The sequence below is a fragment of the Hoplias malabaricus genome, chromosome 12 (genome assembly GCF_029633855.1).
Source record: "Hoplias malabaricus isolate fHopMal1 chromosome 12, fHopMal1.hap1, whole genome shotgun sequence".
In the NCBI taxonomy this organism is placed as follows: domain Eukaryota; kingdom Metazoa; phylum Chordata; class Actinopteri; order Characiformes; family Erythrinidae; genus Hoplias; species Hoplias malabaricus.
In genome coordinates, this window is record NC_089811.1 from 39,815,810 (window position 1) to 39,958,290 (window position 142,481).

The 142,481-nt window shown below is 42.4% G+C and overlaps 1 protein-coding gene across 1 annotated transcript; it reads right to left on the bottom strand.

The window, feature by feature from the left end:
* Positions 1-11,535: 11,535 nt before the first annotated feature.
* slc4a3 (solute carrier family 4 member 3) lies at positions 11,536-89,233 on the bottom strand. Its single transcript, XM_066686998.1, has 23 exons — positions 89,033-89,233; positions 76,697-76,855; positions 54,346-54,502; positions 48,647-48,894; positions 47,285-47,466; positions 43,313-43,533; positions 36,353-36,495; positions 34,280-34,460; positions 33,022-33,157; positions 30,895-31,060; positions 29,538-29,640; positions 27,955-28,139; positions 27,409-27,631; positions 26,031-26,246; positions 24,167-24,315; positions 23,569-23,763; positions 23,168-23,383; positions 22,971-23,060; positions 22,392-22,558; positions 21,663-21,916; positions 21,035-21,204; positions 19,436-19,609; positions 11,536-17,864 (listed from the first exon to the last, which is right to left on the bottom strand). The coding sequence occupies exons 2-23, from the start codon at positions 76,748-76,750 to the stop codon at positions 17,787-17,789; spliced, it is 3,708 nt and encodes a 1,235-aa protein (XP_066543095.1). The 5' UTR covers positions 76,751-76,855; positions 89,033-89,233; the 3' UTR covers positions 11,536-17,786.
* Positions 89,234-142,481: the final 53,248 nt, after the last annotated feature.

The window sequence follows — 142,481 nt, forward strand, 5'->3', positions numbered from 1 at the left end:
CACAAAGGGACATGGGAAAGGAAGCAGCCGTCCAGCAGCTTAGGGCTGGTAATTGCGAAAGCGAGTTCCCAGTCCAGTTGATAACGGAAGGGACAGCCAGAGGGCTTGAGTGACTGCTTTCCCACCAAAAGTCTCCTCAGTGGCACTGCATTAGTCCAGACTCCAGGATCATACCAGCTTTCATTCACTGTGCAGCAGGTGCTATGAAGTGAGTAGCCATCCCAGGCAAAGGTAAGTGGGTCCACATTGCTGCAATATTGTTGTCTCTTTCATGCCATTTATTGTTTGTAGACTTAGATTTCTTGGATGACTCCATGTGCTGTCAGTAGATGAGTTTCTAATAAATATCACATGATATTCCTCTGTGTCTTTATTATCATAATTGCATATTTTTAGTAATGTATTAGACAGAGGTCTTTTAACAACAGCTCCACCCTTTAAAACCATTTAATGTGAAGGTGAAATAAAGCAGAAGGAGCTTTCCTTGGATGGAGGAACATTAAGTAGCACTGCTGTTTAATTCAAGAGTGTTTCCTGCCTTTGATCCATTTTTCACAGTTATTGTTCTTGACTTTTCAAGCATTCATCAAGCCAGCATCTTATTTCTCAGAAGGAGAATGTATTTCAGGAATGTTCTGTAGCTGCACAGCTGCTCTCATGGAGAAACACCGTCTCCAGGGATAAATTCATTAATGTAGAAAATGTAAAACCAGAGCAAACACATGGCCATCTGCTGTGGGAAATTACAGTCTTTCTATCGCCATGCCAACAGAAGACCGCTGGCTCTGAGCCTCCGGAAAACATCATTTGCAAATAAATTACAGATCAAAAGAATGAAAGATGGGCTGTCAGGGCTGACGTGCGTGTGGATGTGTTAACATGAAACTTATCCTCTAGTGTTAGAGAGGGGTGGAGTTATACTTCATCATTACACTTTAGTGTCATTTTGGAAGATTTACAGTTTTGTTATTGATAAGGAACGTTTGCATGTTTCCTCAAGTACACATCCATGAGAAAAACACTTCTGTTGTACTACATATATTGCCATAGACCTTTATTAATTTATACATTTTATTAATTTATTAATGTGTTATTAATTTTAATACCTAATAGTCATATACTTAACAGTGAATATGTATTTCACAGAGAGAGCTTAAGGTGGCTGTTGTTAGTTCAGCCATATTTCACATTCCAGTTCGCGAACTAAATTTGGAACCATTTGGCACGTTTCCACCGACATAAACTAGTTCACGAACCAGAAAAATCAGCTCCCAGCAGGAACCAAAGAACAGTAGGTTCTTCAGCTCAAACCGTGGCTGAATAATAGGAAATAAGACAGGAACACGTTTGTGTGTGTTTCTGGGGCTGTGTTTGGCACGACACATGCTGGAAAGAGCCTCGGCTCGCCGTTGGTTAGTTCACAAGCTCAGCAGGACACCTGTACACTCAGCAACATTTACACAGTATTATATCTCACAGAGAGAGGAGGACTGCTGAATTTGTCTCATTTCACATGAGTGTGTGTCTTTGCATGACATATCGTGAAGGGAATTGGTGGGGAGACATTATGTGGTGTAGTGTGTTTACAAAACTACATAGAGCTGCACTCAGCCTCCTTAAACTTCACATGCTTTACTTACATTGAATAAATAAATATTCAAGAAGCACCTCTGTGACAATGGCTATATGGCTAATGGTGTTCTGGAAAATCTAGTTTTTATATATATAAATATATATATATATATACATACTTATTTATTTAATACTCTAAGTGGTGCATTATCTCATTAACAGTGTTTACACTTTTTTACACTTTGTTGAACACAGTGTACAATAGTAAATCGTTGTATTCTATAGTCATGCACAGTATATATGGTCAAGGCCTACAATATAGTTGTAAAATTACTGACTGATGTCCATCTGTTGCCATGCACAGTTTGTGCGCCTCTCTATTTCCTGTTCATCATTGGTTAGTTTCTGTTGACCAGATACCAATTAGATAGTGGACCGTTCTGAGTGCAGCAGAGACACATGAGACCAGAAGTGTGTGTGTGTGTGTGTTTTTTCGGGGGGTGGGGGTGGGGGGTGCAGTGGTGCTGGATTAGAAGAGTTGCTTCTTTGTGTATCACAATGAGATTTAGTGTGGTTCAAAGCCTAGCCACCAGCAGTTCTGATGTGTAAGAGGATGACTAACTGTGCACCTTGACAGATGGACTCCAGGTTCTAACTGTACTTGAGCGAGGTGGAGTTAGACGGTAAGTGTTAAGTGTTCTAAAGCGACTAGTGAGTGTGTTTTGGGGAATTGTGGGACTGGGATAAACATGTTTATGTAGCATTTCCAAAGCCTGAGTTAAATATGTTTTTTTAATTATTATATAACATATTCTGAATCTTTACACAATGGAAGGCCTAGTTGTATTATATGCTAGTTATAGCACATGCTTGTTAGTAATGTAATAAATAAAATGTATATATTGTTTCAATCAGATGAGTTTTCCAACATACATATGACATTAATTGAACCACAATGTGTTACTTGTTTATACAATCTGAGATTAGTGGACTGTTACATTTTTAAATAAAGAGTTTTAAATAAAGAGTTTTTATAAAATGGAGTATTCTGAGTTTAAGAGAAAATGGAATAATCTGTTTATTTGTTCAATACCAAGTACCGTAGGCTGATTTGATTGAGGATTATATGCAGCCGATATTACAGGCAGCTCTGTCTGAATTATGTGACTGTAGTAATCAAAAACATCGCAAAAGTATTGTACTTTCAAACTTTAGGTGCCTTATAGGGTGGTTGTAAAAACCTGAAATTGAAATTTGTGCTTCATTGTCATTCACACACACACACACAGGCAGTGAATACACATACCCAAATCTATACTTTGCTGACAGAGTTGTTCCTGTGTTACATTTTCACTTGTGTTGGGTAAAGCTCATTTCTACTTGTAATATATTCACAGCATTAACAACACATTTTCAACAAAGTACCAAGAAATGCCATCTTTTTCACACTTTGACCACTTCAAGACCTTAAGCTTCAGAACAGAATTCCAAGAAAACCCTGACTGCCAAGAGTAAATGCACATCTTCCCAATGACAATAAAAGTCAGACTTATTCATGAGGTATAAATCATGGAACATGGGAGACTCATCAAATGCAAAGTAAAATGGGAAGCTTTTGAACTGCAGTGAAGCAAGCAGCTGGAGGAAGCCACTGAAGATGTCAGGCCGGCACAGATATTGCTTTAATATTCTGCTGGACAACACCACCATGAAGCTTGAAGTGCCCCCTACCAATTAAATGCCCTACATGTTATCACCAATTAATATGTCACATGACAACAACAGAGAACGGCCACTACCAGCTACCACTACCACTACCAACAATAACAATACCTTTAGAACCATCCTGTAAAATCTCATGTGGTTTATTCTGAAAGTTCATGTAGAAGGCAGGGAAATATTAATATTATATAATACTGAGCTCTTTAACTGTCATATTCTCTTCTTTGTTTCTTCCTTCTAGACACGCAGAGAAATGGAGTGCAGCGTGATCTCGCTGATTTCTGCCACTTTAGTCATGTGCTTAGCATTTCCAGGTAATTACAAACATACGGATGGAAATGTCAGATGAGCTCTGAGAGTTAGAGCCACTCTGGGAGATGCAGAGAGGTTTTAGGCTTCAAATGGTGCTCCTGCTCTTGGGTTTTATACCACCTAAAAATAATTGAAACCATGCTCTTAATGTCGGCCGCAGTGGGACGAAGGAGTCTTTCACAGCCTCTTCCCTCCTGTAGTAATGGACTGTGATTTATGCAAGAAGTAATTTGTTTATAGAGGAAATGGACTTTCACAGACATGAAATCACCACTGTCTGTTATTTACTGCACGAACGCTGCAGTGTTCTGGGGGCACGTTTATTTATCAGTTCATATTATTTTTAAATTGATTTTGGGGTTATTTCAGGGCTGGAGGGGACAAAACATTTGCTTTGTGACAGACCCAGGTTTGACAATGAGGTCTACAACCACTGCATACCACTGTACAGGCAAAGAATGGCAACCAGCAACTACCAGCAGGAGTGTCCTTGGCCAACCACTAAAGGGTGAGTGTTTTTCTTTTTTTTTCTTTCTTTGTGGGCATTTAATAGGCGCTAGTCTCCCTGTCTTCACTCCTATTAATGCCATTATGGATGGGACCATGAGCTCACAATGACATCTCACTGCTGGAAGAGCGTGTGAGGAAGATGGACTAAAAATAACAATATTCCAGCTTGTAGAGCCTCCTCCTGGAAGATCTATGGGCTGCAGTCATGGGAACGCAGTGAATCGCAGCTTCCCTGGAGTGCTTTTTGTTACTTCAGGTTTTAATTAATTAGAGCCCCACCAAACTCCATGACTGCACTATTTGGACGCTCCTTTTAAACCGTTTAGCTCATATGTTGTGAAAACCCTAAGTGCTCTTCTGCTACTCCAAACACAAACGCTGATAAATGAACGAAGCAAACGAAGGAATTGTGAATGAATGATGAATTAATGAAGTAAATTAATAAACTGCTTTCTCAGACACACCCGTCTGGACAAGAGGAAGCACTTAACACATTCATTGTGTGTTTAGTGCTATGTGTCATGTGTAGGTGAAGTAAACTGTCGACATCAACCATCAAAACTTTGTTGACACCTAGTTTTTCTAAAATAATTTTAATACCAATGGTGTCTGTTTGCAAAACCATATCACAAACAATGCTGTTTTATTCTGTGAAATTAAATAATGTTATTAAATCCATAACAATGAACATGGTATTAGAATTATACCATAGAGGACAACACATTTCCAATATATTTTTATGAATGATTTGCAAAAGAAAATGGTTTAATGATCATTGTCAGGAATCACGGAGCGGACTGACTGAGGCGGACGCATTTGCTAAAACGCGGACAGTTTAATAAAGCAAAACAAAGACAGCAGTTCTGATGTGTAAGAGGATGACTAACTGTGCACCTTGACAGATGGACTCCAGGTTCTAACTGTACTTGAGCGAGGTGGAGTTAGACGGTAAGTGTTAAGTGTTCTAAAGCGACTAGTGAGTGTGTTTTGGGGAATTGTGGGACTGGGATAAACATGTTTATGTAGCATTTCCAAAGCCTGAGTTAAATATGTTTTTTTAATTATTATATAACATATTCTGAATCTTTACACAATGGAAGGCCTAGTTGTATTATATGCTAGTTATAGCACATGCTTGTTAGTAATGTAATAAATAAAATGTATATATTGTTTCAATCAGATGAGTTTTCCAACATACATATGACATTAATTGAACCACAATGTGTTACTTGTTTATACAATCTGAGATTAGTGGACTGTTACATTTTTAAATAAAGAGTTTTAAATAAAGAGTTTTTATAAAATGGAGTATTCTGAGTTTAAGAGAAAATGGAATAATCTGTTTATTTGTTCAATACCAAGTACCGTAGGCTGATTTGATTGAGGATTATATGCAGCCGATATTACAGGCAGCTCTGTCTGAATTATGTGACTGTAGTAATCAAAAACATCGCAAAAGTATTGTACTTTCAAACTTTAGGTGCCTTATAGGGTGGTTGTAAAAACCTGAAATTGAAATTTGTGCTTCATTGTCATTCACACACACACACACAGGCAGTGAATACACATACCCAAATCTATACTTTGCTATACTTTTAAATCCATAACAATGAACATGGTATTAGAATTATACCATAGAGGACAACACATTTCCAATATATTTTTATGAATGATTTGCAAAAGAAAATGGTTTAATGATCATTGTCAGGAATCACGGAGCGGACTGACTGAGGCGGACGCATTTGCTAAAACGCGGACAGTTTAATAAAGCAAAACAAAGACAAGATACAAAGGAAACAACAAAACACGAAATGAAACGAAACTATCACAGAGACAGACTAGACTGGGAAACGAAACGACGACGAGGGAAACTACGGAGACAGACAGATAACATGACCGACATGACAAAGGAGAAATGAGAATGTGAATGAAATGAACGACAAACATGACGTGAAACAAGAGGGCTTAAATACAGACACAAACGAGACACACCTGGACAGATAACAAGGAGGACGGGTTAACACATGACACGGACGAGGAGGCGGAACAAAGGCGGAGACTTGAACATAAACAAAACAGAGCCATGTGCAAATAAAGCTCATGGCCGGGACAACAGACTGACAGGACGAAGGCGTGACAGATGCCCCCCCCAAGAACGCGCAACTCCCGGGCGCGTACTCCTAAACCCCCCAGGAGCTGGCGCAGGAGAGGGCACGAAAAACATGACAGGACAACAAACCAACAGGTGACAGGACTCAGGACAGGACGGGAACCGACACAGGAGCTGGGGACACGACAGGACCGAATATACGAGACGGGACATGGGACATGACAGGAGACTGACAAAGGGGGGCAGCAAGAGACGAGAACGGACTGGACAGGACAGGAGTGGACACATGGGACTTGATAGGGTTTTTGACATTGGACATGACAGAAGACGGGACAGGTGACAGAACTTGGTGCTGGGACTGGACGGGAGCAGAGACTGGTGACAAGACACTGGACAGGATAGGAACGTTAGACTGGACAGGGGTACGTGACTGGACAGAAGACAGGACAGGTGACATGACACTAGACTGGAACGGAGACGGGACTGGAGACTGGACAGGGGATTGGAAGGGAAACTGGACCTGAGACAAGACAGGTGACTGGACATTGGACGGATACGGGAACTGGACGTGAGACAAGACAGAGGGTTGAAACAGGGACTGGACAGGACTGACAGGGGACTGGACAGGAGACAAGACAGAGGGTTGAAACAGAGACAAGACGGGTGACTGGACATTGGACGGATACGAAGACTGGACATGACTAACAGAGGACTGAACCGGGGGTTGAAACATAGACTGAACAGGGCTGACGGGACTGGACAGGACTCACGGGAGACGGGACTTGAGACAAGACAGGGGGTTGAAACGGAGATTGGATTGGAGAGAAGACAGGGGACTGAACGCTGGACGGATATGGAGACTGGACGTGACTAACAGGGGACTGAACATGAGACAAGATAGGGGGTTGAAACATAGACTGGACAGGGCTGACAGGGGACTGGACAGGACTCACAGGAGACTGGACTGGACTTGGTAGGGGAACAGGGACCAAGACGTTTACGGGGACAGACATGAATACAGTAACAGGTACAGGGACAGAGACAAAGGCTGACACGGGTACTGGGACAAGGACAGAGACGGGAACCATGACAGGGACAGACAAGGGAACCAAAATAACAGGGGGGTGCCCAGGACTGGCTAATGTCTGTGGGGCAGTCTGAGGAACCAGCCTGGGCACAGTTCTGGGGATCGGCCCTGAAGTCCTTCGGGCCGACCTACGGACATGGACAGGGGAGGCCGTAGCCACAGTCACGGGGACAGGAGCGGCGGGTGCCGCCGTAGTCACGGGGACAGGAGCGGCGGGTGCCGCCATAGTCACGGGGACAGGAGCGGCGGGTGCCGCCATAGTCACGGGGACAGGAGCGGCGGGTGCCGCCATAGTCACGGGGACAGGAGCGGCGGGTGCCGCCATAGTCACGGGGACAGGAGCGGCGGGTGCCGCCATAGTCACGGACACTGGAGCGGCGGGTGCCGCCGTAGTCACGGACACTGGAGCGGCGGGTGCCGCCGTAGTCACGGGGACAGGAGCGGCGGGTGCCGCCATCACGGACACTGGAGCGGCGGGTGCCGCCATCACGGACACTGGAGCGGCGGGTGCCGCCATCACGGACACTGGAGCGGCGGGTGCCGCCATCACGGACACTGGAGCGGCGGGTGCCGCCATCACGGACACTGGAGCGGCGGGTGCCGCCATCACGGAGACTGGAGCGGCGGGTGCCGCCATCACGGAGACTGGAGCGGCGGGTGCCGCCATCACGGGGACTGGAGCGGCGGGTGCCGCCATCACGGGGACTGGAGCGGCGGGTGCCGCCATCACCGAGACAGGAGAACCTGCGACGTCGTCCTCGGAGGCAGGAGAACCTGCGACGTCGTCCTCGGAGGCAGGGGAACCTGCGACGTCGTCCTCGGAGGCAGGGGAACCTGCGACGTCGTCCTCGGAGGCAGGGGAACCTGCGACGTCTTCCTCGGAGGCAGGGGAACCTGCGACGACGTCCATGAAGACAAGAGAGCCGCGTGCCGCGCTCTCGAGGACAGGAGAGGCGCGTGCCGCGCTCTTGAGGACAGGGGTTTGTGCTGCTCGCCGGGCTCGCGCTGGAGCTGTAAAGGGTTTAGGGGGTTTCACAGGCGCACCCATTAGATCACCTCGAGGTGCGCCCCTGTTAGCCTCAGACCTCAGAGGTACGGAGGTGAGGCTAACAGCCCCTACCCTTAACGCCCCCCCAAAAATTTCCCCGGACCTGAGGGGGTAATCCTCCAGCGAGGGGGGAACTCCAGCACGGTTCTTCCGCCGACTCTTTCGACTCCCGCTGGCGCAACTACTCGATTCCCGAGTCGACTCCTCCGCTATAGGATCCGGAACAGCGCCAGGCAGGAGCTGGAGCCGGCGACTCCATTCCGAGGCCGCTTTCAAAGCCTCCCCCACAGGATCTTTGGGGCCTGTGCGGAATGGAGTCCGGCGAACGGCACACCCCTTGAGGTAGTAATCCGCGCTAGCTGCGTCCTTGTGGTCGTTCATTCTGTCAGGAATCACGGAGCGGACTGACTGAGGCGGACGCATTTGCTAAAACGCGGACAGTTTAATAAAGCAAAACAAAGACAAGATACAAAGGAAACAACAAAACACGAAATGAAACTAAACTATCACAGAGACAGACTAGACTGGGAAACGAAACGACGACGAGGGAAACTACGGAGACAGACAGATAACATGACCGACATGACAAAGGAGAAATGAGAATGTGAATGAAATGAACGACAAACATGACGTGAAACAAGAGGGCTTAAATACAGACACAAACGAGACACACCTGGACAGATAACAAGGAGGACGGGTTAACACATGACACGGACGAGGAGGCGGAACAAAGGCGGAGACTTGAACATAAACAAAACAGAGCCATGTGCAAATAAAGCTCATGGCCGGGACAACAGACTGACAGGACGAAGGCGTGACAATCATTTTCAAACCTGATGTGGTATTTCTGAAACATGTTTGAAACAAACATTTCAGTGAAATTTCATGCAAACAAATAATTTCGGTGGATTTTTAGATCAACACATCAACACAATCAACACATGAATGTGGCCATTCATTACTCACTCACAGACGCTCTCACTCCCGTATTTAGAAGAAAGATTCTCTAACCAGGGCTGCCCTCAGATCATTTCAGTTCTTTACAGTGAGTTTTATTCAGACATTTCAGTGACATTGTGTCATCGCTTTGATTCACTTAAAGAGACAGTAAACAAATTCACATTTCAATCTGAGGAAATTCTGTTGCATTTGTGCCCTCAGCCACTATGCCCAACTGGACGAATGTGTGAGGAACGTCATGCACCGAACCTTCTGTGGGGAGCCGTCTCTGAAGAACGAAATCTTCTTGAAACTCCATCAGACCTATTTCCCGCTCTGCCTCTTCATGCAGGACCCAGGCCTGCATGTGATCCTGCTGCTCACACTGCCATGCATCATCTTCACGTTCCTCATGCCCTTCTTCTGCATGTACGTCAATAACACAGACTGTGGAGGCTCTGGGTAAATGCTGCTGGAGCCTTTGGGCCTGAAACTCACAAAGTGTGTCATTTGAAGGAAACACACTTTAAAAATTTAGAAACTGGACTGTCCAGGGAAGATTATATTGATCATGTAGTGTAGTGGATGCCAAAAACATGCAGAAGACCATCTCCAGAGAAAAAATACTACTTATTCTATATGTTTTTCACCAATCGGGACTTTGTCCTTCACTGACATTCTGGATCCCATTTTCTTAGCCTCTTTTGCAGTTCCATTTTATAGAATTAGAAACAGAAACCTGTGAAAATGAAGAACCTTTTACATAAGACAGATGTGAATTGTTCAAATGTAGCGTGTACTGTGGTGTTTTCCCTGCAGCGGATTGTTCATGTGCTTTTCCACTGCATGGCATCGGCTCGATTTGACTTGTCTCAGCACGACTCTCTGCACCAAATGTAGACTATGACAACTCAAAAGACCATCTCTAACGGGACCCGGAGGCCGTGGCAGTAACATTAGGCGCTGTTTACTCATTGCATTTTTGCTTTATTTGACTGAAACTGGCTCCACGCCCGAGTGCTCACAGATCAGCAGAGTTTCCATTGTAGCATGGCTGTTCGTCAGCCAGCAGCTCAAAGAGTGTTTGAACCTCTACAAAACACCACAGAGTTAGGAATTGGTGTCCACATTTTTATACCGTCATACAGTCTTAAAATATTATCACAATATACAATGTTACAGTGGGGTCTAGGGTGCACTGTTGGGTTGCTTGGGCCTCATATATGAGTGTAAGTTGTGTTAAGGGTTTTCAGAGCTGTGCTGTTCAGCTCAGCACAGGCCGACAGTGCTTACAGACACATTTTGATGATAAAAAAACAAGTCTTTGTGGCCAATCTGCAAAGTTTACACATCACATTTAGTACCTACTTGGATTGCTTCATACCAGGCATGAGCTAGGACTAAAATAGTACCCAGTTCCAGGGACCAGGTACAAGATTTGCCAAATGGAATATAAAAGGAGCTGAGCTGAGCCGAACCGAGTAGGGTCCATGCAGTGGGAAAGCACGGAGGTTAGTCTGTTCAAAATACTCAGGATATTTGAAACTCTTATCAGACAATAGAAGTATAAATAAATATGGCTCTATTCAAAACCAGAGATCACCTTTACATTTACTAATTTTCCAAATGTTCCGTCTGCCTTTTTCCAGCAAGTAGAAGAGAATCCAATAAATTATGACTTTCTATTAATTCTAAGAGACTTTCTTTCAGTTAAAAGGGAAAAGACTCTGTATGGATTTATACTTTCAGTAAAGAAAAGTGCTGGTGGCATTTTCTGCTTCTCATGATCCAAGTAAATCCCAAATATAGATTTTGGCTCATGAATATTTACCCTTAGAGCTCAGTTCAAATTGATATTCTTATCTGATCGGGATAGTTGTGTGCATGGGTGGTATAATTCCCATTTAATTAATGTCCTTAAATCATCTTTGACTTGCCCTAACTTATGCAAGTCAATAACCAAAAATATCTCCTTCAGCCATTTTGGATGCACATGGGAAAGAATTTGCGAGCCAGCTATGGTATTTTTGTGTGAACTTTACATTTGCATTTACTGTTAAATATATGACATCTCTCAGACAAAAGCATGTAAAATTGCCTTTTTCAAAACAGGAAAAATAACATTTTCTTAACTGCCAGTGTAAATTCCAAACATAAAAATATTATTATTCACAAAGCTGTTTGAAACACATATTAAATATTTATTTTGAGACAAAAAAATAACAATTTGCTTTACAGTTGTTTGAAAACTTTTTTCATTTTTGTACAGTAATAGCTATTGGTGCTATTAATCAGTATTTTTTTCAGTATTGCTAAAGCTAAAGTAATACATTATTTACCATAAGGACTCATAACTGTAAAATGTTTGTCTATTTCTTTTCTTTTTGTTGACAAACAAACTACACCTCTTAGTTACAACCAGGCAACATTTTGAGTTCTATAGGAGGTTTGTTTGAAACAAGGTTTTGTCATGATTTCAGGACATTGTATTGACACATAAGTGCTGCAGAGGATTAATGAAACACACACACACACACACACACACACAAACAAAAATTTTCAATATTATTAAAATCCCAATGTAACCTTGATCTTTACTTCATAGCATTGCTTTGTTCTTAAGCGTTAAATCTAGGGGACATACATTCAATATCAAAATTGCAGATAGAGTTTAAGAATGTATACACAGCTAAATTGATCCTTACTAAGTGAAAAATTCTAATTCGAGTCAATATACCTGCTATTTCTAATCCTCAGATTAAGAGGAGCATTCACTAGATTAAATAATTTAAATATAACTATAAACAACAGGAAATTGATTGAGTAATATTGTCATATTCTTAGGATAATCTTAATAATGAGAAACATCCAATATATTGAATACATTTTAGAATTTTCCACTTTTTAAGATAAAATTTTTGGAGTGTACAGAGTGGATATGACAGTGACAGACGGCCACACTTTCAGTTATACACTTTGTTTCAATTTGTAAATGACTCCATTCACAATCAGTCAAATGCACTGTCAGATGTCCCTTATTTTTGCATTTGCACTTTTCTGTCATCGTATCTTTTCTACCAATCTCTTGGGCCTGGAGGTTTTTGACTGCTGTATACACTGTAGAAGGCTTCCCATGGGAATAATACATGGACTCTAAACATTTCTGATTGTCATTACTAGCTCTAAATTGGCAACAGGGCTCTATTAAAATCACATTTAGAGGCTACAGCCTTAAAAGAAACCAGAGGAAATTGTAAGAATGGTGGCTCAGACGTTCAACAATAACACCGTATGGAGGATTTTGGATGGGTGGTCCACACAACCAGGGTGGTACAGGCTGCTTAAAGTGTTGACCTATGCCAAGTCATTTCACCATTGCTTCCACTATTTATTTTCCATCTCCACATTGTAACATGTGAGAAACCACAGGTAGGAAGTGGCAGTCCTGTGCCTTTTTATTATCTCAAATAATACCCCACTTCCGAATTCTTTTCCTTACTGGTTGTTTTTCCTTTTTTTTTTTACTGTCTAGTCCTACCATTCCTGCCCCAGTCACACACACACACACACACACACACACACACACATAATGCACATAGTCATATGTAAAGTTTGGTGTGCCAAACGTATCAAAAAATGCAATCATGAAATACACTTTAATTCTTCTTTTTCAGAATGACTGACTCAGCAAATGATTAGAAAATCGGTACAACAAGTACACATAAAAGTACATTATTTTCACTTAGAAAATCAAGAACTCTTTGACCATGGCTGTTCAAACTTTTTCATATGACTGTAAACCCTTCACTGTATACACATACACACTGAAAAAAACTGGCAAGCTCCTTGCATGTCTGCACAGGTGTTATTCTCAGCCCACACCGAGCTTGTAAAACATCCACCAGACCAGTAACCCTGCCGCTCGTCTGGCTATTTGGATGAGCAACCTGTCTGCAGCCTTGGCAACCAACAGCACCACCTCAGACATGTCAGATGCACTCACAATAGCCCCCACTTCAAGACCCCCTTTTTGTTCCATCCCATCCATTGATTTAAGCCATTCCTCTATGGACCGTGTCCAAGCACCACCAGGGTCACTCTGAGAGCTGCTGGCCCTCATGTCGGACACATTATTACACACATACAAAGGCCCAGTGCAAACTTCTGAGAGGCAGCACTATTCTGGGTCAAGCATCTCTACTGTGTTACATTCAGCCAGTCACAATGGCTACAGGATACATGTGTTCATAGTGTTCAACAGAAACTAATTTTGAAAGGTTTGAAGCTCAAGGGGCATTCTATGTTGAAAAAAAGCAACCTTGAAACACAAGTATAGAAGTCATAGGACCTGACCAATACATCGTTTGTCTAATAATATCAGCTGATAATATAAGCATGTTGTGAATATGCTGATTTAAAAATTAGCGATAGAAAGATGAGTAATACTGGAAAATGTATAACTAAACTGGAACAATAAAATACATGTTGATGTAAAATAATAATTAAAAAAACAATGCAAATAACTTTTACACATCAAATTCACCAGTGTGAAATCAACATTATGAGTTTTAAATTTGCTCTGTCACGGCTGGGCAGGGAAGACGATGAGGCGGACGTACACGCAAGGGAATATCTTTATTTAACAAAACAAACACGAACAAACTAGGACAGAAAACAAACTAGATTAAACTGAAGAGAACTAGACAGGAACAAACTAGGACAAGGACAGACAGGAACCAGCTGTGAACCGGTGTAGTCATGAGTAAGCCACGAACAGAAACCAACATCTACACACAAGACCACAAGGGATACTGAAACAAAGGGCTGATATATACCCACAGAACAAACGAGGAACACCTGGGGGGCAGGACCACAGAGGAGACACAGGTGGAGACACTGATGAGAGGGTGGAGCTAAGGCAAAGACAGAGCTAAGGCTGACAGAGCACGTGATAGACAAAGGAAAACAAAAATAGAACAGGAAAGCACGAGGCAAGGCAAGGTCATGACAGTAATATCATTTTTATGTTTTAACACGGGTGAATTTGCTGTGTACCATGGGAACAACATGCTATAACAAAAGCACATTTCTAAGGAGATAACTTAGATATGTTAAACTGCAATTTATCCCTTGATTTTAAACTGAAAAGTTACAAACAGCTAAGCCATGTTTATCCATTAGAACTGAAGCCTGTTTCACCATATAAAGCTAGATCTGACAAAATTATAAGATCCAGGAATTAGCTCCTTAAAATTGGTACTGATCACAAGACTTGCATACTGGTCAGGCCCTAATTGGATCTTCTATCACTAATATTCAGTTGCCATCTTGGAAGCCTAAATCACAGTGCCCCTTAATATAAACCTAGTAAAAAACCGAACTGCATGTGGCATACCTTAAAAGGTAACACTGGGAACTTCCACATAGCAGAGTAGGGCTTGACTACCTGCCTTGGTAACCAAACTTCATCAGTAAGAGTCCCTGGGCAAGATTCCTAATGCTACATAAGCCTACATCTGTGTTATCATAAAAGTTGTATAAGAGCATCTATCTGCCAAATGCTGTAAATGTTAATGAGTGAGGTGTACTGGGGCAGGAAACTTCTTTGCAGATCTAAAGCCCTAGAAGACAAGCTGGGCTCTCCTGGTTTATATAATAAATCTCAAATGATTTGCCTTGAGTAACTGCCCTTCATTTTCAACTGGAAATGTGACAAAAAAGACAGGAAAGTGAAATGGACTTTATCAGTGGGACGTGCTGTGTCATGGTGCCTCTTCGTAGACAGAGGACAGGGAGTCTAGTAGTTCACAGTCAGTGACCACAGTTCTTTGTGGAGATGTCATGAAGAAATCAAGCCAAGGGAACTCAGCACAGGGAATATGATGGCAGTGTTGTGTCTCCAAGAGTGCAAGTATTATAAAGCACCAAACATTACACATTCAATAGAAAGCAGAGGAACCATATAACAACTTTCTGGCAACTTACTTTTGTCTTATAACCACTGTCCAGCCCACCTAGTCACCTCACACTTCTAACAGCAAGACTGAGTAACGGGTGAGTATAATGAAGTACCAAATTTGGCCTCAACACAGTGTTCAGCTCAGGCTAAATTTGAGAAATATGACATTATTCGCCATCACAATCACAGCGTCTGCAACAACCTGGCAGAGTGGGTAGCAGCATTTGGTTTTGTGTTTTCACTAAAAGGTGTACTTATAGCAGTAAGTCATATTTCCATCATTACACAATGCCCCACACTAAAACTATTTCAAATAAAGTAAACTGAAAAACAAAACAAACATAAAAAAAGAGAAAAAGCCTTCAGTGAAATGGCCTGTGGGAAAGCGAACCAGGTCTGGGAAGCAGAGCTCATGAGGTTTGCGTAATGTACATAATCACGCAACACAATCAACAGGAACATGGACAGGACGTTATTTACAGTCTAAAGGGCAACTCTCTCAAAGGCCTTTTACAGCTCGCTCTCTCTGCAGGGAATTGTGGTTTGGAAATCAGAGATTAATCTTAATGTGTTATCAGACGAATGATGTGCAGCACTGTGCCAAAGTCGCCATCCATTCAATTCATTTTCAGTCAAAACAGCTTGTTATTTGTTTATCAAACGTTTATCAAAACAAAGTAATGTCAAACACATTCAGTGATGCTGAGGTCAGGACTCTCGGTCGCTCTGTAGCTTAGCAGCTTCTTGGTTTGATTTGCAAATGTCAGTCTTTTCATCTGTTTTCTTTTCTCTGTGATCTTATATGTAGTTTCCTGAGGCATAGCATATTATAAATGAATAAGTTCATGGCCTATTGACTTAAAATTAAATAAATGGATGGTTAGGCTTTTTGCACAGTACTGAAATACCTAGTAAATATAACAGGAGGCCCTGAATCTTTTATCGAAATAAGCATGATAAGCTGCAAAAAAGCATGGATGTGTTGGCTATGGTGTGATGCTGATTTTAAAACATCAAACACTTCCTTTAAACAAGTTAAAGTTTGACAGAGGGACCCAGGCCAAATTTCCTTAATGACCCCAACCACCGATTTGGCAGCAGAATGAAGTGGAGTCAAACACTCTAGTCCAGATTCTAGCTCAAGCTATTGTGTTAAGTGCATCCATTAATATATTGGCAGTTTAACAGCCTTAGGAATATCTTTGAACTACGTCTAAACATCTTAAAATCAAATTTATCTTGTATACTATGGCTTTTTATGTGTTCCTATAAAACATATACATAACAGAACAAACAGTACCAAGTCTCTATATATTAGGTCACATTATGAACACCAAATAAACGATGAGGGAATTACATCCTAAAGTTTTGAGTCTGACATAATGTTCAGCTTCTACAAGAATCAAAAACAATGTTCTAATCAGAACTCTCTTTTGATGAAGTGTCCGTATCGATGCATCTGTCTTTAGAAGGAGGTGCTCTTCAAAATAATGAATAACGCCACTCATCATGTACAGCAAACAGAACACAAAATTAATCAAAGGAGCAATCAGAAATTTCCCCAGTGATCCTCATTCAATTCTAGTGGCCTGGAAGTATCAGGTTTTTTTTTACTAAACCTATTTTTAACCTGGCTGTCGGAGCGTAAACTGGCCAAATCACATAACTCTCCAGTGAGCTGCACTTTGAAGAAACTAGTCAAAATAATGAAATATCATCTTCAAAATTGTTGGCTATATTTTGGAGGTAAAAATAACTGATTGCTGCTTTGAGGTTAAGAGCTGACCCTCTACTCAACCAGAGAGTCCATCTAGAGCATGGAATTCACCACAAAGCAAAAAAAAAAAAAAAAAATCACTTGTGCTGAAGTATACAGGGCCGGCAGTACTGCATTCAAGTGAAAGGATTGCACAAACAAATGCACTGAGCCACCCTGAGGGGGCCTGAATTTGAGGTGTTACTGAAAAAAGTGAATTCAGACCCTGTGGCCAATGCCTACAGTACAGAAGAGAAGGCAACTTAGATCTACAGGCAGTGGGCTTCTAACAAGAGAGAGGGGGCTGGGGGTTGGTGGGGTACGGCCTCTATTCAGGCCATACGGGTACAAGATAATTTGTTTCTTTACAGCCATTAAAAGTTAATCAAATGGCATGGTTTAAGGTGCATGGTCCATTCGTTGTCTTTCAGTCACGGGGCATCAGCAAGACTAGAGGAGGCCACTTCTTGTTGAGGAAACAAGGACAGGTTTTTCTTAAAAAATATAGATATATAAATAAATAAATAAATAATAACAACAACAAACAACTGTATCTAAATCATGTGAATCATCTGTGTTAATATCTTCATTTTACATTGAATAAATACAACATTTCAATATACACCCTAAAGATGAGCGGGTTACCAGAGTTCCTCGCTAAGCCTTATGATGAGTGTCACCTTTACAGACAAAGGGTGTGAGCCGTGTTCGTTTGGTTAGTGCAGCTGGAGGATCGAAAAGCCCCCTGGTGAAATACCCTCAGAGTCATTTCTACACAAGCATGTGAATTTCATTGTATTCATCCCGGCCGTCTTCGTCAAAATTGGGTGTGTCTTCGTCTGCATCCAGCTGCAATGAAAGAAAAACAAAATAAAAGCCACTTTACATCAAATGATCCACAAAAGGACGTAAGCATGAGTGTTTCCTAAGACTCGCATGCCTCATATCAGCAGAATCTTGCAGCAGCGCTGTAGAACAACTCCCAAAACAGAGCTTGTGCAACAGGCCTGCTTCAAAACCACTGAGCATTACTAAGCTGAAATCAGCCTGCAGACGTAAAGTCAGCCAAAATGACTAACACACAAATACACACACACACACACACACACACACACACACACACAAACACCAGAGAAGAAAGGAAGGAAACAGAGTCACATGATCAGACAGAATCTCCAAATCTGAACCTGTATCCACAAAAATTCTGAAACGTAAGAGAAAACATCGGTGTGAATAGAGTCTGAGATGTATGGTCAGACAGGGAGCCAAAGTGACCCTGGATCAGACAATCTACAATAGAATTTAAGTCACTGAAAACTTTCAAAGGATGTGCATTTGTCTGAAAATGCTGATGGCACAGTCCTGGTCACTGCATGGCCATTGCTGTTTACTGCCTGCATTTAGTGTTTATGTAAATGTAACATTCATTCATTCATTATCTGTAACTGCTTATCCACTTCAGGGTCACGGAATCATTGGGCGCAAGGCAGGAATACACCCCGGAGGGGGAGCCAGTCCTTCACAGGCAACACACACACACACACACTCACACCTACAGGCACTTTTGAGTCACCAATCCACCTACCAAAGTGTGTTGTTGGACTGTGGGAGGAAACTGGAGTACCCGGAAAAAAACCTCGCACACAAAGGGAGAACACACTACACTCCTCACAGACAGTCACCCAGAGGAAACCCACGCAGACACAGAGAGAACACACCACACTCCTCACAGACAGTCACCCGGAGGAAACCCAAACCCAAGCAGGTAGTGTCGCAGTCACACAGTTCCAGGGACCTGGAAGTTGTGGATTAGAGTCCCGCTCCAGGTGACTGTTTGTGAGGAGTCTGTGTTCTCCCCGTGTCTGTGTGGCTTTCCTCCGGGTGTTCTGGTTTCCTCCCACGGTCCAAAAAAAAACGCACATTGGCAGGTGGACTGGTGACTCAAAAGTGTCCATAGGTGTGTGTGTGTGTGTGTGTGTGAGTGAATGTGAGAGCGTGTGTGTCGCCCTGTGAAGGACTGGCTCCCCCTCCAGGGTAGGCTCCAGACTTACCGCAACCCTAAACTGGATAAGGGTTACAGACAATGAATGAATGAATTCATGTTGCTATTTGGTTGAACACTATCTTTTGAAATTAAGAGTGTGCTATCTCCCCATGTTATAGCCTCTGCAATGAGAGCATTACTGAGATGAAGTGCTGATGTTGAAATCTTATTGAACTGTGATTCATCACTCCAGTGAACACAATTTCATTGCTCCAAAGCCCAATGTATACAGATTGATTTCATGCTTTTCCATGGAGATTATACAAGCTGTGTGTGCACAACTGAATATCTGTATTCACAATGAGTCCATTAATATATACATATATATTATTTAATTATGTGCATCTTTATGAACAGTGCCAGTGTAGGGACTCACTGCTGCCAGCTCTCTCTCTGCAAAGATCTTAGTGAGGATGAGTCTGCGAAGAGGAACGGTCATGATAAGGATGAATGGGAAGGCCAGGGATGCCACAGTGGACTTCACCACCCACAGCAGGACGATACATAGCAGCTGGATTATGGTGAACATGTTCATACGCCATGTTTTCACCTAGAGTCACAAGGGAAAGACACACTGGTGTTAGATATTACTGCAAAACATATAACTGCTCACTTATAATTATGTGGGCTTATCTCAGATGGGAAAACAGAAATAGAGTGTTTGGGCTCCACCTAGTGGATGCTACAAAAGTGAATCTTGGTTAACATGTCATTTATGAATTTATGAATTTAAGATGCATTTATATATTATGTTATATGGCAACTTCAGTACCTTACACTGCCTGGCATAACTGTTATTAAGTATTTACAATTAGTTATGTAGGTACAATTAAAATCATGCATAGCACCTCAAAAAATAAGAACCCAACACATCATAAAATGAGCTTCCTTTAAACATAGTAATGTGTGTTCATAAATATCAACCAGGGCCTTCTCATAATAGGTAAAAATATTCATACTATTCCTAAGGACACTTGTTATAATGCAATATGAAAGCGGTCTTCAAGAAGTTATTTAATATAATTTGCATTATATAGTGATTGTACAGTAGAGCTCCAGGGTCCTGGAGGTTGTGGGTTCGAGTCGTGCTCCGGGTGACTGTCTGTGAGGAGTGTGGTGTGTTCTCCCTGTGTCTGTGTGGGTTTCCTCCGGGTGACTGTCTGTGAGGAGTGTGGTGTGTTCTCCCTGTGTCTGTGTGGGTTTCCTCCGGGTGACTGTCTGTGAAGAGTGTGGTGTGTTTTCTCTGTGTCTGCGTGGGTTTCCTCCAGGTGACTGTCTGTGAGGAGTGTGGTGTGTTCTCTCTGTGTCTGCATGGGTTTCCTCCGGGTGACTGTCTGTGAGGAGTGTGGTGAGTTCTCCCTGTGTCTGCATGGGTTTCCTCCGGGTGACTATCTGTGAGGAGTGTGGTGTGTTCTCCCTGTGTCTGCGTGGGTTTCCTCCGGGTGACTGTCTGTGAGGAGTGTGGTGTGTTCTCCCTGTGTCTGTGTGGGTTTCCTCCGGGTGCTCCCGTTTCGACTCACGCTTCAAAAACACACATTGATATGTAAATTGGTGACTCAAAAGTGTCCGTAGGTGTGAGTGTGTGAGCGAATGTGTGTGTGTGTGTGTGTGTGTGTCTGTGTTGCCCTGTGAAGGACTGGCGCCCCCTGCAGGGTGTGTTCCTGCCTTGTGCTCAATGATACCAGGTAGGCTCTGGACCCACCGTGGCCCTGAACTGGATAAGGGTTACAGATAATGAATGAATGACTAGTGATTGAAAAATATTCATAAATTCTAAGCACTACACAAACATATTCCAGGTGTTCTATGTGTGCTGCATGCTTTATAAATAAAATAAAGGCATATCATATTATTATAGGTGATTATAATAAATTATACCTTATTTCCCAAAACATATCACAGTGTTTGCCTTTCCAGTAAAATCCATTCACACATGCAAAGAAATAGAAAACTTGGGCTTGTTGTATTTTCTCACTTTGGTGACATAGATGTGCTCAGGGTGGTGTTTGGCAGGGGTGACCATAAGTGTGATGCGCTCATACAGCTGGATGCCAGTCAAAGAGGTGATGCCCATGTACAGAAAGATTCCAAAAAGCACAGCCAGAGGAATATGTCGCAACACGTCTGTCATCACGATGGACATGCCTGCAGTTTAGAGGAACAGGTAAACAGTCTCCAACTGTGGCAAATGTCACAGAGCAAAAAGCAATAGAATTTGTGCAAAACACATAGACCTAGTCCAAATTCATGTTATTTTGTCATCTCTTCCACTTGGACGAAGGACTGTTATGCTGACTGGGTGCAAACTTACACAGGATTGTTAAAAAAAGCATTGCTGAGATCATGTAAGTGTGAGTTCATGTCAGTTTCTTCATTTTCAATTATATGTATATATATATATATATATATATATATATATATATATATATATATATATATATATATATAGAGAGAGAGAGAGAGAGAGAGAGAGAGAGAGAGAGAGAGAGAGCTAAAGCAACCCCTGGTGGAGAATCTTCAACCTGCTAAACCTGAATGTGTGAACTAGTTCTATGCAAAATATTAAGTTCTCTTTTTAGGCCTATAGCTATAAGTTCTCTTACCTACGAGAATGGCCACACACATCCCAGTCACTCTCTGCTCCTTGACCTCTTGGATCATAGGTTTTTCTCCAGGGGCAGTGGCCTTGCTCATGACTGTCAGAGCGTTGACGTGGGTCACTGAACGTACGGTGGCGGCTGTAAGCCACGGCAGGCCAAACAATGGACATATCGCCCCCAGAGTCACAATCAACAGTAGATCCAAGTGGAAGCCCGAACCCTTCATTAACCGACGCTCCTTCTTACTCACTATCAGTCTGCAGAGAAAGAAAAATCAAGAGGAGTGATGTAATTTAGGTAACATTAAACTACTGTAACATTTCTGTGGGAAGGGGAAGTTAATTGTCATCATAAAAAAAACCTACATTTTTAAAGAACAAGGGAAAAAAGTATGGTTTTCACAGCAAGGCTTTATTCTGTTAGATTCTCTGTATTTCTGAAATGGTGACTTTGTAATAGAAGGGAATACTGTCCAAATGTCTTCTAGAGAGGCTTCTTAGAGTCTGTAACTTCTGTAAGTAACCCTGAGCGAGTGGGTGTTTACAAACTCTTGTATAACAGATAATATATCAAGATTTTCTGGAAATCCACTGGTCCATTCATCATTTTTGTTGTTATTGTGTCGTCCATGAAAGCGCATACAATATGAAGCCCATACGAAAATAAATAAACAAAAACAGAACGTTTTCTCATGAAAGTGATGTAATGTTTTGAGCACGAGCCTGCACTCACGTGGTGATCTGTGTTTCCATGAAGATGAGAATGAAGACGAGAAGGGCGGGCACCACAGCGGCTCCCATCATCCACGTGGGGAAAGGCTGTTTGTCTCCGAACGGGCTGATGAACCAGCCGCGTTTTTCGGGAGATGTGACTGAGAAACCAGAGGGCACGTTCAGTTTCTGCAACCACAAAACATCACAAAACACAAGTGCTCAAATCCCAGTCCCCGCTGTTCACTGCACCCTGCCAAGCCTTCCACCCCACTGTAATGTGCTCTCTGAAAGAAAGCTGGCTTCAATTACAGGAAAGCATTTAATAAGGAGTATGAGCAGGCAGAGGAAATCAGAGCACAGTTTGTTGCTCTGTATTGATGGACATGATGTTATCCTGTGGTGATTTCTGTTTTATACTTACGCTTTGTACACTGTATGTCTTGTGCTTGTTGAGTATTTCCTTATTTTTCAGATTGTTCAAATACATTCAACAAGAAAATAATATTCTCGTGCACATTATGATTACATAATACACTTGAAAAAAAAACCTTTATCAGATCCTAACAAAGCAAAAGAGGTTATGCACTATTGTGGTTACCTGTGTGTAGGTATCAGGAATAAAATAGTCCACCACAACAGACAGCAGGATAGAGATGGGAATGCCAAAGTCTCCAATGATTCTCCTTACCTTTGGATTCGAGCAAACAAGAGAAGAAAAAAAAGATTTGTTAAAATCTCTTCAAGTTTTCTTACAACTACTGCTCTGTGGTTTCTTTCTACACAGGGCCACTTTACCTTGCCACCAAGGAAGCGACTGTTGCGGAACTTTCGGAGGAAAAAGGCCACGAAGAACGTTCCCAGCATGAGCACGAAAGAGAGCAAGGCCGTGTTGGGCTGATTTAGAATAGGGCCCTCGATCTCCACACTCTTCTTAGGTGTGTCCTGGAATCCGAGAGCTGAGCTGTCTGGAGATGCTGGGTAGCTCCTCATCAGGGGATGCTCTTCAAAGACCTAAAATAGAAGCTACTATCATCATGCAGTGACTGAATACTACCTGAGATCACCTTTTTTGACAGAGAAGTGACATAACAACAGAGAGAAAACGGTGCACCTCCATGCGTGCTTTATGTTGGTGAACTGGCTTATTGTAAAGAAAATGTTTAAAGAACGTTCAGTTGTAGGCACCGGATCATTACCTTTAATAGTTTGGAGAAGGTTTCAAAGATGAAGATGAGGGAGATGAGGAAAGCAAAGATCTCCTGAGTGAAGGGTGAGATGTAGCGCACGAGGAAGCTGCCCTCAGCTGCTACGATCACCAGCACAATGAAGATGAGCCAGAAGCCGATCCAAACTCTTCCTGTGAGGTACTCAAAGCCCTGTGCCTGGCAGAACTGGTCCAGAGAATAGGAAAATAATGAAAAACATTAAAGCTATTTTAAAATATCTTTGTAGCTTTGGTGGAAAAGAAGTGGACATCAAACATGTCTTGGGTGCATGGCACTTGCACAGAATTTAGGGCAAAGGGAAAGTTGTGTAAATGATAGTCTTTGCCAAGCTATTCCTTCACTCCTGCACAACAGTGTCCTTGGACTGACAATAAATAATGGATAGCATCCAGTGAGTGAGTCACCAATGCAAAGCAAGGTCCAAGAGGTTACTGTAACCCCAATACTTTTTGTGTGGAGTAATATAATTAGGTGTGAAACTTTCACTACTCAATGCCTGGTAAGAACAATTCAACAATGATGGAGCTGCTGCTAGACTCAGCAGCTGGATGGTCCGGAGGGACTGTACCTTGTAGAAGGCCTCCTCAAAGACGAGGAGAGGACCAGAGAAGCCAATAATGAGTAGCGGCTGTCCTGCCAGAAGGGAGAACAGCACCCCGACTGCTGCAGTGGAAATAATGAGCTCTGAGACCCCCATCATACCTTGTGTCTTTTCCCCTAAACAGAACAGAACATACCGTATGATCTAAATATAAGTTATGAAAACAGGGTCAAAGAAACATATTAACTCCAGTCAGTGTATACATAAATTAGGGATATGCATTCTGAATAATTCTGATATTCGGGTGTCCATAAAAATAAATGAAAGAATATCAAGTTAACCTTGGCATAGAGAAAGTAACAACCAACAGGGTAAAAAAACACTGTCTGTTTGACCATTATTAGCACAGGGTTTTAGGCTTAGATTTAACATGATATCAATAGTATACTGAGTGTCTTATTCCTCAAAAAAGGCTAGGGAAACTGGTAGATTTTTTCGTTAATTGAGTAGCAATGGGAAGTGTAGCAGTCACACAGCTCCAGTGGTGTGTTCTCCCTGTGTCTGAGTGGGTTTCCTCCGGGTGACTGTCTGTGAGGAGTGTGGTGTGTTCTCCCTGTGTCTGCGTGGGTTTCCTCTGGGTGACTGTCTGTGAGGAGTGTGGTGTGTTCTCTGTGTGTCTGCGTGGGTTTCCTCCGGGTGACTGTCTGTGAAGAGTGTGGTGTGTTCTCAGTGTGTCTGCGTGGGTTTCCTCCGGGTGACTGTCTGTGAGGAGTGTGGTGTGTTCTCTCTGTGTCTGCGTGGGTTTCCTCCGGGTGACTGTCTGTGAGGAGTGTGGTGTGTTCTCTCTGTGTCTGCGTGGGTTTCCTCCGGGTGACTGTCTGTGAGGAGTGTGGTGTGTTCTCTGTGTGTCTGCGTGGGTTTCCTCCGGGTGACTGTCTGTGAGGAGTGTTGTGTGTTCTCCCTGTGTCTGTGTGGGTTTCCTCCAGGTGACTGTCTGTGAGGAGTGTGATGTGTTCTCCCTGTGTCTGCGTGGGTTTCCTCCGGGTGACTATCTGTGAGGAGTGTGGTGTGTTCTCCCTGTGTTTGCGTGGGTTTCCTCCGGGTGACTGTCTGTGAAGAGTGTGGTGTGTTCTCAGTGTGTCTGCGTGGGTTTCCTCCGGGTGCTCCAGTTTCCTCCCACCGTCTAAAAACACGTTGGTAAGTGGATTAACGAGTCACAAAAGTGTCCCTAGGTGTGAGTGTGTGAGTGAATGTGTGAGAGATTGTTGCTTTCCTATGGACTGGCGCCCCTTCCAGGGAGTATTCTTGCACCCAATGATTCCAGGTAGGCTCTGGACCCACCACAACCCTGAACTGGATAAGCGCTTACAGACAATGAATGAATAAATGTGTAGAAAAGGCTGCCCTTTTTAGATGAGCTAATGATCAAACCCAGCTCATCTTATAATATTCATCATCTTTAATATTCACATTATGCCAGGATTTTATTTTGTCACAAAAACATTGTATGCCTTCTCAGTCACCTGTTTAAGAATATGTCCATGTCATCAAACATATATTAAAGTGTAGCACTATTTTGAAATACTGGAAAAAGAAAGAGCTGATATGTTTTTTTATGAAGAGCTTAATTACTGCTTAAATATTCCAAATGTATTATTTTTATAATATATATTAGAAAATCAACAAGCCATGTAATTTCACAATTAGTGTCCAGATTTTGCTGTTATGACTTAAATAAATCTTGTGTTTGTGGTTGCCCCAGCAATTTTAAAAGCATGTTTAATTTGATGTTTCCTTATTATTTGCACCTCACTGAAATAAGTGAACAATAGGTGGTTCCTACATTTCAAACAGTTCATGATTTGTAGCATTATAGTGCTATTTTCAATACCTAGCAGTCCTCCAAATGTGATGGTGGGTGATAGGGCAGCAAAGTAGATAAAGATGACAGCAGCGATGCACTGAGAATCCACTGCGTCCTTCAGGTCACTCAGGTAGTGTGGGTAGCGGCGGCGAATATCATGGATGAGACCCCCGAATGGAATACCAGAGCGCTTCAGGGGGTCCACTTCTGACTCCTCCTCCTCCTGATCTTCTTGACTTACCTCTGACACAGAGAAGAAAGAGGCTAGTTTCCTGACGCAGAGCCCAAGTAACAATGGAGACAGCATATGAAATGTAACAGAAAGAATACTGCTGCTCTTAATGATAGCAAGCTGGCCTTGATATGAATGTTTTTGTTTGTAATTAAATACTATCCAGCAACCAGAGTGTGAAGGATAGCATACGTTAACTCCAAAGAATGTGGAAACTGGAGCAAACACTATTGGATATCTCAACACACTCAGAGGAGAACATTGCATTGTTCTATTATGTCAGCTAACAGATGCCTAAGTTGGCTAGCTGTACATTAAGTGATGAGGGATGGAGGGCCATCCTACCCAACCCTACCCAACCCTACCCAAGAGAGAGTGAGGCCTGTTGCGCTGCCTTGGACTTGGATGGGTGAGAGACCGAACTTGATAGAGCCAATGCTTAGACACTTGGGCCACTCAGGAACCTTTTAATATATTTTTAAAAATAAATATATGCTGCATTTCTCACTATTTTTAAAGGTTACTTCTGATTAATCCATCCTTCAATGTTGTGGCAATCTGGAAATGCAGCACATCTAGTCTGTGGCCTAGCTTTTGGAAAGTTCCTACAAGCTTCCATTTTCCCCTGTCTCTGTCACAGTTGTTTAAACTGTTTTCCTTTGGCCTCCTTTTCTGTAGGTTTCTGGTTTGCTTTTGTCAATCTTTTCTCTGTGTTCAGCATCCAGTGATCTGGTATTTTTGTGCTCGCTCTGGTCCACTGCTATTCATTTGGTTCAGTTTTTGGTTTATATGGATATTCCCACTGTTCTTGTTTCTGCATGCCAGTATATCTGCCTGCTTCCAGAAGTCATTATATTTTCCCTCACTGACTTTCAGTGTTAGATAGGCGGCTTCACAATATGATTTCTAAGATATGCATTATCTTGATCTAATCTGATTCGTGCTCATTGTGATTGACAGCAGTGGTTGATAATTTAGTTAATTCTGCAAATTCCGGAGGCTATTTCAAAATTGTCAGTTAGCCACATGTAACCTAAAATACAGTATTGTCCAATAGGAATATTCTTCAGCTATATTCCAATAGAACAATCAGCTTCAGCCCTCCTCATACTGAACCGTGTTGGCATTAAGCTGTGGAAATGTGGAAAAGACTGGGACATTAATGTCTCTCACCTTTAGTCTCCTGATCAACTCCCACCACACTGTTCAGGCATTTCTTATTCTCTCTCTCCTTGCGCTTTCGTAGCATAATCTTTTGGAAGGAAGCAATTGTCTTGAGAAGATCTTTGCCTTCTACGTCAGACGGAGGGATCACGATGCTGCAGTCCAAAAACTCATTTATTCCATTCAGTAGATCCTGCCGGTCATCAGCAAAGTAGGCCACTTCGTGGAAGTTCTGAGAAGAGTAGAGGAGAGAAACTAACTGCAGTGTTTTGTAAGAACGCCATACATTTCTAAAAATGTCAGCTTTACGAAGATGGCAAAAATATTCTTAAATCTGAGCGCAAGTTAAATTAAAAAAATAAATTCTCATAAAACAGTCACTATGTTCTGGAACTCCAGTCAACTCCTCTGATGTCATTTAAACCCTTGCAACTGGCAGCTTGACTGCATCAATCAAATCAGAAAATCTCAGCACAAAAAATAAATATTAGTCAGGAACTTTCCCAAAAATGAACCATCGCACACCACAATTTATACATGTGTTTGTGGACTAACCTTATCAGACATCAGTGTGGAGAAAGAGCGTCCGATCTCATGGTAGTCTATGTTGGTTTGGCTGGGGCCCAGGAGAACAAAGATGAACCGCACTGGAACTGGAACCTCCAGAACCGACTCTAACATCACTGCCTCATTTAGCCTCACAAAGGCCATGGCAGGTTGCTCCAGGAAATCCACACAGCCTACACACACACACACACACACACACAGAGTTTTACACCATTTAAAAAATATATTGTAGGACAGTGAGATATACTGTATGTCCAAATAATTGTGGACAGCTGCTCATCTGACTTCCTCCAAAATCACAAGTACTGATGTGGACATTTGACCATCTTTGTTCTGCGGAGGCTTAACACTAGGTGTAGGAACATTGTTGTGAGATATTTTGGCAATCTGCCACAAACACTGGTGAGATATTGCAAGACTGTTTTGATCATAAACATCACTCCAACTGATCCAAAATATACAGGGTGGGCCATTTATATGGATACACCTTAATAAAATGGGAATGGTTGGTGATATTAACTTCCTGTTTGTGGCACATTAGTATATGGGAGAGGGGAAACTTTTCTAGATAGGTGGTGACTATGGTGGCCATTTTGAAGTCGGCCATTTTGGATCCAACTTTTGCTTTTTCAATGAGAAGAGGGTCATGTGACACATCAAACTCATTGGGAATTTCACAAGAAAAACAATGGTGTGCTTTATTCTTTCACGAGGTATTTACAAGTTTCTGACCACTTATAAAATGTGTTCAAAGTGCTGCCCATTGTGTTGGATTGTCAATGCAACCCTCTCCCACTCTTCACACACTGATAGCAACACCGCAGGAGAAATGCTAGCACAGGCTTCCAGTATCCGTAGTTTCAGGTGCTGCACGTCTCGTATCTTCACAGCATAGACAATTGCCTTCAGATGACCTCAAAAATAAAAGTCTAAGGGGGTCAGTTCGGGAGACCTTGGGGGCCATTCAACTGGCCCACGATGACCAATCCACTTTCCAGGAAATGGAAAATGGTTAGGGAATGGGACTTGATCCCGGAAGGCTGCCAGTTTGATACCCAGCAGGAACCTCCACAGCTGAAGTGCCCTTTAATAAGGCACCTAACCCCCAAAACTCTCCCAGGTGCTGAGGAGGGCTGCCTCTTGTTCTGGATGGGTGTTCACTGCCCCTAATCACTAGTGTGAGTGTTCACTGTTACTGATGGGTTAAATGCAGTTGTCAAATGTTGTTGTACGGTCGCAGAATGATCATAAAGCATGTCATTTTCATCACTTTAAATTATACCTCATTTCACTAAATATATAAGGGTTGTCCACAAACTTTTGGTCACATAGATTATCATGCACATGCACAGACACAAATGCATGGGCTTGAGTAAAACCTTAAGCTTTGATTAATCAGAGCATGAAACTCCTAATTAAAATCAGACACGGCAATATGGACTAGTGTAATCCAGCAAGGTCAAAGCAAAGTGTTACTGGAAAAATGTGTTGTGATGACTAATCAAAATCTTTGGCCCTGGAAAACGAAAAAAAAGAGGGGGAAAAATGGAGCGAGGCAGCCCTCAGCTTACCCACTAAAACCACCGTGGCCTCAGCATCCTTGGGGATTTTCGCCATCAGTTTCATAGTTTTGGCTGCAGCATGGGCCTCAGCAGGGATGGGGTGCAGGTTTTTCTTTTGTTCATAGAAGAAAATCACAGAAGAAAATAGTTAGTACTGTATTAACATTAAACATCAAGTCAAAACTGTGGCTGAAGACTTTTGGCAGGCAGCTCATGCAAATGTCTCCCCATGGCTCTAAGAGTAATCATTGTTCCACGTGTAGCCATTGTGGCTCTGCTCTTATTTCAGTGTTTCTGTCACTGCTCTCTGGATTTTAATGAACCATTTTGCCTGTCTTTTATCAGGAGACACGTATCCTACAAGAACCAGGTGAGAAAGTCACCAAATGGTAAATCATTTGAAATCAATTTAACATGATCCCTTCCTTGCTCTTATTTATGGGCTGCTTGAAATTTGCCAACGTTTTCAGCCATGGGGAGCATTAAAAGTTTCACAGTTACTGTATCAGGAGGCTTTAACAAGAAGCACCTGCACACTCGGGCACACATGCTAAAGTGAGCCAAGATCATTACCTGCTTTTCTAATGTAGCGAAGGCTCACGGAGCCTTTTCCCATGAGCATGCAAAAGGAGCATGCGAAAATAGCACTTTTCTTGCAAAATTCTAAAAAGCCTTGCTGAAATTACTACTGTTATGGATGCACTGAGGTTTCAGCCAAACACTGGCTATAAATGATATAATAGAGTAATGGTATAACAAAATGGTACTTTCAAATTTCAAATGAAAAACAAAAACCCCTCTACACCTGCTGAGCACAGATGGATTTAAACAGTATGAGCAGCAGCAGGGAAATGTCAGCCATGTGCAGCTAGTTCTGTCAGACTTTCTATTCCATTTGTATGTATTTCATTGTTTCATTGACTTTCAGCATTTGTCAGTATTTGTTTCAGTTTTGGGTTTGCTTTATAGTTCCTAAGTATCAATTTGAATCTATTTCAGCCAAGAATTTCAATTTCAGTGCATTACCATCAACAGGGTGAGTCAAAAGTTGCAGGACACCCATTTATCTGAATACCCCAGCGAGTAATGGGTGAGGGGGTTGATCTTTTGGGCTGTGTCCGAAACATGGCCACGATCTTAAAAGCCGCCATATTGGATCAAGGGCACGTTTTTCCAGTGGGAAGTTGGTCATGTAGCATATCAAAGAAATAAAAGGGTGTCCTGCGACTTTTGACTTTAGTATTTATGTTTAGGAACAGATCAAAAATTATCATCAACAACTCTCCAACAAAATTCCAGAGAAGCCTCCTCTACAGCACTTGCACGTAGTATCCAGCAAGCAACTCACAAACAAGCTCACAAACACCTCTTTGTCAAGTTCAGCAGATTTAGTGTCAAGTGTCGCGCTGTGGTCCTCTGTCACCAGGGGCATGCTTGTGTCGTGGACGTGGTTGTGATTGTGGCGCAGGCTTCCCAAACTGTGGACCGAATGATTGCGGTGAAAGAGGCCGTCCTTTTCATCATTGGGGTGACTGGACAGAAGAATGAAATAAAGAAGATAATCTGTGTGTTAAATACAGTATTTATTATGCAGGGTTAGTTGTATATATGTGGATGCTCGCTTTTGCTCTAATTTACGTGTTCCTACTGATCAAAAAAGCCCTTGGTCAGTTTAAATGGTGCAAAGAAAACACAAAAAAAGCAATACAGTTCTAAGATTAGGAGAATCAACAGTACTCTACTGTCCATCACATGTCCAGTAATGTGCTACACTGTGTTTAATCCCCAAACCAATGCAGAAACATTTGTTCTGATCTGCGAGACAAGAGAGCAAATACACTGTCATGTTGATTTAGGTGCACAAATGCTGCAATATCCGCACTTATCAATGTCCAAAAAGGCTGCCTTCCAGCTTCGGTTTCAATATTTGCAAACCAAACACAGGACTCCACATGTCAAGATATCTAAATCCAACAGCAAACCACACCGCATTTTCTATTCGTTCCGAGGAAAACATGCCAAAGCAATCAATAAGAAATGCAGAAGGCAACAAGAAAGCCGCACGGGCCCTGATAACATCAGTGGCTGTTTAAACTGAGAATGTGAACTCCTGAGTCCACAGAGACACACTGGTCTATGTGGACAGTGCTATTATTCTATAAAAAATAATAAAAAATAAATAAATAAAAAAGAGAATGATTTGTTCTTGGCAATGTGAGGACCAGGTGGTGCAGTGTGTTCTTTAAACCGGCCACCTCTCTCTTACACACACAGAGTCATCGCAACACCAGTGTCCAGCCGGTGACATCAGTATCCTCGTTAAGCCCCAGTTGTGACAGATGATTAAACAGCAGGAGGAAGGACAAGGAGTGACAGAAACTGAATCCTGCTCGTGACTGTGTCGTGAGGAACTTTAAAGACGGCGTAACCAATAAGCAAAATTATACTGCACCTTGCTGTATTTCCTTCCACTTCATAAATACATATCTTGGAACGGAGGGTCTAATTAGATGCATTTTCCCATGGAAAACTGTTGCTAAGCTGATGGTAAAAGCTGCACAGTAGGTTTTTCAACAACGGCTCGTCTGAAACGGTACAGTAGAAGAGTTCTAATCATTACCGACCATTCTTCCTCAGGCCCAAGAACATTTACTTGCTTTTTTTGCTTGTTTTTTTTTTTTTAATGTACCCCTTCCAAATAAGTTCTACATGTGGCAAACATTGAAGGGCTTTGAGCCTTTTGTGTGTCTCTAAACATTCAGGGCAAACCTGGTCACCCCTCAAATTATCAGCTCAAATATAAAGTGTGCGAGTGTGTGTTAGCATCAACCCAGGGGCGCCATTGAGAGGCTGACGTATCACTACCTCATCCCATGCTGACTTTAAATCTAAACAACCTTTGATTAAGCTCATATGTCAGCTGTGTTCTCTGCTGTTTATTAAAAAGAGGACATTCACTAAAAGGGTCACCATTTCCTCCACAAGCCATTAATTCTCCGTGTGGGGAAGCCATGGATTAGTCCTCAAACAGGGTGCTACTCTGACCTCACCAAAAGCCCAGAGGGAAACACAGAATGCTCAATAGCTGCAGTTCCCATAGAGTGGGACAGCAAAACTATCAGAGTAAAGTAAGACATGTTTTATTATCTTAAACAGGTTCAAGTGTATTCATGACAATTGATTAAATTTAAAAGTGATAAGTTTAGTCATGAATCATGCTCATGCTTATTCACACAAAATGGATTCTGCCTAAAAAAAATTAAAAGTGGGAAGAGGATCTAAAATTGATCAACATTCGAAATTATTACATCAAAACATTGTAACATTAATATCAGACACTTATTAGGGCTGCTGTGATTATCCCGCCTTTTACTTCACAAGCTGTTGTGAAATCATTTAGTCCAGTCTATGTGGCCGTGAGTGTGGTAGATGGTGCTGCAATGGGTAGGTCGATGGCCGCTCTGTTTGCAGTATTGATGTGTGCCCCTCTGACCTGTGTTTGAGCAGCAAGGCACGCAGCACATTGGCCCGGTCCTCCGCTCTGATCTGGTCTGAGATGATCATGGTCTCCACCAGCAGGTGAGCAATACCAGGCAGGGTGGTCTGGTCCAGGTCTAACATTATGGCACCTATGATTAAAAAAAATAATAATAATAATTTAGAAATGTTAATGATCAGTAACACATGTTCAAAGCTCTATACAAATAATACTATGATATTCATTCCTTCATGGGTTCAGAGCCAACCCTGGCCAGAACACACCCTCGAGGGGGCACCAGTCCTTCACAGGGCAACACACACACTCCACCAGTGTGTGTTTCTGGACTGTGGGAGGAAACCGGAGCACCCGGACGAAACCCACACAAACACGGGGAGAACACACTACACTCCTCACAGACAGTCACTCGGAGGAAACCCATGCAGACACAGGGAGAACACACCACACTCCTCACAGACAGTCACCCGGAAGAAACCCACGCAGACACAGGGAGAACACACCACACTCCTCACAGACAGTCACCTGGAGGAAACCCACACGGACACAGGGAGAACACTCCACATTCCTCACAGACAGTTACCCGGAGGAAACCCACGCAGACACAGAGAGAACACACCACAGTCACCCAGAGGAAACCCACACAGACACAGGGAGAACACACCACACTCCTCACAGACAGTCACCCGGAGGAAACCCACGCAGACACAGGAAGAACACACCACACTCCTCACAGACAGTCACCCGGAGGAAACCCACGCAGACACAGGGAGAACACACCACACTCCTCACAGACAGTCACCCGGAGGAAACCCACGCAGACACAGAGAGAACACACCACACTCCTCACAGACAGTCACCCGGAGGAAACCCACGCAGACACAGGGAGAACATTATATATATAAAATATAACTTTAGAATTGTATGTAGAGTTTAATAAATTGCTATTCACTTAAAATATAGATTAAAATCTAAATTTAATTTGTTCTTCTCACTGTATTTCAAGTACAAATAATCATTATTATGGCAGGATGTTCCATATGGAGTACCTACACTCATCAGCAGGAATCCTGTTATTGCAAAACCAAAAACAGGTACAAGTCTTGCTATAATGTACTCTACAAGGTGCTGTAATACTCTTGATGTATATAATGAACACAGCAATGCTTCTTTTGGACATCTATGTTTACCCCTTTGTTATACACTCACTGTGTGTGAACGGACTGTGACTTTAAACTGTGTTTGTTACTCTCACCGTGTGTGATGGTCCTTCGTAGCTCCAGCAGGCTGCGGAAAGACAGAGAGGCCACGTGGGGCTTCCCCCAGCGGTCAGTCTCCTCTTCAACATCCTCTTCAAACTTGATCCACCGAGCTGTCTCTTTCCAGCGCATCTCCTGGTTCTTATCCACAATCAGCTCATTCAGCTCCACAAAAACCTAAGCGCACAGTGCCAGAGTCACTTCATGGTCCACATCAACAAACCCTAACCACACACAGGATTTCACCGTCAACCTCAGACTCCAAACCAAAGACCTTCCCACAAAGACAGTGCTTGTGTACTTTTGTGAATTATGTTTCCTCAAGGGTCAGTATGTATTAAATTCACAGATACTACAGCTGTTGAAAATACTGATATTACGTATTACATAATACATATATTTTGTAATACCAGCTTCAAATTCCTCAGTGTGGATGTTACATTTTGCTTAATGGCAACTGAGTAGGACTGGCCCTGAATATTTGGCTATTTGTTCACTGGGTGGCTATTCGGTTTTAATCTTGAGATTAAGATATTCTTTTCACTTTTAAAAAAAATTTTTTTTTTATTAATGTGGCTATTGACAAAGACGATACTCCACTCCACCCATATTCAAGCTCTACATGGAATACTAGGGTTCAAACACTAGTTACAATATGCATCTATATGTAGCTGATAAAATGTACACACACTTTTTTGCACACTTTTCTAAAATGCATATTATCTACATATTTTTTCACCTGGAAACCCACGCAGACACAGAGAGAACACACCACACTCCTCACAGACAGTCACCCGGGGGAAACCCACGCAGACACAGTGAGAACACACCACACTCCTTACAGACAGTCACCCGGAGGAAACCCATGCAGACACAGGGAGAACACATCACACTCCTCACAGACAGTCACCCGGGGGAAACCCGCACAGACACAGGGAGAACACACCACACTCCTTACAGACAGTCACCCAGAGGAAACCCATGCAGACATAGGGAGAACACACCACACTCCTCACAGACAGTCACTCGGAGGAAACCCATGCAGACACAGGGAGAACACACCACACTCCTCACAGACAGTCACCCGGAGGAAACCCACGCAGACACAGGGAGAACACACCACACTTCTCACAGACAGTCACCCGGAGGAAACCCACGCAGACACAGAGAGAACACACCACACTCCTCACAGACAGTCACCCGGAGGAAACCCACACAGACACAGGGAGAACACACCACACTCCTCACAGACAGTCACCCGGAGGAAACCCATGCAGACACAGGGAGAACACACCACACTCCTCACAGACAGTCACCCGGAGGAAACCCACGCAGACACAGGGAGAACACACCACACTTCTCACAGACAGTCACCCGGAGGAAACCCACGCAGACACAGAGAGAACACACCACACTCCTCACAGACAGTCACCCGGAGGAAACCCACACAGACACAGGGAGAACACACCACACTCCTCCCAGACAGTCACCCGGAGGAAACCCACGCAGACACAGGGAGAACACACCACACTCCTCACAGACAGTCACCCGGAGGAAACCCACACAGACACAGGGAGAACACACCACACTCCTCACAGACAGTCACCCGGAGCGGGACTCTGGAGGTCCCTGGAGCTATGTGACTGCGACACTACATGCTGTACCTCTGTGCACATGTTAACATATCAAATTATAATATAAGTCACCAGTGTCCAGGGTTTTCAAAATGGCCTTCTGGAATTTTCTGACCCTCACTATCAAGTGTCTTTATCCAGTCTCCCCACTCTTATATAATGGGCATGTAAACTGTAGTTGCTAATGGGCATGTTCTCATGTGGTTATTAATACAGAGTGTGGTGGCTGTGGCTATGGCTGTAATATTAATGTGAATATCCAGGCTATGACCTTTTAACCTGTGTTCTTATGGGCATTTGGGGAAATTAAACAGATCCGTTATCCCATAAAAACCATCACATCCCACACTGATTACATTTTACAGTCTCCTCTGGTTACACCAATCCAGCTCTAACAGCACTTCTGGATCCTTCTGCTTCCAACTCTGTACTCACCTCATGAGTCTTCTTGTCCATCTTCTTCCTCTTCTTCAGGCTGGACAGAGGTGGTGAGTTGTTGCCGGTCCGAGTGATCTGGCAACGAGATGACTTCTTGACCAGGTGTCGTCTCACCCCAGGATTGTCTTCAAAACGGTGACCTGGAAAAGAGCATCAGTTATAAACATAGTCATGGAGAAATCAAGGAAAGTAAGACTTTTTAATAATACAGGAAATCTTTAATGAAATTCAGTTAATTAGAATAAAGAGTGTTGATGTGAGAGTACTGATCCTTGGACAAACAGCAAGATCTTGGCCAATGCAAAGAATATTATTAAGGGGGGTCTAGCCCACAGGCCTCTCCTAAAAATGACCATGATTTAATATTGTATCACTACAACCCACAGACCAAGGTTTTTTATTGAATTTGCGATAATTGAAGGCATGCATTCATGGGAGTTTTGTGCTCTCTGCTGCTGTAATGTGTGCCAGTAGAGAGCCAGGAGGCTTGGTGGATTGGGCCTTGTCAAGCCGCAAAAGGGGCCCTTCTACTTCGGATTGTCACAGTAGCCACAGGACGTGCTGTAAACTGAAGTGAAATCACATTTTTTTCCTCCTGCTTCATTCTTTTCCCTCTTCTCTGAACATAAGCTGTTCCGCCATCCCCTTTCCTCCAGTTAATATTCACAATCCCTGAAGTCTGCTCTAAACACGGGTCCTTTTGGCCCAAATAGGTTGCTAACAACTCTGCAGCCGTGCCCTTGGCTGGACTCTGGTTGAGCCCATGTGGCAGAAGAGCTATAGCTCTGAAAAGGAGTGAGATTAAGCCAAGCTTAGTCAAAATACCAGAGGGTGAAACCATCTCAAGCCACAATTCCACATTAAACACACACTAGAACTGTTTCTGGGCTCCTAGTAATGAGCTGTAAATCATATAAATGACTCTTGCTCAAATTTTCATTGAACAAATCATATTTGACTGTCACAAACTCAACATTGAAGGTTTATTGTACTGAACATGGGCACAGAGTACACTGTTGCCTAATGCTGCATATTCTCTAATGCATTTTCCAGAGGGAAACACACACACAACATAGCACAGTTTGTATGTGTCTCTCAGAAACTGTTCATCAAGGTATCCAAATATAAGATTATAAATGTTAGCATGTTTAAAAGCAAGTATTTGGGTTCTTACTGATGTAGAAACAAGTATTTTTATTTTTTAAAATGAATTTATACTTTTATTTAGTACATGTTACAAACCCTGGCTGTTGATTTAACTGTAATGATTCACACAGCATAAGACTGCAAATCTAAACACCTTATAATAGAAGACTTAAAGAGCCAGAGTATCCATCTGAGCTGTCCAAATGAGTCATAGCCATTGTTTTGTTCACCATCTGAGGAAGAACTACAAATAACAATGCAAACTCTGTGCTGTGTTTGAGAGAGAGAGGCTTTCTGATGATTGTCACAGAGACAAACAGCGAAGGTGTACAGACTTGCTGCAATGCAGTCAGTTGCTGAATATATGCCGAGAGGTAGAAGCCTCAGGGGCCGAGCACTGATTAACACAGTCTAGACGGCAAGGCCAAAGCATGCCACACTCAAGGACGCCATTATTATTTGTAAAGATAAAAACAGACACTTGCTGTTTAGATCTCTAAATATTTGGTTGCTAACAGTACTTTAAGAAACCCATCAAACCTAGTATCTGTCTGTCCTTGAGTTCCTTTTTTTACTTTGTGACTACCCTTAAATTATTGTATTCATCATCCAGTCAAAACCTAAGCTGTGTACTGAATATCAGTTTTTTTTTTTCAGAAGTGTGTTCTGAGGAAAGCAGATGCAATGTGGTCCATTCACAGACAGGGAAAGTCAAAGGAACATAAGGAAGTTTCCAAACCTGGAGCTCAATTATTAAAAGGCACAGAAAATGAGACTTCTAACAACTATGCAAGACCTCAAAGAACAGCAAAACTATTTCATCTTTGAGAGACAGGAGAAAGTCAAGCTCCACTGCTGCAAAAATCTTTCTGTGCATCCTCACACTGCAAGACTACAGCTGACACTACCGTTCTGAACGTGTTTGGAATTACTTGCAATGAGGGAGGAAGAAAAAACAACCCACCTCTAAGACTCAACTTATTCTGTGGCAAACTATCCATGAAGATTTATTTAAATGAAGAGCACATTAACATTTGATATTATACAGAGTTGCTGAGGCTTCTGTGTTACTTTAGGTGTAAAATTGTAAAAACCTATATGATACGACTATTTCAACATGAAAAATAAAAGAATATAGCGGTTTCTGATGTTTGCTCAGTGCTGTATGTTTTTGTTTGACCTGTTAATTATATTTAGTGTCATAAAACATACCCAGAAATTCTTATAGACCATCTTATTAATCACTAGTATTTGATAAATATATACTAGGGCTGTTCAACAATAAAACAATGTAATTAATAACAATTTGCTTTTTAAGACTGAAGCTAAAACAAATCAATGTAAGATCAACACTTGATAATAACAAAAGATTATTGAAAGGTTTGCTCTTATGAAACCCATAAGAGCACACACAGTAACTTCTATGACATGCACATGGTGAGATACATAAACGTCACTCAATGGAATGGGTTCATGCTTCAGTGAACCGAAGCCTGAAGTGGATGGGCCTAGGGCTTTGTGTGTGTGTGTGTTTGCATGAATGGAACTAGGAGCCCAATCAATAGGTTGGCCCACCATGCCAATGCCAGTCCTGGACTGCTTCGATCATATTATCACTGAGCCCTGTGCAAAGCCTACACTTCACATTAATTAGCTTGTGTTTCCCCAACAGGATCAATGAAATAACTCAAAATTCCCACTGATCAATTTCCCATGTCAGTTAGGTCTCCAGAGGGTGGAGGGTGTATTCATAGCACTGTAACCACAGCCATCCAAACGAAATAAGTTGTTGGATTCTGTCAAGTACAAAACAGAAAGTGCAGTAAAAGTCACATTGGCCAATTTGTGACATTTAAAATGCACTAAACTAAGAAATCGTTATTTTGACTTGTGATTTTGATTTCGATGGAACACAGACTCAGCTGTCTAGGCAACTTTAGTGCCCACAATCCCACAAAGAGTTCAGGCTATACTCACGAATGGGTTCGAGAGGGGAGCCCAGGTGGCTGTGGATGGACTCCAGAAGGTCATAGTCATCAAAATCCAGCACAAACTCCTCAAAGTCTTCAAAGCCATCCACAGGATAGATTCCTGAAGGAAACTCTTCTACCCCACTGTGTAATTTCTCAGTGTCCATGTTGTCAAAATGTTCTACGCAGTTGGTCACTGCACCCTCTGCATGCTCCTGCCCCACGTCTGTCATCTCCACTCCTGATGCCTCCACCCCACCCTTGCCCGGGGGGGTGCCCTTGTCATCCAGAATGTGCTTCTTTTGTACACCACTGCTCAGAGTCAATTAGCGTAGCACAGTGCTTTGGGCCTCCAGAGTTCTGCAAGATGGAAGTAAGGGGGTTCCTACTGGCAGCTTTGATTGTCTGTAGTTAGCTGGATATAGAGGATGAGCTGGTCACCTTTAGCATGCCCCTGCTGGTTCCAACAACAGCGATGTGAGTCTAAACCACTTTGATCCTCTGCATCCGGTGGGTGGGTTTCCACAATTCCAGCGGGAGCCTGACAACACCAAACATATCCTCTACTCAGCAGGAAGACTGGGCTTTCAAACAAGCAGAAATTAGGCCATCAACGAAGCAAAAGAAACTGCAACAAAGATGCACTCTTCCAGGTTGGTGTTCCACCGTTGTTCCTCATTAATTTGGCATAAAAATCAGGCCTAAGGGCTCCTGAGTTGCAGACCAGGCTCCCAGGGAGATGTGTTGTTGCAAAACAAAGCAGCAGGGAAGCTGGACATCCCTGACGGTTGAGATAACGTCGCAATGGGTGTTGAACTTTTTTGTCTCCAGCCCAACCTATTGGTTCCCCTGCCTAGTTTCCATTACGTGGCTAATTGATTGTTCAGCTGCTGGTCTCACGGCTGCACAGCTGCCCTGCTTTCACCTAGCAGCCTCACTACCCTCCATGAATCAAAGGCCTCCAGCGCTGTCCCTGCGTCCATGTGTCTTCCAGCCTAAAACCAGAGCAGGGGACTTTTTGAAGCTGCAGCAGCAGAAGCGGCGCTGGGGGAGGCTGAAGATTTCTAGATTTGTGATGAACGCAGGCTGGACAGGCTTCTCCAGCTGATCACTGAGGAGGTGGAGGCGTCAGCTCCTACATCACACTTAGTCAGACGACGTCCAGACACACGACATGTAGCCACACACAGGAGAGGGCTGCGGCTACATCGCAGGTTGCCGTGGCAACCGTTATTGCTTCTGGTGCTCTCCACACTCTCATCTCTGACACCCCGATACCTGAGACCTGCCGCCTCAGTGTACACACGCCAGCCATTACACCACAGTGAGCCTCTGGCACACACACACAGTTGTTTACGCTCTCACATTTAATTAATGAGCCAGAATATGACATTTCCTTATTTTGTAATTACCTTCTTCACACTGACAAGAAATGTAAAGTTAGATCACATCATTAACCACATCTCTACATTTCTAGGATTCTTAAACATAGCCCTAGTATTAAATAAATTAAACAAATATGTAATATATTAAGTTATGTAGCGGACTCTTTAAATCATTAGATTTAGACTAAAAATGTGGCGATAAAAGCTCAGGTTAAAAAAGGCCTGATGTGATTATTAACATTGTTCTGATATTTCATTTATATTGACTAATAACTGATGACAAACACACCTCAGGCTCAAGTAAACAAACATTACTCACTGCTGCCCTCTGAAGGTGTAATAGCACCAGTCGGAGTTAATACCTTTACCATGGCTCAATAAAATGTGTCTGCTACCTGAGTTGGCCTAAACTCATCTCTGTTTGCTTTGACCTAAACACAAACTTGTGAAAGTGTGAAATACTTGTGATAGAGTGAGTGTTTACTAGTTGTATCAGGCCTAGCGTTTATGCCTTCGCAGATATACTCGTGGTGATACATATAAAAATAGAACGTACGCACACAAGGGATAAAAATGGCCCATATTAAATCATTAGGCTGGAACAGAAGCAATAGGTGTAAACGAGTTGTTGACAAGCCTTCCTTTTGAAGCAGAGCTAAAATTCAATGGCTTGTTCCACGCCCAAATCTCTAATTCACTGTAGTGCTGCAGTCAATGATTCCTACTCCATGAAAGCAGGAAGAGCCACAGGCTGAAACACTGGGAAAGTTAATCGATCTGAGCGGCTATGTTAATTACAGCCTGAGGACCCTATCCACAACTCTCTTAGCTAGAAGTGTGCTCTCTCTTTCTCATTCATATGTGTAAATAGGGCAGAGATTTTTGACCATGCAGTTTGTCATATAGTCCACACACATCCTCCACTAGCACCACTGTTAGAATTAGGTTTTAAACCGTTTCAGTTCCAAAGTATGTTGATTTGCTATGGCATTGTTCATGACTGTGTAAAGGGAAGCATTATTCACCAGGCACAGATATTATTCTATTAAATCATTTAATAGTTTTCTAATCCCCTTAAACGGGCTCTAAAAGGTTTTGGACCCAAATTAGCACTTAATTACACAGACTAACTGCCATGTGCACTAATGGAGAGGGAGTTCAGGAGCTCTAATGGCGATAAAAGTTAACACACATTTCTTACACTACGAGGTTAGGGAGATAAAAAGGAAGAAACAACTGCATTTGATGAAACTCTCCCATAGGGCACAAACAAAGAGTTCTATCAGGAGTTTTACATTAAACATGTGTCAAAGAGAAGTGAAGAGGGGTGAATAGAAGAGAGGAAAAAAATGCCTGGTCTTACCCTAAAGCTCTAACCAAATCCATAACATCTACATGTAGCATTCTGTTCTTTTGAGCCTTAAACTGTCCTCCTAAAGCTTAAAGGAGACTGATGAGTGGTTAGTGATTGCTTCCTGAGGCCAAGCACTGAAGCTAAAGGGAGCAATCTGGGGTTTGTTTTCTCAAGCTTTATACTCAATTGAGCTGATTTTATTATAGGTAATTGCAGGAAAAATAACCCATGTCCCAGTCCCAGCCATCCAACCACATTTCTGCATCTCCAGACATGTTTACTACCATTTATAAAGGAGTAGGGGTGAGGCTGGCCCAACACTGGCCCACTGTTGGTCTACTGCTGGCCCTATGCTGGCCTCATTCTCTGCAAAAACAGGTTTATGATTATGGACATGCACACGGCATGCATTCTTAAAACAGCCCACCAACAAACTGCCAAACAGAACTCACAGTCCACTGCAGGAGCTGGCAAAAAAATGCTCACAGCCTTCGGAAACCATGAAAATGATACCAGGCTCGGCAGGAGATAATGTTACCTGAGACACGTTGAATGCTGAATAACGCAATTAATGTCACAAATACCAGATTTCATGTCCAGATCTGAGATATTAACATTTGGCCTGATATCATTTGTATTGTGAGGTTTTTGGCTATGAGAGAAATAGCTGACACAACCAAACATTAGACATTAAGGCATATATCTGGAGGGCTTCCCAACCAAAACACTCTGATCCATCTCCCACACTCTTCTCAGTCGCAGTACAGTTGAACAGAAGTAAAAATCAAACAAAGTAAAAGAGCAAAAGCAGCAGGAACGATCTCTGTGAATCATTCCCAGTATCAGTAAAGACATGAGTGAAAATGGAGAGGAGAGAAATACAAAACCCCCCAATATCCCAACTTTTACAGACACCTCGTATAATTATACAACTTAGCTACTTCACAGTGAACAGTAATGGAATGTTACACAACTGTTACCATTACCATGTATAAGCTGAAATGTTATTGGGCTGTGGAGCAGTGGGCTTCTATATGTTATGCTTTAGTGGGTGCTTTAGTGGGTGCACTGATTGCCTTATAACACCCAGCGCCTCTCTTACTCTTCATGTCATCCAGGTCAGCAGTGGCCAGCATCTGGGCCTCTGCTTCGTCTGTGGGCACTTTCTGGTACACTGCAGTCTCTATGGCAGTCATACTGCCGATACATATGCGTTCCCTCAGGTCGTAGCTAGTGCGCTGAGCTCCGGTCAGTCGGTGGACAGGCTTCCGTCTAAACCACCCTCGTGTGGTCAAACTGGCTGGCTCTGGAGATGGAGTAAACCTGCAGTACACAAATACAGATTACATAAGACATAAGACATCTGATAGGGAGCATATGTCTGCCATATCACTGTGGATAGTGTCTTTAGAATATACACTCTTTTTTACTCAGCGAGACCCCAAAAACTGAATAATAAATAACTGCACGTTTCAGTCGGTTGTTCTGTTATGGGTAACACTCTTTACTCTATGAAAATTGTTGGTGTCAGAAGATAAAAGGCTTGGAATCTCTAAAATGGCAACTTTTCAAAAGAAAATCTTTCTTTTCCGTAACCCTTATCCAGTTCAAGGTCGTGGTGGGTCCAGAGCCTATCTGGAACCATTGGGCGCAAGGCAGGAATACACCCTGGAGGGGGCGCCAGTCCTTCACAGGGCAGCACACACTCTCCAAACCTAAATATGCCACTATTTCTAAAAATGTTGGAACAATATCACAGATCTTTTCATTTCACTCATAACATAGTTAATGTAAAAAATAGAACTCTAAATGTTCCAAGTATGTTCCAAGTCCAATTAAATGTAATTAGTTAAATGTAATGATGATCTCATTGGCTGTCTCTCATGCTGCAGATGTTTGGAATAAAGAATCACAGTCTTGAGGATTATCAGCCAGCAGAGGGAGCTACAGTATAGAGTATATACCACAAGGACATCACACTAAACCAAAGCCACTGGCTCTTTTCTTAAAACTTAATTGTATAAATACAGCACTCTGCCATTTTTAGAGTTTCACAGGTCCCCACAGGTAGGAGTGCTTTTCTATGAAAATATAGCAAGCAAAAATACAATGTCAGTTTTATTACAGTGAAAATATTCCATATTGCCCTCATTAAAAACAGAAACAAACGTATACAAACATGCAGTTTCACAGGAGAAAAAAATATTATCGTTTTCATATCGTGGCACCTCCACATTAAAAAATCTCTAGAGCTGCGCATAAGCTCAACATACTCAGTGCTATATGTGTTTGTGTGTGAACCAATGGAACTGTGTTCTTTGGAGCACCATCCTATATTTCTATATTTGTTCTTGTGGCTGTATGCTATCAAATCCTCACTAAAATGTTCCAGTGTCTAGTGTAAAGACTTCCTTGAAGAGAGATCATTAAATGCAAAGCATCTCATAGAACAGTCTTCGAAATTACTCTCTCACATACATCCTCATTCTCTCATTCACTCACACACACTCATTCTCTCAATCACTCACACACACTCATTCATTCATGCTCAATCACTCACACACAGAGTCTCACACAAACTCACAACAAGGGTTCTGTCTAAAACCTCTCTACATTGTTGGTGAATATGGTGTAATGGGATCTCTCCATCAAAACAACTTTTCAATCAAGCAGCTTTTGCCACACCTGACAAAGACTGCTCAGTCAACACTTTCTGTGAAACTATTTTAAAAGCATGTGCAGGTACTCTGCACCTTACAGTATGTAGCTGAATCAAAAGGTCTTTCATTCATTCATTCGTTCATTGTCTGTAACCGTTTATCTAGTTCAGGGTCGCGGTGGGTTTGGGGCCTGCCCAGAATCACTGGGCGCAAAGCAGGAACACACCCTGGAGGTGGCACCAGTCGTTCAGCGGGCAACACACACTCACACATTCACTCATCCACTCACACCTACGGATGCTTTTGAGTAGCCAATCCACCTACCAACGTGTTTTTTTTTTGGACCATTGGAGGAAACCGGAGCACCCGGAGGTAACCCAAGCAGGCACACTGAGAACACACCAAACTCCACACAGACAGTCACCCAGAGGAAACCCACACAGACACAGGGAGAACACACCACACTCCTCACAGACAGTCACCCGGAGGAAACCCACGCAGACACAGGGAGAACACACCACACTCCTCACAGACAGTCACCCGGAGGAAACCCACGCAGACACAGGGAGAACACACCACACTCCTCACAGACAGTCACCCGGAGGAAACCCACGCAGACACAGGGAGAACACACCACACTCCACACAGACAGTCACCCAGAGGAAACCCACACAGACACAGAGAGAACACACCAAACTCCACACAGACAGTCACCCGGAGGAAACCCACGCAGACACAGAGAGAACACACCACACTCCTCACAGACAGTCACCCGGAGGAAACCCACGCAGACACAGAGAGAACACACCACACTCCTCACAGACAGTCACCTGGAGCAGGACAACGGCAGGACCCTGGAGCTGTGTGATTGTGACACTACCTGCTGCACCACTGTGCCACCCCAAAATGTCTTCATAGTTTAAGTGGAAACTGACTTGTGACAGACTTGTCGGATGGAAGTGCACAGCGATGATTTAACTGTCAAGTTTCACAATGTAGCATCTTAGTGTCAGGCTGTAATTCTGAACTAAATCTAGTGTTTGACATGATTTAATCCTTGGCAGCTGTGATATGAAAAGTGTGGTGGAAATGCATGAGTAAACTATCCATGCCTAAAGCTCACAGATGCTGAATGATAACAGGTTTGCCATAATACGAACTGAGCTGATGATGAACTGACATAGATGAGCTGGTGCCCTGTCAAAAGGGTGTTGCTGCCTTGTGCCCAGTAATTCCTAGCAGGCTGCCAACCCATTGCGACCCTTATAGAGACATAGTGGTTATGGATATAATTGAATGAATGAATGAACTGACTATGACATGAGACAACTTTTCATAATGTCTTAACTAATAAAGTAATAATACTTTTATTGACAGCACAGTTTCTTATTACATTTTCAGATTGATCTTATATTTTATTATTGGTATCACATAATTACATAATGGAATGCACTCTTCCTGAAAATATCATTTAATATTTTGGAGGCTTCTGAAAAGGGACCCCTCTGTAAACTCAGATGAGGCAGATAGACTTTGTTGCCCTAGCGCAGGGGTCAGGAATAGGCAGACTGCGGTCCAGGTCCAGAACCAGACGCTGTCCTATCTGATAAACTATTAATAGATGTTTAATTTTGAACAAAGTGTTTGTTTTAAGCGGTGTGACACGTTTAAGCGCTCCAGGAAACTTGCATGCGTTTCTGCATATTACACTTGAGGCGTCTCAACCAATCAGATCTGTGCATTATGTTGAGCGCTAGCTGTGACTCGAATGAGTGACACACACAGGGCAGGGTTCCAGACACCGCTGTCCTGGGGCCAATAAAAATAGCCCAAGGATGTGATAAAAGTTCTTTTGGGCCACTTTCTGGACGACAGTGTTGTGTGAATTAAAACCAGAAACTTTAAAAAGAAGAGAGTGATTACTGATTGAAATTCTCATAACACTGAACATGGACTCTGTTTACAGATAAAGTCCCGCCCTTCAGCAATAAGAGCCAATCAGATTGCTGGTTATGGAAAAACAGGAACGTGAACTACAACTACAAAAGTCATTAGGGAATTTATATAAAATATGCTTTTTTTCCTTTTTTAAATCATTGTTTCGTTTGTAAATTTTACTTGAAATGAGAAAAGGACGTTTTATTTAGAGTTTTTTTGTATTATAATTATTCATAAATCTTATTGAAATATATTGAAGTTTAATTAAAAGTATAATTAGATTTGGCATTCAGTTGTTAATACAAAACGATGCTATAATTATAAGGCTATTTTAATGTACAGGATTTGACACTGATCATAACACAGGTTACATTCTGTTTCAGACCTTGGCTTGGGAAAATTTTCTCTGTAGAACTGGCTGTTCATTTACACTCTAATAAAACCAAATTACCAAATTATTGTGACATAGCCTCTACCTATTTGATATATCCTCTTCCTCTTCTTGCTCTTCTTCCTCCTGCTTGCCATGTGGCCCTTCCTCCTGTGTTCCTTCCGTGCTGGCGTCTGACTGCTCTGGGGCAAGCTGTCTTTCACTTTCCACGTGGAACCCGGTGAGAGGGAGAGGGGGCACCAGCTCTTCTTCACTCCCCAAACTAAACTGAGAGAAGACAACTTGCATTACCCTCTCAACACCTCAGACTCAACCAGGCATCTCCTTCATATGATGAAATCGACAAGCTCTCACTCTGCTGATGTTTTAAAATGGACGACTGTCCAAGGAACTGTCAGCAGATCTATATCTGTCATATGTCAGCTCTCTCCTGCACACTTTCAGTGCCCTCACACACACACACACACACACACTCAGCAGATTTGTATCTTTCATGTGTCATCTGTTTGCTAGTAATTTCTCAGGCCTAAGACGTGAGGGTTCTAATATGTGTCCCCTGTCGACCTCAGCCAGGAGATTCTTGCGAAGTGACTTTTAATGGGACTGTCAGCTTGGATGGTAATAGTATAGCATTTAAGACTTTTACTATTTGTCTGATGATTATACAATGGAGCCATGTTCTATCAGTAGTGATTGAATGTTAGCAGGAAAGAAATGGTTTCCCAAACGCTGTCAGAATTCTCTGAAGTTTAATGTTGTGGTATTGGAGCAACACCAGCACTGGCAAAGCTTGACTGACTGAGAGACTATGAAGTTAGAATTTTTATTATTTTTGGACGCCTTCTGTGTGAGAAAAAGAAGTGAAAAAAGAAATGAAAAATATATTACTCTTCAGCTCTGGAGCCTTCCCAGAAATACTGACGGCGAGGCATGAACACACCCTGAACAGGGCACCAGTCCATCACAGAGCATCACACGCTCATCCAGTCACACACACTCACACCTGTGGACACTTGATGCGAGGATCCACCCCATGACCCCCAAGATACTGGAGCTGTGTATCAGCAACCCAGGGCCACAGTGCGAACCAGAGCACGTTTTATGAAAGTTAATTATCTATGAAAATATACTAATTTGGTTCTATTTTAAAGGGATTGTATTCTGAAAGTTTCAGAGTAGGAAGCCATTCCTCTGAAATGTCTCTGAAAATTAAAATGAGCAAATTTGATTCTGTCGTTATAAATGAAAGTGATATTAAAGGACTTTTCTTTTAGTGAAGGTCCTGACATTTGCTGAAGGCACGTTCCTATTCTTAACTTTCTTCTTTCGTTATAATTTTAGTGGTTGATATTGATAATGTTAGCAAATAGAATTTGTTGTTAAACACCCAGCTGACCAGGTTTCATTCTTTATAAAAGTGTGTACATCAGCTGTCGCATCTAAATACCTGCACCTGTTGCTCGGTTGTCTCAGTAGGAGTGGTCACTTGTCCTTGTCCTTCTAGCTCAGACTCTGCCTCCTCTTCATCTACCTCATGGATGGTGGGTGTGACTTCAGAGGGAGGCATGGACGTCTTCTTTTTCTTGCGCTTCTTCTTGCGTCGGCGGTCCATACTGAGCACCCTCTTTCTGAAACGCTGTGGGGGGAGGTGTGTGGATAAGGGATGGTGTGTGTGGTGGAAAGTGTGGCGATGGTCTAGAGGAAAAGAGGGAGAGTGACAGAAAGATTAATGGCATGGAAATACTGACAAAAGTCCAGAAATGTATACTAAAAAATGGTTAAAGTTAATATTTTTAAGATACCTTTAACTTTAACTCTTCTTTAACCCTTTTAACTAATAATTTCAAGATTTAAATAACTATTTCTATGCTCTGTATTATCTGTTACATGGCAGCAAACTGTTTGGCTCACCCAAATACAAGACACTTTCCTCTGCTGGAGAATTGAGGTCAGACTTTTGTTGTATACGTACAAATGAATAACACTACAGTAAATGTAATTTCTAGAAGCTGTAGTGAAAATCAGTTCCAATCACTATTCAACCTTCAAGGAAAATTATGTTTCTTAGCTAAATTTACCAACAATGGTTTCTACAATTACAAAAGGAAATTGCTAATGACTACTGCAGTTACAGAATTATTCAACCCCTTCATGACAAGCAACTTTGGTACATAGTACCAAAGATCACTGTTTACTGTTAAGACCTGCTGTTTATCTGATGCCTAGACAGACACCAGCTTCTGGTAGCATTCCAGAGAAATCGTAGTCCATTCCCCATGATCAATGACCTTTAGCTCATTAATATTTTTGGGTTTGCATCCCACCAAAGATTTTCTATTGCGGCTCAGTTCAGGTGACTGTGACGGCCACTCCAGAACCTTCCAGGATTTCTTTGAAACCAAGCAATGATGCTTTTTCATGGCATCAAAGAACAGAATTTCTGGAATTTCTGTGTCTTATTTGTATGGTTTAGAGCATATCGGCTCTGACTTGTCTTGTGCTCTTGGGTCGGGACATATGCACATTTTGGAGTTTCGTTTAGTGTTCACCCTACTGTGCAAACTGTAACTTCAGTGCCTCTAAACTATGATGCAGGTTTTTTGGAGTCACACGAGACTTATTGGCTACCTGCCTCCTCAGGAATCTGGTGGCAACCAGAAATTCCTTTGCCTTTGATCTTCCAGACTATGCTTCCAAATGTGTCTCTAGGAACATTCAATGCTTTTGCTATCATTTTGTATCCTTTTCTTTGTTTGTGCAAAGCAATAATCTCTTAACATTTTGAACAACTCTCTTGTCATATTTCTAACACGTAACTAAAGGTGACAGTCAACAAACACCTACCCAATCCAGGTATTTGATGTGTTTTATCTCAAGCACACTCAATGCAACTAATGAAGCCCTTGATTAGTTGCATCAGAAGTGCTCTAGACTAACCCTGATTTGCAAATGCATGCTTCTTTTAAGGGATGATATTCAAGGGCTTGAATAATTCAGAGATTGAAGTATGGAGAGAGAGATTAGACTCAAAATATTTGACAAAAGTGTAAATTATATTTTACCAATTAGACACATACTTTTCAAATAAATATATCCCAGTCTGTGTTTCATGGTCTGCCATTAGTATAAATACAGCTAAATTTCAGGATTTTGTCCACATTTTACACTATGAAAATAATGCCAAGAGTCTGCAACAGAACAGCATTCTCTGATGTGATACAGCACTATCTAATTCCTTTTGAGGTGGGTCGACATTTGTGATCCCGAACTACATTAAAAAAGTTAAAGCTAGGGTCCAAGATCATGGTGTTGATCACAGCTGATATGCCCTGTGCCATGTGAACAATACATTTAAGCATTGACATTTAAGTCTTCAGGCTAAAATCAAAAAAAGCTAAAATCAAGCACTGTAGTGAAATAGCAAAAGCATGCATGAGCAAATGGCACAGTAACACCCTCTGATGAAAGTGCCATTTTAGCTGAAGGTGTATGAGTCATATTGCACAGACACATCTTATAGGCAATGGTTCTTATGCAACTTGCATCGCATTAGCAAAAGACAGAATGAATGTTTCACGGTCCCAGTCACACTCCATATGCACTCTAAATGACGAATGCTCTTTCTTCTTCATGGTTTTGTTTTTGCTGCTCAGAGAATGCTTTGCTTAAGCTCAGTGTTCAGGCTTCAAATGCTGACATGACATTACGGTAGGTTTACAATCCACACAGAGCACTGGGCGTCCGTGTACTTATCTACACACAGAAAATTGAAATTCACAGACCAGATTTTGCACATTTTTTTTATTATTTGGGTCATCAGATGAAAATGTTCCATTTTGATTGCATTAATCCATGTTTTTAGCCATTTGCAAAATAATCACTGACACGATGCCCAATTTATTAAAGCTGAGAAATTACTATAAGCACAAGTTGTTATTATTTAATTAGTTATTATAACTATCCAATTTAAATATTTTAACTTATGTTAGTCTTAATGTAGTGTCTTGCTTAAGAATTGTTTTTGTTGTACTTTGGTGTTTCTACCCAACCTGGGAATTGACATTTGCTCTGCCAATTGGTCAAAAGGTGTGTTATACAGGGCGGCACGGTGGTGCAGCAGGTAGTGTCACAGTTACAGGGACCTGGAGGTTGTGGGTTCGATTCCCGCTCCGGGTGACTGTCTGTGAGGATTTGGTGTGTTCTCCCTGTGTCTGCGTGGATTTCCTCCAAGTGACTGTCTGTGAGGAGTTGGTGTGTTCTCCCTGTGTCTGCGTGGGTTTCCTACGGGTGACTCTCTGTGAGGAGTGTGGTGTGTTCTCTCTGTGTCTGTGTGGGTTTCATCCGGGTGACTCTCTGTGAGGAGTGTGGTGTGTTCTCTCTGTGTCTGTGTGGGTTTCCTCCGGGTGACTGTCTGTGAGGAGTGTGGTGTGTTCTCCCTGTGTCTGCGTGGGTTTCCTCCGGGTGACTCTCTGTGAGGAGTGTGGTGTGTTCTCCTTGTGTCTGCGTGGGTTTCCTCTGGGTGCTCCTGTTTCCTCCCACAGTCCAAAAACACACATTGGTAGGTGGATTGGCGACTCAAAAGTGTCCGTAGGTGTGAGTGTATGTGTGAGTGTGTGTTGCCCTGTGAAGGACTGGTGTTCCCTCCAGGGTGTATTCCTGCCTTGCGCCCAATGATTCCAGGTAGGCTCTGGACCCACCGTGACCCTGAATTGGATAAGCGCTTACAGATAATGGATGGATGGATGGTGTGTTATACACTGCACTACAGAAAATCTCACTTAAATTTATCTTGGTTATAGTGTTTGATTGCATCTAATAAATACCGAATTCCTTGTGGTATAAACCTTGTATAAATTCCTTGTGGTGTGTAATTATTAACAGAAGAAATATTCTTAATATCAAATATTGTACCAACTAATGTGCACAACAATGTGTTGTCTGACTTTTTCATAAGAGTGGATTTTTACTGGCCACTTAACTTGTGACCTACTACTGTTAGACAGTGTAATGTGGCCCGTTACCTACAATGAAACATTACATTAAACAGTAAAAGGAAGAGAAATGGATGTTATATTAAAAGGGATGCATTGCTTTATATGTGATTTTATCCTGTGCTTAGCTACTCTCTACTACACCACCAGTGAATCACAACCTGGTTCCCACATCACACATTTGTCACGACATGTAAGAGGACAAGCAGAGCTTAATTTATGATTCTCCTGGAAGAAAGCATTCCCAAGGGATGGCAGCGTAGTAGAGAGTGAGTGAGAGAGAAAGCCATGCATTAAAAAAGCTTCGGATGGCATTGGACAGTTATCTCCCTCAAGGTTTTAAATGCTATGATCGCTGAGTATAAGTGCTGGAAAGGTGGAAAGTCTCTCAAGGGAGATCAATGTCTAAGATGAATGCTGATTATGGAAAACAATGGCTGATCATTTGCAAGTTTCTGAGCGAGCAGAGTGGGTAAAGCCTGACGCTATTTGACTGTGAAAGCAGCCTGACACAAATTTCCTTGCTCATTTCTCATCCCCAAAGAGGCATATACACTCCAGGACTATTTTAAAAGTAGGATTCTTTTTTTTTTCAGTCATAGACGCAATAGTGAGTGTCGTTATCACACAGCCCCAGGGTCCTGAAGTTGCTAGATCGAGTCCCACTTCGGGTGACTGTCAGAAGTTTGGTGTGTTCTCCCTGTGCCAAAGTGGGTTTCCTCCGGGTTTCCAGTTTTTTCCCACAGTTCAAAAACACATGTCTGTAGGTGGATTAGCGACTGAAAAGTTTCCATAGGGGTGAGTGTGTGAGTGAGTGTCGTCCTGTGATGAACTGGCGCCCCTGTGCCTCTGGGTAGGCTCCAGACCCACCACAACCCTGAACTGGATACAGACTATGAATAAATGAATTATGCGTGAGTAATGTTTGTTTATTTATGCTGGAGCTATTTTTATTAAGTATATAAACTACATATAAATTAAATATTTCATCATTTAAAATGTAGTAATTTTATTTACAAATCCATTAAACCAGAAGACCTATATATAACTTCAGAGCCTTTATTTGTCATAAAGTATCATCATCAAGTATTAATACAAATGTTTCTAATAAATAGTGTGTCAGGTATTAGAGAGCATCTTTAAAGCCAGTTAGTGTGATACATTTCAATGGTGAAATTAGAATCGATAAAAGTGACATATGAAAAAAAAACATTTCAATGAACTGTATCACATTTGAATTTATTTTAATAATTAATTTAATCACATTAATTTCATTCATTCATTCATTATCTGTAAGCACTTATCCAATTCAGGGTCGCGGTGGGTAGCGTAATCCAGAGCCTACCTGGAATCATTGGGCGCAAGGCGGGAATACACCCTGGAGGGGGCGCCAGTCCTTCACAGGGCAACACAGACACACACACACATTCACTCACACACTCACACCTACGGACACTTTTGAGTCGCCAATCCACCTGCAATGTGTGTTTTTGGACTGTGGGAGGAAACCGGAGCACCCGGAGGAAACCCACACAGACACAGGGAGAACACACCACACTCCTCACAGACAGTCACCCGGAGCGGGAATCGAACCCACAACCTCCAGGTCCCTGGAGCTGTGTGACTGCGACACTACCTGCTGCGCCACCGTGCCGCACCACATTAATTTCACAAACTGTGAAAAAAACAACCCTGCATGTTTCCCTATGGGTATGGAATATATGTTCTAATATTGTGCTGCATTTTATGTAGTGAGCAAGCACTTTAGACTAGTCCCACCTCCACATCTGTTTATAACACTTTATAACAACAAACAAGAAGGAGGCAGACAAACAAGGATCCTGATTAAAAATGGTGAAAGCAAAAATGGAGAAAAAAGATTTTGAAGTAAGAATGGCTTTAAACCAGCACTTCTGCTCCCTGCTCCTCACTCCTGGGCTCTCGTGCTGAAGTGAACAGTGGCTCATTCTCATTTAAAAGAACAGGTGCTGAAACTGGAAGTTTAGAACTGTGCTACGTAGATTGACTATTTTGCCCAAAGCATGTCAAAGATGTGGAAAAGGAGTATAAAAATAAAAGTTTCTGAATGTCTATGTTTACTTTTTAATGATTTATTTAACCATGAATATTAAAACATCAAATCTGCAACACTCACATTCAAAGTCTTTCTCATTGTAAGTGCGGCCCATTTTTTCTGCACCGTTATTGCCTGACTCTGTAATGATGTCCCCGAACCGCTCCACAGACAGAGCCCTCTCCAGGTCTTCATCTTCAACACCTTCTGTGGAGCCCTTCTCTTCTTCAGCCAGAACCTGCACAAACACAATGGCACACTAAGCATCTGAAAAGAAAAGCTGTCAGGTCAGAAAATTAAGTCGGAAAATCCTCAATCCAGGTATTTTTTTCATATACTTTTTATGGCACTGGCCAGACACTGAGTTACTTACAATTTTTCAATTTTTCAACCATTGTACAGAGGCTAATGTACGCTCAGGGATTCTTAATGTAAAAGCATTTTGTTCTTGTTAGAGCTGAAAGTCAAACCTAAGTATATTAGTAAGTATGTCTGTATGTATGTGGTGCAGCAGGTAGTGTCGCAGTCACACAGCTACAGGGACCTGGAGGTTGGGGGTTCGAGTCCAGCTCCAGGTGACTGTCTGTGAGGAGTGTGGTGTGTTCTCTCTGTGTCTGCGTGGGTTTCCTCCGGGTGACTGTCTGTGAAGAGTGTGGTGTGTTCTCCCTGTGTCTGCGTGGGTTTCCTCCGGGTGACTGTCTGTGAAGAGTGTGGTGTGTTCTCTCTGTGTCTGCGTGGGTTTCCTCCGGGTGACTGTCTGTGAAGAGTGTGGTGTGTTCTCCCTGTGTCTGCGTGGGTTTCCTCCGGGTGACTGTCTGTGAGGAGTGTGGTGTGTTCTCCCTGTGTCTGCGTGGGTTTCCTCCCATGCTCTAAAACACACGTTGGTAGGTGGATTGGAGACACAAAAGTGTCCGTAGATGTGAGTGTGTGAGTGAATGTGTGTGTGTGTGTGTGTTGCCCTGTGAAGGACTGGCACCCCCTCCAGGGTGTGTTCCCGCCTTGCGCCCAACGATTCCAGGTAGGCTCTGGACCCACGGCCACCCTGAACTGGATAAGGGTTACAGATAATGAATGAATGAATGAATGTCTAGTTCTATTTGATACATGGTAGAGTGTGACCAGAGCTGTATCTCTCAGTTACAAACATTATGAGCTTATGAGATAAAGTCTTATCAGGAGACTTATTAGACATCTAGTGCACCTAGAATCTGTTTCCAGTATGAATTATTAGATAAAAGTATTATGCACAAGTTGCAAATATCCTCACACCCTCTCCCTAAAGGCATCATCATAACCACCTAGAAATCAAAGTTACTGAGCCAGTATCATACACTCTGACAGGGCTTAGCACTAGCTTAATATATCATCATGCATAACATTCCCCACAGTGGGCTAGTCTGGTTCCAGGGAGGCAAGTAGCTGTTGGCCTCTTGGCCCTAAATGCTTTCATGTCAGCATTTGAAGAGGTCCAGGAGCGATGGGGCAGCTGGAGGGAAGCAGGATGACAGGCTACGAGAGCGTCAGATCAGTCAAAGTAAATGTCACCCACCCAGTGGGAGGCACACAGCAAGCCTAAAGCCTCTGCATCAACAACCACAACTGCTCTCACAAGCTCCTCTGTCATGTCAGACAAGTCTTAATGCCCTGGACAGCCAGAGACAGACGGTCACAAAAAGCCAGATAAATCCACTCATTGCCCTTTAATATCTAGGGAAGCCAGTCCTCAGATCCCCCATGGTGCACAAGCACTGATTTGTTTATCTTCTTTATATTTAGATGACTGTATTACACTTAAATCTAACAAAGAATCCAACAGGTAATGCAGATTTTAAACCTTAAATTAATAACATTTGTACAGGACATCACAATTGATAACACCACTACTCTCCACATCACAGAATAGGGTACAGTTCCTAGCTCCAGGAGCAACACCATGCTAAACCAACTAAAGCCCTGGGACATGACGTCTGTAAAAAAAGTGTAAATTACTCTGAAAAAGAGCATCTTGCAAAAAGTTGTAAATGAGATAATGGATGGAATGTAAAGTTTCTTCATATAATTAAATACAAATGTGCATTTTCCCTAATGTATTATGATATAAGCAAATGTTCCGAAGCTGATAAGTTATTGATTTTTTAATCAGTAATTTTTCATAAAGAAAAAATATACACAAAGTTTACATCTCAGTAAAACTTGAAGTGCAGGTTTGAACCTAGTGGTACAGACATTGAACTGAATATAAATGTAAATCATGGCATATTATACCAGAGATAGTTCCACCCCTGCAATGTGATTGGCTGAGAAACATTCCAGTATTACCAATATTGCATGATAATGGCGCTCCTCTGGTATTATTCCACAAAATGCATGTATCATAGCATTTAGCCATCAATGTGGAATGGGTTTGGTTTCTGCTCGCACACCTTGTTTTGAACAGTGTAAAAAGTGTAGGTGCAGTAAACTCGTTATCCACTTTCTGGTTTATAAACAAAGGAAAATCAGGTCATAACTCAGATAACTCTTATCTTCTTATCTGTAACCGCTTATCCAATTTTAGGGTCGCGGTGGGTCCAGAGCCTACCTGGAATCATTGGGCGCAAGGCGGGAATACACCCTCACAGGGCAACACAGACACAACACATTCACTCACACACTCACACCTACGGACACTTTCGAGTCGCCAATCCACCTGCAACGTGTGTTTTTGGACTGTGGGAGCACCCGGAGGAAACCCACGCGGACACGGGGAGAACACACCAACTCCTCACTGACAGTCACCCGGAGCAGGAATCTAACCCACAACCTCCAGGTCCCTGGAGCTGTCTGACTGCGACACTACCTGCTGCGCCACCGTGCCGCCACTCAGATAACTCACTTTATCTTAAACAGAGAGACCTTTGCATAATCTACACATGTATTATATATCACTAAGATCTGAACCCACTGTAAACAATGGTTAAACCACGACATTTATCCATTTATCTCTGGCTCAGGCCTGATATAGACAGACACCAGCCCTGAATAAGGCAGTCTTGATTCCTATAAAAACTGGTGCAAACACAGACTGGCTCGCTGTAATGCACCAGGGTTCAAGAACCCTCAACGGAACCAGTTCAAGATCCAGAGTGGGAAGAGAAGCAACGTGTGATAGTTGAGATACAAACAAATCTTTTTTATTCGGTCTTCTTTGTCTTAAAACTTAATAATAAACAGTGATAACAAACCGTGGTATAATCTTAATAATCCACTCTTACTTCATGCTGTAACATGGTGTGACTGATCTAAAGGACTCTGCCTGCGGTTCTGTGCCTACAACTGCAGCAAACCAGTGCCAGTGTGTCATGTTACAGCATGAACCTCGAGTGTATTATTGCTTCAATAAATCATATAATTATGGAAATACATAAAATTCATTATACAATGTAAATGTAAAAAAAAACATTACAGTAACAATGCTATACGCCTAAAGGCTAAAATCACATACTCTGGCATTTCAGATATCTGTGCTGAGAAGACTGAAGGCTCTGAAAGGCGTTTATAAATTGTGGACATGGAAAGTGCCCCTTCCTCTTGTCTCCAGACGAATGGTGTTTTAACAAGGCTCTCTTTTTAGTGTCTCTCTCTCTCTCTCTCTCTCTCTCTCTCTCTCTCTCTCTCTCTCTCTCTCTCTCTCTTCATCAGCAAGGGCCTCGCTGTGTTGGCCTCTCCAAATGCCTGCTGATAATTAATCAGAGCAGATGGGCCAAACACAGCAATGTGTGAAAGCCGTGGCAGAACTAGGAGGCACTAATTAAGGCAGAAAAAGTCCTCTTTGTGATCCGTGTCCCTAGGCTTTGCGTGAATTAATCAGGACAACATTTCATTTAGGTCTGGGTGCCTGCCCCCTGTGCATCTGCTCTTCATCTCCATTCAAAAGCTTGACTTTAATAAAGATGGCTGACCTGTGGAGTCAAAAGATAAATCATGCCCTCTGAAAACCACAATATACTTGGACCTGGGCCAGCTCAATGATAATGGAGAGAGAGAGACAGAGAGAGAGAGATACAGACAGATAGGTCCATCATAAAATGCTCAGACGATGCATAGGGCAGTTGATGTATTTAAATGTTACAAAAACATATAAGCCTCAAGAAATGAAGATGAACGTATTTCTATGGACAGTAACGATATTCCACAGCCTTTCAGATATCCTCCTCTTGTAAATCTCAGCAGAACTAATGGATGAGATGTGTTTAACAAGCTGCCAGAATGAGCTCATTCACTCTCAGCTGTTACTAATGAGGGAAATTACAGCCATTCTAGTTTTCAAATCAATACACAAATGTGTTGTAGCACCACATCACACACACATTCTCTCATGCTGTAAGAAGGTCTGCTGCATTACTTAGGAGAGCAGGATTAAGAGAAATTAAATCTACCTTATATGTTAAAAAAAGTCTTCCAATCTGACTGTGTAAATAAATAGCTATGATGTAAGTTGAGATATATTTAATTCTAGAGAAACTCAAGGAGTGAGAGTTTTCACAGTGGGGAATAGAATTGGCAAAAATTACAAGTGAAACTAAACATCGATTGCATTTCATTGCACCTTCCTGGCTTCTCTAAGAATCTCACACCAGCTTCAGAAGTGTCAGGGGAGTTGAAACAAATTCTTCTGAAGAATGTCTACTTTCTGAACCTGAATTTGCCACCTCTGGTGATGGTGATAGAAACCAGATGTCTAACAGAGTTTACAGGCTGTAAACGTTACTGCACGAAGAGATATTACACAAATGGCTCATGAATAGATTCCCAAGATGCCGCTTAACAATTGTTTTAAAGAGCCCCCTCCAGTGAAAATTGAGTTTTTCCATTTTTAAAAGACAATGCTGTGTTCCTCATATGTTTCCCACATCAATAACCTAAGGAATCTATCCCATCGACAATGCAGGAGGGGCTTACAAGGTGCAAGTGAGCAGCGGAGGAAGTGGGTGGAGACAGAGCCAGGGACACTGAATGAAGGTGTGGACATCTAAGTTACATCTAAACCGCTTTGATGTTTTTAAAAGTTGTACAAACCAGATTTAGAACAAAGAGGAGTTGTAGTTGATGACATGAATACTCCCAAAAATATTCTTTATTCAGGCTCACTGCTTTGACACATTAAGTATTTTAACAGTATTACGATTACATATGCAAACTCAAGACCTTCACTTGTGGTTTTGAATAATGAATAGAATTGCTTTACTTGCATTTTAGACACTGTATCCACCACCACTGTAAAGAGCATGTGAGCATGTTTCACTATTATGCATTTTATATTAAATCAACAGGTGGGCAATATGAATGTATCTATTCATATTATAATGCTGTGGCTATAATCCACACTTCCAATCCAAGGGAGACTGAAGAACTGCATGCTTCATAAAAAATAACCTTAATCTTTGCTGTTTTGTATGTGAAAAATTCAATAACAATATAATATTTTCTATTAAACATTAAACACAGAGGGTTTTTTTTGGATGGGTTGTGGGGTGTTTATAAATGTGATGCTGCTAGTGCATTGTGTCTGTGTTAGAAAATTGTGGTTTGCAGCTGGGGACAGTAACAAAATAAATGTAATTCATTATTGTACTAAAGTACCTTTGTCATGTATCTGTACTTGACTGAAGTATTTCCATTTTGGGTGACTTTTACCTTAATTCCAAAGTCAAATATCTGACCTTTTACTCCACTACATTATGAAAATCTCCCATTCATTTTGGTTTATGTGTGGATAAAACCTTAACTTGTCTCCTCCGTCCCCTAATTCTGGCCCCTGCCGTATATGGTGCAATTCCGCTCCCTCAGTGTAAAAGTTAGCTTAACTGTTTGCTTCCTTTTCTCTGAGGGGAAAATCTACCGCCATTGTAGTCCTTACATGTAGAGTACAGATACCAACACAGGACAAAAGTAATCTCATTGTGAACCTCTCAAAACCACTGAATGTGGTAGCAACTGTCTCGTTTGACTGTCACAAGCAGGGGAGGTGGCCGAAGTTAGGGGACGCTAGTAATCTTAGCAGTATTGGCACCTACTTGAACAAAAGCGTTTTTATCTAAAAACATATTTTCTTTCAAAGTCAAGCAAGTCTTGGACATTAATCTACACACATTTGACTCCTGAAAAATGTTGATTTGAGTGAGTAAAGTACTTCTATTTATTTACAGTTAGCTAAGATTTCCAATATTGTAATTAAAGTGGCTGGAAGTTGGGGTAATTACGCTAGTGGTGTAGTGGTAGTAGATTTACGAAACTTTAAAGTACAGGAGAGGTAATTATTTGTTAATATATTGACTTGAGCACCTTGAGCCATAGGGGCAGCCTTGAGCTAGTGGTTAGAGACCAGACTTAGTACTGGAAGGTTGCCAGTTCCCCAGGACATGTAGGAACATCCATGGCTGAAGTGCACTTGAGCAACACATTAAATTCACCCGTGTTATCTCAACACTATTAGTGTTAAATTAACACTGTTAGTGTAATAGTTTAACACTCTCAGTGTTAAGTTAACACTAATAGTGTTGATTTAACACTGGTGAATTTACTGAGAAGGCACAGAACCCTCAAAAGCTCCCCGGGTGCTGGGGATGGCTGCCCCCCACTCTGGGTGTGTGTTCACAGCCCTTAGTGCACTAGGGTGTGTGTGTGTGTTCACTGCCACAGATGGGTTAAATGCAGAAGACATTTTATTGTACGATGACAAATAATTGCACATTTTTGCCCATTATTACATTATGTTGATCTGACTGCAGACCAATCACAGTCGTTGTGGTCTGCGCAGATGTGATGAGTTACATTTCGGGAGAGGTGTGCATCAGGCCTCGCAACCTACGGCATAGGTTCGACACAGAAGCATAAACTGGGCTTAATACTCATTGGACAGCGACCTCTGTTGGTTTGGAGGGGCATCACCTTGCGTGTATATAATAGTTGAAATAACATCATTCGTTGTATTTAATATTTGGCCGTTTCTGCTGTGTTCATCAGTGTCAGACTAATTAATGACATTATAATAAAAGACTGGGGAACTAAGAGTGACACTAGAGACATTTCACCTACAAAGTGTCTTGTCACAAAAATGATAATAGGACATTAGATCCATAATACATCATGGTACAATTATTTCCTTTTATTTTTTATTTATCTTCTACTTTTACCTTGAGTATCTGTACTTTTACTCAAGTACACTTTGTCCACCACTGGTTGCTTGGTTGTATCATGTATGTGAAACAGGTATTTTACCAAAATCACAATATGAACAGATCATTTAGAATTTGAAAAACCAGTGGATGTTTCATTTATTAAGACAAACAGGTACGTAGCTAAGGCTTTAGACAAAACACAAAATAGTTTTTATAGTGCTCTTCTCCATGTATGGTCTCTGTCTGTGCTACCTTTCATCATCTTCTTTTGCTGTAGCTCTCTATTTCCTATTCTGTCTCTCTCATACCCATCTCCCTCTCCACGTCAGTCATTTGGTCATCTTTTTGGACTGTTTCTCACTGCAATTGTTTGGCCTTAATTACCATCATGTAACAACAAAAGACCAAACAAACATAAAACAATACAGGGCTTTTTAGCAGATAGCTTTTTAAATGCCACTACCCCCCTCTATCGCTTTACTTTGAGAGGACCCAAAGCAGTGTTTGTTTCCCTTTCAGGTGCAACGCTGTCACATTGTGCAAATGTTAATGGCCTGGGCACGGTGGGAGCAGGCGATGATCGTAAAGCTTATGTATTGCTGCTCTATTCATTGTGTGTCGAGGCAAACACGAATGGACTATGCTGGGAAATCAGAGACAGCTGACAGATGTGTTTGCTCCCTCTTCATTAACGTGCTGTGTAAACTGCAGATAGAGTTACAGATGCAGCTTTACCTCTTCCCCACACCTCCTCGACTGCATGGGGCTGCTATTGAGGCAGCCTGTCCACTACTGCCCCCTGACGTGGCCAAAAGAGGATAAAGGCTCCAGTCCAACTCACACATTGTGTGGGTTATACAATGGTAAAGTTAGATGGAAAAGTAGGGCACTTTGCTTGTAGGAGCCATTGTGAGTGTGTGAGAGAACTTTTACTCAGAGCAAGTATCTCCCCCAACAAGGCCACTTCTGTGGGTATCAAATCACCCACCTGAGCACTTTCCATAGAGCTGTGAGTACTGTGTGCTCTTTCAGAGTCTCAGCAGTAGGTGCTCTCATTAAATCCGGTCAGTGTATCACTGTTTCCCTCACAGGCTGAATCGTATAAAAATATCTGTTTCCAATTTTGTGATCACTTGTGTGACTGTTGTTTTATAAAGGTCCAGTGTATCCACTTCTTCTCACCTTCCCGATCCAAACCAGAATCAGGAACATTGTGTTGTCAGGTATAATTATCTAAAGATGACATTTTCCTACACAATCAGATGAACCTCTCAGAAACCGCAGATTGTTGTTGTAGCTGTTGAAACTGGAAACATTTGTAACAAGTTCAAAGGAAAGATAAAGTTTCATTTGATTTAAGAAAAAATGATTCCCGTCACCTTATTGGATACAAACTCCATTTGCTCCAGGATGCTTTCCACAAACTCAGATCCCTTTAATCTCTACTATTTACTCTTTTTTTCGAGACTAGACAGATGCAGTAGTAAAAGAAATCTATTCCACTATAAAAGGCGTTAATATCCTTTTGGCGCTGAAACTCCATGTCACCCCGCCCTACTACATCTGATGCAACAATACATTCCCAGCTAGTAATCAACTAACTGTCCACTCCTGAACTGAGGAAAAACACGTTAGAATTCCAGCTCATATCAACTAATTAAAATGTAATAGCGGGATTTTAAAGATAACCTTTCACACTTTAACCTAATAACATAATTATAGTTACCAACATACTCAGTTGCAGAACAAAAAAAATGATGTCACTGTTTATTAATTCATGGACTGATCTTTTGAATTTTTTTAGGAGATAAAGAAATAAAGGTAAACCTAGGTTAGCACTTTAAAAGAGTCTATATATATATATGACCCCTACTCTTATTACTGCAGCTGCAGGCTCTCAGTGGCAGTGCAACACTGGTTGTCATGCCAACACGATCCCAGTTTAACCCTGGGCTGAGGCAGTGAGTTGTTGATGTTTATGAAAAACCTCTGGAATAAATGTTGCAGGTAAAAACTGAGAAAACAGAAGTAACAGCCAGAACACCTAGCAGATATCTAGTAAACACACTGGCACTTACGATACCAGCAGCACCAAAAGAAGAGCATTGTCTAAATGATCCAGTTTAAAGCTAGTAACATGCCACTGATTGGCTATTCCAGCAGCATTAACCCCTAGAAGCACAATCTGAAAACTTCATAAATTATTCCTAACCATCATTCAGAGCATATCATGTTTAACAGGTAAATACGATCAGATCCCCATTTTTTCTTCCTTGTGCATCAGGCATGTTTAAATTGGATGCTGTTGCAGCCAATGATATTGCAGTTCTAAAAATCCCAGAGTCACTCTCATACATTACTCACTGTAACTCATTCCATTACAAACAGCAAATTAAAGACAACCATCTTTCTGCATCTTTCTGAATGTTGTTTTGTTTGGCACCATTATTATTCAAGTGTAGCATATATTTGAGCCACAGTAAGAAAGGCCTAATGTAAGAATGGATGATTACAGCTATGCACAGTGTAGAATGTCCACACACTAATAGATTCATCATTTATAGAATTAGACACAGGGTTGTCATTACTCAGTTGATCAGACAGATACTGACTCAGACCTTGAATAGAGCGGCATGACTACAACCCTTAATATACATAAGCAAAGACACCAACATTAAATAGACTAAATCTTACAGCTTTATGGCAAAACGTCACAATAAATCATTTTTAAATGAGGTGTGCAGTACACACTCAAACTGAATATGGCTTTTTATTTTAATTTCCTCTTCGACTTTAGAGGATGAATCAGTAACAGGGAGACATAACCGAGAAACTAAGTAGAAGCTGATTTAAATGAAATGTCAGTTTCACCCATACATACAGTACTGGGCAAAAGTGAATAAAATGACATTAAAAAAGCAATTAAGGGTTTATTCGCTCCTATCATTAGAGTTAAAACAAATAACATTATTACAGTAAGTGGTGATATTCTGTTTGGGAGGGTGTTGGTTTAACCATTTCCAAATCTGTCTTCACGGCAGTCCAATATTATTGAAGTTATAATATTTACGTAATTTTGGGAGTAGGACCATGCCTCTTCCACTCGGCCCTTCCACCTCTTCCAATAGGGGGTTTGGCTTTATATGCATTCCGAAGCCAAAAACATCTGAGTTCACTTCACCCTTTCAGCCTTTACGGGCATGGTCCCTCCTAGCAAAGGGCTATTCCAGAGACTAGGAGGCAGAGGCTAAAATGAGAGTCAACTGATTTGAGTTTTGATGTAATGCGATTTGACATCCAGATGGCTGAATATCTATAAATGTTTTTACTCATTCAGATCATGAAATGTATTTTATATACAGTACATTAAATTATGTTCAATATAATTGTGTAGACCTGGACATCCGTAAATGCATAAATAAGGCCTTAAATAAAATCAGCATATTCTCTGTCATGTCTCCGCTCTGGCTCTTGAAAAGCTTTAATGAGAAGCGTATGGCTTGGTCATGGACTACAGCTGCTTTGACTCTTTGTCTCTTAATTCCACATGTTCATCCAGCCATTTCAAAGCCTAATATTTCAGGATGTTCTTGCACTGCATTATATCACTTTTCATCTATTTTCTTACATGCTAATCAAAGAGGCTCTCATTCACGTCAGAAGTTCTGTAATGGCTTCTTCCCTCTGGGTCACACAGACTGAACCATTCCACCTGGGGTCCAACCAAACACTCCTAGAGTGACTCATGAACTAATTTACTCAGTCCTATCTATATATGACCCCCTGTTTGTCTGTGACCTCTTTGAAATCTTCTTGTTTTTAACAAGTCCTGAGGCTTATCTGGTCATTTGCTAATCAGACCACACCCGTAGAGGCTGAAACGATGGAGGTGAACTCAGAAGTCTTTGGGGAAGAGTAATGGGTGGCTTATGAATGCGCCCCACCCCCCCGCCCCCCGATGGATAAATGAATATTTGGTGGGAGTTGGGAGCAATTTTAATGGCTGAATATGGCTCTGAATATGGGGATCAGCAGAAAAGACCCAGTACAGAGGAGCGAGCTGACATAGTGAAGCTCGCTCCTGAACTAAATGAAGCAAGTTTGTCCAACGCGGAAATGACGTGAGTTTGCAGGGTATATATAGAGCTGAGAGGAGGAGTTTGGGCGTGGTCCTACTCCCAAAATTATGTTATTACATAACTTCAACTATCTGGTTCCTTATGTTGACAGAATCAAGTTAGTAACCTTTTCTTTGTTTCTGGATTTCAGAATATAAACCTGCCTTATGTTAGCGTGTCTTCTTGTGTGTTGAACCCTGTGCCCTATTCTGGAAAGTTCCAGAAGTCAGCTGTAGCAAGCGCTATTTCTAGGCCTGTTCCACAAATGCCAGGTCCAAGGCCCACTACTCCTGTGCTGGCTCCAAGTGCATCTGCTCCAGTGCCACCTTCTCCTCATGTAGCTACTCCAGAGCTGGAACCTCTGGCAGCCCTAAAACTGCTCTCAATCTTCTGCCTTCCCTACTTCTTGCCGTTGGACCTGTGCTAGTCTCATGGTCCCATCCAGTAATGGCACCGCACACTGGAATTCCTGCCCTTATTCTCCACTTTGGCCATCTCACCTGTTCTGGCTTTCCCTCCAGGGCCCTCCACTTCATGCTTCGGTGAAATTCTGTCAAGTTTTCTGTCATGGTCTCTGACCTGTGGAGCATGGTCTGACCCATTCTACCAGGGGAACTGTTTGGTCCTGCTCTGGCTCCACCCCTGCACAACCACAAAAGCCTGTAGTGATTCATTTACTCAAGCCGACATATAGAAGAAAGGAAAAAATGTTGGGGACCAATTCCAGGGTGTCACCAAGAGAACAATCTGGTCTGTCTATACTTTAAATAGAACTTGAGCTTCCTTTTTCTCTTCTCATTGTTTACATGTGTGTGCTCTGTCTTCCTATTGGCCACAATCAAGGAACATTTCACAGAACTAGGAGGAAAAATACTAAACAATTCTGATTTGCTATTTTTGTTGTTGGGGTGTCATGGGGTGTCCCAGACGCCACATCAATGTTCTTTGATTGTGTCAAACTGCACAACACAACACAACACAACACAACACATTCCTCATTCCTGAAGCTCAGGTTTGGGTCAGATGCTGCAAATTTGGCAGCAAACAAACTCATTTTTGACAAACTCATTTCAAAATTTAGAGTCTGATGGAGTCTGATCCTGGCATAAGCAAATATTTAAGAAATCAGTTCTACCAGCTTTTCCTGAGACAGCCAACTTCACATCAATATTCCCACAGTTCCCACAGTTCTTGCAGTTGTCAGTTTTGGTTCAGTTTTTAGGTGTTAAAGCCACTAGACACAGACGTGATGTGAATGTACATACACTTTCAGTTAAAATAGTGCACTGTCTCAAAAATACCCACATTTTTATAGAAATTACAATATATTTCCATATTGAAAATCCTGCAGCATCTAGTGACACTATGTGGCTGAAAGTTTATGTAGACATGCTCATCAAATATTTCCCCATATTTGTTCCCATTGCTGCTGTAACAGCTTATAATTTTCTAAAAAATACTTAACCAGAAAATTTGTGTACATTCAGCCAGACAACAAAGGTGTTCACTAATGCTTCATCATTCCAGACAACATTCTTCATCTACATCAATACATGCTACAAGAATATATACCTCTAAATGGCCCTTAGAATTAAGCATGGTGACCTTAGGCCCATATGGTGCTCTCCAAGTTATTTCTAAGGATTCTAAAGAAAGAGATAGAAACTGAGTAGTGGGGTGTTTAAAATCAAAATATGCAATATTTCCTGGAGGAGTCTGTGAGGAGTGTAGTGTGTTCTTCCCGTGTCTGCATGGGTTTCCTCCGGGTGACTGTCTGTGAGGAGTGTGGTGTGTTCTCTCTGTGTCTGCGTGGGTTTCCTCCGGGTGACTGTCTGTGAGGAGTGTAGTGTGTTCTCCCTGTGTCTGCGTGGGTTTCCTTCGGGTGACTGTCTGTGAGGAGTGTAGTGTGTTCTCTCTGTGTCTGCGTGGTTTCCTCCGGGTGACTGTCTGTGAGGAGTGTGGTGTGTTCTCCCTGTGTCTGCGTGGTTTCCTCCGGGTGACTGTCTGTGAGGAGTGTGGTGTGTTCTCCCTGTGTCTGCGTGGTTTCCTCCGGGTGACTGTCTGTGAGGAGTGTGGTGTGTTCTCTCTGTGTCTGCGTGGTTTCCTCCGGGTGACTGTCTGTGAGGAGTGTGGTGTGTTCTCTCTGTGTCTGCGTGGTTTCCTCCGGGTGACTGTCTGTGAGGAGTGTGGTGTGTTCTCCCTGTGTCTGCGTGGTTTCCTCCGGGTGACTGTCTGTGAGGAGTGTGGTGTGTTCTCTCTGTGTCTGCGTGGTTTCCTCCGGGTGCTCCGGTTTCCTCCCACACTCCAAAAACACAGGTTGGTAGGTGGATTGGAAAATCAAAAAATCCGTAAGTGTGAGTGAATGTGAGTGTGTGTGTGTTGCCCTGTGAAGGACTGGCACCCCCTCCAGGGTGTGTTCTTGCCTTGCGCTCAATGATTCCAGGTAGGCTCCGGACCCACTGTGACCCTGAACTGAATAAGGGTTACAGACAATGAATGAATGAATGAATATCCCAGAGTGTCACAGACATGCGTTGCTCCTGAGTACACTGGTTCTGTTTTAGAAAAGTAAAATTTAAACTAAGAGTTCCACTGCTTCATCCAGCAGCCAGAGTTTTGAGTTACATCTCAGACATCTGGAACTCAGTCTGAGCCACACTTGAGCAACTTTTGAAGATGACAATATTAGCCATGACAAAGCAGTGGTCAGACTAATCCTTCTGATGTTTGTCAGAGTTTCTAGTTCTAGTTCTAGTTTCTTGATCACAGTTGATCCACCAACTTGGATTTTGAAACGCCAACTGCATTGCTGATGAATGTTTGAAAAAATCAGGAAAATAAAATAATGGGCTCAAACAATAATATTTGTTGTGGATGATATCATAAGTTAATTTACTTTTATTTAATCAGTTCATTAATCTAATATTAATGATAGCATCTGGAAAAAGCAAGCACTTGAAGCTGCACTAAGCCACTGTCAGAGCTAGTCATACTAAGGAATCTAGGCCAGAATTCTACACTCATGTTTTATTCATCCCAGTGCCTGTAACAAAGCTGAAAAAGCTACAATCCCACATCACATTTCACCACAAAATAGTCCAAGGCTATGTCAAACCTGAATAACCTAGAGTTTATAAACAGAGCATTAAACATCAGTTTTAGAGGTCATAGGGTTTGTAAATATACTGCTTTTTCATTGAACCCAAAATCACTTGCAAATTCCAGCTATATTTAGGCAGGGCCTTGGACACTAAAGTCAAAAAACAAATCTGAATGACTGTGTGTTCATTTATCTTTATTTCATATCTTTATGCACTCTATTTTATGAAAATATGAATTTGCATTAACACAAATATTAACATAGTTCTTCACTGCTTATCTCTGCTGTTCTGAACAGGTATGAGTAAATCATTCAGCACCTGTCTGTAATTTGTGGAGGATGTTTTCATCTAAATGAGGTATATCTTAATGCATACAGATCACAATCTGATACAATTCACAGCTACAACATTACTGTAGAATGCTGTTGTCTTTATTATATTCCACTTCGCAGCATGGGTTAACATGCAAACAAAAACAGAGAGCCCAGAATTATTCATAAAGAACCAACAGAGGTTAAGAAAAACATTGTGCTAGCAATAAAAGAGACAAAGTAAATAGATTTAAAAACAACCAATTAAGGAAAATAAAGAATGGGTCATTTCACCATATGGACAGCTTAAAACTGAATGGCAAGAACAGATCTCTACTAAGTCAAACAAGTCTTTTGGTGGAAGGGTGAAGCTGTAAGTGGATTTTCACACCTGTAGTTAGCTTGTTTTTGTCTGTATCAATTACATAGTTCATAAACTTTGAGCATTGTCTCCTTTTTATTTGTTTGTTTTTACACCAGGAAAAATCCAAGTGCACCAAGGCATCACCATAAACCACATGAGAATGTTCTCAACGCAGATTGGCGAGACTCAAATAGGGTGGGAACAAGAAAGTAAACACAGGCAAACGGTCCTGGGTTCTGGACAAGTGCATGTTATTATTCTATTTCTCTGATTAGTGGCTAAACTAGTTTAACTGCATTGCTATGTCCAATACGCAAATCAGCCCTGGCTATGGGAGCCGTTCAGCTCAGATCTGCTGCGTACACCTGATAGCTGGGTCAGATCAAGGTCAGATCACACACTCACCAGAAATGAACCGCACCAGAATTAATTTAGGACCAGACCAAGTATACGTCCTCTCGAGGGTCTCAATACGGTTGTTTTAGTCTACATCCGAGTGCAATTACTTTTTTCACACCTGCCTCAATGAACCACACCAAGGGTAAAAACAAGCTAGAGTTCTATTTAACTGAACTATACAGTGCATGTCTGAAGAGAGTCAGAGACTGAATCTGTTGATCGAATATTCATTTATTTGTGTTCTCCCTGTGTCTGCGTGGGTTTCCTCTGGGTGACTGTCTGTGAGGAGTGTGGTGTGTTCTCCATGTGTCTGTGTGGGTTTCCTCCAGGTGACTGTCTGTGAGGAGTGTGGTGTGTTCTCCCTGTGTCTGTGTGGGTTTCCTCCAGGTGACTGTCTGTGAGGAGTGTGGTGTGTTCTCCCTGTGTCTGTGTGGGTTTCCTCCGGGTGACTGTCTGTGAGGAGTGTGGTGTGTTCTCCCTGTGTCTGCGTGGGTTTCCTCCGGGTGACTGTCTGTGAGGAGTGTGGTGTGTTCTCCCTGTGTCTGCGTGGGTTTCCTCCGGGTGACTGTCTGTGAGGAGTGTGGTGTGTTCTCCCTGTGTCTGCGTGGGTTTCCTCCAGGTGACTGTCTGTGAGGAGTGTGGTGTGTTCTCTCTGTGTCCGCATGGGTTTCCTCCGGGTACTCCGGTTTCCTCCCATAAACACACGTTGGTAGGTGGATTGGTGACTCAAAAGTGTCCATAGGTGTGAGTGTGTGAGTATGTGTGTGGTGACCTGTGAAGGACTGTGTTGCTGCCTTATGCCAAATGATTCCGGGTAGGCTCTGGACCCACCTCAACCATGAACTGGATTAGTGTTTACAGAAAATGAATGAATGAATGGAAAGGGTGTGGCACTAATGTAGAAATGACCCAAGAGAGGGTGGAGACAGGATGGTGTGAAGCCTGGCCTGACACTATAACAAGTGCCTTGGACGGAGAACTCTGAACTATAATATAATGCCAAACCACAGTGTTCCCCAGGCAATAGACTCCAAGACACTGTCATACTCCAAACTTCAAGTCCCTCAGAATAAGCCCTTGACATGGTGCATTTTCACAGCTGACGTATCAGTTTCTGGCAATTGTGAATATTAGACTTGGCAGGTATTTTTCTTCAGGCATTTTCTGAAGGTTTTGTCTTTCAACGTCTTTATTTATCAGCATATGCTCAATTGGAGGATTGATACCTTCCCCTTTCCCACCACAGCTCTGACAAGTGAAGAGCCCTCGGAGACGCTGACATCAATATGAATGTCAGCTGTGCACCCCGTACTGACAGCACCAAAGAACCAGAGCTGAGAATCAACCCATTACCTCAGGCTTGTCTGTCTTACACGAGCCAGCCCTTTCTGATGCTGAACACTATATTATTCATCTAAAAGACCACCCTTACACTCACACACACACATACAAACACAGAGAGAGACATTAACAAATGACAAAAATAATGTGCAACCTCAATTTTACATTTTGTAAAGGAACTAAAGGATGTTCCCATGTCTGAAAATTCCACAGCTGAAAGGTACATATGGTATGGTCAAACATTTATGGATACTAAGATCGAACAATTGGTAATTGATATTTCATGATGTGTCTGATTAACATCTTATTTATATATACATAGAAGACAAATATAATACTAAAGCAGTGAGCTATCATAACATTTAGCTTTGTGTTTCTGCTTGTGGCAACGAGTAGCGTTTTCTATAAGTAACAAATGAAAGTACACAAGTCTGCATTTGTATTAAGAAATATTGTTGACATGTTAATAGCAGAGGCACAAATACCGCCTGTTGAGAATGAGTCCTGCCATAGAAAACACTCCCCCTAATAGCTCCGGGTCGAGGCAAGAATTAAGCCAGCTGGTGAGCCCTGAAACAGAAAAACCTCTCTCTGATGGCTCTTGTTGCTGCAAACTTGACAACCAGCAAATTGTAGGAGCCTGGTTTCTGTACTGCTTCACTAAAACAGACTTGATCCTATGTAAATGTGTAAGTTTAACAGCAACCTGTGGTGGTGTACAGAGTTCAGTCATCTCTTTATATTTTAGTTCTGTCCAGAAATGAGTATATGCAAATTGAGAGCAACAAGTTTAATATGGCCTGCTGGACTCCAGAGATCTATTACTACAGTGTATATGCTAACCATAACATTAAAGCACATAGCAACATCTCATTACCTGGTAAATCAAGATATTTGGAGTTATAAAGCAATTTATTGCTAGAAAGTCTTCAAGAATTGACTTCCTTTTTCGTAAGTACACAAAGACATTTCACAGATGTGACATTTAGTCTCCAGAGTCACAATGGAATCAAGCCTCAGTGAAATAAACTAATTTTACAGTAAGAGTTCCATAACAGCTTCTACTCTTCTGGGAAGGCTTTAGACAAGATGCTGAAATACTTCTATATGCTATTGATGTCATTCAGCAGAGAGAGCATTAGTGAAGTCAGGTAATGAAGATGATTAGATTTGGATCACAATCAACCTCATCCAAGAAATATTGGATGGTGCTCCATCACTTTAGATAACACTGTCCACACCCCTTTTTTCTGGAGGCTTTATACCCCTGACACTTGGCATTGAGGTTTATGTGCAGCTGCTCCAGGCTGCTTCATTTTCTGCTGTTGTTTTCCAAGGAGATAATATAAACTGTGCATTCACAGATGCATCTAGGTCTGTGTCCACAAAGGGTGCACCTTGAACACCTACTTTTAACTTAATGAAAAATTAATGTAGACAATCAATACACCAAGAAAGGCCTAAGGCTGCACTCAGCACAGCATTGAAGGCAAGTATTGTAGTCAGAGCAGCAGAGAGTGCTTTTCCTTTCATGAAAAGTGTCAGTCACAAGGCCAGAAGCTTACACATCCGATAGTGAAAGATCAAGACATCAACAATACCAACATACTTCAAATATCACATATTTGCCGACACATTTGTAATTTTAAAAGCTAGCATATAACCTCAGGTGTCAACATTTATCGTAATCACTATAATCCACATTTCATCTGAGTCAAAACAGCACATTCTCAGTAGAACTGAGCTTTTGTCTACCATTTAGAGGATGATACAAGTACTCAGAGCAATTCTCTGAACTTACAAGCCAAGGAAAGATGAAAGGAGCTGACAGTTGAATGCAAAGGAGAAATTTTAAAGAAATAGTGAATCATTCAGAAAGAGTGCATCAGGTGAACATGAAGCTCTGACTCTAACACACACCAGGCCTTTTGCCTTTATGTTCCACAAAAAGCCAATGCCAGCTCAATTTCAGGTCTGGCAAAAGCTACCCATGTGCTCTGGGATCTCTTACAAGGGTCTGTGAATGCTGATTCTATTTATTCTCTTGAAACAAAACATAAAAAAAGAACTCGTAATACTACCAACAGACAAGGATTCTGCTTGTTTGAGGATTTAAAGTGGAAGTTAAAAAGGATCTTGAATCAAATCTTTGTCCATTTATTGCCAGTTATTTTCAGATATTCATTAATTCCTTCGTTGTCTGTAACCACTTATCCAGTTCTGGGTCACAGTGGGTCCAGAGCACCACAGAATCACTATGTACAAAGCCCGTCCATGGCAAGGCAAACACACTGTCACACATTTAGTCACACACCCACACCTATGGACACTTGTGTAGCCATTCCAAGTTATCCAGAGGAAACCCACACGGATACAGGGAGAACACACCAAAGTCCTTAGGGACCCTGGAGCTGTGCAATAGTGACACTACCTGTTGCACCATTGTGCCATATGTAAATTAGATAATGTGAGTAGACTAAATAATGAGTCGAACAGCTGGAGGAAAAACCATCTCAAAGCTACACAATGCAGTCTAACATGTATAGTCAACATGACCACCAGTAAATAGAAATTTACTGAGCTTGGCAATCTAGATCTCACAGTAATGTCAGTAATGTCACACTTAAATATGAGCAGATTTTTTCAAGTATTAATATATACAGCGGGTGAAATAAGTATTGAACACTTCACCAATTTTCTAAATAAATATATCTCTAAAAGTGCTATTCAGATTGTCTGTAACCGCTTATCCAGTTCAGGGTCTTGGTGGGTCTGGAGCCTACCCGGAATCACTGGGTGCAAGGCGAAACACACCCTGGAGGGGGCGCCTGTCCTTTTAGGGCATCTAAAAGTGCTACAGATGTGAAGTTCTCTGCAGATGAACTCAAACCACAGATGTCCCTAAATAAAGTTATGTGTAATAATGAGAAAAAGTATTGAACACGATTACTGAAATTTATTTAATACTTTGTACAAAAGCATTTCTTAGCTTCAAGACACCTCCTGGGTGGAGAAGCTAGTTGTATGCATTGCTCAGGGGTGATTTTGGCCCTTTCTTCCACACAAACACTCTTCAAATCCTGAAGGGCAAAAGCACAACAACCATCATATCCGAAAGCTTGTTGGAAAGTGATTAATTTCATATTAATTCTATATTTTATTCTGATTCTGTTTGACTTTGTTTGAGGTCTCTCTTCTCTGCCTGTGTATCATCGGTTTATAACCTTGATGCTTTGGGGGGGATTGTTTATGGAACAATTGAGGGTGATAACATTTTCTATAACATGTGTTTGCTCCCACTGACGGTGGGAGAGTGTAACCAAGTCGCAACCAAGAAACATCTCTGTAAACAAAAACCTCAACCAACACCTCAATCCAACAAGCTTAAAATATATCAAAAATATCATTTTTCTAGTGATAACGTCAAAAAGATATGAGATTGCATGAAAACTGGGAACTTCGGTGTTATCAAATTATTCCTACAGGCAGTCACCCACATCACTTGCATGGTAGGTCCAGCTATGAGTCATCCGGAATGGACCATCCATTGCACGGTAACGTCTGCTCTGCCGTCCTGTGTACCCCAGCATCCCAGCACAACATCTGGCTCCCCACCAGCAGTAGCCTTACCCCAACCATCCCCCACAGCACCTCATCTGTGTTGCCCAGGAGACGGAAACATTTCTGTCTCTAATCTGAGATATTTAAGTCATTACACTTTATCAGCATGAACGCACCCTCTTTTACTCCAACACACAGACACACTGCCCATCTCTGGGTTGATCTAATATTTATTTTCCTATTTAAAAGTTAGCAGAACTAAAAAAAAATAAAGCAATCAGTTGCCTTAAATATCAGAAATATGCATACACATCTTAAGTGTCTAATGCTTGATACAACTTAAAAACATACATTAAGTACTGGTTTTAAAGGCAATGTTCAGTACTGTGAAAACACTTTTTATAAAATTCAGATGTTTCCTCACAATTTGCTAGCTCTCAGGTGTGTTTGAGCACTGGAAACTGTTCTAATGTGTTTACAACGTCCCAGTGTCAGTATATGAGTAAACAAAAAAACAAACAGTCTCAGTTCAAGTATGCTAGGCTTTCTCTCTCTGTGTGTGGAGGGTTTTAGACAAACCTAACATTCATTCATTGTCTGTAAGCGCTTATCCAGTCCAGAAGCCTACCCGGAATCACTGGGTGCAAGATGGGAACACACCCTGGAGACAGTCCTTTTCGGGGGGCGACACACACTGACACATTCACTCACACCTATGGACATTTTTGAGTCGCCAATCCACCTGCCGATGTGTGGGGTTTTTTGGACCGTGGGAGGAAACCCACACGGAAAACAGGAAGAACACCAACCAAACATTGAAAAGCATAAACCAAAATGAGGATGTTGCTCTACTCCTGCTCCATAAGTGGGTAATATTGACTATTCCTTTTGCTATTTTGGATCACTTAAGGTGGAAATGTCTTCAAATTCGGGAGACAGCTAGTTGCAATACGAAAACTACTACAAAACTACTACAACTCGGGTTACAAATTAATTTAAAATTTTCCCCCTCAAACATACCATTCCATGTTAAAAGACACAGAGCTTCTGAATATAAACAAATAGAGAGGGAAGTGTGTTTCCACACAAATGTAGATGTTCCCTTCAAGCATTTTAACTAAATATGGAATGTCGTCTAAACCTATTGTGTAAGAGTTCTTCATGAACTGACCATAAACTCATTCATTAATTTATTGTCTGTAACCGCTTATCCAGTTCAGAGTCACAGAGTGTCCAGAGCCCATCTGTGCACAAGGCAGGAGCACACACTGGACATGGCACCAGTCCCTCACACCACACACTCAAACATAAGGACAATTTTGCACTGCCACTCCATCTAAAAAGGTGTGCTTTTGGACTGTGGTAGAACAACCTGATGTGGAGCTCAAACCCAAAACCCCAGGACTCTGGACCTGTGTGACAGCAATGCTACCCCTCCACCGCCCCTCCCAGTGAAATAAACACATAAACATGTCCACATAAAATTCACTAAATGCAGTGAACCCCAGACCATCCACCATTTTCGCTGAAAACTGCTGCCCACGTGTTCTACGCCTGACTTCATAACATTTAAGTTCAGTTAAATCTATCATATACAGCTACTTTGACTTAAAAACACAACCAGGACTCTGCAAATTTAAACCTTTAGAGTTTCACAAACTCAAAAAGCAGCCTTTGCCGTAGCCGTCGTTATTGAGAGAGGAGAAAATGTTGTTCTGTCAGACCATATTTGCTCACTAATTCCTGCCAGTCCAGAGGATCTGGGTCCAACCATTTGATCCCATTCCTGATTTTTTAACCTTTAGCTCACAACTTCCCTCATACACACCAAAGACGCGTAGTTACAACTAATCTTAACCAAAATAAATAATTATCTATTTGTATCATAATCTGTATGAAATGCACATAGTAAAATCCAAAAAAGCTTTGGTGAATTATAATAGTATTTGGATCAAAGCTTCAAATAAAATTAATTACATTTTAACTATATATTAATAATTATATATTCACAAAATTACATTTAAATAGTATGTTAAAATGACTTTTTAAATATATAACAGACCTTGTTATATCTTACCTGATGCAGGTTGATCAACACATCTGTCTCGGGGGCATGGCCTCCTGTCGCCATGGGGACAGGCGGGGCACAACAGCGGGAGTGTTTGGTGTGTGGGGTCTGAGATCAGCCCTTCTCTTTGACGGTTGGGTTTTCAGTCAGCCTGTGGGGTGGCATAACCTGCAAACACACACAGACACACGTAGAAGAACTGTAGAGTTGTACATAATCATGAATATTCATGAATACTGTTTGCCACTTCTTGGTGGTTAATAAAATTGACAGAGACAGATTTCAAAATCTAAGCCTTGGCCTTGCCACTGGGACATTTTTTGGCTCAGTCCCTGGTAATGCTTCAAACATCCAAGGCCAGTGGTTGCTACATGGGCATCTGTCGGCTGGCGTGGCAGATATGAACAGTTAGTGTTATGAGCTGTCTAGTGGCATTAGTTTGTAGCTATTCAAAATGAAGCAGCAGTTAATTGTACAATGTCTCAGAATAAACATTTGCTTCGCCTCACTTTCCGAGGTTCGTAGCACTGCGTGTGAATGGGGGAGTCAGAGTTAACAGGACGAATAAAATTAGGTCAAATGTAGAAAAAAAACGGATATATAAAAATATGCCATCCCGTGCTCTCTCAGCCAGTAGGTTCCTCTGAGACACAAACAGCGCCTGGGCAGGTGCTGGGTGTCTGATACAGGCAACACCTGGGATGCAGGAGCTAATTTAGGGTTCAATCACAGCAAGATTAAGTGCAAGTGTAAACAATTAATGACAAGAACCAAACTAACACTGTACGAAGACAGCATCTAATGGTACACTCAAGTAAAGGTCAGGTCCTAACATTACCTCAGTCTGCTGAGCATCTGCTCCCTCTTCCACTCAAATCAATTTAGGTCACATTACACACACAGAATTACACACTTTGTCATCAGGGTATGGGTTTGTGTATGTATCCGTGCATAGTTTTTGTGGCCATAGAAAACTCAACAGCATTTCCCAAGTGGCACAACCAGTGGTTCTGGCCCTATCAATAAAAAGGAGATCAAAAGTTCAGCTTATGATGATGACATACCCATTTGTAGCATGACAACCAAGTGTACATTAATGGCTTTCCTTTCCCTTCTCCTATTCACTGTGGACTTCTGTTAGCTGACGTTACAGAATTGCGTTAGTGTTCACCGACAAGCATGCTGAGCTGTCTTATGATGATGTGTTAGAGGCTGTTCAGAAAGGTGCGCTGGTATAGAGCAGCTTTGTAGCATTGTGTGGACCCTAACAAGTGTGTGGAATTGGCCCATTTTATATTGTAGCTACATATATATCATTAATATCCAAAGAAATCATGTACCTCCAAAATGGTACCTTTGCAGGAGAAGGAAATGATCTGAGCATCACTGTGATGCCTCACAGATCTGTAATACGGAGAATAGAGCCTCTGTCATTGCGACTCTGGGCTCAGCACTGTAGATACTGCACTATGTAGATTCTGGAGGAGAGTAGAAAGCCACCCACTCCCTGCCCCTGGGGACACTGATTTCAACAGTGCAGTAAAACTAAATTACACTAGCCCCAGGAGCAAAAAAAAATCTTATTTAGGGTTCCTTTAACTTTTAATGACATTCAATGCAAAAACATTTATTCCAAGATATTTTGGAACAGCTTCTGTGTTCAAGTGATGTACTAAAATAGAAATAGAGAAATATAGATATATGTTTTTCTTTGGACAACGATGATATAGCCTCAGGATGCCTTGTTATTCTTTAATTATATATTGTTTTATCAAAAAGACTAGCTACACTACGGTGTACACTATGTTGTTCACCTATAAAGTTGCCATTTAATTGCCCCTGAAATATGAATATGAATGTGTGTGTGTGTGTGTGTGTGTGTGTGTGTGTGTGTGTGTGTGTGTTGGTATGTGTTTATGTGTGCACGCACACGTGTTCGTTGCTGTTGGTGACTCATGTCTTGCTGCTCTGTCCCTGTGGCACTGGCAGCAGCGGCAGCCTTAAAGCAAACTAACTGCTGGAGCTCAGTAAAGCAGTCATGGGTGACAAACATAGTACATACATATAGGTAATTCAGTCCGCTCTGGAAATGTCAATGATGGTGCTGTGGAAACACACTCTGTGACTCTAGACTACAGCAGGCTATAACACAACTGGGCCAATAATATCGAAGTCAATACTACACTGCATTTTAGACCTATATGAAAATACAAACCTCAGTTCCAGAACTGCTGGTACAGTAAACACTTGTAAACACAGAACCTGAGCAGAAGCATTCTTATGATTGTGTTACTTCATCCAGCTTTTATCAACACTTAAAATTCATTTGAAAGACAAACTTAATTTTTGTTTCTAACGTGATTTTTACCCATTATTCTGTTATTAAATATATATATTTTTATAAAAAACATTTGTTTTCTGTTAGATTCAGTAGCTAATTCAAGAACAAACATTTATAAATAAAAGTAACCCATTTCCATAAAATGATTCACTACCAAATGTCTTTTTGCTTTGCATTTCCCTTCAGCTGTGGATCTGGGAGAGTGCTGCTCTTTTCAGGGCTTTCACTCATCTCACAATGCCGCTAGTGAGCACACACAGCAGGGATACCGTCTAAGAGAGTATTTATAGGCCAGGCTATTCTTCAAATGATTCATTTGCCTTCTGCAATTAACCCGAGTGGAAAACTACTATTAATGCACCAATGTGCACACAAGGCATCTTGGGAACACTTAATAACCCCAGCATTACAGAGAGCAGAGAGATCTGATTGAAGCTCGCCTGGGAAAGCAACAGGTGCCTCCTGTCCATGTAAACATGCCAGGGATTTCTGATCTGTAATCACCCCGGGGCAGTAGAGGAAAGGGCATGTTATTACCAAAAAAAGAGGCCTGAGAACTGATTTCCTGGACACCCCCTAGTCTTCAGTCACTACTGCATCCCAGTCAGCATTTACTCCTCTGTATTCCTCCTAGTCAGCTTATATTTGTCTATATTCTTCCTAGTTTCTCTCTATTCTTCCTAATGCCTATGTATTCCCATATAATCCCCCAGTCTCTAGGTATCCCCATACAGTCCCTACATGTATCCCTCTGTATTCCTGAGTAAGTCCCTGAGACATGTCCTCAGCCTCGAGTCACTGAGACATTAACCACCACATAGACTCATCTACAGCTGAATTAAACGTAGAGAAACAGCTACAGCTGCTTCCTGTATAAGACCAGCGCCTTGGTTTCACTTCCTCTTGCCTCCACCCAAGCATCGAGAGTTACGAATGATTTATGAGGCCTTTCAGCATGAGCTCCCTTCATGGCACTGAGTGTGGTGACTGGCTAAAGCAACTCACATGACATAAACAACAGGCTCAGAACAGAGCACTGAGCTTCGGGCAATAAAGTCCTGTTCACAAAAATGACAAATGAGTTACTACATTAAAATAAAAACACTTTTATACTCTATGTGAACTGTGTAGTTATGAACTGTCCAGTAACTACTATAAATTATTTGGTATCTAATATGAAAATAATAGCTAAGTTATGTGTTTAAGAGGAATTTAACTGGGGTATCGCATTAAAATCCAAGAAGAGACAAAAGACTTTAGCCCACCTGTAAAATATCAAAAATGGCAAGTCAGCAGCAAAAATGTATATCTCATGTCTTATATTTAACCAGTAATACCCCTTCTATTATGTACCACTTCCCTCTTTAATGGCAAATTAAATACATATCCTTAAGTTCCTGTTTTTGGGCATATTTTACTCTGTATTACCATATTTTAAATCTACATATTTCATGAGGATTATTCAGTAATTTGTGCTTTAAAACCAACAGGACATTTCAAAAGATGGAGGTTTGGCCATTTTTAAATACAAGGCACCACATGGAACCGGCGTGTAACACACTCACATGCATAACTACATACACTCACTCACACATTGTTAGGAACCACAATCACTCACACTCAGGAACTAATCCACAGGAGCTGCTAGTGAGCTTCACATTGATGATTTTGTAGAAGGTCCACTTTAAGCTGAAAGAACAGATTCTTCCAACGTAATGTTGTTGCTGTCTATTGTAAATCAATGTAAGTTTGATTAGTCTGGACATTATAACCATAAACTCACTGATTAACACCAGTAATTCGGCCATATATATCATGTTAATACTATTTCATTGGAGATTGCCAGAGATTGAAGGGGAATGAAAGATGCATTCATTATTCCTCAGCCTACTTAAAGGCCTCTGCTTGACTGAATGCATACATGCATTATATTCAGAGGATATCCCTGTGCAGGATTATCTGCATCATCAGTGATGCATTCATTAATGGCTCTGTGTATTTGGAAGCCTAAGAAATAGGCCAGATACTTCCTCTGGAGTTACACATCATGATGTCCATCCTATATCATCTGCTATGTACATATTAGACACAGACGCGTTTTTTTTCGCAGTGTGGTAGGTCAGTTTTTGTACAGTTGTGGCTATAATGGATAGAGACGCATGCTTGAATAGAGAACTTCTGTTCAGTCCCTGTGCTGTTTCAATTCTGTGCTCTCCTCATCCCTCAATCCATGACTGAAATGCCAGTGAGCAAGGCAGCTAACACCCAACTCCTCCCCAGATGTTGGGGAAGGCTGTATGTTTGTGTGTGTTCAGTGACCCTAAGGCACCTATGTGTGTGTACACTCAGTTCCCCTAATGCACCAGTGTGTGTGTGTGTGTGTGTGTGTGTTTGGACACCAGGAATATATGACACAGCTAGTGTTCCCCATAAGGATAACAAGACCCCACAAAACAGGTCTCCAAAATGTCACATTTTCCTGGTGATACAACCTGTGAACACTGTGTGTGTGTGTGTGTGTGTGTGTGTGTGTGTGGTGTTTTCTTGCCCTGCAAGGATGGATTAAATGCTGAAGGTTGATGAAAATTTTGCTGACTGTTATTCAATGAAAATAAAAGCATGTTTATCACGTTTTTAGCAGGCCGTGAACGTGAAGACAGATTCAGGAAATGATTTTAAATTATTCTTCCATGGCCTTGGATTTTCATTGCTGCCAGCCTTTTAAAAATGTTAGTGCCCACCTCTAAATGCCCTTGGACAAAGGTACTAGGCTTTTATTTTCTCTTGATTTTTCTTCCACTTTAAATGAATTAAAGACATGAACAGCGTTCTTGCCAGATCATCACACCATCATTTTCGGTGGACACTATTCGGGCATATGCACAGACATTTTTGGGGCGGGTGCTTAAGTAAAAAAAAAAAGCACCCATTGCCAAAATTATTCACAAGATTAAAAAATAAAACAATCAAAGTCAATTATTCATTCATTCATTCATTGTCTGTAACCACTCATCCAGTTCACAGTCGCAGTGGGTGCAATCACTGGAGGGGGCGCCAGTCCTTCGCAACACACACTCTCGCATTCACTCAAACACTCACACCTATGGTCACTTTTGAGTCACCAATCCACCTACCAACGTGTGTTCCTTGACCATGGGAGTAAACTGGAGCAACCAGAGGAAACCTATGCAGACACAGGGAGAACACACTACACTCCTCACAGACAGTCACCCGAAGCAAACCCACGCAGACACAGGGAGAACACACCACACTCCTCACAGACAGTCACCCAGAGGAAACCCACGCAGACACAGAGAGAACACACCACACTCCTCACAGACAGTCACCCGGAGGAAACCCACGCAGACACAGGGAGAACACACCAAACTCCTTACAGACAGTCACCCGGAGGAAACCCACGCAGACACAGGGAGAACACACTACACTCCTCACAGACAGTCACCCGGAGGAAACCCACGCAGACACAGGGAGAACACACCACACTCCTCACAGACAGTCACCCGGAGGAAACCCACGCAGACACAGGGAGAACACACCAAACTCCTTACAGACAGTCACCCGGAGGAAACCCACGCAGACACAGGGAGAACACACTACACTCCTCACAGACAGTCACCCGGAGGAAGCCCACGCAGACACAGGGAGAACACACTACACTCCTCACAAACAGTCACCCGGAGGAAACCCACGCAGACACAGGGAGAACACACCACACTCCTCACAGACAGTCACCCGGAGGAAACCCACGCAGACACAGAGAGAACACACCACACTCCTTACAGACAGTCACCCGGAGGAAACCCACACAGACACAGGGAGAACACACCACACTCCTTACAGACAGTCACCCGGAGGAAACCCACACAGACACAGGGAGAACACACCACACTCCTCACAGACAGTCACCCGGAGGAAACCCATGCCCACACTAGGATATTTAACTTTATAATATATTTAGTTTTGTTAACACAATAACACGAAATACAAGCAAAGACGAGGTCATATGATGCGCATAAGTAATAAGTAAGATTTAAAATGAAACAAAACTAGAACTTGTCTAATTTGTAAAACAGTGACTTTAACATTAATTCTCTGTGACTGTCTGCTGCAGTTTGTCCCCCTCCCCTTCCATTAAACATGACAAATGTCAGTAAACTGCTGGACAATGCTTTGAAATCATGTATTTCATGACTCCTGAGTACAGAATGTGTAGTCTATGCGTTATGAAAAGGCAAGCGTTTTCAGCAGCTGTGACGCCTAAATGTGCCCCGCTCACTTTTTTTTTTTAAGGAAATGTCGAGGCGGTAGCCACGTAATGTTTTCAGCTGCGCTATAATGTTAAATGCTGTGGTTAATTTTGCACCATATGTCAGGGATTACACAAACACTGCCAGTTCCTGTCTGTCTGATGCTGCAGGTCAAAGGAGAAGTGTGTAGCTGCGGTTTGGCCTGGCACTCAGTATTGCTTGAGTGCTCACCAGATGAGGAAGAGGGAGGGACAGGGTGGGAGCTTGTGCGCACAGCGGATCAGATCAGCGCAGAATTCTCACAAGAACTCAAATAAATTCCCATCAGATATCAAAACACGTTCGGGAGAAATCCATGACAGAGAGGGCACTTTTTATTTTTTAATGTTGATGAATGAAAAAAAAATGGGCTCCAGCAGAAAGGGCACTTTTCTCATCCAGGTCAAAAGGGCAGGTCCCTGACACCATTAGGGGTCTATCTGTGCACGTGCCTGACACTATTACTATGGCCACTGCTCACTGCTTCTCTTTCAACACCAACATTAGCTTACTCCACAATTTCTCCTGAAAACTTTGCTGAGCTGTGCTAGTTGCTATAGGGAAGTAGTGCCCTTTTGCCAACTAGGGACCAGTTCCCAATCCAGACATGCATACTACACTACACTACACTACACTACACCAAAGCAGATGCTCTTACTGACAATGACTTTAAGTTTAAGTCCAAAGAGAATATTCATGGATTTTTCATTCATGTTTTGCCACAACACACATCCCTTTCAGTTTGAAATATGCCATCAACTCCACTAAATCAAACGCTTTGTGTAATACACCAATCCTCCAGCCTTAAGCTGGTCTCAAGGGCCTGACTGTGATATTCACAGCTTACAGAAGCCTCTGGGAAAGTCCTAACAGGTGGGATGACAGCGGTGTCTACACATTACGATTATGACACCTCTGTGTGCACTAGGGTGCCTTCAATCAGTTTCTAGGCCCCAGCAGTTCATCCTGAGTGATGCATGGGTTAGCACACTAGCATCTCTACTCTATCATGCAGTAATAGAACCAGCTGAGCATGAACACCTCATCATCGGGGGTACAATCTTGCTCCTCTGTTGCCTACACTGTGGTAATGATAGAAAACATGCATCCAATCATTCGTCCAATCATTGCCATGTGCATATTTAGAGGTCAAGAACAGTTTGTTTAGAATATGACAGAGACCACAGTGCTGCAGTCTAGTATCATGATGCATGTGGTGTATCATGAAAGCATCAGGATGTGACACACCAGAGCAACTTTAAGCTTAACTTCAAGAGTAGTCATGGTACAGAGCAGGCTAATGTGAGAAAGTCTTGACACTGGTTAATGCTGTGGTTATCGCTGAGGAAGGCTGCAGCATCAACTGGTTAAAGATGGCCTTTTCATTAGATCCTAAGGACACTGACAGTTTCTACCTTGTAATCAGTGACGTTAAACCATTACAAAACATCCATGAATGCCCACAGGGGAGAGGAAACTCTAAGAGCACTTGTATTATGTGGTATTGTAACCTGACCGTGCTGTAACAGGCACTCACTAATCTAAATGTGTGTAAATGCTTTCAACATACTCTGCTCTGTTGCTGCATCCTGCCTTCGGAACATCCAAACACATCCATAACATCCTGGAAATAGCCTAACACTGAAAACAAAGACAGTACGGTCCTCCTTGATTTACAAACACTAACAGTGCTTCTTAACAATGTAAAGACTAAGAACAGAGCTCTATGGTAACCTGGGCAACGGAGATAAGGAATGATTGAGGCATTTTGAATGAACTGTAATTGTTTTCAGAGCTTCTTAGTAAAAGCCCTAAGACGATTCTTCAGTGAGAACACGCTCGCATCTGGCCTCAGAATAATTCTGATTAGATCACTGAGAAATTCTCAAATTAAAGCTATGATCATACAAAGTGGAAGGCCACGCGGCGCAGGTGGACTGATGTGTTATAAAGAGACAGCTGGTGCTATGAAGCATTTATGACTCACAAATCATCGCCCTCAGGCTGCTGGGGTGACCTAGACAAACACTGCAGGAATCTGCTACTATTTAGAGACTAACAGGTCTCAAGAAAACAAGGAATTCAGTTGAAATAACAATTCAGCAACTCATTAATAACATAATAACTACATCATTATAACCAATGACTGGGGTCATACTCTGGTTGTTAGCGTTATTCGTGTTTAGATGAAAAGACACATTTATTAACCTAATTCATTGAGCTATGCACATGCTGTAAAAAAAACAGGATATGATTTGCATAATTTCAGGGCAAAAAGTCTACACTCTGCAAAACATCTCTCCAAGGCCATAATCCAGAGCAGAAAAGCTCTCATAGAAGACTGCAGGGCCAGAAGAAGCCTTATTTGTTCTATGTATATTGGGGCCTGACCACGAGTGTGCCATTTCCATATGCCATATGAGTCTAGAATATTGGCATTACAATCAATACCAAACCTTAAATGTTGATTATGATTCCTAGATTCATACTAGCATGTCTCTACAAACAGAACGATCACATGACTATAAGAACTAAACCTGAAACCAAACACAAACAGTGACATGGAATAGTAAAAGTGTCTTCAACATGGACTATACAGCTATAATAATGAATTGTGCCCTGCTGCGTATTTGTATGAGCAAAATTAGTGTTCAGAAACAACACAGACACAAATATCTGAGCCCACTGAACTGCCTCTGGAACACAACACCTATCGAGAGAATATACATCAAATTTTCCACTCCAATTTTCCTAAGCCACACTGTCCTAGGTGTTGATGTATGGATCTATATTTAGGAAAATGTGTGGGTAGCAGAAACATCTGCAAAAGGCCTCAGACGTCCAAAGAGGGCAGTAAATGCACAGTAAACCCTTATTACTGGAATGAAGAGAACAGACGGTTATTTAGAACAAATAACCATCATTGGAAGATTTCTAAAGGAAATGTGTGTCTAATAATGCATTCATCACTGTTTAGAGATTAGAGATGCATCAGTTTATGGCTTGCATGTGACGGCAATGTTTTCAACAGGAGAATATTCATTAGATTTTATGAAATATTTCTAGAGTTCTGGCACATTTCCAAAAACTGCTACAATGTAAACATCTGTTCAATGCTAATATATTTTTAAGCAAATACCTGATTATAGTAATGTCACAGGGAATTTGAGATAAAAGCACAATATCTGAAAAAAACAACAACGAGGGGTTATAATCCTGACATATGCTTTAGAGCTAAGACAGCTATGAGCATGACTGCTGACAATACAGTGGTATAAAATGATATGTGTGGTGACCATTGTAGGTCACTTTATTTAACTCTAACTTTAAGGCTTAGTTCCTCCAACCCACATTAAGCCCAAACTCAAAGTAAATAAGAATTGTTAATGTTCATTCCCACATGATTCGGGTATTTAATCCAATGTTGGGTTTTTTTCCATGACATAAGATGGAAGACCTCTCCCCACACACACACACACACACACACACACACACACACACCAGTAAAAATAATGTTTTTACCTTGTTAACATGTCTATGTGGTGGTGTTTGAGGACATAACAGTGAAATAAGCAGTCAGCACTAGTGCTATACCTTTCCACTTTAAAATTACTACCTTCAATAAGGCAGATTCACACAGCCAGGGCTTCCTATGTCATAAACCTAAAGAATTAAACTCCTGAATTTGAGAGGTGGAGCTTTCAAGCTGCATGTAAGTAAGTGGAGGTGGGACTAATTGTTTATTCATAGATTTCATTCATTTGTTATCTGTAGCCCTCATCCAGTTCAGGGTCACGGTGGGTCCAGAGCCTACCTGGAATTATTGAGCGCAACGCGGGAATACACCCTGGAGGGGGCGACAGTCCTTCACAGGGCGACCCGCACTAAGAAATTCACTCACACACTCACACCTACGGACACTATTGAGTCACCAATCCACCTACCAACGTGTGTTTTTGGACTGTGGGAGGAAACCGGAGCACCCGGAGGAAACCCACGCAGACACAGAGAGAACACACCACACTCCTCACAGACAGTCACCCGGAGGAAACCCACGTAGACACCGAGAGAACACACCACACTCCTCACAGACAGTCACCCGGAGGAAACCCACTCAGACACAGGGAGAACACACCACACTCCTCACAGACAGTCACCTGGAGGAAACCCACTCAGACACAGGGAGAACACACCACACTCCTCACAGACAGTCACCCGGAGGAAACCCACTCAGACACAGGGAGAACACACCACACTCCTCACAGACAGTCACCCGGAGTAAACCCACACAGACACAGGGAGAACACACCACACTCCTCACAGACAGTCACCCGGAGGAAACCCACGCAGACACAGGGAGAACACACCACACTCCTCACAGACAGTCACCCGGAGGAAACCCACGCAGACACAGGGAGAACACACCACACTCCTCACAGACAGTCACCCGGAGGAAACCCACGCAGACTCAGGGAGAACACACCACACTCCTCACAGACAGTCACCCGGAGGAAACCCACGCAGACACAGGGAGAACACACCACACTCCTCACAGACAGTCACCCGGAGGAAACCCACGCAGACACAGGGAGAACACACCACACTCCTCACAGACAGTCACCCGGAGCGGGACTCAAACCCACAACCTCCAGGTCCCTGGAGCTGTGACAGAGACACTACCTGCTGCACCATCGTGCTGCCCCTATTCATAGATTTGTGCTTCCAGAATAAAGGTGAAGATGCTGAATTATATCCAAACCCATGTATAACTCAAAAAACAGAAACAGAAGTTCTTAGGGGCTTAATAAATGACAACAGTGGGGCTTCAAGCTCATATCCAGATCGGCTTATGTCTCTAATGTAGAAAATAAAGATTCACTATGGCTCTCAGAAAGGTTATCCCTGAGCCCTTTTTACGTGAACATAAACCCATGTCTTTTATTTTGAATCATGCCTTAAGTTATTTGAATGTGTATGGTTCTGTACAGAACTTTCACCTTTATTGAAGACAAAGCCAAACCAGTGTTTGTGTTCTACTTCTTTATAAGCGCTTTATAAGGGCTTTATATATGCCCCTCAGGACCAACGTGCTTCATCCATTCTAAGAGCAGATGGAATCCACAGGGGCACCATGCAAACACCACATTTAACTGCAACAAATCAGCGCGAGACAATGCAAATGTCAATAAAATAGGGCCCTCGAGGTCTTCCGCACCTGTGAAGAACACGATGCATTAACAGTATGTCATACCTGAGCCTAAAGAGAAGGAGACACAGGCGCTGGATTATGTAGACAGTGCTGTGGTTTCCCGAAGAACACTAACTCGGGTGTATGTGTTGTGTTAACCCTTCAGCGCGCGGAACCCTTTGTTGTGGTCAGGCTGAAGGCGGACTCACGAGAAAGGCACGGAGATCCATAGAAAAATTCTTCAAGAGCAAGCAACTGCACATGCCTCACCACCTGCTTACGGCTTACCATGCAATACACACACACACACACACACATGCGCCATAATACAATGCAAGCCATTGGCAATAAACTTAATGTTTCTGGTGGGGCTGCTGTTCTCGTGCAGTGCACTTTGCTTTTGCAGAATAAAGCTCGTGCTGCAGATAAAGGCTGTGTATTGAGGCGGCGCCTCCTCACTGCTTCTACAACCGTCAGTGTGCGCGCGTGTGTGGAGTGGACCGGCCTACCTGTGCGTTTTTTGGGGAGCTGCCCTGGCGGAACGAGTGCGCGAGGCAAGCGATCAAGCTGCGACCATACTGAGAGCCGCTCTCTTTCCCTCTCCTCTTCCTCCTAACCTTCTTCCTCCGCGCGGCAGCTCGCGTGACGCCGAGGGTCGTCTTCCGAGCTTGGACGGGGTGGGTTGCTCCTCTTCCTGAGGGGCAATCGCTTTACGCTGATGGCAACTTCGAGTCTTCGATTCAACGATTCCATTCACAGAGGTGATTCATTGTCCGGATTCGGTGAGTCGATACCGGAATCGAACAATTCAACCGACTCATTTGGTCATTTCTCGTTTGTGTTTATTTATTCATGGACCCTCCTATAACGATGTACAATATGACCTCGAGTCCAATGCCATTTCACATTTCTCCATGGCGTTCATTTGATTCTGTTCGGTCCACTCAGCTCTGACTCCGCCCCCTAACTGCCCACCCACTCACACCTGTTCGTAGAAATTAATGACCACCGAGCACCTGCTCCTTGATTTGGCAGTCACTTTTTTTCTATCACAAAATATATGCACAAAAAACATTAAAATTGAAACATTGTTTCTACACTCACTGTTTACTTTAGAGCCATTGACCTTTCAAGAGCACATTGTCGTTCAGCAAATACAGACTGTAGTCCGTCTGTATCGCTCCATATTTTGTTCGCCCTCGTGTTCCCTTGCTCTTCACTGGTCGGACCACCACAGAGCAGATATTATTTAGCAGGGGGATCATTCTCTGCTCTAGTAACATTGATGTGGTCATGGTGCTTTAATGGTTATTGTGCTGGTACGAGTGGATCAGACACAGCAGTGCTGCTAGAGTTCTTAATCATCGTGCCCACTCACTGTCCACTCTGTTAGACACATCGCCTTGTATATGTGAAGTCAGAGACAGTTGTATTGTTCTTCCTCTAGTCCTCAGTGGACTCTGTTGGCTGGATGTTTTTTGGTTGGTGGACAATTCTCAGTTTAAACTCAAGGAGCACTGCTGCGTCTGATCCAGTTGTAATAGTGCAGCACACACACACCACTGTCACATCAGAAATCAGTGTCACTGCAGCACTGAGTATGGTACACCACACAGACAATACATACTCTCTGTTAACCATTAAAGAAAAGAGAAAAGGGGTCTAACAATACGTAGAGTGGAGGATGGACTACAGTGTCTGCAGACTCTACCTATATGCAGACATATACCTATAGTGGACTTTAATGTATTGGCTGATTGGTGTATGGTGGTCAGTTATAATAATGAGAAATATTATCATATTGAGATAGAGAGGTCTCAAAAGAAATTGTAGCTTTACATTTTATTAAACATGAATTAATTCATTGGTAACCTAGCTTTTTCTTCTTGTTAAAGTATTAGAAGATACACGTAAGATTGAATTATGAGATATCAAGTCACCCTTAAGAGGCAGGAAGTGACACTGGTGAAATCACAAGCCATTACTATGAGATCATTTTTATAAACTAAACACACACTTATAACTTACTAAACAGCTTCTCTATTTTGTGTAAACAGGCCTTTAGGGATGCTGTGATTTTAACTGTAGCCATTATGTTCTAATATCCACATCATGGAAATTGGTACTTTCCTCTGCTGTTTAAAATTACAGTCCACATGTGGCAACAAATCTGCAAAACAGCCTGTATTTAGTCAACTGCTTTTGTGATGCCATAAAAACCAGTGGGCACACACACACATATTATAAACACAAATTATGTAAACACACAAACACGGTTTTTGGAGCGTGGGAGGAACTGGAGCACCCGGAGGAAACCCATGCAGACACAGGAAAAACACACCACACTCCTCACAGACAGTCACCCGGAGGAAACCTACGTAGACACAGAGAGAACACACCACACTCCTCACAGACAGTCACCCGGAGGAAACCCACGCAGACACAAGGAGAACAACCCACACTCCTCACAGACAGTCACCCGGAGGAAACCCACGTAGACACAGGGAGAACACACCACACTCCTCACAGACAGTCACCCGGAGGAAACCCACGCAGACACAAGGAGAACAACCCACACTCCTCACAGACAGTCACCCGGAGGGAACCCACGCAGACACAGGAAGAACACACCACACTCCTCACAGGCAGTCACCCGGAGGAAACCCACGCAGACACAGGGAGAACACACCAAACTCCTCACAGACAGTCACGCAGAGGAAACCCACGCAGACACAGGGAGAACACACCACACTCCTCACAGACAGTCACCCGGAACGGGACTCGAACCCACAACCTCCAGGACCCTGGAGCTGTGACAGAGACACTACCTGCTGCACCACCGTGCCGACCAAATATGGAATATAGTTAGGTGAAATAAACTATGCAAAAGAGAAACGGACAAATCTACAACATCATGGACACTGTCAGAGAGGAGCCTTACTGACAGACAGTCTACGAACCATAAAGGTTTTAATATCCACAAACTGTTCCATTAGTACAGACTCTTCACATAAATATTTCAGATGGCACTGAAAGGTGTACATTAACCTGCACATATTTACAATAAGCCGTATAGGACTGGACCACTCCACTAGCTAGAAAGAGTAAAGATCTACATGCCTGCCAATCAAAATGCACTGCAGAGTAGCACATGATACATTATGGATGAGATTCAATTATGTGTGTGTGTGTGTTTGACTCAGGAATATGGAAGGATGTGACAAATTTATAAATATTTATAAACATGTGTATATGTTGTAATTTAGTCGTTCGTTGTCTGTAACCTCTTGTCCAGTCACGGTGGACCTGAAGAGTACCCAGAATCATTGGGCGCAAGGCAGGAACCCAGCCTAGAGTGGGCACCCATCTATCACAGGCGACACACACTCACACATTCACACCTATGGACAATTTTAAGTCTTCAATCCACCTACCAACGTGTGTTTCTAAACTAGGGAGGAAACGAGAACACCCGGAGGAAACCCACGCAGACACAGAGAGAACACACCACACTCCTCACAGACAGTCACCCGGAGGAAACCCACGCAGACACAGAGAGAACACACCACACTCCTCACAGACAGTCACCCGGAGGAAACCCACGCAGACACAGAGAGAACACACCACACTCCTCACAGACAGTCACCCGGAGGAAACCCACGCAGACACAGGGAGAACACACCACACTCCTCACAGACAGTCACCCGGAGGAAACCCACGCAGACACAGGGAGAACACACCACACTCCTCACAGACAGTCACCCGGAGGAAACCCACGCACACACAGGGAGAACACACCACACTCCTCACAGACAGTCACCCGGAGGAAACCCACACAGACACAGGGAGAACACACCACACTCCTCACAGACAGTCACCCGGAGGAAACCCACGCAGACACAGGGAGAACACACCACACTCCTCACAGACAGTCTCCCGGAGGAAACCCACACAGACACAGGGAGAACACACCACACTCCTCACAGACAGTCACCCAGAGGAAACCCACACAGACACAGGGAGAACACACCACACTCCTCACAGACAGTCTCCCAGAGCAGGACTCGAACCCACAACATCCAGGACCCTGGAGCTGTGACAGAGACACTACCTGCTGCAGCACCATGCCGTCCTATTTTGTAACTTTAGATTTATATTTTTTTATATAGTTATCATACAGCAACACTGTTTGCTAAGGTTAGAATATCAAATATGTCATTTGACACACTCATACAGTTGCATACATGCAGATATTGTTGTCTACTTGGTGAACATGTGAGTGCACCGCCACATCATTCCACACCAGCCATGACTCCAGGACTCACCTGGACAGAGAACAAACAGTTCACATACTGCCCTCCTGTGGCCGGGAAACTGCAGCTGTTGTCATAGGGTTACTTTGTCCCATGCACGCACATATAAACCAAACGTGTCATGGTACTTGGTGCCCAAGGCACAAAGATGTACGGTACCCATCAAAAGTTTGGACACACCCACTCAGGGAGGGTTTTCTTTGTTTTGGGCCATTTTTCCCATATTGTGAATGTCAAAAGTTTGGACACATCATCTTATTCAATTTTTTTTCTTTGTAAATTTTCTGTAAATGAATGTGGAAGACATTAAAACTATGAAGGAACACATATGGAATTATGTAGTAAACAGAGAAGTGTTAAACAAAGCAGAATATGTTTTATATTTTAGATTTTTCAGAGTAGCCTCCTGTTGCTTTGATGACAGCGTCACACACTCTCTCCGTTCTCTCAGTCGGCTTCATGAGGTCGTCACCTGGAACGGTTTTCAGTGAACAGCTGTGGCCTCGTCGAGAGTTAATCTGTAGAACCGCTCCCTTCTGAATGTGTCTGAGACTGTAACTGGGGTTGTGCAGAGGTAGGGGCTGGTACACAGTTCTATACAGTGACTAGCTCTACTCCACCAATCACTGATGAGAAGATGTGTCCAAACTTTTGATGGGTACTGTACATTATTTGAAAACCCAGTGCAGATATTTTCATGTATCTAGCATCAAGCACATCACAGCATGGGCACTCAGAGCAACCTGTGGCTAACTGTGTGTTCTTACAACATTCTACTTTTGAAGCTCATTCACTTTTGAAGCTCATTGGTCAAGTTTCAGCTTTCGTTATTTCATACCAAACTTTTCCTTTATGTTTAGATTCACTTCACCAGGGAAAAGAGCTAGTATTTTGCATGGCAATATGGAGCTTGAGCTGATTATACACAGATTGACATTAATAGGGGCGGCACAGTGGTGCAGCAGATAGTGTCGCAGTCACACAGCTCCAGGGAGCTGGAGGTTGTGGGTTCGGGTCCTGCTCCAGGTGACTGTCTGTGAGGAGTGTGGTGTGTTCTCCCTGTGTCTGCGTGGGTTTCCTCCGGGTGACTGTCTGTGAGGAGTGTGGTGTGTTCTCTCTGTGTCTGCGTGGGTTTCCTCCGGGTGACTGTCTGTGAGGAGTGTGGTGTGTTCTCCCGGAGTCCGCGTGGGTTTCCTCCGGGTGACTGTCTGTGAGGAGTGTGGTGTGTTCTCCCTGTGTCTCCGTGGGTTTCCTCCGGGTGCTCCGGTTTCCTCCCACCGTCCAAAACACAGTAATTCTGGATATGACCCACTGCATCTGTGGGGATCTTTTTATTCCAGAAACCAATAAACTATACTACAAACGCCTCCAGAAAAAACAGAGAAGAGAAACTTCTGATGAGAAATGTGTTTTTCCTTGTGAACTCGAAGAACCTGCCTGTAATATAAATCAAATCAAATCAAATCAAATTTATTTATATAGCGCTTTTCACAACTGATGTTGTCACAAAGCAGCTTCACAGAATTCCAGTAAGACAAGATTTGACATGAAATGTAAAGACAAATGTAAAACCCTCAAGTGAGCAAGCCAGGGGCGACAGTGGCAAGGAAAAACTCCCCCAGCTGAGGAAGAAACCTTGGGAGGAACCAAGGCTCACAAGGGGTGACCCATCCTCCTCTGGTCAATCTACTGGTGATGATAGTTAGTAGTCCATGAGAACTTCAGTGTAGGGACAGCTTCGAGGCACTTGGTGGTTGCTGGAGCGTGGGCAGCTGGTCTGAAGCGTGGAGGAGGATCTCGACAGTCATCCATCAGTGTCCAGACAGACAGGTGGGCAGTCGTTTACTCGGAAAGATGTAAAGGGATGGAAATAGTTTTGAACTGTTTTGTGTTTGTAAAGTAGAAAATATGAAAATTTCCAGTGTGGCTAATGACTCCGGCAGATCTGACTATGACAGCATTAACTAAAAGGAGAGAACCAGGAGGACACACAGACACGGGAGCATCCTGAAACACTGGCATCCCTCCGCTCCACCGTCAACAAACCTGAGTGATCGCGAGAAGCGGCGGGACGACACCAGCGTCTCAGTTTACTATAATTCCCTGTGTCCATGGACCCCCCGGATCTGCCGCCTTTATCTATGGGGGAGCATTAGCTACCAAATGATAAACTAAACAAATGAGTTTTTAGCCTACATTTGAAGATTGCGACTGTGTCTGAGTCCCGAACATTTTCTGGAAGATCATTCCAGAGTTGGGGGGCTTTATAAGAAAAGGCTCTTCCCCCAGCTGAGGCCTTCTGAATTCTGGGAACATTTAAAAATCCAGTATTCTGTGATCTGAGTGAACGTGGAGGCTCATAATAGGAAATTGTATCTTGAAGATATTCAGGAGCAAGCCCATGTAGAGCTTTATATGTTAATAACAAAATTTTGTAGTCAATGCGGAATTTAACAGGCAGCCAATGAAGTGATGATAAAACTGGGCTGATATGTTCAAATTTTCTAGTTTTAGTGAGGACCCTAGCTGCAGCATTTTGAACTAGTTGAAGTTTTCTTAAATTGCTGCTGGTGCATCCTGACAGTAGTGCGTTACAGTAGTCAAGCCTTGAAGTAATAAAGGCATGTACTAATGTTTCTGCGTCCTGGAGGGATAAGGCATTTCTAATCTTAGCAATATTGCGAAGATGTAAAAAAGCTGTCCTAGTGATACTACCTATGTGTTGATCAAATGATAAATCCGGGTCAATTATGACACCAAGATTTTTTGCTGCTGAACCAGGTTTAACTGGAAAGTCAGCTAGATTTAAAATTAAATCTGATAATTTATTTCTTGTCACTTTTGGACCCAAAAGCAGGACCTCTGTTTTGTTGCTGTTTAGAAGGAGGAAGTTACGCAACATCCAGCCTTTCACGTCTTTTACACAGTCCTCTATTTTCTTTAATCTGTGTTTGTCATCGGGCTTGGCTGAAATATACAATTGTGTGTCGTCTGCGTAACAGTGAAAGTTAATGTCATGGTTTCTTATAACTGTGCCTAGCGGTAACATGTATAATGTAAATAATAATGGTCCTAAAATAGAGCCCTGTGGAATTCCAAATCTTACTTTAGAATAATTTGAATTTAGATTGTTTACTTTTACGAATTAATAACGTTCCGTTAAGTAAGATTTGAACCATAATAGGGCTGTCCCTGTGATTCCAACCATGTTTTCTAACCTTTCTATGAGAATATTGTGGTCTATTGTATCGAAGGCTGCGCTTAGGTCAAGAAGCACCAACAGGGATACGTGGCCTTGATCAGAGGCAAGAAGAAGATCATTTGTTATCTTGACTAGAGCTGTCTCTGTACTATGATGTTGCCTGAATCCAGATTGGAATTTTTCATATATATGATTCTTATGTAGATATGAACTAAGTTGTTGGGCCACAGCTCTTTCTAAGATCTTAGACAGAAATGGCAAATTAGAAATAGGCCTGTAATTAGACAGTGTACTAGCATCAAGATTTGGTTTCTTGATCATAGGTTTAATAACTGCTAGTTTAAAAGCTTTGGGTACATGGCCCAGGCTAAGCGATGAGTTTACTATAGTTAAAAGAGGATCAATAATAGCTGGTAGTACTTCTTTGAGCAACTTTGTGGGAATTGCATCAAGTGTGCAAGTTGTACAGTTTGCGGAGGTGATAATCTTCTCTAGTTCTAATTGTGGGAGTGGGTAAAAGGTTTCAAGTCTTTCTTTTACAGTTATATTATGTTTTATTTCATTCACATCAGGTGGCAGCCAGGATGGATTTGATCCTGTGGCTAGAGTTTGTTGTCTAATATTCTCAATTTTATTATTAAAAAAGTCCATAAAATCTTTACTGGTGAGAGTTGCTGGAATAGTTGTTCAGAACCTGCTTGATTTTTTGTAATTCTAGAAAACACACTAAACAGTGCTCTCGGATTATTTTTACTATTGGAGATCAGCGAGGCCAGATATGCTGAGCGAGCTTTAGTGAGGGCATTTCTATACTCTATAAGGCTGTCCTTCCAGGCAGAATGGAACACTTCAAGCTTGGTTGATCGCCATTTCCGCTCTAGTTTTCGTAATGTTTGTTTTAAAGTACGGGTCTTATCGTTATACCATGGTGCGAGCTTTTTCTGTCTTATACTTTTATGTTTAAGTGGTGCTACCTTTTCTAAAGTAGATCGACAGGTATTTTCTAGGTAATCAGTTAGTACATCTAGGTCCATTGGGTCTGATGGAGTTGGAACTGGGGTTGATAGTTCTGGTAGGTTTTCTATAAATTGTAGGGCGGTAGATGGTTTTATTATACGCCTTGTAGAATAGCGAGGGTTCTTACATATATTATGGATAAAACGTAGCTCATATGAAATTAAGTAATGATCGGAGATTGCTGAGGATTGCGGTAAGATATTAATTTTGTCAATGTTAAGACCTAGTGTCAGAACTAAGTCTAAAGTGTGGCTGCAGTAGTGTGTAGGCCCTGTTACATTTTGAGTAATACCAATAGAGTCTAAGATTGAGGTAAATGCCTTTTTTAGTGTGTAGTGGAGTATGAGCCAAATATGAATATCGGACAATCAAGAAATGAAAAGTTTTGGATTAAAACTTTTCCAGTCTGCAGAAGACTTTTCGTCTGCAACATAGCAGCCCCCACACACACAACCAATCTAAAGACATCAAAAGAACCCTTTTAAGTAACACATGGCCCCAACACCCCCCTTCTCTCTTTTAACTAACAGGAACTGTCGAGATAACTAACTTAAAGAGACAGGAACCTCAAACAAAGAAGAGAGCTTTTACGGCCCGTTTTTATGACAATGGCACCTAAATGTCTAATCCTTATCTTTCACGGAGATCAACAGATGTTCAAACCAAAGTGACCTCGAGTGAACTCCCGTGAACCAACAGCTGAAACACGGATTAACAACGACACCAAATGGACACTGGCGGAACTACACCTCGCTCGGAGTCGCCGCAAGACAATAGCGAAAATAGCCGATCTCTGAGTTATTTGTGTATAAACGAACGTATGAATGTCACTTTCTGTACCCTCAGATGAATGCCTACCTTCTAATGAAATGATGTATAATGCCGATTGTTTCTATTACAAAGATCAGTTTTGTCTCTGAATGAGAGAAAATGGATTAATGTTTTATTTTTCAGCGTATCATCACGAATTGGACGTGAACAATGTACTCAAGATGGGACCTTATGTAAATGTCTGATATTAATAGTCCAATGTACTCATTGTTATAGGTTGATAACAGGTATAAGAATTTTGATACGAGAAACTCATATTCCTTATGTATGAATCACAGAGTCAAAACCCCCTCCTCCTACTCTCTCTCTCTCTCTCTCTCCCTCACGAGAGTCACGTGAGTCTGGACTCGCGTCCAATCAGAAAGAGGACGCCTCCCATTAGGGCGTGACCGCGCCAGCCTTGAAAAGGACAAACAGTAAGACAGACAATGAGTTCGAAGTTTGAAGAGTCGCGAGGACTCTGCAGAAGTAACGGACCACGAAAGGAACTGGAAAAGAGAGGACGCCGACAACAAACAAAGGAACCCTCTCAGAGACTTCAGAAAAGCTTACGAGAGACGTCTCGAAATTAGCTAAGAGTATGAAGTTTAACTAATAAGTCGAATAATTTGAATATCTTTCTTTTCCTTTAATCTTGTTTATGTTTATTACCTATCGAAGTGTGATCTCACGAATGATCAAGGCGGGTGAAACTTATTTGTGGCCAAAGTAAGGTATCAACCGTTTGAGTAATCGATAACAGATATATTAACGTTATAAGCTGATTCCTGAAGACATCAATCCTGGAAAACTGAACAACGAGACTAGCTAATACTCTGAAAAAGCCTTTCCACTACGGTGGAAAACCAGCTACGCCTGTGAAAAACCGAAGAAGGGAAATCTCGATCGACGCAGCTCAGCTCGGAATCGAGGGTCTTCAAATCGACTGTAAAGAGATCCTCCATAAGCGGGCCTGCTTCTCACCACGTGGGAACGACGAGAACACCCCGGGACACGGAGATTAAACAACAGGACGCGACGGCTCGGTGAAACGGCGAACGAGTAAGCTAGCGTATTTAACACCTTTTCAGTAGCTGATGTCTAAACAAACCCTCTTTATAATTTACCATTTAATTAAACCTTAGTTAGTAACCTTAGTCACAAGTTAGAAGTGCCTAGCTCACCTTAAGGTCAAAATCAGTTCCCCCTGCCGGACACCGTGAGATTACAAGGTTGTGCTATGTTAACTAAATATCTTCTTTTTATTAATAAAACTCTCATTATTTGAAGTCACAGTGTTTGCAATTTATTCATTAGAATTTCTGAAAATCCTGAAGAACTCATTTAGCATGATTATTATTCATTCTCAAACTAATTATTAATGTTCTAATTGCTTAAACCAATTATAAATCTTAATTAATATCATTAAGTCAAATATCAGAGGTTGGAGGAGTTTGAATAAGGTCAAGGCTATAAAACAAATTATAAAATTATATATATATGTATCGGGGTGTATGACCAACATCCACTACATATAAAATATATATATTTTATTGGCGCCCAACGTGGGGCCGGAAAAAGGCTTTTAATGAACAAACTGCAAAACACTGAATATCAGCTTGGGTTTATGAAATACTTTCCGCTGTTTGTGTTGCTGAATAACGATTGAGATTCAAAGCTTGATGTGGGTAATTTCGTGTTGTGTTTGTTACTGCTGAAAAACTGTTCTGTGATATATACCGGTTAGAAAATAAGCTTGGTTGTTTTTAAAAGAGCGCGGCTCTGCGCCATTTTGCATGCATTAAATTGAGGCCTGGGCACGTCTGAACTGCGCGAAATTCCGCTGTGAGACTTTGCCGTCGGATTCGACCTCCCGCCGCGAAATCCCGGCGAAGAGAGACCACCGAACCGAATACCCCCGTTCGTTTTAAACTGGGTCGCTACCAGCGTTAATAACGAGATCGCGCGCTAGGCGATTGGGAGGTTATTAAACAGCCGAAAATACGGCTTGTATGAAGAGCAGTCTGCTCTCGTCAGCTGTTCCTGTTAAACTGAAATCATACTCAGAAAGGAACGAACCCCTTTGAAGGGGCGGAGCTGAAACTAAGGAGGGAAATTCAAAACGCCCCCAAAACAGAGGAAGACAAATTCCCTCTTGTGGTATAAGTGCGTAATTGCAGGGAAAAATACTTCATAACTAGCGTCTATTGAAGCGTGTCCTCCCTTGCTCCTCCTTGTGGTCAAGTGGTGCTACCCTTGACGTTTGATTCCCGTACACCCTCTAGTGGTTGGGAGGTTGTCCGCCGAGACAACATAAGTGTTTAGCAGCCCTCTGGTGTTTAAAAGTTGTCATTACAGATGAAATTCTTTTAAAATACCTTAGTGTAAAATCTCTGTTCCCCTTTTAAATTGTTATTTTTATTTTTGATAGAGTATCTGAGCGTTTAAAACCTTTATCCCATTTTAGATTTTAATCTGATAACGCCCTCTAGTTTTGAAACTTCCCGCTACAGTGGAAATTCCCATTTGTGTTAGTGTATCTGCTGGTACCGTGTCTATTGGGATTCCCACCAGCGCCGACTGGTGTCCATTGCTGCTATTGCATTGTAACTTGCTTGTCGCCCTCTGGTGTCCTAGTCTGGTATTACAATTTAAGTTCAACTTAAATACTGAAGCTCGCTGTTGCCATTCAGACTTACCTTCAGTACCCTCTGGTGGAGAAAACTTGCTATCGCAATTGAAATTGTCGACCAGTTCACACTGATAAGACCTGGTATCACAGCTCTAGTGGCTGTCTCTAAACTCTGCACATCTGAATAATTACAAGTAAAGGCTTGGAAGCATAATAAGTTGATACAACTACAGCAGACAGTGTGCAGTAATTAGAGATTGACACTTTAACTTGATACCAGATCACAAACGCAGTTAAAAGAGAGAGTCTTTTAATCTCGCTATTCTTAATAATTCTGTAATTCGGAAAATTCTTTTACTTTCATAATTCCTTAATTGGAAATTATATCTAATAATAAAACTCACTTAATATTAAAATTCCTTCATCCAAATTTTTCGACAATTCTTTAATTCAAAATTTTTAATAATTTTAATTATTGAAAAAAAAAATTTTTTTTTTCTCTTTCTCTCTTCTTTTATTCACTCGCACATAGCAACTTTCACTCCACCCTCTCCTACTAACAGACTTCCCTTAGAGATTCACAAGTGAACTCTAACACCATACATACTAGCAGTTACTCTTAGAGCACTCGGTACAGGTGAATTTAGTTCAGATTTAGTTAGAAAAGGGATTAACGGAATTAATCCTAACTAAATAGAAGTAAGTTACACCTCGCAGTTAAAAACACAGCTAACATGGCAGAAGGAACCTTTCCCTCGGAAGTATATGTAGAAGGTTTGTGGGATGAGGCATTCTCTGTTTTGACCAGCATCACCAGTGATGTGATGCCTGGATTCGCAGAGACTGTACAGAAGACCTCCCTGGTCGGCCGTGACCACATGGTGGCTAAGTGGGTAGAGAACCACTTAACCCACATGGCCAAGGGCAAGTCCCTAACGGAGGCATTAGGTCAAATAGCCATCCTCGCTTTAGTACAGCTCAGAGCCAGCGAACGTGAGCTCGAGGTATCACAGCGACAGCAGGCAAAGGTAGAGGCAGAGTTAAGTCAACTTCAAAGCGAAATAGCTGAAGGGAACACGCTGCCCCAGGTCACACCTGATGTGCCACCTAGTGCCGCTACAGAAAGACAAGGCCAGCAGGAAGATAGTGAGGATCAGGAACCAGACTCAGGGACCGTAACCTTTAGAGCTGCTGCAGCACCTCCTCTGGTATCAACGGGTATTTCCCCCTCCCCTGTGTCTCCTGTCAGTCGTCCCTTACAACGCCCTGCTAGACCCAGAGCACTGCAACCCAGTGTCTGGTCCCCTCAACCTTTACCCTCTCATGGTCCCTCATACAAGGACCTAGATAAAATCGCGCGTAATATAACCCGCTTTGATCCCAAACCTGACGGTTCTAATGATATCTTTTCCTACCTAAAAGATATTGACTTCTACCTCCAAAGGTTCCCCGGGATCACCATAGATGACAGACTATATGTGATTAAACTGACCTCCAACCGAGACGTCAGTAACTTCATTGAACGTCAGCCAGACTATGTAAAAGCGCGATATGATGTGCTGTGCCAAGCATTGGAGGAAGAATTCTCCAATCACCTGTCACAGACCGGACTGGCCGCTGCTTTGAACATAAAACAGCAACGCCAGGAATCCCCTCAGCAATATTATAATCGACTCAGACAGGCGTACTTCGGACCTAGAAATGACTCCGGAATGGAGGAAGAGTTAAATTTCAAATCACTATTTATCCAAAACCTCCATCCCCACACCAGTCACCAGTTGGGAGTCTCAGCTTGCCCTCGCACCCTGTCTAGCAGGCAGCTGCGTGATTTAGCACTCAGAGGTTTCCTCAAAACCCAACAAATTCCCAACAGGCGGTCCGAAACACCCCAAGTCTTCAATGTCGACTCCAGTTCCCCACATTTAGAGTTAGAAGGCGCCACCCAGGCCGATCCACCAAGATCCGCCCTGAACCCTTCCTCCACTCCGTGGACCAGTGAGGGCCCGAAACCTCATCCGCCCTCACACCAATACAAGCGCTACCCTCCTCGCAGGCCAGACAGAAATCATGACAAAGATTTCTGGAACCCTCGGGACAGGGCTGGGTATGGTCGTGACTATTACCCTGTAGAAAACCGCGGTGCGGGCCGTGGAAAACCATCACACCCCCATAAGGGATATGAGCGAACAGCTCCGAACCAGCTTTCTGATTCCTATAGAGAAAAGAAAGAGAAATACTGGTATCAAAATAAAGAAAATCACACTAAAGACAAGCTTAAAGGCACGGAACTCAGCTCTAAGGAGTTAGAGGACATCCGCCGAATGCTTGCAATGATTTGCAAAGAGAAAAAGAAAAAACCTGACGTTCTTTCTATCACCTCTTCGCGGTCTAACCCAAAGCCATCCTCTAACACCCCAGAAATGTTAGAAAGTTATGTAGGAGAAGTGACAAGCGAAGCTCCGTCTTCTAGCGCACCGTGCAATCTCCTCGTGACCCAAACAAACACTGAAAACCCGATGATACAGGGGGGTGACTCGCAACCACCCTCCAGTGCTGTTTTAGTTGTTCAGTTAGACGGTAAAGAAGGTTTAACGCCAAATGACCCTTCAGTCATTGAAGGCGACACACCCGTCCGACAATTCATGGGACACCTAACGGAAAAAGGGGTTGCACGCAAATTCTACTTGTCCACCATTGTGGAAAGAAGGCTAGTACATGAGGCCCTATTGGACACTGCATCAGATGTCACGCTCATGTCTTCCGCCTTGTTCCACCAGGTTCGAGCCATTGCGCGGCGTGAAAATCGCGAGATACAGCTCCAAAACTGTTCTCTTAAAATTCAGCCGTATTCACATGCAGGCCTCACTATCCAGTCTATGGCACTAATACACTTAGCCATTGGACCAATGACCTTAGTGCATCCAGTCCATGTGTCTCCTCTCGAAACAATTCCCTTCCTCATCGGCAAAGATCTCCTTAATCGCTTCGAACCACTGATTGACTTCAAAAGGTCAAAGATCTGGGCACAAGTGCGTGAGCCTTTACCCATCTGCACCCCACACCACCGGGAAGCTCAGTGTTGCCGTCTCGAAATCCAGCCTGAATCAATAGGAGATCCACCAAGTCAAATCCCTCACTTCGAGGAAGAGGAAACTGAGCCCATGGCAGCCACACCAGAGACAGCAGTCTCTCCCTGGCCCCCTAGTGCCATGTTAGAACAACGGAACACATTCCTGTGCACTTTCACACAGCCGTCCACAACAGACGCTCCAGGCCTTCCCATCGTGAATGGTCTCACAATGCAGGACTATCGTGTAGACAATGCAGTTCTGGCTCTATGGACCGACCAGTCCGCCATAAGCCAAACCCTCTTTAACACTCTGCGCCTCACTCAACCAAATATTCCTTTGGTGAGCAGTCCTTGTCGCTTTCCTCTTAACCTGGCATCAAAAGCAATGTCACCCACTGATGGAATTTGCGCTTTAACCGTCCAGTGGAACAAAAGGGTAATCACCCATTATTTCTTAGTCGTCCCTAACTTGCCGCACGACGTTTACATTGGAAGTGACTTCTTGGTGCGCCTCGACGTCCACGTAGACACCCTCAATAGTGTACTGTGGTCTTTGACTGATGTTTCAACGGAAACCTGGTCCTCTGATCTCAGCAACCTAGGCTCAGGACAAACTATTCCCGAGGTATGTCAGGTCACTAACCAAGGTGCACTTGTGGTACCTGCGAACGCAGCAAATGTACCCATCCGCTTAGTCATGCGACCTGGCCAACACTTAAGCCACGCGCATGCACTTTTCCAACCGTCACCTCAGTTCTTCGAACTAGGCCTCACCCTCGAAGCCACACCTTTGGTGGAGACGCGAGCAAGATCCACCTATCTATTCGTACGGAACGAAACCACTCAACCCTTGACGATCCCTCACTCATCTCCTCTGGGTTGGTTAGTCAGTACGAAATTCCATGACTTCGAGTTGCGAATTCCGATCATAGGACCAATGCCTGAATCCCTGCTTCTTGATCATGCAGAATCAAAGGTGTTCTACACTCATCCGACACGAGCTGTTGCTCTCTTCTCAGCTCTGGACATGAGTAATGATGCCATTTGCAGAATAGATCTCGCTGACGACAATCAAATGACGATCACGGTCCTTTCCATAGATTCATCCCCGGAATCCTCCCGGGAACCATCTCTTCTTCCCGAAGCGGGAGAAAACACTTCAAATCCGCGTACTTCGAAAGAACTATCTGACTCCGAATTTCGTATCCAAGTCGAACAAGTTCTAAAGGAGGCCGACGCCCTCCAAAGCAAAGAAGAACGTGAGAAACTCTGTGAAGTGCTCCTTAAATATCAAAAATCTTTTTCCAAAGATTCAACGGACTGTGGTCTCACTGACATTCATTCAGTACGTATTCCCACTCGTCCGGGAGCACCACCCACGTTTGTCCGCCAATACAAAATTCCGTTGGCATCCTATGAACCGGTACAAGAAATCATTGATGACTTGCTGGAAAAGGGCATAATTCGACCCTGTAACAGCACGTACTCGGCACCATTATGGCCCGTCATAAAACCAAATGGTAAATGGCGCTTAACCATCGACTATCGGAAACTAAATCAACAGGTTCCCTTGTCTCGATGGCCGATGACACAATTGGAGCAAGAGCTTCCCTCGGTCCGAAACGCTAAATACTTTTCCACCATCGATGTAGCCTCTGGCTTCTGGACCATCCCGGTGCAAGCAGAAGACCAACACAAGCTCGCTTTCACTTTCGCAAACCGACAGTACACATTCACTAGGTGCCCTTTTGGATATGCCAACTCACCCGCGGAGTTTAATATTTTCTTAAACAAAGCATGCCCTGATGCCCGCGAGCGAGGCACCCTCATATATGTGGACGACATACTCATGCGTAACCACTCCCTACAGGCACACATTGACGAGATTGATCATGTTCTTGACCAGCTTACAACAGCAGGTGCGAAAATATCACTCTCCAAATGTCAGTGGTGCAGAACAAAAGTGAATTACGTCGGTCTGCTCGTAAGCACTGATGGTGTTGAACCACAAGTGAGTCGAGTGCAAGGGGTAACAAACCTCGCAGCACCCACCAACCTTAAGGAACTCCGCAGTTTCTTAGGAGTATGCAACTACTCACGACAATTCATAGAGAACTATGCGGACCTAGCTCGTCCACTTTATGACCTCCTGAAAAAGGACACTCTTTTCACCTGGGGCGAAGCCCAGGAACACGCCATGCAGGCACTAAAATCGAAACTGTGCACGGCCCCATGCCTTGCCTATCCTGACAGTAGCAAAGAATTCTACCTAGAAGTAGGGTTCTCGAACCACTGTCTCAGCTCCGGTCTGTATCAATTACACGATAGAGACAAACGTGTCATAGCCTATGCTAGTAAAACTATGCTGGCTGCCGAAAACAAATACAGTGACTGCGAAAAAGCACTACTAGCAACAGTGTGGGCAGTCAAACATTTCTCCAACTACCTAGGTGGTCAGAAGGTGATTGTTGAAACTCATCATCAACCAGTCACTTTCCTAAACAGCCAACGAATTCGAGAGGGTGTAGTAACTAACGCTCGAGTAGCGTCATGGCTAATGGCTCTCCAAAGCTTTGACTTAGAGGTGCGTTACGCGCAAAACTACAAGAGCCCCCTAGGCACAGGCCTTGCTTCCTGCAGGCGATGCGAAGGAAACATTCCTTCCCAAGTGCCACAAACTCCAGAAACCCTCTTACCCACCGTGGCTAACCACCACTATTTCGATCCTAACACATGCAAAGACCTTGTCACTGCGTATGTAGATGGTTGTTCGTTCCGCCGAGAACACACCCTGATGGCAGGGGTGGGTATTATCGGAATAAACGGATGGCCTCACGAACCCCTAAGTTTCAAATTGGGTGCTCAGTCCTCCCAATATGCTGAAATAGCAGGAATTCTTATCACAATCCAGTCTGCAGTCCAGAAAAGCATAAAAACGTTGGTGATCTGCACAGACTCCAACTACGCGCGCCTAAGCTTCACATGCCACTTGAGACTGTGGAAAACCAACAACTACACCACGTCAAACAAAAAGCCAGTTAAACACAAAGAGCTTTTCGCGGCATGCGAACACTTGGTAGACACACATGACCTGCAGATCTACTGGAAGAAAGTGAAGGGTCACTCCCGAGTCCCGGGAGATGACAAAGAATTCAATGATCAAGCAGATAGCTTAGCCAAGCAAGGGGCCCGCGAAGGCACATCGTGGACATTCGATCCCTCCCTTTTTCCAAACCCACCCGACATCGAAGTCCTAGCTGTCACACGGTCTCGAACTGTAACAAAGGCGTCGCCCGACAATGCCAAAACTACCATTGTCTCTATTAACCCTGCTTTTTCGGACGCTGACTTAGTTACTCTCCAAGCTCGAGACCCATCCATTTCTAAAATGCTTAGCCATGTCTCTGACCCATCTACTAATCCCATCGCAGCACAAGACCTTGACACCATACCAGGCCTTAAAGACCTATACGGCGCCAAAGCGTCCCTCCAAGTCGTCAAAGGCTTGCTAGTTCATGCCACTGACTCGCACACTTCACCTACGTTCGTGGTTCCTCAGTGCCACAGGGGGGTGATGCTGATGCACGCCCATGACTCCCCATCTGCGGGACACAAAGGGGTCAAAGCAACACACCATGCGCTCAAGCAGGTGGCATATTGGCCCCACATGGTAAAAGATGTGGCTGACTACATTAAAGGCTGTCTGGTATGTTGCCAATTTCAACCCTCGAATCCTCTTCATAGAGCCCCCTTGCAAAAGAAAGGAGTATCCTTCCCTTGGTCAAACCTCCAGATAGACTGGGTTGGACCACTCACTCGAACAGTAAGAGGTAACAAGTACTTCCTCACAGTCACGTGTGCATTCACTAAATGGGTAGAATGCCTCCCCGCACCGAATGACACAGCGCTAACCACTGCATACTTACTGATGAACCATGTCTTCTCACGGTTTGGCCTACCCAGCCGTGTCGACTCTGACAGAGGGACACATTTCACAGCTGAGGTCATGCAGCAGCTCTGGCAACTCTTAGGAGTAAAAGCCAGCCTTCACATTAGCTACCATCCTCAAAGCTCAGGTCAGGTAGAGCGAGCCAACCGAACTGTTGTTAGCATACTGAAAAAGTACGTAGCAGCAAACCAACGAGACTGGGATGTCAAACTCCCCCTCGTACTGATGGCCATACGGGCGACCCCACACGACGCGGTCGGGGTCTCACCCTTTGAGTTGATGACAGGGAGACAAATGACTCTGCCTCTACATCTGTTATATCAGCCAGGTGAAGCTAGCATAGCTGTAGCCTACACCACTCATCAGTATATGGAGGACCTGCAGAAACACCTCAAAGCTACTTTCGCCTTTGCCCAGCAGAAACTGGAAAGAAGTGCAGAAGGTCGCAAAGCGTACTACGATCACAAAGCATCCCACGATGAACTCCAAATAGGGGACAAGGTATGGTACTACATCTTTGTCCAACCTGTTGGAAGGTCGCGAAAAACAGGGGGGAATTTGGCCCGCAAATTCCTACCCCGATGGTCCGGTCCCTACAAGATAACAGACAAACTGTCCCCCGTTGTTTACAGGATCAAAATAAACAAAGCTCGGGGCAGTACTGAATTCAAATGGGTCCACCGCAACCAAATCCGACCACACACAACCCCCATGGGACTTGTAGGGGATACTAACGCTTGTGTTAGATCATAAACGGCAGAACCAAAGGCAGGGAGGGTGTTAGTTAACAAACAACTATAACCTTCTACTCACACCTTAGTTCTCCTATCCCTTTTCCCTTTTTCTCTCACTCTTTAACAGGCAACGAGCTTCTAACCAGACTGAGGACACTCAGGGTGCAAGACCCTAGTCCCTCATCGTCAATTATTGTAGAGTGCTTACCCTAGGAAATTTTTATCAAAAAGGGGGGTATCGTGAAAATTTCTTATAATTTGTCTAAACGACTCGCCATAAATACCCTAAATCTAACCATGAGCATCTCTTCCGGTAGGATGGCCCCGCTGCTCATTCTCCTGATCGTCGGCTCCCTAGGAACCGCCGTGCTCCCTGAAGTGATTGAACCAGGTCCTGACTCAGGAATAATACTGAAAGACCAGCCGGGACTGCTAATCACTAATTGCCGCCTCCATACCCAGAGAGTATTTGTACGGTTGAATCCCGCCGAAGCGTGTAGCAAAAACCTACCGATAACCACGTTGCAGACTGGCCGGAATGGAGTTAGATGGACTGAGGAAGCTATCAGCCATGCTGAAGCCGACGTAACTCACATGCTCCGCCAGTTACAAAAGTTTACCGTAACGCAATCAGAACTAAATGGTTTTAATAAACGACCTAAACGCTTCATAGGCGGATTGTTAATGGCAGCTGCAACTGTGGGATCACTACTGAGTCTCGGAACGTCCGCCGTCAATGCCGTCAATATAGCCACTGTCAAACGTCAAGTAGGGGAATTACAAGCTGAAATTCCGAACATTAAAACCCAATTAGACAAACAGCAGCAGCACCTGCAAACCATTGGGCAAACCCTACGTGGCACCGTCGTAGTGCTCAACGCTCACAGTGTCGCTTTGAACAAAACGCTCCAGACGGTTAACTCCATGCTTTCAGTAGTACAACTTGACCTTGCCCACATCCAGCTTGTGAATATGTTATTGTCTGATATGCTACAAGAAATCAGCTCCTCTGTAGATAGCCTAGCCATGGGGAGAATCCCTCCCTACTTGGTGCCCCTATCCTTAGTACAGGAGATTTTATCTACAGCAACTCGAGAAGTAGTTACTGATCTCCAGGCCCACCTAGCCTATACCTTAGGTAGCGCCATCCCAATTTATGTTAATCCTCAAGACCGAGAATTAGCATTCATTATTAACCTTCCCATAATGGCGCCTGAAAACATATACCGTTTGAAAGATGTTGTCAACGTTGGTTTCTGGCAAGATTCTGCCTACGTTCGTGTGAAAACAACATCTCTTGTAGCATACCAAGACGATAACCCTGACCTATATCTGGTACCCAATTTGCTTATGTGCACACTCACTAAAGACATTCACTACTTGTGCCCTAGCAAACCTTTCATTCGTGACAGCGCAAATGGGATCTGTGGCCTTAAGCCTATGATGAGTAATACTCAATGCCCGGTAGTCGTCACGCCCCGACGTTTGGTAACCAGTACTCAAGCTGAAATTGTTGGAAATCGTTGGTTGGTTAACACCCCCTTTAGAGAGGCCCTACTAACCTATGATCAACATGACACCTCAGAAAGGGTACTCCTTCCTAGCCAAACCTTCTGGGTAGACGTCCCCGTAAACGCAATCTCACATGTAGGAGACCTGGCCCTGTATCACCTAAACCCTGACCAATATGAGAGCGACATAGAAATCTCAGAGTTCTTCTCCAAACACACCATCGAGCTAGATACTAAAACCCTAACTCGCCTAGAATATGAGGGAACCCAAGTCATTGACCTGACCCCCATAGATAACACTCTTAGAGAACTGTCGTCTCAACCCCTATGGCCAGTTCAGCCTGTCACCTATGCATGGTCCACCCCGGACACCTTACTAGTTACCCTGGTAGGATTAGGATATCTTTTGACCTTTGGTATAGCTTGGTTCTATTTCAAACGCACTCGAGCCCTCCAGAGCAGGTTAGAAACTTGGTCTAATAAAATGGTCAAATTCGTTAGACATAAGAGAGCCCAGAGAGGTGAACCCCCAAGTTTTAGATATGAAGCCGAAGGCCATGTCGAAGAATCAGCTCTCGAGGTTGCGTTTGAACAAGACCTGCCCCTAAATAATTAGGATCCCTTCAGCATGCAAACATACACATTCCATATACACCCATACACTAATAGGAATACATCAGCTCTGGAAATGTGTTTGAATATGCTTGCTGACCTCACCTTCCTCCACAGCAAAAGTTCTTTTCAGCTCCATGATCCCTGACGAACCATAAAACTGAAAAGAAAGGGGGGAATGTAGTGGAGTATGAGCCAAATATGAATATCGGACAATCAAGAAATGAAAAGTTTTGGATTAAAACTTTTCCAGTCTGCAGAAGACTTTTCATCTGCAACATAGCAGCCCCCACACACACAACCAATCTAAAGACATCAAAAGAACCCTTTTAAGTAACACATGGCCCCAACACCCCCCTTCTCTCTTTTAACTAACAGGAACTGTCGAGATAACTAACTTAAAGAGACAGGAACCTCAAACAAAGAAGAGAGCTTTTACGGCCCGTTTTTATGACAATGGCACCTAAATGTCTAATCCTTATCTTTCACGGAGATCAACAGATGTTCAAACCAAAGTGACCTCGAGTGAACTCCCGTGAACCAACAGCTGAAACACGGATTAACAACGACACCAAATGGACACTGGCGGAACTACACCTCGCTCGGAGTCGCCGCAAGACAATAGCGAAAATAGCCGATCTCTGAGTTATTTGTGTATAAACGAACGTATGAATGTCACTTTCTGTACCCTCAGATGAATGCCTACCTTCTAATGAAATGATGTATAATGCCGATTGTTTCTATTACAAAGATCAGTTTTGTCTCTGAATGAGAGAAAATGGATTAATGTTTTATTTTTCAGCGTATCATCACGAATTGGACGTGAACAATGTACTCAAGATGGGACCTTATGTAAATGTCTGATATTAATAGTCCAATGTACTCATTGTTATAGGTTGATAACAGGTATAAGAATTTTGATACGAGAAACTCATATTCCTTATGTATGAATCACAGAGTCAAAACCCCCTCCTCCTACTCTCTCTCTCTCTCTCTCTCCCTCACGAGAGTCACGTGAGTCTGGACTCGCGTCCAATCAGAAAGAGGACGCCTCCCATTAGGGCGTGACCGCGCCAGCCTTGAAAAGGACAAACAGTAAGACAGACAATGAGTTCGAAGTTTGAAGAGTCGCGAGGACTCTGCAGAAGTAACGGACCACGAAAGGAACTGGAAAAGAGAGGACGCCGACAACAAACAAAGGAACCCTCTCAGAGACTTCAGAAAAGCTTACGAGAGACGTCTCGAAATTAGCTAAGAGTATGAAGTTTAACTAATAAGTCGAATAATTTGAATATCTTTCTTTTCCTTTAATCTTGTTTATGTTTATTACCTATCGAAGTGTGATCTCACGAATGATCAAGGCGGGTGAAACTTATTTGTGGCCAAAGTAAGGTATCAACCGTTTGAGTAATCGATAACAGATATATTAACGTTATAAGCTGATTCCTGAAGACATCAATCCTGGAAAACTGAACAACGAGACTAGCTAATACTCTGAAAAAGCCTTTCCACTACGGTGGAAAACCAGCTACGCCTGTGAAAAACCGAAGAAGGGAAATCTCGATCGACGCAGCTCAGCTCGGAATCGAGGGTCTTCAAATCGACTGTAAAGAGATCCTCCATAAGCGGGCCTGCTTCTCACCACGTGGGAACGACGAGAACACCCCGGGACACGGAGATTAAACAACAGGACGCGACGGCTCGGTGAAACGGCGAACGAGTAAGCTAGCGTATTTAACACCTTTTCAGTAGCTGATGTCTAAACAAACCCTCTTTATAATTTACCATTTAATTAAACCTTAGTTAGTAACCTTAGTCACAAGTTAGAAGTGCCTAGCTCACCTTAAGGTCAAAATCAGTTCCCCCTGCCGGACACCGTGAGATTACAAGGTTGTGCTATGTTAACTAAATATCTTCTTTTTATTAATAAAACTCTCATTATTTGAAGTCACAGTGTTTGCAATTTATTCATTAGAATTTCTGAAAATCCTGAAGAACTCATTTAGCATGATTATTATTCATTCTCAAACTAATTATTAATGTTCTAATTGCTTAAACCAATTATAAATCTTAATTAATATCATTAAGTCAAATATCAGAGGTTGGAGGAGTTTGAATAAGGTCAAGGCTATAAAACAAATTATAAAATTATATATATATGTATCGGGGTGTATGACCAACATCCACTACAAGTGGGTCACTTTCCTTCTCAAAATGGATATTGAAATCTCCTACAATTATAACTTTATGATTGCACACCGCTAGGTTTGTAGCAAAATCGCTGAATTCTTTCAGAAATTCTAAGTAAGGCCCTGGTGGTCTGTAAATGTTGCATAATAAAAATGCGTCCTTTTTTGTGACCGGATTTGTAATAATAGTGGAGAGAACCTCAAAAGAAGAGAAGGTGTCACATTGTTTAAGACTAATTTCTAGGGTATTTTGGTAAATTACACATACTCCACCTCCTTTGCCTGATATTCTTGGGCTATGTGCATAATTATAGCCTAGGGGGGTGGCTTCATTTAGTGGTAAATATTCATTTGGTTTAACCCACGTTTCCGTGAGACAGAAAACATTGAATTTATGATCACTTATAATATCATTTACGATGAGTGCTTTTGAGTTTAGTGATCTTATGTTGAGTAACCCAAATTTTAGTTCTGAGGTGTTGCTGCTAGGTGTTGTGTATGATTTAATATTGATTAGGTTGCTGAAACAGGCTGATTTTGTTTTTCTACTTTTACATTTAGTTCGGGGGAAAGACACAGTCTCAATACAGTTGAACCTGGGTGACGCCTCAAGACAGTTCGCAGACGGTCGGTTTAGCCTGTCTGTCTGCGGCCTGGTCCCGGCTCTGGATTGTCAGCAGCTATCTACACTACTCTGCTGACTAACTAAAAGACTATGTGCTATACTGCAAGAAAGTAAGGCAGCACCCTCCCGCGTGGGGTGGATACCATCCCTACCTATAAGACCAGGCTTGCCCTCAAAACGTAACCAATTGTCTATATAGCCCACTTGATTTTCGGAACACCACTTGGACATCCAGCAGTTTAACGCCCAAAGTCTGCTGTAAGCTTCGTCGCCACGCCGCATTGGTATGGGGCCAGAGCAGATTACGGCATCAGACATCGTCTGGGCCAGTTTAATCACCTCTGTAATATTACCCTTAGTTACCTCAGACTGCCGCAGACGAATATCATTGGCCCTACATGAATGACTACCCTCGAATATCTCCTATTAGCTAACAGTCTAAGGTTGCCACTAATATCCGGCGCTCTGGCTCCCGATAAACAGCTAACTGTTACTGCCGGCGCCCCTAAAGGAGTAGCTAATTTCACGTGCCGAACAATAGAGTCTCCTATAACCAGAGCACTCTTAACAGGCTCCTCAGCGGGTGCTTCGCTGAGCAGGGCAAACCTGTTTGACACGCGAATCGGAGGAGCGTGGTGTCCCGGTGGGCTAGCTTTGGCCTCAGCGTTAGCATCAGCCTTAGCTTTCCGGCTATGACGCCGAGACGTCACCCATTCACCCCGCTGTGAGGGCTCTAACGCCGGAGTCGTGGGGGTGCTAACTCTCCCTAAGGCACCCGGAGTTGCTAACACTGAATCTCGCTGTTTATCCCTCAACAATAATAAGCTCCGGATGCGCACTTCTAGCTGGTCCACTTTATCCACCAGAGAGCTAACTAGCTGACACTTACTACAAATACAACCACTATATTTATCGCTAGAGGTGGAAAAGGGCGTTAAACTAAACATGCCACACTCTGAGCAGGCAAAACAGCCAGTAGTAGCCATGGAATTGCAGATACTTACCGCTTTTAGTGAATTTTAGTAACTTACACCAAGAACGTTACTCCAGGGTCCGGTGGCAGTTTTAGTGCCTCTGTAATGAATATTCCTGCGGAGACAATCTAAAAGATAGATCTATGGATGGTTAGTAGGTTATAAAAACAGATATAAATATAGAAATAACAATGGAAACAAGTAAACAGGAAAACCCGAGCGATCAAAACAGCTTCCAAACGGGTACAGAAACAGCCAAACGGGTACAGAAACAGCCAAACGGGTTGCCAGATCTCCACTCTCCTGTCACAGCGTGATGAATTTCACATATGTTACATAGCTGTTGCAGAAGGGCAAATAAATGCAAATCATAAAGGCTTTACTGTTAATAACTGTAAAATTAACTGAAGGGGAAACTAAAACAATCTGCTGTTACTTAGCTTTAGAAAAAGACTGAAAACCTGAACACATCGACTAAGCCCTTCTCAACACTTTCATTCATCAATCTACAGGATGTTCCAGTTGGGAACATGATGTCTTTTCCTGCTCTGTTTCTGTTATAGTTCAGTTCTTTTTTCCCCTGTTTAATCACATAAGATAATTCAGACACTACAGGTCATGGGGTAGCTTCCATTATTCGTGACATTATCCCTGAAGATAAGTTCCTATGTTATAAAATATTGATGAGGTTTGAAAAAATGTCTGCTCTGTCGAGTGAAGGTGTCGTTTATATTTTCTGTGAGCCATGAGATGAGAGGGACTTAAAGACACACAAATTGTACAATCCTTGTATGAAAGCACTGAAAAGTGGAATGGGACACTCTACAGCAGATGTACTTGATCGTAAGGTCACTATGGCCAATGCCAAGTGTGGGCTAGAGGCGTGTAATCCTTGCACATTCCAACCTTGGGCTTGGAAGCAGAGCAGCTGCATTCTGTGAAATGATGGAACACGGGAAGAACTGGAGTGGTCAGAACCTGACCTCACTAATGCGGCCTTAAATTTACAGAAGTGAGCTTGAGGCTGGAGGGTCGCCAGTTTAATTCCCGGGTCACAGCTGAAGTGCGTGCCCCTCAAACTGCTTCCTGGCCATTAATGTGGTTGGGAGCCTGCTGCTCTGATTGTGTGTGTGTTCACTGCCCATAGTGTGTGTGAAGGATTGCTCACTAGTGTGTGTTTGAGTGTGCGCTACCATGGATGGGTTTTCTTCTCTTATTGTGGATGAATCCATCCCAGAAAAGCAGAAGCTGTTGCGGCAGTAAAGGGAAGTGCCACATTCCCACCATTCTCAAACCCTTTGGACGTATAACACAGCAGTGGACATGGTGTGGTTTTAGTGTGTTTCGTATGGACACGGTGTGTGTCTTGAGCTGAAACTGGAACGAGAAAGTTAACAGATACTTTCATGGATGTCATCTGGGCACAGATACTGTTGCTTTGTTTCTGATAAAGCCATGCCTTGTCAGTTCTGTTAGGGAGGAACGGTGATGTGTATGTGTTTCATAAGCTTAGGATCAGGGTGATATATACCTGCTGGGTTCAGGCTAAGCTCTGGCAGCTCAGTTTCTTTACTCTGTTGATCTTTTTTATCTTGACACTGATTCTCTGCAAAAGCCATCTGCAAGGTCTCTAGATCCCAGCACTGACAGGTCTCTCTCTCTCTCTCTCTCTCTCTTTGAAGCTCTGTGGAGAAGGAACTAGTTTGCATTTATCTAAAATTCTACTAGGAAAACTGAGCAATACTGCTCTCCTATAGACTCTTAAAAGTATTCATAAATATGTCACATCTGTGTCAGTGTCACTGCTCAATTACTGACTAAACAGAAGGGGCCTCTGGGACTTTAAAAGCCTCTAGATGTTCATTTGTTATTTCACAGAATAATTTTGTATATAATGTAATAATCAAATCAAATCAAATTGTATTTATATAGCACTTTTCACAACAGAAAGTCATCACAAAGTAGCTTTACAGAGATCCGGGTCCAAGCCTCCTATGAGCGAGCCAGGGGCAACAGTGGCAAGGAAAACCTCCCTCAGCACAAGAGGTAGAAACCTGGGAAGGAAGCAAGACTCATACGGGGAACCCATCCTCCTCGGGTCGATACCGGAGACACAACAGAAAACAGAACAGAAGTGAAAGTGAACTAGTGAGTTACAGTAATGTGGAACGAGGAGGTGGTCTGTGATTCTGTCGAAGAGTAAAAGCAGGTGCAGGGTTCATTTGGGATAAAACAGCATCCATGCACGGCCAAGCGTGACACTGTAGGTCAGACAAGGCCGAGATCTTGTACAGGATTCACAGGGTCAGGGGCTGGATCAGGGCAACACCAGGAGAACAGCAGGAGCAGGACGTCTCGAGGCATGAGAGAGACAGGAGAAAGAAAACCAGACAAGGGGGAAAAATAAGGGGGTAAAACGGGAGAGAGAGAGAGAGAGAGAGAGAGAGAGAGAGAGAGAGAGAGAGAGAGAGAGAGAGAGGGAGAGAGAGAGAGAGAGAAAGAGAGCGAGAGAGAGAGAGAAACAGAGAGAGAGACAGAGAGAGAGAGAGAAAGAGAGAGAGAGAGAGAGAGAGATAGAAACAGAGAGAGAGAGAAAAACAGAGACAGAGAGAGAGAGACAGAGAGAGAGAGAAAAAAACAGAGAGAGAGAGAGAGAAACAGAGAGAGAGAAAAACAGAGAGAGAGAGAGAGAGAGAGAGCAGCTAACTACGCTAACTAAAAAAAAGCTGTAACTATGGTAATAAGACAGGGTTAATTCAAAGTAGCGATAAATGAAAACCATTAGAAGAAGAATAACCTGAAAGTGAGTGATTAACCAAAAGGTTGTGTGAAAAGGTAGGTTTTCAGTATAGATTTAAAGACTGAGAGCGTGTCTGAGCCCTAATAATGATCTTTATTGGTTGGAAACTGGTTACATTCTATTCACCTCTTGTCCAATCAAGATTTGATGCTTGATTGTTGAAATGTAGGCCCAGTTTATTAGAATCATCACCAGGAGAATTGAGGAATTGAGGGTCTGACGGCTCAATGAAGGTCCAGTGCACAGGTGAGGTCTGCTCAGAGGTGATCCATGTCTTCAGAGAGGGTAAAGAGCAGATGACAAAGGTAAAGATGAATTTGAGTTTACAGTGAGGGAGTCCCTCAGAAGCTTTTCTTAATCTTCAGTTAGTTCTTGCTTTGAGGCTGAATTTGTAGAGACAATGTCCTTAGGTCAGGTCTTAGAAAGCATACTTTTGAAAACTATCCATGTTACACTGTACTGCCACTAGGAGGAGGTATAGGCCCTGGTTGCAATGTAAATTCATCATTTTATTAGTTGTTGAAACTCTGGGAACCCTCTGGTTTATGAACCACACAACCCTCTGAACCACATTAGGGTTAAGGTTAGGATAAATACCTGGGTTAGGTTTAGAACCAGGGATTGTTTGGGTTTGGGTTGGGATTCCACTATCTGAATTAAGTCTTATTTATTTATGTCCTAATCTACGTATAGCACCTGTTATTGCGCTCTCTGAAACTGTATGAAATATGGACCAGAGAATTAAGCAAAAAAATGTATAATATATATAGGAAAAGTTTCTATTATATTTCTTTCTACTCCTGGAGATGCAAGGTATTCTTTCTGCAACAGTGATGATGTAGTATGACTCTAAACCTCCCCAACCCTAAATTTAATAGTGTATGGTTAATCTAAACCTGAACCTGAAATGCAAATCTAAACCCAACCTCGGTTCTCATTTTAACACCACCACTACTACGAATGACCTGATTCCTACTTAGAGACCATCTGGGATATTATAAATACAATAAGACAATTAAAAAAAACTCTTGAATAAATATTGACTGCTTGGAAAACTGGAAGACATTAAAATATGAGCCTTATGTTTATGACAAGCTCGACGACCTTTCATAAAATCCCTTCCCCAAATGTCTTTGTTAGGGTTTGAAAGTGATATCACAGCTCTGCGCTCCAGCTCAAACATTCCATTACAGAACATGCGTCAGCAGTGGACGGGAGGAGGGGCAGCTTTGGAAATGCTCTAAACTGAGTGTGGTGTTAAACAAAACTCTTGCCTAACAAACCATGTGCATCCGTGTGTGTGTGTGTGTGTTTGTCTCAGAGTGATGATTCATATCATGAGCAATGGGGGCTACTTTCTGATGCTTTTCTCTATAATGGAAGCAGCTGAATGTGAATTCCACCCACCTGCTGGTGTCATCAGGGCTTGAGATGAGGCAGGAGGCAGTGCTGTTATATTTAAACAGGAAAAGTAACGGCTATCAACACAGAAAGGGCATGTTGATATCAGAGAGATACGTCTATCTGCCGCCGTAGATTGCTGTTACTTACAATAGGCCTTCAGTGATTATAGCCTTTTTAATGACACGTCTGGTTGTGTTCTTCTAGTTTCCTCTACAGACCGTATATTCCCATATAATTTCATTGTCTCAGTTAAGCCTTGTACATCTCCAATGTAGTCATTTTTCATTTTCAGCTGTTTTCACGCTCTGTGAAACTGTGTGATAAACGGACCAGAGAAATGTGAACAACTTAAGGATGACGTTACTTTCTCCTAAAAGATTCCTGCAAGGTTGTTCAAAAGTGATGATATTGTTTCTCTTATGTTAAATCCCCATGTTAAATAAATTCACACTCATGAAATCATGATGAGACATTCAGAAGCCTCTATTCTAAACCGCTCATTGTTTACTGAATTATTTTTTTTTAAGTAGAAGAGGAGATTCCACGATATGTAACAAAAAGGTTTTAGACACTCGCTCATCCATATTATATCCTTATAAATATCCAAATAAATGGTATTACAGCAGAAGCTGGTTTGAAAATCAGTAGCCTCTCTTCTGGGATGGCTTCAGACTAAAGGATGGAACATTTCTATGAAAATCTGATGGAATTCAGAAAACAGTCTGTTATGGAACCAAAAAAACAGAATCCATAATCAATAAATGACATTTTGAAAATGAGAAAACTGTCATTAACATTAAGACTTATAAAACAGGTTTGTAAACAGAATATTTCTGTATATAATCGTCTACTTTGTGTTTAATATTCTTGAAGAATTCGTTTTCAGTTAAGCCCCACCCACCCAGCGCACTCTGCACACCCCGCTACGTCAGAGAGAGCGCGCCAAACTGACCCTGACTGGAAAATGGCCGACCAGCAAACACAGGTAAACCATATCAACTATTTTTTAATGATTATGTCTTTTGGTAACGAACAGTTCTAGGGCGACCAGACGGACATGTCCTCTTTTTTAGACTTAAAAAAATGTCCGGGCGGAATTTCACAAGCGTCCGGGATTTTGTTTTTCTAGAGCTTACATAGAACTTCGAGAAGTTTCGCTCACAAAGTTGCCCTCCCCTACTCCGATTGGTTCGCTTGAGTGAGAAGGGGGCGTGGTAAAGTAGCCTAAAATCTTCTAATTGGACGGTCTGACTGTAGAGCTACCGTTATTGGTCAATAGTGTGTGCAGAATGGGTGGGCGTGGCTTAACTTCAGCAGCCAATGACTGTCTACAAACCTGTTTTTATAACTCTAAATAATGAGATTAATAATGAATTAATGACAGTTTGCTCAAATATGTTATTTACTGCTTATGGATTCTGTTTTTTGGTTCTCAGAACTTTAGCTACAACCTATTTTGACGGCATCTTAGTTGGGGGCATATTAAAAGGCACGACACTTCATGAAACTGAAAATGAAGCTTATACTGTTATTTTTTTAACACAGTATTTTGTCTGGAAACTGATATGTTACATATGTTACAACTGATATGTTGCAAGCTTCATATGACTGGAGAACAACAAACGTTCATTAAAAGCCACTTCCTCAGGGTTAAGTCAGATCCAGTATAAAAAAAAATATCATCCACTATATTTACACCAGGTTTCCATTATGATACCTCCAGCCTTGAAAGATAGTCCAGTGAGACTGTGCTTCTGAAGTGCACTGTAACTCACGGCGAAACAACACAGGTCAGCTGTTGAAGGCAGCTTATCAAAGGACAGATATAGAGGCAAACAGGTTGCTGCTACATGGGGGTCAAAATTCAAGAAAGGTCTTTGGTCACAGTGACAGGAGGAGCAGTGTGGTGATCTGTGGTATTTTCCGCCGTTTCATTTCCTGTTATCTGACCCTATTCCATAAACAATAGAGCTTTATTCAGGAATCTGGAGCACTGCTTTTGAATATCTCTGTAAATTCCTATAGTCTCAGAGAGAGAGCGAGAGAGAGAGAGAGAGAGAGAGAGAGAGAGAGAGAGAGAGAGAGAGAGATCATTATTAAACACGTCTTACACTTTCAGCACACACTGACCTTTACTTCCTGTAATTCACTGTTTTGTTGTCTGCTTTGCTGTAGGATGTATTGTGTTTGTTCATAAAGCTACATAACTTCTAAAGAAACCCTAAACTTGTATAAAGGTTTACTATAAACTATGGTGACCAGATGTCCTCTTTTACCCGGACATGTCCTCTTTTTTAGACTTAAAAAAAATGTCTGGGTGGAATTTCACAAACGTCTGGGATTTTGTTTTTCTAGAACTTAGATACAATTTTACATAGAAAATCTCAAAACTGTTCTACCAAAATTCTGCCAACATGTGAAATGCCCAACAGGAGGGGCGAACACTCTGGACCATGTATATTTCAACATCAAGCGTGCTTATATAGCCATACCCCTCCCCCACTTGGGCAAGTCAGACCACCTCTCTCTGTTTCTTATCCCCGCATAGACCCCCCTCATCCGACAAACAAAGCCCAAAAGGATCACCATTAACACCTGGCCTGACAACGCCCTCGCTACACTACAGGACTGCTTTGAGCAAACACAGTGGGAAGTCTTCCACCATGAAGACCTGGCAACATTCACAGACACTGTACTGTCTTACATCAGACACTGCATGGATACGGTCACTGTGGGAAAATCAATCCGGGTATATCCTAACCAAAAACCATGGATGACTAACCAAGTCTGCATGCTTCTCCAAGCCCGTGACGCGGTCTTCAGTTCGGGCAACAGAGCACTATATAGTACCACTCGTGCTAACCTGAGGAGAGGCATCAGAATCGCCAAAGCAGAGCACAAGAGGACAATAGAGGAGCAGCTAAACAACCCTCGTCAGGTTTGGCAGAGCATCCAGTCCATCACCAATTACAAAGGCTTTGGTACGACATCCGGTGACTCAGATGTGGCACTGGCGGAGGAACTGAACTGCTTCTATGCCAGCTTTGAGACCCAGGCACAGCTCTTAACTACAACACCACCCACCCTCCCACTACAACCCACTTCTGTCTCTGGCTTCCCCGCACTCATTCTTGCAGCTGAGGATGTGAGAGGGGCGCTTCGTGCTGTAAACCCCAGGAAGGCTACAGGCCCAGATGGTGTACCAGGGAAGGTGCTTAAGGCATGTGCTGACCAGCTAGCACAGGTCTTCACCAATATCTTCAACCTGTCACTGAAGCAAGCCGTCATCCCAGCCTGCTTGAAATCAGCCACCATTATCCCAGTCCCCAAAAAAAATCACCCACGACCGGTCTCAATAACTTTCACCCCAGTCATCACCAAGTGCTTTGAGAAACTGGTTCTAAAACACATCAGAGCCTGTCTCTCCCCTACTGTAGACCCGCATCAGTTTGCATACTGGACTAACAGATCTACAGAACACGCAATAGCCATCGCTCCCAATTCAGCGCTGAGTCACCTGGAGAAACGGGGGATTTATGTCAGGATGCTCTTCATTGACTACAGAGCTGCCTTTAATACAATAATTCCGGACTTTTTGATCCCCAAGTTAGTCAATCTGGGGCTCCCACCATTAACCTGCTACTGGATCAAAGACTTTCTGACCAACCGACCCCAGCAGGTGAAACTGGGATGTCACTTCTCTTCCGTCCGTACCATCAGCACCGGCTCCCCCCAAGGATGTGTGTTGAGCCGACTTCTCTATTCACTCTACACATCCGACTGCAGTCCTGCCCACCCAGAGAACATCATAGTGAAATTTGCTGATGACACAACGGTGGTGGGACTGATAAAAAGGGGAGACGAGACGGCCTACGGAGATGAGGTCCATAAACTTGGTGAGTGGAGTGCAGCTAACAACCTGCCACTGAACATCACTAAGACTAAAGAACTCATCCTGGACGTCCGGCGGAACAGGACCGCTCCTGCCCCTTTACACATGAACGGAGAACGTGTGGAGCAAGTGGAATCTTTCAAATTCCTTGGAGTTCACATCTCCGCACTGCACTGGTAAAGAAGGCCCAGCAGCGGCTTCATTTCCTGAGGGTGCTCAGGAAGGAGCAACTACACACGCGCCTGCTGGTGACCTTCTACCGCTCCACCATAGAGAGCCTACTGACCTATGCTGTGTCAGTGTGGCACTCCAGCTGCACAGAGGCTGACAGAAAGAGACTGCAGAGGGTGACCGATACTGCAGGAAAAAACATTGGCTGCTCTCTGCCTTCCATAAACTCCATGTACAATTCTCGCTGTCTCAGTAGGGCCGGGAACATTCTGAAGGATAACACCCATCCTGGCTTCCACCTCCTTAACCTGTTACCTTCTGGCAGGTGCTACAGGTCCATACCGGCCCAAACAAACAGACTCAGGGACAGCTTCTTTCCCAAAGCCATCATGCTGCTAAATGGGAATCTGCACTAACTGACATTTACAGTGTGTCATCTGTTCTGTCTGTCCTACTTGTCTATAGGGTACTTATAGGTTTCTATAGTTTTATTAGATAGTTCTAACTTTTCTATTTAAATATTGCACTGTGGGCACTTTTTTTAAGGTGCAGCTTCCAATTTCGTTGTACTGTTTATACTGTTTATGCTGCGTATAATGACAATAAAGGATTTCTATTCCATTCTATTCTATTTTCGAGAAGCGTTTCGTTCACAAACTAGTCCCGCCCTCCCCTACTCCGATTGGTTCGCTTGAGTGAGAAGGGGGCGTGGTGAAGTAGCCTAAAATCTTCTGATTGGATGGTCTGACTGTAGAGCTACCGTTATTGGTCGATAACCTCTGTAAACATTTAATTGGTCAGTCTGCACGTCAGTAGTCCTTGTTTACGTCAGGCAAAGCTCATGTACCCACCCTCATCTCGAGCAGCTGTGCCGAAACGGAAATGTAAGTTCTCTGATGAATTAAAAAAGAAACTCCCATGTTTTCCCATGTGTAGCAAATAAAGGTGTAAAGGACCTAAAAGCACACATAGGTTCAGCTAAGAACACAACGGCAGCGAGGGGCGAGAGCTCATAATTTGTATTGATAAAAGTGATATAAATAAATAAGTGGATACTAAGACAATAAAAGTAATGTATGGAAGACGACTTCAAGTGTTAATTGACATTGTATAGCTTACAGACTTTCTTATTCTCTTAAACTTCTCTGTAGAGAGAGTCAAATCCATGTCATTGACTTTGTATTTATGCGCCACTGCCACTAGATGGCAGCAATGAGCCCAGATGTGAACCTCACTGCCGGTGTCTGCCGCACAGATGACTGACCGTTAGTCACGCGGGGTGTGTCAACAATGGCAGCAGCGTTTATCAGGTCAAACTCAGTCTTTTGGATTGTGTTTCGAATATAATTGACTTGAAAATGAGATTTGGTCATCCCTGTAATATGTAAGATTTCTATAAAATATTATGTAACATATCAGTTTCCAGATAAAATACTGTGTTTAAAAAATAACAGTGTGTATAAGTTTCTTTTTCAGTTTCATGAAGAGCAAGATGTGTCGTTTGAAAAGGGGGGGGGGGCAACGGTTGGTAATCATCCTAATTTTAAGAACTCAATTTTTGTAGGTTTTTTCATTACCATTAAGATAAAATATTTTCAGTCAGTCTGCACTCACAACACTGCCATTTTTAAAAAAAAAAATCCTAACAAATCTCATTCATTGGCTCATTCAAATGATTTATTTAAGTTGAATAAAACCTGTTCAGCTTTCGTACCATTTCTCTGACGGTTTTTTTCTGGACTGTTGATAGGAAAAGCCAAACAGCAACTGGTTCTTCAGGTCTCTGTGAGTTTCTTGTAAATCTGCTAAAATGGCTCATCCCTTTTTATGAAATAAATTAATAAATGAATACATGAATAAAATCATGTGTTCGTACACAATTGAACTGGGTTTATTCAGAATATTTTATTGAAAATTTTGAAAGCTAGACATCACTTCAAATCTGCATTTTTTCATTTATAAGCTGAATATCTCTTTGATCAAACATTATTTTCTGTGACGGGGAAGTGTCAGGTTGTATGTTATAAATTAAGAAAAAAAAACTGAAATTCAGGTTCAGAGAGCTCAAACACATGAAAATAGACGTTTGGAAAATCCTGTGGTATGTTAGGTGTCTTTACACCTTATTAACATTAACCCATGCTTCATACACACTCTCTAACTAGCAGCAGGCTGAGGCTGCGTTGTGTAATCAGACATCAAGAACACATTGTGGTAATTATGGGGCCCTTGAGCTGATTTGTGTCAGGTCTCTGAATTGTTTTGGCTTTGTAAGTGAAGACTACGCCTTCAGTAATAAAATCTACCAACAGTCCACAAGCCAACATGTGTTTATGGGTTGTGGGAGGAAACTGGAGCATCCAGAAAACCTACAACGACAGGTAAAACAAGGTGGGGATCGAACTCAGGATCTCAGGAAACATGGGATGTGAAAACCCTCTGCTTGAAAACAATGTGACAGTAGAATGTGATTTAATGTTATTTATTATTACTGCTCCAAGGTTCTGAGGTTATGGATTCAAACCCTCCCTCAGGTCACTCCCTGTGAGGAGTTTGGTGTGTTCTTCCTTTGTGTGTGTGTGGGTTTCCTTTTGATTTATCTGCAACACGGTAGGTGGACTGTCTGTGAAATCATCCATAGATGTGTGTCATGCACTGTGATGGAATGGCTGGCTCCCTATCCAGGGTGTGTTCCTGCATTTTGGTCAGGAACAGACCCAGTCCAGAGGGTTGCCGGTTCAATACATTCACAGCTGAAGTGCCCTTGAGCAAGGCACCTAACCCCCAAACTGCTCCCCGGGCGCCGAGGTGGTTGGCAGCCCCCTGCTCCGACTGTGTGTGTGTCTACTGCCACTAGTGTGTGTGAAGAATTGCTCACTAGTGTGTGTTTGTGTGTTCACTACCACGGATGGGTCTAATGCAGAAAAGCAGTTTCCCTAAGGGGATCAATAAAGGTGTTTCGTCTTATACACAGCTTACACTATAGGGGCCTGGACGGTAAAAGATATTAAAATACAGCTTCACCAAAAATTCAGCTCCTGTATAAAGTGAGTATGTAAAAATGTATATAAAAGTGCTAAGAGTGTGTGTTGCTTTCTCCTTTTCCTGTGTAGAATTCCTGTTGAATCAATCAATTAAACATGGCTTCATGAGGTAAATGTAACACTGTATAAAGGGAAAAACCTTCCCAAACCTGAGCTGGAGCTCTTAGTGGCTTCTTTTTTGAACTAGAAGCGTATGCTGTCTCCTCTTACTGATGATCCAAGAGAAGAGTCATGGAGAAGAAAGAGAACACAGGGAGGTGGCAGGGTATTGGAAAAGTGTCACACTGAATGAGCATGGAATACATCAGCCAAAAGGGAGGGGTTTCTGACGAGGTCTTCCCTCCAGACTCCAGCTATTGCATAACTCCAGTTTTGGGTAGTAGTAAACAAGCCTCTTTCTTCCTTTCAAAGAGACAGTCCCCGTCATGTGTTTCATTTTCAGTCATTTGATTATTACGTAAACCTTTGAACTGACTCCAGAATTATAGGAGTTTGAAAATGTTCAGGTGTTTTTCTGAGACAAATGAGTCTTGCAAAATTGGAAAGCAACTCACTCAGTTTAGTCCTATTTCATTTCACAGAGTTTGCTTTGTCGTAGCCCTCTCTGGGCCCCAAAGTAAGGTTCAAACAAGGCCCTGGTATTGCTGTTAAAAAGGGTCTTTCAGTTTCTAAACTCACATTCACAACTGCAATTTAGAGTACCATAACAAACAGGTTTACCTGCTTATAAACTTTAACTGTGCCAATTTCTTTCAAGTTAGTCTCTGCTAGTTCCCATGTGCAGGTGTGTAAAATCACTACCAAAAATGGTTCTGGAGGCAGCAATGCCTTCAAGGCAGAACGAACGTAACTGGTTACCAGCCAACAGGAGGGACTGAATATGATTGGTTAAAATTGACTGGGCAGAGATTTCCAAATACCACGCCATAAACCGTTTAAGCTCTGCCTAGTCTTGCATTACCCGACTCTCTAGGGAGAGTGGTACCTTTTACTACTTAACGTGGTCAAGAACTGCCTACTACTGCAGGGCTCCCCAATCACAAACAATGCCACCAACCTGGGAGAGTGAGGGCAATGCACGACTCTTGCTTGGTAACACAATGCCAATTGGCAGCTCAACATGACCCCAGATCTAGTGATTAAGACAAAGTGCTACAAATTTAAGTGAGAGCGTTTGATTAGCTACCTGGAGAAATGGAAAAAAAAAGAACTATAAAATAGTTTGACTGCAGTATCACTGGACTAAATGTTTGATTTTACTTCAGTGGCATGGTGGCGTAGCAGGTAGTGTCACAGTCACACAGCTCTAGGGACCGAGTTGTGGGTTCATCCTGCTCCGGGTGACTGTCTGTGAGGAGTGTGGTGTGTTCTCCCTGTGTCGGCGTGGGTTTCCTCCGGGTGACTGTCTGTGAGGAGTGTGGTGTGTTCTCCCTGAGTCTGCGTGGGTTTCCTCCGGGTGACTGTCTGTGAGGAGTGTGGTGTGTTCTCCCTGTATCTGCGTGGGTTTCCTCCGGGTGACTGTCTGTGAGGAGTGTGGTGTGTTTTTCCTATGTCTGTGTGGGTTTCCTCTGGGTGCTCCAGTTTCCTCCCGCGCTCCAAAAACATGTTGGTAGGTGGATTGGCAACTCAAAAGTGTCCGTGTGTGTGTTGCCCTGTAAAGGAACCCCCTCCAGGGTATGTCCCTGCCTTGCGCCCAGTGAGTCCGGGTAGGCTCCGGATGCACCGCAACTATGAATTGGATCTTATTGAATTTTCAAATGAATGCTTGGGACAGATTTTTTCTCCTGCTATGCACTACAATCTCTGCTGTTATCTCCATTACAATAGTAGGTCTTAGAAGAACCCTCAACAATCTGAATGACTTATTCTGGACTGGCCATAGCCTCAAAGAACACTTGCAACCCATTAAATCCTGTAAGAAAAATTCATTTCACCTCTTAAGCAACAGTTGCTCGCCAAGACAAACCACAGTGTGCTTTCCTGCTGTTTATGGAGGCTCTGGAGTGGCTTGGCTTCAGCTCTCATCTCTCATCATTGACACACTTGCCCATGTTTACTTTGCTTTGGTTTGCTCAGTCAGATAAGATAAGCTTGTGGACACACTCTTAGAATCAGCAGTCCAGCTGAAATGCACTGCCACACTGAAGCAGTGGCTTTTACAAACAGTAATCCAGTGATCCTAATCACTGCTTTATTACAGCAATACTGAGTTTACCTGGTGGTTAACAAATGCTTTATCTATTGACCCTTTCCAGGCTCATTCTGACCTAAAGTTTTTGTAAGGTCATATGAAAAATAATGAATTATTAATTAATTGTTTCATTCATTGCTAATATGAAGTTTCTATGTGTTTGCTGCAAAATTAATTACACATCTGGGCAGTTTTTACACCAAATATTGGAACATACACATCTGTGAGGATTAGATTGCATTCAACCATAAGAACATTACTGATTCATTCATTCATTCATTCCTTAATTATCTGTAACCCTTATCCAGTTCAGGGTCGTGGTGGGTCCAGAGTCTACCTTGAATTATTGGGCGCAAGTCAGGAATACACCCTGGAGGGGGCGCCAGTCCTTCACAGGGCAACACACACACACACACACCTATCTCACACCATCACTCACTCCCCAATCCACCTACCAACGTGTGTTTTTGGACTGTGGGAGGAAACCGGAGCGCCCGGAGGAAACCCACACAGACACAGAGAGAACACACCACACTCCTCACAGACAGTCACCCGGAGCGGGAATCGAACCCACAACCTCCAGGCCCCTGGAGCTGTGTGACTGCGACACCTACCTGCTGCGCCACTGTGCCGCCCAACATTACTGATGTTTTCTGTAATTGCAAACCTCATTTCAAGAAAAGTTTCCTGGGCATTTTCTAAAAATGCAATAACACTGAAATCTGCAATTTTTTACTTCAGATGAACTTCTATTTAACTGTCAAAAGTATTAAAAAACTATTTACACGTTTTCACTTGCTAAATGTAAAATTTGAAATTGGATGTCTGCAACATACTCAAAAAAAAGTTGGCAGAGGAGCAAATTAGGAGTGATAAATTCATAGAAATTTCAAGTTACACTGATTTGAACCATTGACTAATAAGGAGGATCATTTTAATGTTATAAAAGGAGCATCCATTTAATCAATAAAAATTGACTCACCTCTGTGCATCAAAGTCTTAGTGAGAATTGTCAAAGAGTCCAAAAAGAAGTATATTTAATGCAAACTTTTACATTTTGTTCAATCAAAATTTGATATCTATAGAATATGTTGAAAAGATACAAGAAATGTAGAAATATCTCAGTATATAGAGTAAGGCTGGAAAGGACTAATATACATGACCTTAAAGCCCTCAAACATTATTGCATGAGAATCTGTCATGCTAACTGTGACAAACATAGTCAGATGAACTCAGGAGTACTTAGGAAAACCATTATCAAATAACACAGTCCACCGCCGCAACAAGAAATCCAACCTCATCTTTTATTACAGGAGAAAACTAAAAATGAATTCTATGCAAAAACACTCTGGATCCACGCTTGGGTCTCTGAGGGTCAGAAAGAGAGTTGCAAATGCCTAGCGCTCTCATGGTATGGGGTGGGGTATGCATCAGTGATCATGGCATGGGTGACATCCACATGTGTGAAAGTACCACTGATTTGCAGGTGTATACTGAGATTTTAGAGGGACATTGGCTGCCATCTTTTCCTAGTGTGGTGTTGTACCCATATGTTTGAGTCTTCAGAGCCAGTACAACAAGGAAGATAGAATAACGTGTATCATTCTCCCAAAACAAACAGTCGTCAGTTAAGTGCACAATGATTATTCACAAAAATGTGAAGAAAAGTATCAAAAGATTATTATCAATTTATAAAAATAACCCAGAGGCTTCTTTCAGTCTCTTAAACAGGTCTAACTCATAAACTGGGCTCACAAACAAGTGTAAGTTGCTAATCTTGTGTTGCAGTTTTAGCACCCAACCATTCCCCTTCATTTGTGAAAGAGCCATTAGCATCATCATAAATATACACAAATTCACATGAGCTCATAATTCACCATTGACTCAAGACTCTTTCCACAGAATGTGCCTCCAGAGAACCCACCCTGCTAGGAGATAACAAAAGGTAAGTACCATCACATTCGAATAAGATATACCCCATTTCCGGTTCATGCCTTTAACAGAACTAGCTTCTAAATGTAAACAAAGCAAATGTCATTAATAAGGCTTGGAGCTGGTGTAATGAAAATGACACCATCACACCTGGGAAGTCTATGGATATATCAGCAAAGCAGTGACCGATGTCCCCTTGTATTGTCTGCAACAACTGTACCTTTCTTTGTCTTTGTAGACAAGGAGTACATGTGATTAACTCTCCTGCCTGCAGACCAGATCTGTCTTCTATGGCACATCATGAAAAGAAGGACCAGATTTTTGTAAACAAAAAAGACCAAGCGAGAATTACCACTTGCAAAACATCAACCGTTTATTTCCTCAGTTGCCAAATTATTGAAATGAAAAGAAAAGATGATGTAACACAGGGGTGAATATACTTCTGTCCCAACTTTTTGAAGGGTGTTGCAAGCATCAAATTCAAAATTTGCTTATATTGCAAATGAAAACATTCTAAGCCTGTATCTGTCATTTTGTCTGTTAAATGAAGGTTCAAATGAACACATTTGTATTGTATTTTAAGTGTCCCAAATTTCTGGAAAGGGTTTGAAGTTCTGGATCCCAAATCCCACTCTAACTCAAATGCAACTACAAGGAATCATTGATACATTAGAAAATAGCTAACAGGTGTTTGGAAAGCACTGCTTATCCACACATACGGGGGTGCAGATTCTGCTGTAGCGCTGCCTGTCCAGGCAAGCTGTTGTATGGAATTGTTGTTGTTGTTGTTGGCGAATTAACTGATGTATTTATCATAATTGATGTATTACAGATTTTTACCAGTAAGTCGTATTACCCTCTGTGTACGTCACTAACTCCTGGACTTGTCCAGTACAAGCTGAGGCAAATTTTGGCAGTTGTTATGGAATCCAAACCATGAGTCACCAAACACACACTTCTAGATTTGAAATTTTCTGAACCTTATCGGACAATCAATCTTTGCTGCCTTGTTCAATGTGTTTTATGATTACTGAAAGAGATTAGGACTAAATTCCCTACCTCATCTCAATTTCATTGTTTTTTTTTCATTTCCTTAAGTGTCTCTGCTTATTGTCTAAGGTTAAATCAGAGCCGAACTGGTTCAGCCAGTAAGCTTACTAATCATTACCTCCACCCAGTCAAAAGTGTTGCAAAGTCATGAAGACATTGCAGTAACCAAACATCTTTCTGCCATTGAACAGCTAAAGTGAGCTTTAACTTCCTGACATCAGGGGCAATCTGAGACACATAAGCAGGATGCCTAGAAATGTAGCGACTTTCTTGTTTTTTATATGTGACAGTTTGGATGGACTCTAGTGTTAACACCATAAACATGAACGCTACACTTTAGTCATGACTGGCACTAGGTTTTAGTGTTGTATTGCCTCTGTGAAGTAGGTGGGGTAGGGCTTTTGTGGTAGGAGCTGAGTCTGCTGTAAGGAGATTACAGATTCAGAGGAGAGGCCACTGGACATTAAGGAGGCCAGATTTTCTTGCTTTGTAATGGTTTGGCCTGCAGTTTTTCTCCAGTGCAGTGATTCTAAGCCATGATCATATCTATCTCTGATCAACAGTTATCATAGCAGAAGATACATCATGGGACATCTGTTCAGAGTCCGGTTAATGAGGACTGGCTTTCTTTAGCAAGTAAAAGGCAACTGTGTTTAAACCAAAGATCTTTTAAGCTATTTACCTGCTCCTCAAACAAAGGTTTTTAATAAAGCTCTTTGGCTTATAGAAACATATGTTCTCCTTCATAGAAAATTACTATTTAGGTAGACAAGAATACCTGCGAGACCTCATCACACACTACGAACCACCAAGATAACTCAGATCTCAGGGTGCCCAGAATTCATAAGACTTCAGCGGGTGGGAAAGCTTTCTCCTACAAAGCCCCTCAGCTCTAGAACAATCTTCCAGCTAGTGTTCGGGACGCAGACACAGTCACTATGTTTAAATCTAGGCTCAAAACACACTTGTTCAGTTTAGCCTTTGGCAACTAACCTCTTTCTAGTTTAAGGTTGTGGTTTCAGGAACTCATGGACATGGGGAATCAGGGTAAACGCAGATGATGTGCTCACAATTTCTCTTGCTTGGAGCGGAAGGATATCTTTGCCTGAGCTCCTTCTGGTTTCCCTCACCAGACCAGACCACACTAGACCGGACCAGACCACCCCAGACCAGACAAGACCACACCAGACCAGACCACACCACACCACACCACACCACACCAGACCACACCACACCACACCAGACCACACCACACCAGACCAGACCACACCACACCACACCACACCAGACCACACCACACCACACCAGACCACACCACACCAGACCAGACCACACCACACCACACCACACCAGACCAGACCAGACCACACCACACCGGACCGGACCAGACCACACCAGGCCAGACCAGCTGCTCACCTCCATCTACTGCTGCCAGCCTCTGACCACTCACCATCATCAATTACACTGAAGTAGAAATGGACTCAGATTAACAACACTGACGGATTCTTCCAATCTGATGCACTATTATTATATTTTGAACACATCACAAACTGGATGGGACACAATTTTCTGCAGCTGAATAAAGATAAAACTGAGATTATACTATTTGGGAATAGCACTGAGAGACAAAGATTGGCTACGTATCTGGACTCGAGAGCCCTCAAATCTAAAGAACTGGCTCGCAACCTTGGTGTATCAATGGACTCAGATCTCAGTTTTAGTAGTCATATTAAAGCGGTTACTAGATCAGCATTTTACCATCTTAAGAACATCAGTAAGATTAGAGATTTTCTGACTAAACCAGACCTAGAGAAACTTATCCATGCTTTTATTTCTAGCAGGATTGATTACTGTAATGGTCTCTTAGCTGGACTTCCAAAAAAGACCATTAAACAGCTTCAGCTGATTCAAAATGCAGCTGCCAGAGTTCTCACTCGGAGCAAAAGAAGAGATCATATCACCCCCATCCTCAAATCCTTACACTGGATACCAGTCTGTTATAGAATAGACTTTAAGGTGTTATTACTGGTTTATAAATGTCTCAATGGGGTAGGACCAGCGTATTTATCAGATCTGCTACAGAGATATGAGCCGAGCAGAGATCTCAGATCTTTAGGAACTAGTCAGTTAGTCCTGCCTCGGGTCAAAACTAAACATGGAGAGGCAGCATTTAGCTACTATGCCACTTTTAAATGGAACCAGCTGTCTGAGAATATTAGAAGTGCCCCAACGTTAGACACATTTAAATCAAGACTTAAAACTCTCTTGTTTGAGCAGGCTTACAGCTCAGTTTAAAATATTCTGCACTTTTCTGTAACGGCATTTTATTTCTTTTATTTCTTTTCATTTATTGTCATTTTAAATTGTTTTAATCATTTTAATCATTTTACTCTTTTTATGTAATTGTCTTATTGGAATTTATGATTTTACTCTGGCTTTTAATGTAATTTCTTTTTCTGTAAAGCACTTTGAATTGCTTCTGTATGAAAGGTGCTCTATAAATAAACTTGCCTTGCCTTGCCTTGCCTATTATGCCCCAAGATTGATGTCACTATTATTATTATTATTATTATTATTGTTATTATTATTATTATGTAGCTCAATGACACTTAATTAGTGATAAATTAAAATTTAATCTATAGTTTGATCAGAGGAGGATGGGTCCCCTTTGTTAGTCTTGGTTACTCCCAAGGTTTCTTCCTCCAGCCTCGAGGGAGTTTTTCCTTGCCACTGTCGCATTCGGCTGCTCGCATTGCGCTTTGATTTAAATGTTCTGTTGAGATACTAACTATGTGAAGCTGCTTTGTGACAATGTCAGTTGTAAAAGGCGCTATATAAATACATTTGATTTGATTTGATTTGATTTGATAACAGTTATCACAATAAAAAAAGAAAGATGGGGAGGGCTTTACCACTCTGTGAAAGACTTTGGCCAAACTGTGAAATAATTAAAGGATAAAGCACATTGGTAAGTTTCAAAAGTTTCAATAGGTGTGAGTGTGAGAGTGAATGAGTGAGTGTGTGTCGCTCTGCGAAAAACTGGCGCCCCCTCCAGGGTGTGTTCCCACCCAGGGATTCCCTGTAGGTTCTGGACCCACTGTGTCACTGTGACCCTGACCTGGAAATGTGGTCACAAACTATGAATGAACTAATTAATTAAATATAGGGTTTTAATGATTTTCACATAATTGCTTTTTGTTTTAATGAACATTTGGCTCCACATATCAGTTTTTTTGGAAATGAGGGTGTATGTGAGTGCGTGTATATGAGTGTTTTTGTTTAAATGTTTTTTTTTTCTATTACATGGGCACTCAAGTTATTTTTTGTCTGGTTAATTTTACAGTCATTATTTCATCCAAGGTAAAATACCTATACCTAGGTATGGATTTCTACTACTCTACTCAACTCTACTATGTTTAACATTAAGGACAATGAAAAATGTACATTTTTAAAATAAAAAATGAAAGATTATTTATCATAATTCCATAGAAGTAGCCTTTTGGTTTGTTAAAGAACACTTCATTGTTTATTTAATAACTCACCTGAAATCAATTGTGACAGCACAGATAGTGTCACTGTCAACACAGCTCCAGGGTTCCGGGTTTGTGGATCCAATTATCGGCTCAGGTCACTGTCTCTGTGTGTAGTTTGTTGTGTTCTCCTGGTGCAGTGATTTAGTTTCCACAATCCAAAACCATGCGCTGGTAGGTGGACTGACGATGTGAAAATGTCAAAATGTGTCTGGAATACCTTGTGATGGACTGGCACTTTGTTTGGGCTGGTACCCAATGATGCCCGTTGCCCATTAGGATCCGGACCCACTTCCTCTAATCTTCCACTAATGAATGGCACTATGAAATGACATTGTTTGGAAAATGTCTGGGATAGATGAGTGTGTCTTGTACAGAGGCAGGCACACAAACTCTAGTAGGTTTTGGCATGTAGGCTGACCCTTCTCATTCCCAGAAATCTTTGCAGGGATATACAAACATTGTCTAGATTTGTCTCCTTTGTGACTCACTGCATCTCAATCCCAGGGCACACTTTCTCAAATAAATAAGATATATAAAATAATAAATAAATAAATACGATAAATAGATACATTTGTGTTCAAAATCTCAAACTTAAGAGTCAATCAAAGGCAAGGCCGCCAAGAATGGTGTCCAAACCAAGCTTAGCTGAATAAACTGACATTTTGAGAGCACTCTGAGGTTGCCAGCCACTAGATATTTATGCATCTGAGTCAGTCCTAAAATATTTTGTGTTTTTCTTTCAGGGGGATGTAGTATACTGGCCAAGCCATGCCTTGGTGAATGAGCATATAATACATTCCTTGCTATGACTCGAGGGTTCAAATACCTGCTTTCCTCAAACACCCAAAACTTTCCATTCTGTTGTTTTCCTTTACAAAGTTCCACATTCTGCCTAAAACAATTTGGAATTTGGAATGGAGTGTTTAGACATCAGTGCTGTCACAATGCAGCTGTTATTTGTCAAAGAGAGGAAACAAGGTTGTTCACAGTAGAATTCAATGCTGCAGCTCTTTTCTAGCTGCAGAAATTATGATATTTCTCATCTTGTACTTTTGTAACGCTTTATACATTGTGTGAAATTGTTCTAAAGAATGAATGGACCAATGGCTCTGGCTCAAAACTAAAAAAAGTTGTGTTAACTTCCATTCACAATAAGAATGTTTTCCCTTCTGCTGAAAACGTTGACCCAACACTGATAAAAAGGTTCTTCCCAGTCTACACTTGTGCTGATGATGTGCTATGGAGATACAGAATTATGTGGGTCTGTCCTTCATGGATTCTCACAAACAGATTTGTGAAGCAGCTGTTACTTGTCTGCTTTCAGTATCAGGCCCACAGCTGCAGGCTGCTGGAAAGATGGAATCTGGTTGGCTCTGGCACTTCGCCCCGAAAAAGCAGTCACAGATACAGCATGCTCTTCTTCCCTGGGAGAAACCAGCCTGAGATTACGTATTGCTAAAAGTTTGCAGACACCCCTTACTATTCCGCTACTGACAAAGCTCCATCTATTTAATTCATTTGGAATGGATTGAAAAGACCAGAGCTGTGATTCAGACACAAAATACGTGATCAGTAACTCAAAAGAACGTTCCAACATCTAGAGTAAAACATTGTGGAAGAACAGATGATGTTACCGCATCAAAGATGGACAAACTACCTATCAGCACCTGCCCGAGGATGAGCCTGGGTTCTTTTGGCCATATAGTGTGGGAGGGGTCTGTTCCTGCATAGCTGAACCCAGGACTCCATCTCGTCAGTTCTGTTATGAGATTCTTCTGAGATGTTCTTTTATAAAGTTGACTGTGGTTTTCTCTGAAAGCTGACAGTTCTTTGAACATTTTGCTTAATGTTCTTTCATAACGAGGATAATCCACCGTCAGTACTTGGCTAGACCTTTAGTCTCTGCGTGTAACTATCACAGTGGAAATTAAAGCAATAAATCTAAAGTAAGATTATTAATAATGATTATGTAAGACAAGAGAGTACAATTTGTGCTTTTGTTTCTCTAAGCTGGAAAACACTGGATTTGAAATTAAAGCATGACAGTGATGTTAAACTTTAATGTTATCATGGAATCATATTTTTCATGCACAGTCCCCTCAGTTCCAAGGAACACATACAAATACACATTCCAAAGAATTCTGTCAGCTGTAAAGCCTGCACTGAAATGTCAGCATCACTGGCTTGCTCTGTTTTCATGGCTGTCTAAAGGGGAATGTGATGTTTTGTGTTCTGTGAAAGTTGCCTGGAGTGTAACATATGTGTGAGACACCGTGTTAAATTAAGTGGGATTGAATGAATTATATTCAGCTGATCCATTAAGACTCTCCCACACTCTCACTTCCACTCTACCCTTCGTTCAGCTCAGTTTCCATCTGAGAAAGGAGAGCTGCATGTAATCACACCTGGTTAGAATAATATCCCCCCCCTACCACACAGCCCTCCCCTGGGACGCTCTTAAGGGAATCGCATTTTATTATTCTACTCCCATTCTTGGACTCACAGCCTGGATCAGTTTTCATAAAGGTGGTGTGGTATCTGAAATGGCTGGCTTCTGTCTCTTCCTGTGGCAGCCAAGTTCCTTTCGGAGAGTTGCATGCTCTGTAAATGAAGAAGGAATGACCTCTTTCCAATGTCTGGAATCACTGTCATTTTATATGCAGCAAGATGAGCTGTTTTTACATTCGATATCCACTATATCTTGAGTTCTTCCGGATTAGCGACATTGTCAAGAAGATTTAACGTGTTTTAAAGGAGTAAAGTTCGGATTTAGAAGACCAAGCACTGTAATCTGATTCATATATTCATTGTAAAGTAAGAATCAATCATGATTCTATTGCAGTAGATGACACTTTGAGCAGAATACTGGGCCAAAAGGAATATTGGGCCAATACATATATTTACATTATGTTCCAGTTTCTCAGGACAGGATTCAGCCAAGACCTAAGAGATACAGAGATGCAAATGTAATGTTAGGAGACTTGCCCAAGGACCTCTACTGGTTTAGCATGATGTTATACAACTTAAAGGCATGCTTACATCTTACATCACACACAGACACTAAGTGAGGTAAATATTTGGATGTAGTCATTTCAGACACAGAAAGGTGGAGGAGAAATTGGTTGGAATTGAGACCTTGTTTACTCCTAATATTAAAAATATACATTCATCAGTGCACCGACAACATACTCGACTATGACTGACATGTTGGGCCACACGCTTCCACTGAGGAGTATCCTGTTTTGATTTTGGAAGATTTTGCTCATTATTGATTTCCTTGTGTTAGCTGTGTAGTGTGTAATGGTAAATCAAAGAAGCCAGAATTTGGTCCAAAACATTTAAGGTAGGTGGAAAAGCTCAACATTTGAGCATTTGATATTTTAGCCGTCATTTCCTGTAACTTACCGCAGCCCTGAAATGGATCAAGTGGAAAAGAAGATTAATTATTGAATGAATGAATTTCCTGTAACTTCACAAAAGCCAGCCACTGCAGCATGTAAAATGTGAGTGTAATTTCGAGACTTCCTGTAAAGGACTGGCACCCCCTCAGGGGAGTGTTCGTGCTTTGCGCCCAGTGATTCCAGGTGTGCTCCGGACCCACCGCGACCCTGAACTGGATAAACGGTTACAGACAATGAAATGATTTGAATTTCGAGACTTACCAGAATGTGTTAAAAACAAAGTATAGTAAGTCAGTGTTAATCAGAATGTATCTTGTCACCAGTCACCATTCACCCAAGATCAAAATTGAATATTTCTTTCATTCATTCATTCATTCATTGTCTGTAACCCTCATCTAGTTTAGGGTCCCGGTGGGTACCCGGATTCACTGGTCGCAAGTTGGGAACACACCCTGTAGGGGGCGCCAGTCCTTTGCAGGGTGATAAACACTTCAATACATGTCTAATATTTCATAGAGAAACAAAGGAATATTTCACTGAGTTTGTGGAAAGCAAAGGGATGGGTCTGAGACTAAACACCCTACATGTAAGTAACTCACTGTGGGCTGAAAAGATCCAATCCCATAGCATCACTGTTAACATTTTAAATGAATTGCATTTTATTAAAAGCTGACAGGGTGAAAGATAAGACTCTTGCTCTTGAAGAATCTTTGAAGATCATTTAATTTAATTATTTGATCAATTATGTTAAGGTAGCTAGGTAAACAACTGTTCTAAGTTAAAACAATATTGTACACTGAGATTAACATGGTAAATTTGCAAATAGGTTGCAGGAGATATTCAATTTAGGGCGGCACGGTGGCGCAGCAGGTAGTGTCGCAGTCACATAGCTCCAGGGGCCTGGAGGTGTGTTCTCCCTGTGTCTGTGTGGGTTTCCTCCGGGTGACTGTCTGTGAGGAGTGTGGTATGTTCTCCCTGTGTCTGCGTGGGTTTCCTCCAGGTGACTGTCTGTAAGGAGTGTGGTGTGTTCTCCCTGTTTCTGTGTGGGTTTCCTCCGGGAAACTCTCTGTGAGGAGTGTGGTGTGTTCTCTCTGTGTCTGTGTGGGTGTCCTCCGGGTGACTGTCTGTGAGGAGTGTGGTGTGTTCTCTCTGTGTCTGCGTGGGTTTCCTCCGGGTGACTGTCTGTGAGGAGTGTGGTGTGTTCTCCCTGTGTCTGCGTGGGTTTCCTCCGGGTGACTGTCTGTGAGGAGTGTGGTGTGTTCTGTCTCCGGATTTCCTCCCACAGTCCAAAAACACACGTTGGTAGGTGGATTGGCGACTCAAAAGTGTCCGTAGGAGTGAGTTTGTAAGTGAATGTGTGTGTGTTGCCCTGTGAAGGACTGGCGCCCCCTCCAGGGTGCATTCCCACCTTGCGCCAAATGATTGCAGGTAGACTCTGGACCCACCACGACCCTGAACTGGATAAGTGGTTACAGACAAATGAATGAAGTGTTCATTCGAATGAAAACCAGAAACAAATGAATGTTTAAGCATGGGTTAGATCACCTTTGCAGGACAAACACAAGTCAGACTTTATCACCAGTTATTATATATGCAGTATCAGCATAGTGCAATTCAGAAACATTACTTTTAATATGTAGCCCATGTCCAGTGTTCATATTCACTTCAAATTTACACACAACTTAAGACTTAGTTTTCTAAAGTCAGAACGTGGAGGGGTTTGTCTGATTTTATTTAAAAACCGTATGAATGTACATTGTTCTTTCATTCTAAAAAGTGAAGGTCTGTGTCTTAAAATAACCTACATTGTCATGTTTAGATCACACAGATCTGATAGATGGCTACAGTGAATTTAATGCATAGACTGCGTTGTCAAAAAATGTACGCCCTGAGGAAAAAACTCCTGGAGGGGACTGAAAGAAGCTACACCTGATCTAACAGCATTTAAAGCCAAGTTGTTTTCCACATTTTCCATCCAGCTCTGTGTCACTGTAAGTCATGTGTATGCCAAGTTAAGGTGTCAGTTTCACCAACCTGGAACACAATAGAGAGTAAGGGAGAGTCAGGTAAGTTTTGTTCTCAACAACAGTGATCTATTGTAGAGCTACTCTTTTGTTCTCAAGGGTCCTTGGGTAATGTTGGGGATTCTATGTAAATGGATATGCACATCATATTTTTGTGCCTCTGTTCATGCTTTTAACCCCTTATAATCACTTCAGGATTTATTCAGGTCTTCACCTTCAGGCTTATTATCCAATGGTTATTATAAAAGATTGACTAACTACTCTGAAACTAAAATGTAATAAGATATCAAATATTCAAAGTGAGGAAGTCTGGATATGAGTTTGTGAAATGAACATCCTTAGGCAGTAACTCCTGAGCAAGGTCCTAAAATAACTTGTGATTCCAGGGATGTTTAGATATGTGCCTTTAACACTGTCATCGGAAAAGCACTGCATTTATTCATTTGACTTCATTTCAATTACATTTATAATTTATAGTTAAAAAGAAACTCCTCCAACACCTCATTGTCACAACTGCCCTGTGTAATGACCCAGCAACCAAACAATGCCTGCTCTGCTCTGCTCTGCTCTGCGGGGGTCCTGTGGGGGTCCTGACCATTGAAGGACAGGGTGAAAGGGGCAAACAAATTATGCAGAGCAACAGATGGACTATAGTCTGTAACTGTAGAACTACAATGTGCTCCTGTACGGTTGGTGGAGCTGAGAGAATAGACAGTGAGAGTAGAAACAAGCGGGTCATAAGGGTTTGGTTGACTGATGCATTAACATATTACAATAATATATGTATAAAGTTGTAATACATTAGTTTTTCAGCTAAAATAATCCTTTAATAGTTCTACAGAATTTACAACAGATAACACTCAATTCAGAAAATAACTTTTTAATTTTTTTGTTTAATTTGTTTTTATTAAAAAAAAAAAAAACATTTGCCCTCTTCGTGACTTAACTCCATGTTTTATTTTTATTTTTTTATATCCGTTCAGGAAAATGTATAAAAACGTAAATATTGCCACAATTAAATACTAAGAAAGTTTTTTATATAAATATTAGATGAATAAAAATATGTCCTTATTCATGAATTTCAAATGAATGAATACATGCAATATATTTTACATCTAAACAATTTTGTATGTGTTCCAATATTGGATGCATACCTGGCCAAATCACATTAATTTTAATGAAAGATTACAATATTCACTTCACAATCGACATACCACCAACACACATGTGAACCAACAAGGCCAATGAGAGTCATTAATAGGCCCCAATGGTTAAATTTATGAAAACAGTTTACACAGGCTTTCTAATGTATTTCCATCAGTGTTTGAGTTTTAAATATATTTTCATAATTACCAACCAACACTAGTAAACACAGTTCAGTTCTTTTAATGTAAATATGACTCTGAATAGCGGCACGGTGGCGCAGCAGGTGGAGTCGCAATCACACAGCTCCAGGGGTCTGGAGGGTGACTGACTGTGAAGAGTGTGGTGTGTTCTCCCTATGTCTGCGTGGGTTTCCTCCGGTTGACTGTCAGTGAGGAGTGTGGTGTGTTCTCCCTGTGTCTGCGTGGGTTTCCTCCGGGTGACTGTCTGTGAGGAGTGTGGTGTGTTCTCCCTGTGTCCGCGTGGGTTTCCTCCGGGTGACTGTCTGTGAGGAGTGTGGTGTGTTCTCCCTGTGTCCGCGTGGGTTTCCTCCGGGTGACTGTCTGTGAGGAGTGTGGTGTGTTCTCCCTGTGTCCGCGTGGGTTTCCTCTGGGTGACTGTCTGTGAGGAGTGTGGTGTGTTCTCTCTGTGTCTGTGTGAGTTTCCTCCAGGTGACTGTCTGTGAGGAGTGTGGTGTGTTCTCTCTGTGTCTGCGTGGGCTTCCTCCGGGTGACTGTCTGTGAGGAGTGTGGTGTGTTCTCTTTGTGTCTGTGTGGGTTTCCTCTGGGTGACTGTCTGTGAGGAGTGTGGTGTGTTCTCCCTGTGTCTGCGTGGGTTTCCTTCGGGTGACTGTCTGTGAGGAGTGTGGTGTGTTCTCCCTGTGTCTGCGTGGGTTTCCTTCGGGTGACTGTCTGTGAGGAGTGTGGTGTGTTCTCCCTGTGTCTGACTGGCGCCTCCTCCAGGGAGTATTCCCGCCTTGCGCCCAATGATTCCAGGTAGGCTCTGGACCCAACGTGACCCTGAATTAAATAAGGGTTACAGAAAATGAATGAATGAATGAATGAATATGAATAAACTGAGAATCTTTTTTCTGAGTAAATGCATAACAAACCACACTTAATCTGTTGATACATTGTAAAATGTAGTGTATCTTTGCATAAAACAAAGTTACAACTAGTGCTTATTGAACTGTTAACTAATTATAGTAATGAGTGGTAAATTAATTACTTATTTATGCATTATTTACAAACCCAAATGAAGTATTTTCCACAACTTTGTTAATATTTCAAATAAATTAATTATGCATTAATTTACTGATTAGTTTATTTTCTGTTAGTGCTTCATTCTGTTCAGTGCCACCATGGGGTACAGCAGGGCAATTTTACACTGCCATCTGACCTACCAACATGTGTTTTTAGATTGTGAGAGGAAATTGGAGCAGCCAGAGGAAACCCATGCTGACACCAGAGGCTAAGATCAAACACAAGGCCCCAGGACCTTGGATATTAAGACACTGTCTGTTGCACAACTGTGCCCCACTGATTAAATTCAGTGCAAGTATTGAGTGTATGTAGAGTGAGGGGGTGATGATGAAAAAAAAAACATAATAAAAAAGCAAATATTTATATAAAGACTATAGAAAATCATTGAAAGAAATGTAAAGAAGTCTTTAGACCAAGTACAATGAGAAGTGTTTGCAACATAATGTAAGTGTGAATTGCAAAGAACACTCAGT

Bases quoted from the DNA above. Each gene is read 5' to 3' on its own strand.
- slc4a3 (XM_066686998.1), bottom strand. From the start codon at position 76,750: ATGGCGACAGGAGGCCATGCCCCCGAGACAGATGTGTTGATCAACCTG. The intron at 43,534-47,284 runs GTAGAGGCTATG...TGTGTACTGCAG, and splicing joins GAAGAGGATATATCAAATAG to GTTTACTCCATCTCCAGAGC. The intron at 19,610-21,034 runs GTGAGAAAATAC...TTGTGACTCTAG, and splicing joins AGCACATCTATGTCACCAAA to GTGAAAACATGGCGTATGAA.